The 144,179-nt window shown below is 47.7% G+C and overlaps 3 protein-coding genes and 1 long non-coding RNA gene across 6 annotated transcripts in view; 2 read left to right on the top strand and 2 right to left on the bottom strand.

The window, feature by feature from the left end:
- The window catches only part of LOC135915931 (uncharacterized), a 56,718-nt gene extending 15,870 nt beyond the window's left edge, over positions 1-40,848 (bottom strand). The window contains exons 1-4 of one of the 2 annotated variants that reach the window (XR_010568789.1): positions 40,738-40,848; positions 37,807-37,883; positions 37,489-37,555; positions 19,095-19,195 (exon numbers count right to left, since the gene is read on the bottom strand). This is a non-coding gene — a long non-coding RNA (uncharacterized lncRNA). The remainder of the gene's footprint in view (positions 1-19,094; positions 19,196-37,488; positions 37,556-37,806; positions 37,884-40,737) is intronic. The other variant, XR_010568788.1, reaches the window with a different exon arrangement.
- A 39,805-nt stretch (positions 40,849-80,653) lies between these two features.
- LOC135915918 (solute carrier family 2, facilitated glucose transporter member 8-like) lies at positions 80,654-108,351 on the top strand. Of its 2 annotated transcripts, XM_065449107.1 has the most exons (7): positions 80,654-81,198; positions 82,166-82,424; positions 90,881-91,105; positions 92,354-92,557; positions 95,725-95,976; positions 100,731-101,030; positions 107,729-108,351. In XM_065449107.1, exons 1-7 carry the CDS (start codon positions 80,852-80,854, stop codon positions 108,182-108,184), a joined length of 2,043 nt encoding a protein of 680 aa, XP_065305179.1. In that variant the 5' UTR covers positions 80,654-80,851; the 3' UTR covers positions 108,185-108,351. The 2 variants fall into 2 exon arrangements, with proteins under 2 accessions (XP_065305179.1, XP_065305180.1); XM_065449108.1 differs by lacking the exon at positions 100,731-101,030 and having other exon boundaries at positions 107,729-108,350.
- Positions 108,352-112,710: 4,359 nt separating this feature from the next.
- On the top strand, positions 112,711-126,233 carry LOC135915930 (E3 ubiquitin-protein ligase MARCHF2-like). The gene is made up of 5 exons (XM_065449118.1): positions 112,711-112,734; positions 114,348-114,706; positions 117,881-118,101; positions 120,076-120,270; positions 126,013-126,233. Exons 2-5 carry the CDS (start codon positions 114,380-114,382, stop codon positions 126,158-126,160), a joined length of 891 nt encoding a protein of 296 aa, XP_065305190.1. The 5' UTR covers positions 112,711-112,734; positions 114,348-114,379; the 3' UTR covers positions 126,161-126,233.
- Positions 126,234-133,089: 6,856 nt separating this feature from the next.
- Positions 133,090-143,769, bottom strand: LOC135915929 (E3 ubiquitin-protein ligase MARCHF2-like). The gene is made up of 4 exons (XM_065449117.1): positions 143,207-143,769; positions 141,856-141,965; positions 135,114-135,337; positions 133,090-133,334 (listed from the first exon to the last, which is right to left on the bottom strand). The coding sequence occupies exons 1-4, from the start codon at positions 143,613-143,615 to the stop codon at positions 133,172-133,174; spliced, it is 906 nt and encodes a 301-aa protein (XP_065305189.1). The 5' UTR covers positions 143,616-143,769; the 3' UTR covers positions 133,090-133,171.
- Positions 143,770-144,179: the final 410 nt, after the last annotated feature.

Below are 144,179 nucleotides of genomic sequence, written 5' to 3'. Positions count from 1 at the left end.
ATTTGCCCCTCTTCCAGTCCTTGGGCCTCGCCACTCCATATGGTGGACAGGAAGACCAATGACGGGCGCTCCTGCGGCGATTACCGTCCTCTCAACAAGGTCCCTGTCCCGTACCGGTGGCTAATACCTCACATTCAGGACTTTACGTCAGCACTGCACGGTCGCACCACTTGTAACAAGATCGACTTGGTGAAAGCCTATCAACAGATTCGTATGAAACGCTTAGATATTTCCAAGGCCACTGGTATAACACCCTTGGGCCTGTAGGAATATCTGCGCACGCCTTTCGGCCTTCGTAATACGGCCCAGACCTTTCAGCTTTTCGTTGACTAGATATTACGTGGCTTGACATGCTCATTTGCCTACCTTGACGTATCTTCGTCTATAGCACCACCGCCAAAGTACGCGAGGTCGATCTACGTCGAGCGCTTGCAAGACTCAGCAAGATGGTGTCGTCGTTAACGGTCCGAAGAGCGAGTTTGGCGTTACCGAGTTGGATTTCGTCAGCCATTGCATCAACGCGCACGGCATTCCTCCACTCCCGACCTGTGCCACAGCCATACGTGAGTTTCCTCAGCCATCCACAACCAGACAACTGCGCGGAATTTTTCGCTTTGCGAACTATTAGCGCATCTTCATTGCGCAACCTCTAGACAACCTTATCTCGGGCCTCAAAACACCGAATACTCCCGTGGCCTCGATGCGACACCGCTAACCGCGCATTTATAGGCATCAAAGAAGCCATTGTTATGCGACCCTCCTCGACCCATCATGTGTCATGGTTTTCGTGGACACCACTGCTGGTGCAGTTTTGCAGCAGTTCGTTCCTGGTGCTTGGCAACCCATCGCCTTCTTTTCGAGAAAGCTTGCGCCCCCTGAACACCGCTGGAGTACGTTTGGCCGGGAGCTGCCCGGCATCTATTTGGGTGTAAAGTATTTCGACACTTTCTCGAGGGACACTTCTTCCTTGTCCTTGCCGAGCATAAACCATTAATTTTTGTCCTAGCATCCAACAACACCTCCTACGCCTTTGTGGAAAATTAGACAGCTCGCCTACGTTCCTGAACTCACCAGCGACATTCGTAACGTAAGCGGAAAATCCTGCGCCATTGCCGACGAACTTTCTCGCGCTGCCATACGTGCAATGAACCATGGCCGACCGGTCATCGACTTTACGACAATGGCGACTGCTCAGAGTGCAGAGGCCGAGCTCCCGCTGCTTCGCACGAACGGTATCTGTCTGGTGTTTGAGGATATATATTGTCATGCAGGTGACGGCGAGCTGCCTGGTACGCAGGCAGACAGAAAGGGACACTGCCTCGGCCGTAAACCTAAAGAGAGTTTATTGGGGTGAACTTGTGCCCTAAAGCAAGCGAACCCCTCGGTGGCGGAGTAAACAGCAAGCGTACCTGGAGCGTTCGTCGGACTGAGCCAGCGGAAGCGGTGGTCCTGTATTTATACGTTTCGCGTCCATGATACAAACGCGTCAAGCGACGCGAGCTACCTCGCTCGCGTCGCTACAAGCAGAAATAAACGCACGTGGCATTACCCCCCCCCCCTTCCCCGTCAAAAAGCATCGTCCCGTTGCTAAACAACACAAGAAACTTGTAAGAATGCAATCAAACATGGAGAACGGAAAAAAAAGATGTCTGTTAGTTCGCTAACGCTCAAAAAATTTTTGAGCCGCGCGACGTGCACCAATTCAGGTTGAGCGCGACGTCGCTTTGACTGTGACTCCATCGGGAACAACCTCGTAGACCAATGGTCCAAGTCGTCGAGATACCTGGTAGGGCCCGAAGTAACAGTGCAGGAGCTTCTCACTAAGCCCGCGGCGACGAATTGGTGTCCACACCATAACGCGGCCACCAAGTGCGTACTTTTGGTCTCGTCGTCGTAGGTTGTAGAGTCGGGCGTCAACGATTCGCTGCTCTTTAATACGCATTCGTGCGAGCTGGCGAGTTTCCTCAGCGCGTTGAAAGAAGCCGGCAACGTCTGCATGAATGTTGTCGTCTTCAACGTGAGGCAGCATTGCATCAAGCTTTGTGGCGACTTGGCAACCGAATGCAAGCTCGAATGGCGTCATCTGCGTTGTCTCCTGTGGCGCGGTGTTGTACGCGAACGTCACGTACGGAAGGACTTCGACCCAAGTGTTGTGCCCGACGTCGACATACATGGCGAGAGTGTCGGCGAGGGTTTTATTTAAACGCTCCGTAAGGCCGTTTGTTTGCGGTTGGTACGCTGTAGTGCCCCGATGGCTCCTGTGGCTTAAGTGCAGAATCTATTGCGTAAGTTCTGCTGTGAATGCCGTACCTCTGCCCAAAATAAGGACCTCGGTTGCACCATGACGGAGAACGATGATCTTTACGAAGAATCTGACGACCTGGATTGCATTTCCGGATTGTAACGCCACTGTCTCGGCATAGCGCGTCAGGTAGTCCCGTTGCTACCACTATCCACCTGTTCCCGCAAGTAGACGTAGAGAAGGGGCCAAGCAGGTTTATCCCTATATGCTGTAATGGTTTCCATGGTGGCTCGTTAGGCTGCAGGAGGCCAGCTGGCTTGCGGGTGGTGTTTTCCGGCGTTGGCAATCTCGACAGGTTTTCACGTAGTGTGTTACGTCTGCGTTCAGGCCCGGCCAGTAGTACTTTTATTGAATTCTTTTGAGAGTTCGAGTGCATCCCAGATGCCCTGCTGCCAGCTCATTGTGAGACGCTTGTAAAATGTCTTGCCTTAGGTTGACTGGCACGACGAGTAGGTATGCCGCTTTGTACGGCGTGAAGTTTTTCTGCATAAGAACGTTGTCACGCCGGCACAGCGACGGAAGCGGGCGTCTGAATGTCTTTGGCACCGAATCGGTCTTGCCTTCGAGGTATTGAACGACACAGCATAGACCAGGATCGGCACGTTGATCTTGTGCGAAGGAGTTAAAGCTTATGGGCCCAAGAAAGGCATCGTCGTCATCGTCATAGGACGGGGCGGATTCAACAGAGGCCCTCGAAAGGCAGTGGGCGTCTGTGTGCTTTCGGCCTGACTTATACACGACGGTGACGTCGAACTCCTGTAGTCGCAGGCTCCAACGAGTGAGGTGACCTGACGGGTTTTTCAGTGTAGCGAGCTAGCACAGAGCGTGGTAGTCACTGACGACCTTGAAGTGCTTCCCGTAAAGATACGGCCAAAATTTTGTGACCGCCCAAACGACAGCGAGGCATTCCTTTTCAGTCATCGAATAGTTCAATTCGCCTTTCGACAGGGATCTGCTCGCGTAGGCAATGGCTTGCTCGAGGCCGTTCTTCTTTTGAATCAACACAGCACCGAGCCCTATGCCGCTTTCATACATGTGGATGTCGGTGTCAGCACTCTCGTCGAAATTGCCGAGTACTGGCGGTGACTGCAAGCGTCTTTTGAAGTTCGCGAAAAGCATCTTCTTGGGGCGTCTGCCATGTAAACTGCACGTCGGCTTTGGTAAGGCGAGTGAGACGCTCGGCGATTCGTGGGAAATGTTGGACAAAACGCCTGTAATACGCACAGAGCCCCAAGAATCTACGCAAAGCTTTCTTCTCACAGGGTATCGGGAAACTTTCGACGGCTGCCGGCTTTTTGGGGTCCGGACGCACGCCTTCGCGATTGACTACGTGGCCGAGGAACAGGAGCTCTTCCTAGGCGAAACGACATTTTTCTGGTTTCAGGGTGAGTCCCGACGCCTTAGTTGCCTCTAGCATGGTCTGCAGTCTGTTAATGTGCTCGTTGAAAGTGGATGCGAAAACGACTACGTCGTCGAAATATACGAGGCATATCTTCCATTTCAACCCAAACAACACGGTGTCCAGGACGCGCGGGAATGTCGCTGGCGCTGAGCATATTCCGAATAGCATAACTTGAGATTCGTAAATACCGTCCGTTGTGATGCATGTAGTCTTCTCACGGTCCCTTTCGTCGATCTCAATCTGCCAGTAGCCGAAAAATACTTGGCATCGACGAAAAATACTTGGCACCGTACAGTCGCTCTAACGTGTCGTCGATTCTCGGAAGCGGGTAGACGTCTTTTTTTGTGACGCTGTTGAGATGCCTATAATCGACGCAATATCGTAGGGTACCGCCTTTCTTCTTTACTAGCACCACGGGTGAAGACCACGGGCTGTTGGATGGCTGAATCACGTCGTCGCGAAGCATTTCTTGAACTTGTGTCTTGATTGTTTCACGTTCTCGCGCTGAAACGCTGTAGGGACTTCGGCGGACGGGACGAGCCGATTCATCGGCTATAATGCTGCGCTTCGCTTCGCTATGTGCGTTTGCCGGATCCTCGACGAATTTGAAAAACATTCGGCATATCGCAGAAGGAGGCGACGTAGCTTTTTTTCTTTTCTTGAGGCAGGGAGGGTTTATGTCGAAGTTGACCTCATCAGTCACCGTCGACGATGCCTCATGAGTCAACTCGGAGAGCGCTAATGCGTCGCTTATTTCGGTGAACGCTTCCAAGAAAGCTACCGTCGTACCCCTGTTGAGGTGCTTGTGTTGCGTGCTGCAATTTTTATTAGCACAGCAGCTCTGCCTTCACGCAGATGGACGACACCGAGTGCGACGCAAACTGGGCGATTCAGAAGTAGCTGCAAGTTCACTTCGACAGTTGCATCGCCGCTTGAGAACGCGCGTGTTTCGACAAGTGCCATGACGCTAGCATTTGGCGGGAGGCTCACTTGATCGTCGAAGATGGTGAACTGGGCGCGATGATTGCTTTGCTCTCTTTCTGACTGTTTTGTCGGCAGTGTTATGGTTTTCGTCTGCAGGTCGATCACCGCACCGTTTTCGTTCAGGAAGTCCATCCCGAAGAATATGCGTTGCGAGAGCACTGCTGTAGGATGATGAAGCTCACAGGGTAGGTGTGACTGTGAACCGCCACTCGCGCAGTGCATGGTCCCGTCGGGGTTATGAGGTGGCCTCCTGCTGTGCCTGTTTGAGGACCTTCCCTTGCGGTTTTGACTTTCTTGAGTTGAGACAAAAATCGTCCACTAACGACGGAGTAGTCGGCCCCGGTGCCGACGAGTGCAACCACTGGATGTCCACCTAGGGCAACTTGCAAGCCGGCACTTGGTGTTCGGGTTTGATGTCAGTCGGTCACCGACTGTGCGGTCTGTCGCTTCGCAATGTCGCGGCTTCGTCGGGTGGAAGCCAAAGGTAAGGTGGTAAGGTAAGGTGGCAAGGTACTGTTGTGGCTTTCAGCCGCGGCATCGAATATGTGATGTCGGGTTGCTGCTTCGTGTTTTGAGGCGTCGCTGGGAGTGGCCGCGTCGTGGCGTCGGAATGCAACGAGGCATCGGAATGCGTCGAGGCGGCCGAATGTGTCGTGGTTGTAGGAGGGTTTTTCGTTCTTCGCTGGAGAGCGGAGTCACCTCCCGACATCACTGGCTTTAGTTTCCCCTACGAGGACTCGGTAACCTCTCCCTCGCATACCCTTGGTACGGCGAAGACGAGCGGCGTGGGTAGGGTGACGGGGACTTGAAGCGACGTGGGGCGGCGTCTTCGGTTGCTCGAAGATAAGCTTTAATTTCTCGAGGCCGTTGGCTAGGAAGGGGTCGTGAGGCGTCGATGTTGTACCCGCGGAGGCCCATCTGACGGTTGGGGCACTCTCGTAGGAGGTGGCCGGCTTCACCACAGTGAAAACAAAACTGTCGTCCATCTGGAGTTCTCCAGATGTCAGTCTTCCTCGTGGTGGTTTGCCGAAACGTGTTTCAACGGACGGGTTGCTGCGGGCGCGGCGGTGGCGGGTAGGCTTGGCCGCGTTGAGGTGGCGTGTACGTTCCCCGTCGCCAGCTGGTTGGCCTCGCTTGGCTTTGTAGAGCGGCGGCGTAAGTTACACGTGGCTCCTCGCAAGGTGGAGATAGGGTCGATGCCTTTCGGCAGGATCGAGTGTGCCCAGCACTTGCTGTACCTCGTCCCTTACGACGTCGGCGGGCGTGGATATTTGTGGTTGCGCACCGGATAGCAACTTGCACAGGTCATCGCGCACGATGGCGCGGATGGTATCTCAAAGAGCCACCGCGGAGGCATTTCGGGAGTCGTCGCAGTCTGGGTGCGGTCGTACTGCTTTGCGAGAAGCTCGAGCGTCTTCTCTATAGTGGCCGCTTCGCTAATCCATTCGGCGGCGGTCCTCGGCGGGTTGCGAATGAGAGCTACGAAAAGTTGCTCCTTGACGGCTCTCATAAGGTACTGAAGATTCTTGTCTCCAGTCATGTTGGCGTCCGCGTGGTGGAAGAGCTTTTGCATTTCTTCCGCAAAGACGGTTACGGACTCGTTTGGATGCTCCTGGCGAGTTTGAAGCAAGGCCTCAGCTCGTTCTTTGCGCAGAATACTTGCGAAAGTGGCAAAAAAGCGCCTTTTGAAAGCCTCCCATGTTGTCAAGGATAGCTTCTGGTTCTCGTACCAGGTTCTAGCGAAGTCTTCGAGAAAGAAGAAGGCGTTCCGAAGTTTGTCTTCGTCAGACCACTTATTGAAGGTGGCGACTCGTTCGTAACGTTCCAGCCAATCTTGTACATCCTCGCGAGTAGAGCCGCTAAAAAACGGAGGTACTCGTGGTTGCTGGACGACGAGCGGCGCAGGTGTGGTGGCAGCTTGCATTGGTGACGTCGAGCGGTGGTTCACACGGCGACCAGGGGCAAGTAATGGTCCCGATTCAGCCGGCAGTCCTCGTAGTCGGCGGCTGCTCCGGGTTTCTTCCTTCTTGTCTTCTATGGAGCTGTCTTCCGTGTCGCGAGCTCCAGATGCACTTGGGCTAGTGTCACGGCTCTGAGAGGGTGTCCGAAGCATAAGCACCTGTATCAAAATGTCACGTAGGTGACGGCGAGCTGCCTGGCACGCAGGCAGACAGAAATGGACACTGCGTTGGCGGTAAACTGAAAGAGAGTTTATTGGGGCGAAATTGTGCCCTGAAGCAACCGAACAACTCGGTGACGGCGTAGAAAGCAAGCGCGCCTAGGGCGTTCGTCGAACAAGCAGCGGTAGCGATGGTCCCTTATTTATACGTTTCGCGTCCATGATCGAAATGCGTCAAGCGACGGCAGTCGCGTCCCACGGACGCACGTCGCTCGCGTCGCTACAAGCCAAAATAAACGCACGTGGCAATATCTTGCTTCCTCCCTACGATGGGCCCCTCGTTAATGATACGTCGACCGGACGACCTCGTCCTTAGAGACCTCCGAGGATTACCGGATCGCTCCAACCACAGGTAGCCAAAAGCGAAACATTGGGGAAGCTCAAAAATAGCCAAGAAGGTTTATCTTATTGTGGAGTTTTTTTAGAATATTGAATTAATTTTCGGCAAGAATGCCTACATATTAGTTTTCCCACGCATGACGACGAATGACCTCCACGTGCATCGTCACAGAAGTCATGTGGCACGGAAAACAGATGCTGCACAACCGCAAGAAATGCAGAAACGCAGGCATGCAGGCAAATTCATGATAAGGAAAATGCGGTCTTCATTGTAAATACGGTTTTATTTTTCCCAGAGCACCAAAACAATCACTAAAAGAACAACACACAAATAGCAACGCACGATAAACACGCTAAGCAATAGCATGCATTCAGGCGTTCAGTATTATTACTTACAGCTCATGATAATTTCGCTTAACACAGCACAATGCACTAAACAAAAAACTACAAAAAATTGCAAAACAAAGTCTAGCACAATAGATGGCGGTTGGTAGAAAATCTGGTACGATATATACACATAAGAAGTATGCTATGATTAAGTACCACAAGCTTATTGCGAAGTGGAACTGATTGGTCCGTACAAAATATCAGAGCTGAAATGGGGCGAAAATTCCTGGCCTGGTTGAAAAATTGCAGGATGCTTAAGCTTCGCCTTCAAGAGTGGAACGCGACAGCGTTCCCGTCGACCCGCCAAGCGGTGTAAGACAATGGGCTATACGGCGCAGCGACTACGCGCCCCGCATCGGACGCGGTGAGCGTCGAGCAACGCAGCGTTCGGCGCGGCAACGAAATGTGCGCCTGAGCAAGCGACGCACGCCTGAGCCTTAGAAACAGCTCGTTTCTAAGGCAACACTGCATTCACTAGAGACGCTTTTGTACCGCTCTGAAGCATCGAACTCATGGCTCAGGCAGAAGCTGTGAGGGAAGCCCAAGCTTTTTGCAAGGCTTCCGGTAGTGCCATAAGTTGGTCAAAATGTTTAGGGCTTTGGCACGGGAATTGGCCAGATGCACCAGAGGTCTTTTGCAAAATGCAATGGAGTGTATTACCCGGCACTTATCTTGGGGTTCCACTCAGTGCCTACCGTGAGCCAATCGAATACTGGACGAGCGAGAGAGACGGAATGAAAGAGCAAACTAACAAATGGGGAGGCCACAACTTTTCGATGTTTGCTAGGGCCAAAGTATGTAATATCTTTTTAGTAGCTAAAGTGTTCTACGTCCTGCAGGTGCTATGCATGAGCCGATCTTCAATTCAATAAATACACAGAGTGTTTGCAGAGTTTATTTGGGGTTCGGTGTGGGAACGCACGAGCAGAAGTAATTTGTTTCACACATTGCGCAGTGGGGGACTTGGTTTAACGCATTTGTTTTTCAAGCAACTTGTATCGAGATTTGTTTTCTTCCGCGACCAAAGCGATGGGTTTCTGCGGACGGTAATCCAAGTGAGATTGCGCGACGCTTTGCCCGATTTTGTTGTATCGTCGCACGCAATCAAACCGATGGCACTAAAGGGCTATCTGCGTGAAGTTTCCATGGCGATACGTCTTCTAAACGCTCGTTTTTCGAAAGACTACTTGTTTGCAGTGTCACGAAAAACAATTGTATAAGGATCTTGTTGAAGTGTTTATACCTACACCAGTGTATCGTTCTATGTATTACTTAGGGCCTGAACGAGATGTTTTCAAGCGAGTCAATAATATGCCTGTACGAGCTAACACAAAATCATTCTTTTTCAAACTGCATACCGGCACACTGCCTGTTAAGCCATGGCTAAGAAGCAAGGGCTTGTTTGTCCCATGGTCAGACAACTGTCTTATATGTAACAAGGAAGAAACTGTCGAACATATTTTTCTTGACTGCCACGATGCCCGCTTTCTTTGGGACATCCTGCAAAGAACATTACAAAAGGAGCTTCCTATCACTGCGTTCGGAATAAGGTTTTTGCCATGTGCTGAACCTGACGGTGTGCCGGTGGACATGTTGATGCTATTGTGTATGCAAAGTGTGTGGCGAACTCGTATGGCTGTACGCAATGCTGATGTTGATGCAAGGCCAGCAATGTATTATTTTACCGAGAATGTTAATTATACAAGCGAAGTGTTGAAACTGCTAAGTGATCCGCCAAATTGGCTTTCAGTGTTGAACAGTTTGGCTTCGATGAAACCATTTTAACATGACACGTCAGTCTTAGTAAAGACTAGACTTTTTAACATTCGGATTTATTTGACAATATTTGTATGTACTTGCCAAGCCGGTAATAAAGAAGAAAAAAACTCATGGCTCAGTGGTAGAGTCTCCGTCTCACACTCCGGAGACCCTGGTTCGATTCCCACCCAGCCCATCTTGCAAGTTGTTTTTTATTCATGAAGTGCCTGCTTGGATTTATCACTCACGGCCAACGCCGCCGACACCGACACCGACGCCGATGGCACCGGCTTTTCTGCGACACGAGCTCCTTAACGCTGTCGCGTTAAAATCCTTGAAGCAGACACCGTTCCTGGCCACGCCAAACATCAGGTCGAAGAGCGCTGGTCTCGGTGGACATTCTAGTTGAAAGGTCTGTGTTAATGAGCGAGACCTGGCTGAACACTCGTTCGACGGCTGCATTTGATACGGGTAGTGATAGCAAAGACAGGAGGGGGTTTGGAATTGTGTAGGGAACGGATGGCTGTGGTGGTTGCGGGGCAACGGACGAGGATATGTTCTACGCTGGCGTTGGAGCAGGGGCAATTCGGCCAAGGATGTCCGAACAAATAGCCACGTAGGCGCCATGCGGCAGGCAGAAAATACGGCACATTTCGGTTAGGTTGAGCTCGGTGTTCTCCCTTCGTTCTGGCGCCGAGGTCACCCGTGGCGCACCTTCTACGGGAGCTAAAAGCATCTCATGTTTAAAACGTAGGACGTCGAAAGTTCACAGGTGGAGACAGCAACACTTTGTGTTCGCTGGCGCGTGCGTAGGTAGCGTTAGTTCGCGGATGGAGATGTGTTTCCTGAGGCCAGGTTTCTTACTTAAAATCGTGAGAAGCCGCGATCCTTTACCTTTTCACGTGCATATGTGTTCTCTAACATATAACATGCAAATTTTGATTTTGTAGCAGACGCGCTATATTTCTTTAACCTGCTGTCGTCTGGATTTTGATTCCAGCGTTTTTCATTTGTGCTTCACTATTTCAATTTGTTTTGCAACGGAGAAAGATGTAGTCTAAAAATAGCCTCATAGCCAAAAAGCGAATTCTCATGCCAACTCGGACAAAAAGAAGCCCAATTTGGCTATAATTAGCCCAGTCTGGCAACCCTGCACCTCGCCCAAACTGCCGGGCCGTCTATGATGGTCTCCATTTTTTACTCGTCCTGGCGTTCGCGGAACACAGTGACTCGTCACTTCTCGAGTGTGACCTAGTATCCCTGTAGACGTTGGTAGCTGGTCAAGCGCGTGCCTTAACTGCTACACCACAATGCGACTTCTCTTGGCACATTCCCGTCCCCGAACGCACGATTCCACCATGTGTACTTCGATACTGTTGGCGTCCTTCCTCACTGCGGGAGCCATCGCTACCTGTTAACCTGTATAGACAGGTTCAGCAGATGGCCTGATGGGATGCCCCTCTTGGACATGAACGGCGGAATCGGTTCGAGCATTAATAATGAAGCGGTATGAGCCTTCGAATAGAAGATGAAGAAGCGCGGGAACCGGGGGGACAGAAGAAGAGAAGAGGGAAGTGAGAAATAAATGTAGACGAGATGGACGCCAGTTCCACAGCAACGCTTTAAGTCTACTGTGTCCTTTAACTAGGAACGCTACAATATTTTGGCGCAGCCGACAACTGACTCCAACATGTGGGTGACATTTTTCCTCGAGGAGACCTCCGCAGAGAAGATCATCTTTTCGAGATACCAAGCTCAAGACGAACCAGCGGTGGAACTACCTCGCGACCTCAACTCGGCAGACCTCGTGAACCTGGTTTTAGAGAAGGCTTCCATAGACATTGCTGAACTACGTCGGAAGGGTGCGGTGAAAGTGAACTTGCGTCTGGCGATCTTCGACGAATTAGTTCTTGAACCCATGCGTCGAAAGGACACTGCATCACGGTCTTCGACAGAAGAGGTGAGCCTCGTTTTGAAAGCTCTTCAGCTACAACAAGAACAGATGGCGCAACAAAACCAACTGGTGACGTCACTTATAAGCTCTCTAAACGCTGAGAAGCCGGCGACTAAATTTGTCGAACCCGATACTTTCGACGGCAAGTCTTCAAGCCCAGAAAGTTGGCTTGAATTCTATGAATATGCCGCTGGGAAGAACAAATGGCACTCTAATGAGGACAAAATTACCAACATGCGTAGTTATTTAAGAGGTGTTGCACGTAAGTGGTACGATCTGCACATTATTGAAGATGTTGGCAACTCTTGGCACCAGTGGAAGGAAAAATTCTTGAAGACATTCCGAAGCAACCCAGTGCAAAGATGGGACGCCGCGCTCAATTTCAAATTCACGCAGGGCTCCCCCGTCGAGTATTTCTTTGAAAAACGCCGCCTTTTAAAGCTGGCCGAGCCTATGCTTCCTCCTTCTGCCATAGTAGCTCTAATAATGCACGGATTGCCCGCGGAAGTCCTGAAGATAGCGCAAGCACGATCACCTAACACTATAGACGGGCTCTTGGAGTGCCTTCACGACATACCATCTACTTCAGACGAAAATATAACCGCTGGCTCAAGCAGTCGCTTCAGACGGACCGGCGCGGATTGGTCAAGCCGTAATCCGCGAGAACCGAGCCGCCTTGCAGGCAGTACAGAGAGCTTGGGTTGGCGTACTCCCAGAGGTCGAGTGAATAACGTCGACAACGACCCTGTCCCCATACTTTCAGACGCTCAAGAGTCTCCGACAACAAAAAACTAATAAACAAGGGTGATCAGTCCGACCCGATGACCGCAACTGAGACTGTTTATTTAACTTGCTCTAGCTTACTTCACATTCCTGTCAAAGTGGGAAATAGACATATGATGGCTTTGGTTGACAGCGGTGCTTCTGTGTCTATCATAAATGCCAAGCTGGTAGATTCAAGTCACCTGCATAGTGGAAAGTACTACGGGTGCAAGGGTACGATGGAAAAGTGACAATGCATAATCAGTGGGCCTCAGTAAACATCGAGTTCCAAGGTCATGAAATAGAGAGTGACGTACTGGTGATAACGGGGGTGACGTACGACTTTCTGCTATCCAGACCAGACATAAAGAAACTAAAAATCAACGTATATTGGGACGATGCAGTTTTAGTGGAAGGACTATCAAGGGAAGAGACACAGCAAGATAGAAAAGATAACCTGCGAATTGTCAAGTGCGCGGAAGATATTGCAACAACCTACCCTGAACTGGTATGCGTAGGAAGCTATCCACAAGAGATGAAGTCGCACAAGGTGCCTTTCGAACTAACTGACAAGACCGTCATCCGAAAATCACCTTATAACATGTCACGAGAACGTAAGATATGGTTGAAGAAAGAATTGCAGGAGATGGTAGACGCCGATATAATCCGGCCTTCGGTGTCACCCTTCGCTTCTCCCATAACTATTGCGCCGAAGGAAGATGGAACTTTCCGACTGTGCACAGATTACATGGTTCTCAATCGCCAAACAGACCTTATACCATTTCCCATGCCGAAGATAGACACGATTATAGATGAGACAGGTGGTTGCCGGATTTTTTCACGCATTGACTTGTGCAAAGGTTTCTGGCAGATCCCGCTAACCGAAGAAACAAAAATGTACACTGCTTTTATCACGCCCTTTGATCTGTACGAGTATAACCGGCTTCCATTCAGCTGGAAAAACTCGCCAGCATGGTTCCAGAAGATTATGAACGAAGTCCTGAAGCCTTTTCTGGGTGTCTTTTGTAACGTGTACATAGACGATATTATCGTCTTCTCCAAAACAGAGGCTGAACATCAGGAACACATTTCTCAGGTATTAAATGCCTTGAGCTTGGCACAACTCAAGGTTAATTTTAAGAAAAGTGCATTCTTTCAAAGAAAAGTTGTGTTTCTTGGAAGAGTATTTGATGGGACTACCAAAAGCACGAAACAAGAGTCCGTCGAGAGAATATCCCAACTGGTTAAACCGTATGACGTCCACTCATTGCGTGTATTTTTGGGATTAGCAGGACATTTCAGACCTTTCATAAAAGACTTTGCTATAAAAACAAGATGCCTCACGCGCCTAACGCAGAAAGAAGTTCCATTTGAGTGGGATGAGGAATGTGAGAGAGTCTACCGTGATCTGGTGCACAGAATCTCTGCTGACCCTATTCTACGCATACCAGATTTCACTTTACCCTTTGAACTGAATACCGACGCCTCACATTATGGAACAGGTGCAGTCTTGTACCAGAAATGTCCAGAAGCATCCGGCCGAGAAAAGCGACATGTAGTAGGCTACTACAGCTACACCCTCAAGCCACCTGAAGTCAACTACACCACTACTGAAAAGGAAGCTCTTGCTGTCCTTAAAGCAATTCAGTACTTCCGTACGTACCTAGAAGGTGCGAAGTTTACTTTGTTCACGGATCACCAGGCACTCACTCATCTCTTGAATATGACCCAACCTAAGGGACGTATCGCCAGATGGGTGAACTACTTGCAGCAGTTTGATTTCACCATCTCCCACAGACCTGGACCCCTTTTGACTGATGCAGATGCATTGTCTCGACTGATGATATAGGCCAATAAAGAACAATCGGAAGAAATCAATGAAGTAAAATTGTGGGAAGGCACTGAACAATTAATTTTTATGGCAGGTCGCTATCAAGTCCCGCCAACGCTGGTTCCCAAGGTGCTTTATTTGTACCACGATAGCCCAGAATCTGGAGGACACGACGGATTTTGGCGCACATACAACAAGCTAGTCAAGAGATTTACGTGGCCTCACATGAAAGAAGACGTCAATCAATACGTTCGTTCATGCCACATTTGTCAAGTCAACAAAGTGAAATACAAGCAGCCTACAGACGCCATGATAATACCTTGCCACTCGAACGTGCCTTTTGAAGTTATACACCTGGATTTTGCCGAGCTAAATAAGAAACGAGAAGGAGTCCGAAAAACGCAAGCTTTTCTTCTGGCCATAGATGAGTGCACCAGGATGGTCGCGGCACGGGCAGGACAAGAAGATGCGAATAGTGTCATTGCCCTCCTCAAACGGGATATGTTTAGGACAACCAGAAAGATCGTATGTGACAACGGACCAGCGTTCAAGAGTGAAAAATTAGCAAGATGGGCTCGAGACCACAATATATCAATCAAATTCTGTGCACCATACCATCCCGCGGCGAATGGGCTTGCAGAGCGTGCTATACGAGATGTGAAGCAATACATCAGGATGTACGATAGTTTCCCTGGTGGATGGAAATGCTCTTTAGAAGCAGCTGTAAGACATCACAATCGCTCCTACACCAGTGGCTTGGGATGCAGCCCGCAGTTCGCTTCTTCAGGAGAGACCCCTATTCTTCAAGCGGACCTTGAACTGGGGCTGTTAGACAATCTCAAGATCGTCGAGGAAAGGAAACAAAAATCACAGGAGGAGAGGTACCGTAAACGAATGAAAAAAAATTTTGACAAGAGACATTGCTCAGCTATCCCAGACATTCAAGTCACCGACCTCATCCTAGTTAGGAAAGGAGTAAGAGAATCCAGTGCCAAATTTTATGGTCCTTACTCTGTGACAAAGACAGCCACTCAGAAAGGAATATTGAAGACTGTGTGGTACATTGGTGAACGGGGCTCAGTTGAATGTGCTTCGATTGGAAACGTTTTCAAGTATTACCCCAGGAGGGGTTAGCAAAAGAAACCTGGAAGGGTGAAGCGGTATGAGCCTTCGAATAGAAGATGAAGAAGCGCGGGAACCGGGGGGACAGAAGAAGAGAAGAGGGAAGTGAGAAATAAATGTAGACGAGATGGACGCCAGTTCCACAGCAACGCTTTAAGTCTACTGTGTCCTTTAACTAGGAACGCTACAAATAATACTCTGGATTAGCCACTACAGCGTCCCTTCCGACATTACTATTGACCCCGGTCCTCAATTCAACTCAACATCTCGGCTACTCGGCGTCAAACACATCAAAACGACTTGGCACTAGATGTACAATGGGGCCATCGAACGTTTTCACCGTCAACTGAAGAATTCACTAATGGCTTCAATTTTTCCTACATCACGGATCGAGCGCCTTCCTTTCGTTATGCTTCGCATCCGCACCGCTTTTCGCAGTGACTCTTCCACCAGCGCTGCCGTGTTTACGTTTGGCGCCACTCTGCGAGTCCGGGGTTAATTCTTCGACAACTCGGCCACCGTGCGTGCTAACGTTTCCGACCACGGCTACCCTCTACGCAGTGCTATGCGTAATGTCGTTCCCCCAGAAATACGACGTCCTTCCCGGGCTGTATACGTCAACCCTATCCTTGAGAACTGCACGCACGTCTCGGCGCGCCCTGGCGCTGTTCGCCGACTCTCACGGCCACCGCATGATAGTCCGTACAAAGTGCTGAAGCGTGCACCTGATTAATTTCTATTGCTGATCAGCGGCTGGGAAGATACGGTCTCTGTCCACCGTCTGAAGCCTGCCTACTTGGCCTCATACGATTTGGCCACTTCTGCTGTCACATTCCCTCCCGACCAGGCCAGTCCTACTCACCGCGTGTGTATCGCACTACCGCCATCCGCACTTCGCCACTCGTCCAGATCACGGCTTTCTTGCTAGAAGGGGGGCCTGTAGCGCATGTATTCCGAGAAATTCCTCTGAATGTATTGGGCACAAGTGCCTCCCGTCGACTAAGATCCCGAAAAGTCCGTTAAGTACCCAAATAATGCTAATCGTTTAATAAAGAGCTTCACATGACAGCTACGTCTGCTTTATTGGCCCTGTGGCACTATATTGCACATAAAAAAATTGGTAGGACCGATCTCATCATGACCGTCGACGATAATTCGTTTAGCATTGAATCACGATAGCGACGGAAGGTATTGCCACTGTCAAAAGGACCAATGTATGAGGCATGTGCTTCAGCATGGCTACTGGCTCCAGCTTCGGGTGGATAAATTGATGCTATGAGCGTCCGTTGTCGACATCATACTGTATGTCGATTGACTAAATTTTCTATGCGTTCCCATTATTTCCCTCGTCTCCCTTGAGGGACGCCCCACGCTGCATGCTTTGCCGCCTTTCGCTCTCTCTAATGCTAACACCAAGCGTTTCAAAGAATGCGACTCCATAAGAAGTCCGATACGCACAGAACCTAAAAAAAACTTAAAATGGTACGTGTTAAATTACAACTTTTTAAAAAGCAATAAATGTCGAACATACTCAAGTCGTGATACTCCTCGTTCGCACCTGTTCAAACACATGGCTACGGCTGACTGCCCAACAAGAGCAATATTCTCGGTATATATACATACATACTAAAAAAACTAACAGCTAATGTCCTTGCCTCGTACAACCTGCTGTCACCTGCACACAATCGCACGTGTTGAAACACGTGGCCACAACAGGGCGCTCTGACTGTTCTACAAAAGCAAATACCCCCGCACACACAAACACTCACGCATACTTGAAAAATTGAAAGATAACCTTGCCGCTTCCAAACTACTATTAATAGGCTAGAAAAACCCCAGCACATCTAACAACATAAGCAACTTCAAAGCATACGGAAATAACATGTTTTTTTCATCCCCGCAGAGCCCTTGAAGAACACGTCTGTCTGCCACTGCTGGTCAATTCAAACTTTCCTACAAAAACTCTGAGCCAACTAACGCCACGACCGCACATCTTATACGTCGCTTCTGCAAAGCACGGCGCACAGAAGCGTATCATGAATATCATGGGGCCGTCGGGCTCCTCTTTCGCACCTCTTTCTGGACATGCTGCTCCATCTAGCAGCGCTGCCGAGACGTCCGCAAATAGCCTCACGCGCCGTAGAGTGCGAACGTTGGGGTATTGCCGGTCCTTTTGTGTTTTTCCATATTGCCTGATACAATCATCCTTTGCTCGTTAGACAATATGTTGCTTTTGGAGAAGCCGTTGCCTTAACAGTTGCCAGCATTTACAGTGTCATCAGAATAAAACCCTCACTCACTCCCTCTCTTACCACAAACAGTGGTCCAAGTGAGCGAAAGGTTCATCAAAGTGTGGCACACATCAGTGCATTCCTGGTGCATTGGGAACGACGTTCATTGAAACGCTGCACGTGCGCAGTGCGTCACTTAAAGGACATGTATGAACTAACAGAGTTTCGACCAGACTGGTACTACCTTTTGATATGTTGCTTGTCGTTTCCACTTTCTGAAGGTCAGAACTAGAAGTTTTTCTAAAGTGGCATTGTGTGCACACCTTGACTTGTAGGTCCTTTCTCGGCCATCAATATGGGATGTGCTGGCTAGTGGCTGCAGGTTTCCCGCATATAGTATATATTATACGCTATGCAAGAACACAGCGAAAGGGGAAAATTGCGGTAAATTATGCCGAAGCATCGGGCTGCTATCCTTGCAAAACCCATGTGAAGTGGGTTCGTTTCTGCCGAGCACGGGAACAATTTCAGTGGTTTCCCAGCGGTACGTTCGGCATCTCGAAATCATCCATCGGGAACTCAGTTGGCTGAAATGATGCTGAGCTCCTCTCCCACTACACCGCTGCTACACGCTGTGCCGGCAATAGGCGCCGCCGTGAAGCCCTTTCTCGGATCCGGTTCTACTGCGCCGAGCATCTGAGAAAATACGATCTTTTTTTATTTTATATAATCGTGCGGCACATTCCCAAGACAATCACCTAGTAACCGATGTTGGTATCAAAGTCTGTCTTTGAAAAGTCTGACACACCTACTGACACATAGGGAGAGACACACTTTGGTATCAAAGAGATTCGTTGAAGACTGAGTGGTGCATATCCAGTGTACCAAGTGGGCATCGAAGAGGTGCGTTAATGAGCTGCACATGACAAGTGCAGCATTCCCTGTGGCTCTTGTCGGCATCAAATAGGTTCATAGGAGATCAGCACACAGGTACACATTTCCATGTACCTTTTGGCCTATGTTAGTAAGGCGCTTGGTTTGGAACCCTGTTCCCTGAGCACGGCAGCCCGGCGCGCTACCCATTTAGCCATGGACTATCCTGAGATCCATGTTTTCGTAAAAACGGTTAGAGACATAGATAAATAGATGGATAGAAAGTACGTAAGGTACCCTAAGAACGATAATCGCATTAATACTTTGGACCACAGACTTTAAGAAACAAGCGATGTTCTAATGCAGGAGCTTTGTCTTATGCGTCTCCGAAACCTTCACATTCCGCTGCAATTTTCGTGTGTTCGGTGGTGGTGAAGGCTAATAAATGGCAACAATATATTCCCTCTCGGTGGCCAGATGGGGGTTTACTATGGATACGTGAAATTTTAATGATATTTCTCGGATATGCTTTACGTTCCTCGTTCCTTCCTCAGTGGGGTGGGTGCAGTGAGAGGGAAAAATATTGCCTGTGGACAAGAGTTTGATTTTTGTCCTTGCAGGATAGCTTGCCTTAAAATTTTTTTGAAGCGGTTTGAAGGAGAAAAAAAATGAAGATATTGGAATAGACATTTCCTACATAATCGGCGATATATGTCACATAGCTGTAGAACTTGCTCAACCAATATTGTAAACGCACCTGAAGTCTGGGTGTAAATTGGCAAGCATTTTTAAGTAACATTCTTTTTCCCTCACTGCAGTACGTCGTGAGGCTCCTGATACTACCGCTAGAGGTAGACACAAATTTTGAGCGTCGTTCATTCCTGGCATTTAACAACGGCATTTTACATGCTGTTGAATACGTTGCGAAAAGATGAAGCTTCGGCCTAAGTGTGGTCTACGAGATACATACCTTAAGAAAACTTGGTGTGATATTAAGCCGCAGGGCGTCTTCCTTACATGAGAAGAACACTGCAGTTGCCACACGAGCGGTTTTTGCAGTTTCCAAAGGATCTGCGGAATTCCAATAAAAAAATGAGCTCTATGTCACGTTCTCAGTACCACTCGCAAAAACATATCACATCTATGCCTGCGCAGACTGAGCTTTGAAGCGCGTTATTGGCTACACATTGAGTAAATACCTTTGTCATAAATAAATATGTGTAATAAAAGCCTTTGTTCTGCTGGTTGCTGCGTGATTAATTACCATGGTTGTGGCACCGTAATAAACATAGGACGGCACAAGCACGATGGACAGGCAGCAAGGTGTGATGATATTGATGAAGTTTCAAATAAAGCCCCGAACTCACTGCGGGAGAGAAGCCCCGAACCGGGACGTAGTATTGTTGAGAAATGAATTTTATTCGTCAATAAATAAACATGTAATAAAAAGGAAAACAAATGAATAATCAAAGACCTGAAGAAAGCCGATAATAAATAAAATAATGCAGTGTATATTAAGGTAGCCAGCCTTGTTTAGGTAGGAATCGTAAATAGTAAAGCATAAACGAAAACTGAGGAAGGTAAATTTCGATTAATAATAATAATAATAATAATAATAATAATAATAATAATAATAATTGCCACTTTGTAGAGGATACAGAGAGGTTCAGGCCCGTCAAAGCCAACAGGAGGCTTGAAGGACTGGGCCCGGCAGTTTACGGCAGCGGTTACAAAATGGCAACAACATGCAGAACATTGAAAGGAACAATAGGTTCAGCTGAAGAAATAGAAAAACAAGGCAATCACAAAACCAGAAACAAGGACATCCATACTAACTCCAAGGAAACAAAGCTCATGATACATAATCTCATACATTTAAGCACCAACTGTAAAAGAATACAAGAATCAACTCAATGTTTTCAAATGAGTTTTTAGGTTCCGCATAGAGTTTACAGCAAAAAGTTCTTCTGGTAGCCCATTAAAAATGTCCGGCACATAAGCACACCGTCTTGCCTTTCCATACCTTGTTACACTCCGTGGTACAAAATATCGAATGGTATTTCTCAACTTCTGCTTAGGCTCATATTTAATTAAGAATTCTGAATTCCAAAAGTGGCGATGAACAACTGTTTGTACAAAAAGAGAATGGAATGAAGGAAGACGAAAGAAGCTGAAAATGTCGGCCCCAGAAGGGATATGACAATCATATGCAATGCTCTTTAACATGTTTTTTAAGATGCTATCAATTCGGCAATGCCAACGGGAAGGACATGACGCAAATAAGGTAATTCCGTATCTAAGAACACTATACGCAAGTGCATAAATTACAGTTTTCTTTACATACATAGGAGCCAAAGATCTGATATTAAAGAGTAACCATGAAACCTTCCGCAGCCTGGTACAAACGTAAGCCAGGTGGTCATGCCATGATAAACTGCTATCGAAAATCACCCCGAGGTATTTGAACGAATTTACATATTCAATGGGTTCGCAACGACAAGAGAGAGAATTATGATCATGTAAAAATACTTGTTTGTTTATAAGGGCTGTCTTTAGCGGATTTCTGAAACATGTTATTTTGGTTTTCTGTGTGTTAACTGAAATTCCGTTATCAGCGAACCATTTCATTACATGAATCACGTTTTCCTGCAACGAAAATAATAATAATAATAATAATGATAATTTAACTGTAAATTTGTGTTTTCGTTTTGATTTTCTAAATTTTAAAATTATTGAAGGTGAAATGGATCAACCATGGAAAAAGCGAAATATAATAAATAATAAGGCAGTCGTTTTCTGTCATTGAGGAAATTATAAATGGCTCGGCAAGCGTTCCTGTAACTGTATCCAATAGCGTTCCTCCAAGTGAGAGTAAAACAGTATTGCATAAAGGCAATCTTAGATTTCGGAGCTGCATTTGTAAACATCGTTTACGGCGAGTAGGAAATTGTTGACACAGTTATAAAAAAACGATTGATGGATTCAGGCTCGTTTCAAAGGAAGCTTAACGAGGATACCGCCCGAACACATCTCTGCAAGTAGAAGTTAAGTGGGATAAGGGAGAAAGATGAAGTGAAAGCGTTCTAGTGTGTGCTTGTTTGCACTTTGTTTACAGTGAAGCTGCATATGGCTAGGACTGCATGCATTCTTGTTCTTTTGGAACAAAAACTATCTTCATCAATGGCTCATACTCCATAAGCATTCATGCTCCCGTAAGCAAAGCATAAAATACAATGGCTCATAGCCCCGTAAGGCTAAATCACTGAGCAAAGTGAAGTTAACAGTGCTTAAATTCCTTTTAATCACCTACACAACATACACGGCTGCATGTCTCAAACTTTCATCAGCAACGGCCATACCCTCGCAAGCAATGGCTCATGCCTCCATGAACAATGGCTTATACCCCTTTAAGCAAGAAAAGGAATGCAATGACTCATAGTCCCGTAAGGTTCATGGGTACCCACTTTTCGTGCATTAGCTGCGATGACACTACCCCTGTTGTCGTCGTCAGTGGCTTCAATGTGCATGTGTCGGTACCGAAAAAAGGAGCGGTTTACGCGTTCAGTGTTGACATTGCTTGCGTTGCCGCACCAATCTGGCCACACCGAATACCCAGCAGCGTACGGTGCTTGATTTGACATTATCAAAGAATGTGATTGCAGTTGCCAGTGAAATACTGGCCATCGATCAAGACATTAAACGGCTGTGTTTGCCTTTCTTCACGATGACCAACCATCGTGACATCGAAAGAGTTCGTATCTTTGTTCAAAATGATGTGTCACATATGTGTCGTGTGTTAAAGAGCTTCGCTGGTCAACCACCTTCACAGAGTGGAATGGCTCATCTTCTTGTGTGGCGTTTTCTACTGATATGTCACGTTCAGGAAGGCGTCTTCCATAAGAAAGGGGGAAGGAAATGCCACCAAAGTACCTGGAATCGGCAATCCGCCATCTAAATCGCTCGTGATGAAAGACATCGCCAGTGGAAGCGTGGGTTTCGTCTTTCAGTTTCTGTTTCTCGACACTCCACGAGGATGTGGAGGATGGTGAACTTCTCACCGCACATAACATAGGTTGAAGGTTTGTTACAAAGAGCAAAAAATAATGGTTAACCTAATTGTGTCCTATCCTAAGCCTGCAAAATAGGCACCAGTTCGTTGTGTTGTCGTTGCGGCAGGCCGGAAACCTTACTGTAGCTTAATTACGTGAAGCTTTTTTTCTCGTTTCAGCGTTCAACAAACGGTTCCAGTGGTTTCTCAGTTTTTTTCGTAGGAAAGGCTTTCTACAGGTCACTGCATGGGACAGCAAGCGGTGTCATTGATTGCTTGCAATGCCATTGATGTGGTGATTTCGTCGGCAAGCACATTACCCTCGATTCCTCTATGCACAGGAACCCAGTATACTGTCAAAGGTCCGTTAGATGCATAAATAATGCACGAAAGGGAATAAAGTTTAATAATTAGAGGAGTTCTTAGCTTTTACGGAGACATTAAAGCTGTCAAACGCCTAAAAATATTGAAAATATTTCTCGCTTCTAAAAACTTCATGTATTTTACTACAGGAAGTACTGTATAATCCTTTGCCCTAATGATACGTGTTTGGGGTGCAAAATGAAAGATCCAGAGAAAGAGGGACCGACAGCATCGTAACACATGCTTTCAAGCGACCTTAACGCATCGTTGTTGTTGCGATGGTTGACGGGTGGAGGCAACGCCGTCTCCCGTAGTGAACGAGACAGTCGATCCAGCCGAAGAACGCCGGGTTTATTCACGCTCGGAAATATAAAGAAAAGATAAGGGGAGAGGGAAGGTGTGACAGAAAGAGTGCGCACATGCGCACTGAAAGAAATAGCTTGCTTGTGTTCATGGGTTACCGCATTTCTTCACCCTTGGTAAACAAAACGCACGACAGGTTTCTTTGATCGTGTGGAGCGACGTAGCTCCTGAGGTTGCGCTTCTGGTATTCTCTCAGGTGTTTCAGAGATCCTTGGTTCCTTTAATACCGGGGAACCCGTTGTAGGAAGCCTGGACAGGTCGACGGCTGCTGGGGTCTCATCTGTGGTCCGCTTACGAACTTGATCCAAGTGGCTGCGGACACACCCGTCCGCAGTCTTAACATCCAGGAGGCGAGCGCCAGAAGTAGCTTCCACAGTGCCTGGGGCCCACTATCGCCGACGCCGTAATTTCGCACGTACACATAGTCTCCCGGTGCAAAGTTCCAGCTTGAGTCATTCACAGCTTTAGCAGGGCAGGCTCTGGGAGGAAAAGACATGTCCAGTCTTGTGCGCAACCGGTAACCTAATAGCATCTTTGAAGGAGCAGGGCCTCCTTGGTGTGGTGCGTTTCTATAATTGCACAACAGCCGTGCCAACGACGTTATGATACAACTGCCTCCTATCTTCTTCAAGCCTTCTTTGACGGTGCGCACGGCTCGCTTGGCTAGCCATTACTCTTTCTGTCACACCTTCCCTCTCCCCTTATCTTTTCTTTATATTTCCGAGCGTGAATAATCCCGGCGTTCTTCGGCTGGATCGACTGTCTCGTTCACTACGGGAGGGGCGTTGCCTCCACCCGTCAACTATCGCAACAGTGGCGACGAGAACCCCCAGGGATACGCAACAGCGACCGGGCACCAGCCACGACACGAAGACACCCATCAGCCCAGCCGCTACCATGGCTCTCAAGCTTCCGGATTTTATAGAGGACACAGATAAGTGGAACGCATATCTCGTAAAAGTTGACGCTTACTTTGAAGCAAACGAAGTTACAGACGACGCCAAGAAGAGAGCCTTGTTGGTTGCGGCGCTAGGATCTCGGACCGTGGAGATTCTTTGCGGTAGAGTAGCACCCAGAAAACCGAGCTCGCTAAGCTATAAAGAAGTCGTTTCAACCTCGAATGAGCACTATGATCCATGTCCTAGCGAGATATCGGAAAGTTTCAAGTTCTTTCATCGAAGCCAACAAGAAGGAGAGTCTATGCAGGCGTTTATCGTAGAGATTCGGAGAATAGCCCACAACTGCAATTTCTCCTCGATGTTGCAACGAATGCTGAGGGATCGCATTGTTTGCGGAGTGCGGTCGAAAAACTTGCAGAAACAGCTACTAACCAAAAAGGATTTGACTCTTGCGGAAGCCGAAGCACTTGCTCTAGCAGCAGAAAGCGCAGAGCTAGTTTCGCAACAGATAAACAGTCAAGGTGACGCCATCGATGGGCTCAACTTTCAGCAGAAAGGGGAACCCGCAATATCAAGGAATGAACCGAGTATGTAAGTGCAACAATGTAGCTGCTGTGGCAGACAAGGGCATCAAGCCATTGCGTGCTCGCTGCGAAGGCGCCGGTGTTACAAATGCGGGCGACAAGGTCACTTGGCGCGAGTATGCTCGCGAACATTTCCCGCCCATCGAACCTTGGCGATAACCGAATGTTCTGCTGAAATTGAAGACAGCGGCAGCAATGCATCGCAAATATGGTCAGTAAAAAGTAATGAATGTTTGGTTCCACCCATACAGAATCTTGTCATGTGGAATGGAATTCCGCTGAAAATGATAATCTACAGGCATCAGTCGCAGACTGATCCCTCAGGACCTAAATAAAGTTCTTCATACCATACCATACCGGTTCGCCTGTCTGCGTGGTGCCTAAAGCAATATACGAAGCTCATCGTCATAAGTGGCCGCCGTTTTGTGAGGCTGGGCTAACCCTTTCATGTTACTTTGGAAAGCTACCAGTGCTGGGCGTTCTGCAAATGCAAACTTCCTATCAGTCTGTGACAGTTGACTGCAATCTCGTAGTGTTGAACTGCGAAGGCCCTAGCCTTTGTGGACGTGACTTACTGCAGAAACTCGAAATAAAAGGGGCGCCGCTTCTTCAGATCATGTCGCAGTCAACCGAAGTGAAGCTGGAGAGCCAAAGAGCAGCACCCGTGATGGAGCAGTACCCTGACCTCTTCACGGAGGGCTTGGGACTCATCAAGGAGCCACCCGCACGGCTGCATATAAAGGACGGAGCAACACCAAGGTTCTGCAAGGCAAGAAATGCTCCGTTCGCTGTGTTAGACAAGGTCTCCGCCGAGTTAGACCGACTCGTGGCCGCCGGCATTATCTCGCCTGTTTCCTATGCAGAATGGGCCACCCCGGTGGTTCCCGTATTGAAAAGCGATGGGACAGTTCGCATCTGTGGAGATCTTAAAGTAACACTGAACCCAGTTTGTGAAATGGAAAGGTATCCTCTATCCGTAGTAGAGATTTTCGCTACGCTTCGCGGGGGACAGCAGTTCAGCATCTTGGATTTACGCGATGCCTACAACCAAATTCTTCTAGACGAAGATTCGCGTAAATTAGCTGTTATAAATACACACAAGGGCCTCTTCTGCTATAATCGACTGCCATTTGGAATCGCGTCTGCACCTGCGATTTTTCAAAGAACGATTGAGTACGTTCGATGATGATGTACTTAGATGTACTTAGCGTACTTAGATGATGTCTTAATAGCAGATGCGAAGGATCAGCCAAATACGAATCTGCAAGCAGTTCTGCAGTATTTCAGGGAATACAGCATCACGCTCCGGGCGGACAAGTGCCGACTAGGTGAATCGTCCGTTACGTATCTAGGACATAGAATTGATGCCGCAGGGCTGCGCCCGTCAGAGAAGAACATCGGGGCAATTAAGCTGGCTCCGACTCCTCGAAACGTTACGGAGCTTCGGTCATTTTTGGGCATGGTCACTTTTGATAACAAATTTTTGCCTAATCTGTCCACGCTCCTCAGTCCCTTATACAGACTTCTAGAAAAGAAATCGAAATGGTCTTGGGAAGGGCCTGAGGATGAGGCGTTGCGGAAGGCTAAGGCCGTTTTGTGTTCCTCTCCGGTGCTGACTCACTTCGACACCGCAAAAGAGCTATTTTTGGAGGCTGATGCGTCACCCTACGGCGTGGGAGCGGCTTTATTCTATCGCATTGCAGGACAGTATCAGCCCCTAGGATTCCGATTTCGGACGCTCACTGCCGCAGAAAAGAATTACTCGCAGATCGAGCGTGAGGCATTAGCTCTCATCTACGGTGTCACGAGGTTCCGAGATTATCTGCTGGGCAAGCAATTCACACTAATAACTGACCACCAGCCATTGTTAGGTCTCCTAGGAGCGGACATGCAAACGCCGGTTATGGCCGCACCGCGCATTCAGCGATGGGCAATCATACTCGGGGCCTACCGATATCGATTGCAGCATAAGCCTGGAAAATTCATGTGCAATGCCGATGCTCTGAGCCGCCTGCCTCAACCGTCACAGGACGAAGCGGACCAGGAGGATGAGGCCCAAATTGTACTGACCCTGGACCAGTGGGATCAGCCTGCCATGCCGTTAAAGGAACTCAAAGCACTCGCCGACGCCTCGCCGACGCCCATCCTCGTCGCCACTGTTGCGATGGTTGACAGGTGGAGGCAACGCCCCTCCCGTAGTGAACGAGACAGTCGTTGCAGCCGAAGAACACCGGATTTATTCACGCTCGGAAATATAACGAAAAGATAAGGGGAGAGGGAAGGTGTGACAGAAAGAGTGCGCACATGCGCACTGAAGGAAACAGCTTGCTTGTCATGTTCATGGGTTACCGCAGTTGTATCCTTTGGAACTTGAATAGATCGGCTAAAGTTTAAAAGAGTGCAATTGAATTTGTGTCTGTGAAGCATGTTTTGTGATCTGAATAAAGGATGGGTTACGTAATACCACTTTCCACAGCTGCCATGGTGGTAGCAGCGCCGTTTGAGGCAATAATTAACCTACGTCCAGTAAGTGAGACACCCATTTCTTCGCCGAGTTTCCTCACATGCATTGAGAAAGGCTGTCTCACTTAGGGCATAGTATAGAAAGTGTAGCAGACGTCACGTTAATCCCAGCCGCGTAATAGGCGTGTTCAGAGTTCGAAGGAGAGAGAAGACGACGATGTGTGTTGTGTGGAACGCAGCTTTTCTGTCTCTGCTAATTTCAAGCTACTTTGTGGGGAGACGCCGCTCTCTTCACTAGGGCGATGCACGTGGAGTCACCTGGAGGAGTGCCAGTTCTTCCACGTCAACAGCGACCCCTCCGAGAAAGCGGTCTATTCGCCCGAGTGACAACGACAGTGAGGACACTGTGATCTATTCAACGATCGACAAGTGATGAAACCTCGGATGACAGTGACTTCTTGCCCGTAGCAAAGCGCAAAGCAAAGAGAAGACTCGCCAGGACATCTCCTTCCACAAGTAAGACAACTGTTGTCCCGAGGCGAAAGTCATCGGACCAAACAATTTTATTCGTGCCTGTGGCTGCTAGCGACAATCTAAACCGGCTCAACCTATACTTGTGCCGCACCTATACCGACCGCAGCAAAGTCATCGTCTACGTCAGATGCGATTTCACTTATCGTTTACACCCAGTGGTACCTGATGGTGACAATCAGTACGTATGCTTGACTATAAAATGCAAGAACGTTTCACTCTCGCTGGTAGGTGCCTACATTTTACCTTCAAGTCGATTTGACAACGCAAGACTAAGTACAATTTTAACAGTGACACCTGGACCATGGATTCTTACCGGCGATTTCAATGCGCATCACCCGCTATGGGGAAGCTTGAAGATGAATTGTCGAGGGAGACATGCATTCTCCTTCGCTTCGGACCATGAACTCTGCTGCCTGAATGATGGCAGTGCCAGTTTTCTGCGGGAATTGACATACAGCAGCTGCCTGGACTTAACTTTTGTTTCAAGATGCCACCGTGCCAGTGTGAAATGGTTTCCGGACAACAAAACACATGGTAGTAACCACGTTCTAACGTGCGTTAAAATTGATGGCATACGCAAATCACACTCTACCACAGTTCTTCAACGCATCGACTGGCCTAAATACACGTTGCTCATGGAGAAGAATTGTCAAAATATCCAACAATGTCCACCTGGCAACATCGAGGAGCTCATTAACGACTCTTCTCGAGAAGCCACAAGAGTTTTTAGGCCTCTTCCTAAATTTTCCGAACTCGAAGCAGAATTGGAGCGGCTTCGAGCAATTCGCCGTCGCGCGGAACGAAGGTACAGGCGCACCAAGTCCATCAACAACCTAAGGGAGGCGAGCCACATACAGAAGAAGATCCAACGTCGGATCAACTCCCTGCAGTCTGTAAGATGGAAGACTTCTTGTGATTCCCTTGATCCATATAATCCCCTATCATATATACGGAGAACGGTGCGCGGTCTTCGAACATCATGACAACAACGCCACCCCTTCAAATGCCTGGCTCTCAGTCAAGGTCGCCGAGAGATCGACGTAGCGGAGGATTTCTATTTTAGGGTAGTGGGTCTGCCATCCTCGTTTTCCGTACATGACCCCTTGACGTTCCGAGCTCGCGGGATTCTCGTATGGACAATCTGTTTTCCATCGAAGAGTTACAAGCGGCGTTGGCAGCGTGTAGACGTTCCTCATCACCTGGGCCTGACGGGGTGACTTACGCGGCTCTTGGCAACCTCGGTCAAACAGCCCGGCATGCCCTTCTAGAGGTGTACAACAATTCATGGCGGGAAGGAATGGTTCCAGCTGCATGGAAGTCCAGCCGCCTGGTCCCTCTGCTCAAACCAGGTAATTCGCCCCTAGATGTGGCATCTTACCGTCCCATTGCACTGGCCAGTTGTCTAGGAAAAGTGATGGAGAGGATGGTGCTGGCACGTCTAGAGTGGTATCTAGAACATTACAAGATATACCCTGACGCTATGGCAGGCTTCCGACGCGGACGCTCTTCAGTAGACAACGTCATAGATCTTGTCTCGTCTGTTCAACACGAAAAAAGCCTAAGGAGGCTGTCAGTGGCGATGTTCCTGGACGTTAAAGGCGCTTATGACAACGTAACACATCGACCAATCCTGGACGCCTTGGGCGATGTCGGCCTTGGGGGACTTGCGTTTCGATGGATATTCAGCTACTTGACAGACAGGTCATTCTTTGTGCAAACAGGGGATGGTACATCATCACAACACACCTACCGCGGAGTACCACAAGGCGGAGTCTTGAGACCCCCTCTATTTAAGCTCGTGCTCATCGACCTGGTTCACACCCTTCCACAATCCGCCCATGTGTCGATCTATGGAGACGATATATGCATTTGGTCATCAGGAGTGACGCGTCCACAGGTGCACGCCAGACTGCAAAAAGCGGCCATACTGACATCCAGCTATCTTCGAGCACGAGGTTTGGAGGTGTCCTCCCAGAAGTGCTCTATGGTCGCTTTCACGCGCAAAGCAATGAGACAATACGTTGTTAGAATTAATGGACAGCCTATTGCCTACGAGAATACGCACCGTTTTCGAAGAGTAATAATAGATCGAGACCTCTCCTGGAGTCCTCACGTATCTTACCTAAAAAGGAAACTCAAAAACAAGAAAGGGGCTGGCAGATGGAATGGCACACTGTGGTATAAACTTTTTTAAACAGGGTTGAAGTACCTCAGACAGGCTGGCCAACGTTTCGATAGGTGGACCTATCTTCGTCAAAGGTGGCCTCGTCATCCTCGGCGTGTTAGTTTTAAAGGGTTAGTGCAGTGACGTCACGTGCGGGTGTTGTCGCTGGCGGCTGGTTTTAAAGAGAGAGATTACAAGAGGGAACAGGCGTTGTCGTCCGACGTCTGTGAGCCTCATTCTCAAGACGAAGGGACAAGAGCGTGAGAGTGGGCACGCGGGGAGGAAAGAAAAGAAATAGAAGCAGAAAAAAGGGGGAAAAAAGGAAAAAAAAGCAGGGGGGAGCCAGGGCCGTACCAAGACACAACAAAGGGGGGGGGGGTGAAAGAAAAAGAAAGAGAAAAATGAAATCTTTAAGAAATACGGGGGCTTAGGAGCGTGTTGGGGATGCGAAAGGTTAGGAGGTATTCAGGGGAGTCGTTGGCGGCATGTTTTTGAGGCATTAGAACGGCCGGTCAAGCAATAGGTCGAGTAATTTTGAAATAGTTAAGGTGGCGACGAGGAGTCTGCGGTGCAATGTGTGGGGTGACTGAAAGGCAGCGGCATGGTCTTTCAAGGGGCACTGCCCCACGCGCTTAACGTAGGTGTCGTTACGGCGGCATCCAGAAGGCGATACTCCGGGTTGAGGCGCCGAAAAAGGCATATTGACTTTGGAATGTGTTGTCGAGGGGGTTTCAAAAAAAAAGACTAAAAAAGGGGGCAGGGGGAAGGGGGGGGGCGAAATCGGTATAGCAAACAGGAGGGTGACGCGTGCAGAAGCGGGCGCGGGCAAGTGTACATGGAAGAAGGGGATCGTACACTTGGTGTAGACGTAAAATCCTGAAAGAGCACATTAGATTGAGTAGTAGGCAGGAATTTTTTTTTCTTTTCCCTTTCTCCCCCTCTCCCTTTTTTTCCTCCGAAATGAAAGAGTAGGTGAGGTTAAGAATTAAAGTTGGCTGGTGGCCTAATGTGTTTTGTGTATTGGTTGATGATATGAGAGTTTCAGATTTAAGTTACAGCTTTTAAAGATTCTAAGTTGCCGCGTGCCAAATTAATTCCTGTCGGGTGTAGGCTTTAAAACCAGCCGCCAGCGACAACACCCGCACGTGACGTCACTGCACTAACCCTTTAAAACTAACACGCCGAGGATGACGAGGCCGCCTTTGACGAAGATAGGTCCACCTATCGAAACGTTGGCCAGCCTGTCTGAGGTACTTCAACCCTGTTTAAAAAAGTTTATACTAAAAAGGAAACTAGTGATGATAACGGACGGGCTCGGACTTCTTGCAGGAAAGTCATGGGGTGCGTATGTGAGTGCAATGCCCCAACTATATAACGCACTGTTCTTGGGTCTCCTACGCTACAGCTTACCTGTACTAGGTGGGACCGGTAAGACCTCCGAGCCCTCCAATCTTTACAAGCTCAAGCTCTGAGGATTTGTCCCGGCCTTCCCAGGTGTGCATCAACGGCAGCAACAATAGCTATCGCACATGACCACCCTATCAATACGTTTATTCATGTCGGTTCCTCAAGGGTGCACATGAGACACTTCGCCCGACTTCCATCGCATCATCTCGTTCAGCATCTCGTTCCATCATCATCACCTCGTTCAGCGTTTAGCGGAATTATTGCCGCCAACCACGGAAGTTTACCGTCAAACTTCACACCTGCAGCATGACAATCTTTACCGCTGTGGTGCCTGCATCCACTCCAGGCCCTTTTTGTTATTCCCCGGCATCAAAAAGAAAACGGAGATCTCATCTATCGCCCTCAAACAAACCGTCCTTTCTTTCTTACATGAAAAACACCACGAACGCACTCACGTTTACACGGACGGTTCTGTCTCCCCTAAATGTTCAGCTGGAGCAGTGGTACTTCCCACTCAATCTGTCGCTATCAAATTCAAGACGTCTTGCGTTACATCATCGGCGGCTGCAGAATTCGCAGCTATCCGTGCTGCTCTGGAGTTTATAGGTCCCAAATCACCACATTCATGGTTCATCGGTTGTGATTTAAAGGCAGCTCTCCAGTGTCTATTGTCCCCTTTCAACCACGGACCAAATGTACAATTAGTCGCAGACATCCGACTACTACACCATTACTCAATCGACAAGGGGCACAACATCATCTACCAGTGGATATCGCATCACTGCGGAATTTTAGGAAATGACAGTGCGGATGACGCTGCCCGGTCGGCCCATGATGGTGCCCAGATTGTACCCATTCCGCTGTCAAGAACAGATGCAGCCACAAGCCTTCGCTCCCTCGCATGCGAGCTTGCGCTAACTCTGTGGAGCACCAATGAATTCACGAACACACGTCTTCACACGTTGGATCCAAGTTTGCAACTCCGTCTTCCACCAGGGTTGCCACGAGTGGAAGCAACACTTCTGTGCCGCCAATGGCTCGGCGTTGCATTCACGAACTCCTATTCCTTCCGCATTGGAATGGCCGACAGCCCTGCTTGCGACACCTGCGGCTGTGAAGAGACGATCGCGCACCTCCTCTGTGACTGTCCACGTCGCACATGTGCAAAGAAAAGTGCTCGTGACCCTGCTAAAAAAACTTCACAATCGCCTCGTCACAGAAGAGAAAGTTCTAGGACACTGGTCCAGACGGGTTTCGGCACTCAAGGACTTAAAGGCTTTGCTCAAGTTCTTAAGGACATGTGAATTGTGCGAACGCCTTTGACTATTATTGCGCGAAACACCGCGCTACTGTGTGCATTTCGCATTTTTTTTCTTTTAAATAAACGTTTTGATATATATGTTGTTTGTTGTTTCTTCTATCTTCCGTCTCCTTTCATTCCCTTTACCCCTTTCCCCAGGACAGGGTAGCCAGCCGCTATTTACACTGGCAAACCTCCCTGTCTTTCCTTCCCTTTTGTCTCTCTCTCTCAGGGTTCGAAAGTACTTTAAGGAAATAAGCGAGAATATTGTACGTTCTTTGCTGATCGAGCCACCACATTCGATTCCACGCAGAGACTGCACAGGGCTAGTTCTGAAGCCTCCTCTGGCCTGGCTAATGCCTAAATGATCAACAGGATCAAGTAGATTTAGGGCAATTGGTGTAGCAGGCTGATACATCACAGCCCCGTAGTCTAAGCACGATCGTATAATACTTTTGTAGAGATTCATTAAGCACGATCTGCCACTGTGATAATTTGCGTGCGGCATGATTTTCAGTATGTTCATTGATTTTAGGCACTTTGTCTTGAGGTATTCAGTGGGGGGGGGAGGGGGTAGCTTAGTATTGAGCCTAGTATGATACCTAACAACTTATGTTCTTTGTTCGCGGGAATGTGCTGTCCTTGCAGTTGGTTAGTGGGGCCAGGCAGTAGCCCTCTGTTTCACAGTAGTCATCTGTAGCACAAGTACTCTTGTGCTACAGATGACTACTGTAAAAGACCCGCGCAGATGCTGCATTAGTAGGGCTCAGCAACTTGCTCTTCGACAACTCGTGGGAGCGTCGGGGCGAGCTGTGTAGGAGGTGGTTGCGGCAGGGGCTGAAGTTCGGGCAACTCAGCAAATGAAAGTAGAGAAAGCTGACATGAAACTTCCCGCGCTAATGCTCGGATTTGTAGGAGCAGAGGGAGTGATCAGAGAGGAGCGCTGCGGCATAGAGGACCTCCTCGGCCACCAATGTGTGCCTGGTCAAATCTCGCTGCCTCTTTAACTCGTGTGCTTCATTTTGACATTTTTGACATAGAAGCATCCACACGTTTGCACAGGTCCACAGCCTCTTTAATATAAGTGGTGAATGTTTAACCCGGCTGTTGAGCTCACTCTCTCAGAGGCTGCTCGGTGGCTGACTTGTGGCAGGTGGGGCGACCGAACACATAAACGAAACTGATCTTGAACACTGACCAGGACTCAAAATCGGCTTCGTGATTTTTGTACCACAAGAGACCGCACTCACAAGGCAGAAGATCACATTATTTCACTTGGAGGTATCATCCCAGCTGTTCGTTTGAAGACAGCCAGCTGTTGACACCATTGTCATCCGAACTGTTGCACACCACGGCATTTATGTGGTGATGAGCGCTAGAGCAGGCCAGAAATGGTCTAGGCGAAGTCTCCTGGATAAAATCACGCATGATTGGTGACAGACCCGAAACCGGAGTACCAAGGTAAATACGTACTAGAAGACTTAGCACTTCCGTCAACTATAGATGGGTGCATTCAACAGTTCAGCAGGTATCGTGAAGCGTAAGCTTGCAGTCAAGCGACACAGAGCAGGAACGCGCCAAGCAGTGGCGATCCGTCTCGCTCAGTGGCTGCACTTCAGGCATCGAATAGACGACTTGATGATGATGATTATGATGTCCTATATTATGGTACTAACCCATTGAGGGCGGTAGGCCACGAATCAGCCACGAATATGCCACGAATATGTTATAATAGAACATGAGAAAGGAACCAATAATAAATGAAATAAAATAGTGCAATATGATGATTTGGCTAGTCTTGTCCGTGCACACTTCTTCATTACAATTGTCCTAATTTTTCTTTTTTTAGTTCCATTTTTCCATTTCTTTTTTTATCTCTTGTTGACAGAACTGACAAGATTTAGATGTTTTAAAGCTTGAGTGTTATGTTGTGTGCATGGCTCGGCAGTTCAAAGGGCTGTACATGTGTATGTACTTACGCAGGCTGATCGTTAGAGGGAGAGGGAGCGGAGGAAGGAAAAGTAGAGAGATTAACCAGACTGAGTCCAGTTTGCTACCCTACACGTGAGGCGGGGAAAGCGGATCATTGCTTTGTGCAAGGGTTATTATAAACAATAAAGTTAAAAAAAACTTGATCTTCAATGCAAAATGCAAGCTAACCCGCGCGACAGAACGGCCAAGCTACGTGTGACTATCTGACACGCCATACAACGCAAGAAAACTATTTTGTAATGGATTACCACTTTTCCAAACATTATAAATAGTTCTTTAATAATTTAATTATTTCGGTAATGCATGGGAACATGATACACGACAGCATACTCACCGCAGCTCATACCTGACTTGTCTTATTGTGGTTTGGTCAACAGCTTGACCCTTTATTGGTGGTTGTGGACTACAGGAAACTTGCCAGAAGGAAAGTTTTTCTTGCTTACCTTTTGTATTCAGTACAGACTTCGTAGCTAAATGTCTTCAGCCAACACTGAATGGCAGGCAGGTAGCGACATTTGTTGATTTACAACAGGAACGCAACGACGGGGAAGACGTTCGGCAAGCGACTAGCATCATTTTGAAAGCACGGTCAAAAAAGGCGGACCGCGTTGCGTTTCGTGATAACTTTTGTTTTCGTAGATTATGCTCATTGTCGATGCGTTTTTTTCCATAGAGATATTACGGTAAACATTTTTTTTAGGAGGGAGGGGAGCAGGCGAAGTTTGATTGAAGGCACAATGTTATACTTGTCCTTCATCATCATCATCAGCCTGGTTACGCCCACTGCAGGGCAAAGGCCTCTCCCATATTTCTCCAACAACCCCGGTCATGTACTAATTGTGGCCATGCCGTCCCTGCAAACTTCTTAATCTCATCCGCCCACCTAACTTTCTGCCGCCCCCTGCTACGCTTGCCTTCCCTTGGGATCCAGTCCGTAACCCTTAATGACCATCGGTTATCTTCCCTCCTCATTACATGTCCTGCCCATGCCCATTTCTTTTTCTTGATTTCAACTAAGATGTCATTAACTCGCGTTTGTTCCCTGACCCAATCTGCTCTTTTCTTATCCCTTAACGTTACACCTATCATTCTTCTTTCCATAGCTCGTTGCGTCGTCCTCAATTTGAGTAGAACTCTTTTCGTAAGCCTCCAGGTTTCTGCCCCGTAGGTTAGTACTGGTAAGACACAGCTATTATATACTTTTCTCTTGAGGGATAATGGCAACCTGCTGCTCATACTTGTCCTTATGGCACAACATACAGTGAGTTGCACTGCACCAACGTTGCAACCAAGGTTATCTGTAAGAATCGGACTCTCGCAGAAAACTGCCGGCTCCCAAAGTTCTTGAAAGACCCGCGAACGGCCGTGTCCCAAAAACTAGAACTATCTTGTTAGTTGAAGCACACTGATAGACGACTCGCAAAACGACTGCATTAAAAACTACTGTATTTACGAAGTAACCAAGGCTGTTGCGTACTTACTTAACCGTCCACCACACCATGGAAAGTTTTTCAGATTCGGAGCAATTGGCGATAGTGGCACGTTTACGGCTACAATAACCGATAGGTGCATCAAGAACCACAAGAGGTTTCCCATTTCTCACGAGTGATGTTACACGTATTCCAACGCGGAATGCGCTCTATACTTCCTGAAATACCCTGCCGTTTCACGGAAATGCTGTCATTTTCGAATAAGCAAGTGACCGTAGAAGTATAATTGATGTTCGCGGATTTGTCCCCGCGTCGTTTAATTCACGGCTGTTCGGCAGCTACACAGATATGAAACTGTGGAGTGTCAAGACTTTATTTTTGTTAGATCAGGTGCTCCCAGCTACCGCTCATGGTTGCAAACTGCGCCTTGGCACGATATATTCGTGCAAGGAACCGTGATGAAATATTGTTTCTGTTGTAGCGATCCTCGCCTCATGCACACACCGGTCGACACGCATCGTCGATCTGTGCGTGTCATAAATAACGTACGCCATGCGTGTCTACGAATGAAAAACAACGCGCTTTCGGCGCGAACTCGAAGTAAGGGCGCGCGGTAATATTGCGTTTCCTCGTGCATTCAGGCCTGTTTGGTGCAGGTACTTCACCAGAGAACAAGTGCGCTAAGCACGGACGTAGTATCTGCGTCCAGCAGGATTGCGCGCATTTATTAATGCGAAGGCGTTACATGCCCCATGAAGCGGAAAGTCCGGCCAGCGTTTGGCGTTAACCCACGTGACCTAGTAATGACGTCACGTTCCTGTCGCTAGAACTGATGCGGCCCGCGCTGCGAGTTCTCACGGTGAACAGCCGCGGCGTGGGTCCGGTACCCCGGCTCACACCCAATAAATTGACTGCCAAATTCCAATATTCAGTATTACCCACGACCAAAACCAATCTCGCTCACTGCCGAAAGTGATTTCGCTCATCCCCAAAATATGGGTGGCCCATCCTCAAAACTTACATTGCCCATTTCGATCACGTGGCCAAGTCAAAAGCACCGCGTGCAAGAGTCATACTGCTTTTGCATGCCACTACACGTAAGGAGATTTAAGAGCCTTTGTAACTTTTTTACGCCGTATCTTAATGTTTGGCACATATGCCTGGCGGCAATCGCTCGAAGTAAAAATAAGATAGCTTCTGGAAAATATTCCGAATGTTGTAACGAGTGTTTTCAAGAGTGTTTCACTTTTCACTATTAGGAAGTTTAAAAAATGCAGTCGAGTTATTTTTGCGTAGCACCTTTCAAAGATGCGGCAGCGTTTCCGCGTGTCAAAACGACATACGCCACATGCGGCTTAGACGTCTGGTCTTGACTACATTCGCAATCATTTATTCCACATTTCTAGTTGAGCTTGTTCTTCAGGCATATGAATGAGTTTTAAACTAGAATAAATGTAGACTGTGTCGCAACGTAGACATCCCAATTGTATTTTCATTACATGCTGGGTGTTGGTCAGGACCATACGCGAATCCAATTCAGAAACGTGTAGTGCCGCATTCTTCCTGCACCAGAACTATATGGCACTCCAACCAACCTGCCTGTATATATATATATATATATATATATATATATATATATATATATATATATATATATATATATATATATATATATATATATATATGCGTGTGCGTGAAAGAGGCGAGGAACTTTTGTGAAGTAAGACGTGTGTATTCCGGAAAATTCGTAGTCCCTTTCCTGCACAAGTCTGCTCCAGGAAGTGAGAACTTAATGTATGAAATGATCAAAAACTTACGCCCAAACCCACAGAACACTACGTCATCATTTCACTTCATGTTCTCCGCCAGCTACATTCCGTCCACCTGGAAAGGAGAAATCGTAATGCCTATTCTAAAGGAGGACAGGGACCGTTCCTCACCCCGTAGTTATAGGATTATAGATCTGCCAAATTCTGTATGCAGTTTTTTTTTTTAGAAAAGGGTTAACCGGCTCCTTAGCCATTTTCTTGAAAGCAACAAAATACTCGATCCCTTATAGTGCGGTTTTAGAGAATGTAGATCCACAATAGATCATCTTGTCCCCGTTGAGACAAATGGCGATGATGTGCACAAACCTTTTTCTTGTCAGTATCTTCAGTTACGGAGAAGGCGTACTACACCACTGGGCGGTTTGGAATCCTCCGTGATCTGCCTGAAATGGGATTCCGAGGCAACTTACTGAAAGTGACTCATAGTTACCTCTACAATCGCCCCTTCCGTCTTCCTAACGCTCCATCTCATCCACAAGACGCTGTTATTCTACAAGGTGGTTTGCTGAGCGGCAATCTTTTATCGTAAAGATGAACTCACTCTACACTGCCATACCACGTGCTATGTTTTATTGTGTATATGTGGATGACATACCGATATGTTACAAATCATGTATTCTATGTATGGGCAAGCGACAAGTACAGTTTGGCTTAACCAAGTGGGCGGACGAGAGTGATTTCAAACTAAACATTCGAAAATGTACGTGCGTCCTCTTCTCTAATAAGAGTACACTATCGGGCCCCGTAATAGATCTCAATGGAGAATGGCGACCTGTTAGCCGAGAACACATATATTCAGGGATCCTTCTAGACAGCAAGTTAACTTTTGTCTCGCACCTGAATTATTCTAAGGCAAGGTGCCTCAAGACTGAATCTGCAGAAACTCTTGTCACGCATGCCCTGGGGAAGAGACAGAAAATGCCTTATTAGCTTGTACAAAATTAAAATATCATCACGTCTTGACTGCGCAACCACAATCTATAATTCTGCTACGCCTGGTGCTTTGAAAATGTTATGTCCTTTCCACCACTTAGGGATTCGCCTTGCTAAAGGCGCTTTCAGAACTTGTCCTGTGAAAAGCCTGTTCGTTGAATCTAACTGTTGCGATGGTAGACGGGTGGAGGCAACGCCCCTCCCGTAGTGAACGAGACAGTCGTTCCAGCCGAAGAACGCCGGGTTTATTCACGCTCGAAAATGTAAAGAAAAGATAAGGGGAGAGGGAAGGTGTGACAGAAAGAGTGCGCACATGCGCACTGAAAGAAATAGCTTGCTTGTCATGTTCATGGGTTACCGCATTTCTTCACCCTTAGTAACCGAAACGCACGACAGGTTTCTTTGATCGTGTGAATTGACGTAGCTCCTGAGGTTGCGCTTCTGGTATTTTCTCAGGTGTTTCAGAGGTCCTTGGTTCCCTTAATACCGGGGAACCCGTTGTAGGAAGCCTCGACAGGTCGACGGCTGCTGGGGTCTCATCTGTAGTCCGCTTACGAACTTGATCCAAGTGGCGGCGGACAAACCCGTCCGCAGTCTTAACATCCCGGAGGCGAGCGCCGGAAGTACCTTCCACAGTGCCTGGGGCCCACTTATCGCCGACGCCGTAATTTCGCACGTATACGTGCGAAATTACGGCGACTATTACGGGAGACTATGTGTATACACATAGTCTCCCGCTGCAAAGTTCCAGCTCGAGTCATTCACAGCTTTAGCAGGCCAGGCTATGGGAGGAAAAGACATGCCCAGTCTTGTGCGCAACCGGTAACCTAATAGCTCCTCTGAAGGAGAAGAGCCTCCTTGGTGTGGTGCGTTTCGATAATTGCACAACAGCCGGGCCAACGACGTTATGACGCAACTGCCTCCTATCTTCTTCAAGCCTTCTTTGACGGTGCGCATGGCTCGCTCGGCTAGGCCATTACTCTGGGGGTGATAGAGGGGTGCCCGAATATGCACTATTCCATTTCGCTTCATAAACTGCCCGAACTCCCATGCTGCGAATGGCTCGAGCTGGAACTTTGCACCGGCGTAAAATGGTCGTGAAAAATGGTGTAAAATGTAAAATGTAAATGTAAAATGTAAGTGTAAGTGTAAAATGGTGTAAAATGGTTCTTTCGAAGTGTAAATGGACTTTACACTTCGAAAGGACATATTTAAGCTTTTCCTGCGCCTTGAAGGCAAATTCAGCAGTAGCCCACCCCTGTCATTCAAGTATTCACGACTTGTCCATGGCCAGGCTGTTCTGTAACCACCCAGCGCCTAGGCCTCCTTGGTCTCTCCGATTGGGCGCACTGTCACAAGGAACCGGCGTCCCCCTTTTGAAGAATGTCCTAATGGCTACTACCAGGCTTCCACCATTTTGGGAGTGGCAGACTACCCAGTGTGACATTACTTTCATAGAAATATCAACACAATCACCCGAGGCACATACAACTATAGGCGTTAGGTACTATGGGTACAGTGACTTGTGTGCTTCAATTAATAAAACATTTCGTTAAGAAATTCACTGGAACGCCAATGCACTTCTCCGCAAAGTTTGAGAATTAGTATCTCGATGCTGGTGCCATCCTGAGAATTCCTTCCAAGTTGAAGCACTTGCATGAGTCTTAGCCTTGTGAACGCCACGGTTAGAATTTGTTATTTTGCAATATGGGTGATAAAGTACTGGGTTAAAAATTTAATTTCTGCATTTTTGTTATTCAGTCAATTTTGCATTTAAATTCGTTTGCAAGGAGTAGACCGCCTCATGAACCAGAATTGTGCCATCCCCCCCCCCCTGCCACAGGCAACCCCAAAGAATTTTCGAATGTGTTCACTGAAACACCCTGTATATATACAAGGTGTCCCAGCTAATTTTAGCCAGAGCTTTAAAATATGCGAACACAACGCAGCTGGACAGAAGTGAGGCAGTGTTTGCCGTCGCTGTGAGATGCTCAAATTATTTCTTTATACCGCCGAATTATATAAGTACACCAAATTATTTAATTAACTTCTGAAAAATATAGTTAAATGAAGAGTGTCAACGGGAACATTGCAGAGCTACATGAAAAACTCCCGACACAGCTCCCTGTTGCTCAATACGTGCGGCGTAAAAGTATTTTTCCGAGCGTGAAGGAAGCCTGCAATACATGCAAAGTGCCTCGAGCAGTGATTTTTGAGGCCATTTTGCGTGTATTCCCAATTATTGAATTAGACATAATGCAAACATTAATCTCAGTATATCCAAATGACAGCAAACAGCCTTACCTTGGTTCGATCCGGCTACGTGGCATTTCCATATTTTTAAAGCTTCGCTGAAGTTACGTGGGACACACTGTATATATTGTTTTCGCATTTGCTAAAACAAAATAAAAGTTGATGATGATGATGATGATGATGATGATGATGATGATGTCCTTGATTAGTTTGGCGCTTACCCACTCGCGGGGATTGGCCAAGAGTCGGGCAGACTTTGCTTGTGTGTTCAGAAAAGGAGGTGAAAGTCTAAAATTTTGTTACATGAATTTAGGCGAGGGAAAATCGAAACGGTTCAGTAGATTATCATGCTACGTAAAGGAAAAAAAATAATTATCTTTACCATATCAGTGAGGCAATAGAGGAGGAATGAATAGAATAATATGGTCGTCAATGAAATCGGTTTGATTCAATAATAAATTTTTCTAAGGCGAAGCACACATTCCTGTGTGAGTGCCCAAGCACAGACGCTCCGAAAGACAGCAGTACCGGAGTGTTCAATGACAGACCAAGCTGTCGCACTGTAATTTCTAATGTCATTTTCGTCATGGAGGAGAAACGCCGGCATTCCAGTAGGCAGAGCTCAATCGTCTCTAATGCATTGCAAAAATGGCACAATGAGGATATCGCCAGACCAAATCGGTGCATGTAAAAGTTTAGAGATGGGACTCGACAACGTAATCTCGTTAATGTAACTTCCGTTTCTCTTGTTTTGCTAAACTTCCTGCTCCAAGGGAATTGTAAGTGGCGTAGTTCCAATGATGATTTGAGGTTCGATTGAGATGTTAAAAGGATGTATCTTCTGAACCTGGCGGACGTGATAAAGCCCATCGTTGGAAGAAGGGAAAGCACTGGGCTGCTGATAGAAGCCTTGGCCAAGCTGTCTGCCACCTCATTCATAAATATGCCTTTGTGGCCAGGTACCCATATTAATCGTAAACTTCTCAAATGACTTGGAGCCAGTGAGTACAAAGTTTTCAATATCCGTGTCTCGCCGGGAGCAGTAAGTGAGGTGCACAGCGACAAAGACTCTGTGATTATTACCACCGTTGACCTGGAAGATTGTAGCTTTCGTAAAGCTAGGATAACAGCTAGGAATTCCGCTAGGTATATTGGAGTGAAGTCGGGAAGTCGAATAGAAAAAGACCAGTCTAATGATGATGAGAAGATTCCAACTCCTGCCTTTTTTTCACTCTGCGAAGCATCCGTTGTTATAATACGTTAGTGTGGAGTTGATTCAAGTGATCCTGGAGTAAGCCGTTAAGAATATGCGAGGGAAGCTGCTTTGCATTTTTTGGGTATAGGTCATCATAAGTAATAACTAGTGAATTAGAGATGCTGTTTTCCGTGATTATATCATTTATATTTACGTCTAACGGATTCAATAACGATTGCGATACAATGACTTGTGGCGTGTGAAACCGTGGCCATCTGACTCCAAAAAATTGGACTCGTTGTTTGATGAAGATGGACTGAGATCTTCTTAGTGGGGATTCATAGAGCCTTATAAACGCTTGAACGGTAAGTATTTTAAATCTCATTTCAAGGGAAGGTAATCGTGCTTCCTTGTAGAGTACAGCGTTGGCTACAAACTTTGGAAGCCCTAGACATAAGCGAAGCGCTTCCCGTTCTAGCAAAACTAGTGGGCGTAGCTTGTAAGCCGCGGCGCCAGAGAATAACACACAACCGAACTCTAGTATAGGTCGAATATACATGCGGTAAATCATTATGAGTGTGTCTCTGCGCATGCCGCATCGATAATTACTTATCCTTCGTAATATCCCCATTGCACGAGAAGCTTTTGATGTTATATGTTCAATATGCTGATGCCAATCAAGATTACCATTATAAATAATTCCAAGGTACTTGACGTTTTCCACTTGTGGGATAGTAGATTGACGGTATGAAAGGGATATAGTAACTGGGTCTTATAGGGGAAAGACAGGAACGGCACTCTTATTTACATTAAGGGACAAGCGAATACTGTCCAGCCATGCTTCTAGCTCGCATAAGTATTTCTGCAAGCATTCGTACAGTGACTGAATATCACTTGCTGATGCAAAAAGCGCTATATCGTCAGCGTAAACGTACGTGCTTACATTTTGATGATGAGGAATGGAGCTGAGTAGGATGTTAAACAGCAGCGGGGACAAAACTGCCCCTTGAGGAACCCCGCGTGTTTGTATGAATTTTCCCGATGAAATTCCGCTTTGTGCACAGTAAAACTCCCTGCCCTGCAAGAACTCTCCAGTCCACGTCACGAAGTAGTCTGGCAATCCAATATCCTGCATCCTCTTTATTAATAAAGGTTATTCCACACTATCGTATGCTTTAGAAATGTCTAACGTGACTAGGGCAGCATATTGTTTTTGGTAACGAGCCAACTGAATTCGGCTTTCTAGGTCAATATGTGCGCACCAAATGGACATCCCTGGTGGAAACCCAATTTGGCAGGGGCTCAGTAATTCTCGTGTGGTCACAAACTGAACCATACGTGCGTTTAATAATCTTTCTATTAATTTTACGAAATTTGATGTTAGAGAAATAGGCCGAATATTGTCTTGGACATACCCTTTGGTTTGGTCTTTCAGCAGAGGAATCACCTTCGCAATTCTCCACACAGGAGGGAACCATGCATATTGTACTGAGTAATTTATGGTATCCAACAAGCCGTTAGGAGCGACTTCAAAGAGAAGTTTAATCATCGTGGTATTGACTCCATCGTGACCTGGGGCTGCAGCTGGTAAACAGGAAACGGCTTGGCACACTTCTGACATGGAAAACTCTTCGAAATCTTCTGAAGTGCCCTGCGCGTAAGGAGAGAAGGGAAGAGAGGTAGCGAAGCGGGTCTCTAACCCTTGTGCGATTACATTTAGAGAGTCAGCTTCTTCACTTGTGGTTAAAACTACCGACTCCCAGTTGAAGGGGCGTGGAATCATTTTTTGGGATCTTAAAAACCGAAATAATGCACGCTTATTTTTTGCTTTCGAAAGGAATTCGAAATGTCGGACATTGTAATCGTCTTTTGCCTTACCTACCGTTCTTTTAAATGTTCCAGCAATAAATTTATAGTTTTTTTCAGTTTTTCGGAGATTGGTTATGCATGAGTTGTTTCCATGCAGCCTTGTGTCGCTTGTAGTCCCGCGAGCAATCGTCATTCCACCAATTTGTAGAAGCAGTGTTTTTACATGCCTTTAACTGGAACTCTGATCTTTTGCGCGAAGTATCAATGATTGAGCAAATATCCTCGGCTTTTAATGGAGAATTTTCCATTGATTTGAAAGTAGTCCGCAAGCAATTTTTAAATGTACAGTAATCCACAAAAGAGTTGATTCGAGCCTGCACGGCGGACTGTGGAACTACCACTTCAAACACAACAGGCAAATGATCGCTTGTCGTCCCGACATTCACCGTTTCCCATGCGGATGTGGGAATACCTGGACCTGAAAATGTAAGATCCAGCACAGATATGAACTGTCCGCGAAGAAACGTAACTGATCCCGAATTTTGACACGAAAAGTTATTTGTGATTGCCCAGTCCCGTAGACGCTCTCCGCACGAGTCTGTCCTGGATCCCCATGATGCATGATGAGAGTTGAAGTCACCTGCCAAAATTATATCTTTACCGCATGTCGCCATATTCGAGTCTAGTGGGTGTGTATCCTGCACACCCGAGGGAAAGTAGATATTGACTAATGAAAAGGGCCTACTGCCAGGGAGAGTAATTTCTACTGCTAGAATTTCACATTCTGGAGACATCAGCTGGAATGATATATTTGCCCTGTGGCAAAACTTGCTTGAGACCATAATTAACAGTCCCCCACCTCTCGATGGGCGATCTAGGCGAAAGGACCTAAAATTGTGCAGAGAAAATTGTTTTTCAGGGGATAACCAGGTTTCTTGCAGTAAAATTACATCTGGAGAAATTTGAGACGATAGAACGTTTAATCTGTAGAAGTAGCGAATACTGATCTGCAGTTCCACTGCAATACCCTCATCTACCTTCCAGTGATGAGAGCACCGCAGAGGCCACAGCCTCCTCCAATATATTACCTTTCGGGTTGACTTCAGGGAGGATTTTCTTGGATTTACTGAGTGGGAATTGGTAGTCTCAAGGGGAGAACACCTCCTTTTATGTGCCCTCACGTCAATTTCCATGTTTGAGGTATCTGGATGATCAGGGTTGTCTGGGCTATTAGTTGCCTTGGTTGAGGTACCTGCGGCAGACCTGACTTGCTCTATATGGGTTGCGGACGCAATTGCTCCATTTTCCTGAGAGTGGGTTAAACAAGCATTCATGTCAGAGCATGATGGCAGGGCAGTAACACTCGGTAATAATTTTTTCTAACTTTGAGGTAACCACTCCATTGAAGCATTCTCTGACGCTTTCTACTATGCGCTCCATAATTTTAGCCATAGACTTTTCAATAGCTTGAGCGATTACCTCTGACAGGCTTCCATCAACGACAGCTTGGGTTCGTGCTGTCACACTCGCATAACCATGGGCTCTTTCTTTTACCGCCGCAATTGCCTCTTGACGTGAGCAGCGCCTTTTGTCCATAACCTCCATTATTTGGACTTCTTGAGTTCTCGCAGGGCAGTTTGAGCAAACAGCTTTGTGGGCTCCACTACAGAGGCAGCAAGAGTCCGACTCGGCCGAGCAATTACTAGCGGAATGGCTCCCGCCGCAGATGCAACAACGAAGGCTGGATTTGCAACCACCCATGCTGTGACCATAGCGCCAACAATTTCAACATTGTAATGGATGCGAGGCAAGCGGGTCCACTCTGAATATTAGAGGCCAGACTTTTATCTCTGAAGGGCAAGACGTACCTGCAAACGTGGCAATTACTGACTCAGTAGGGACGCGTGTATTGTCCACCATTCTGTTGCACCGGTAAACAGCAATTACTCCAGCCGCGGAGAGCGTTTCTAGGGTCTCTGTCGGACTTAAGGAGGAGTCTGCACCACGAACCACGAAGGCTGCAGGCAAGATGCGGGGGAATGAAGGCACTTACTTGCATCGATCCAAATGATGAGCACTTAAGTAAGTCGTACACACACGCCTGGTCTGGCGAACGGCAAACAATCCCACCTCTGCCAAACTGTCGCACATCAGTGATGTGCAAGTAGTGATGCGTTGCCGCCTGAAGTTCCGCCTGCACTGCCTTCGGGTTGTTGAGCCGGATGGCTCCTCCATGCAGAGGCACCAGCGCCACAGGAATGCTGCTCACCCCACTACGAAAGAAAGCTTCAAGAGGCATTCGATCAGGTGGTAGCGAGGCCGACCAGGGCAGAAGATCGCCCCGTGCCGTCCCCTGGAGAACATTTAGACATTTGTGGCTCTATCTCCGTAGCAGACAATGCAAATTTATCTTAACACTCTGCTAGGTATCTACAAAGCTGGACTCAGTCCGCCCGACACTTAGCCAAAACCCCGAAAGCTCACTGTTGCGATCCGAACGACGCCGAACCTGTCAGAATCAGAACCTGTCAGAATAGGTTCTGATTCTTCTTCCTGAAACGCTGTTGTAGTTGTTGTTCTTGTCCTGAGTTGCCATGGCACATACCCACAGTGGGGGATTGGCCAAGAATCGGGCGGTTTAATTAGGTGCCCAAAATAATAATGATAACAGGGGAGTTAACAATTTGGGCGTGTGAGTTTAAAAGTAAACGTTTTGTGTTTGGAGAAAAAAGAAAATAATCAGATGAAAACCGGGTATAAGATAATAATAATAATAATAACAATAATAATTAATAAAAGATAAGAAATAAAAGAAAGCTATGGTTGGGAGGGAGAACGATCAATCTAACATGGAAATCGATTAGTTTCAATGAGGTAATTTTGGATCGCCAAGCAAACATTTCTGTTGCTGAACCCAACAATGGAGGCTCCAAAAGATAGGATCACAGGCACTGATAAAATCAGACCAATAGAGCGAAGCGGGATTTCGAGTAGTCGTTTTCTTATAATAGAAAAACGTCTGCAAGACAACAAGAAATGGTCGATTGTCTCTGCTTCGCCACAGACATATCCAGCTTTTCTGGACACGTACCAACTAGCGCCCCAAGCGGCCGCGGCACGAAGCTAGCGCGTTTTCAATGGAACGAGCGGGTTTTTCGCGAATAACAAAAGCTGCAGGTCGATTATCAAAAAACGCAGGTGACAGACGTGTTCTGGAAGACAATCCACACGAGCCAAATGTAGTGATCACTCTATGGCACTTAAGAATTTTGTTCCCACAGCGGTTAAAGATTTAGCAATGGAAGCCTATGGAAACGACGAAAATTTGTACTCTGTTTTCGAGGCAAGAACCGTGGCTGTGATTACACTACGGCTTCTATCGTAATACGCAGTGCAGCGTATGTAGTCCGGAGACTCAGCTTTCGATTGATGCCTAGCTCGGCTCTCCACACATGGCGTAACACTGTTCCCAAAAGCGTTTTTTGTAACACTGTCGTGAAAATTCACGTGGTATTTATAAAAAAATGTTCGTACCACTGCGCGAACCCTCGGAAGCCGTGGCCGAGTGGTAGAATTGCGCGCACCTTTCGTCACGCTTCGAGGTGGCCGCGGTTCGATTCTCGCTTCGGACTTTTTTTTTTCCGCATAGGACCTAGTTTTGTAGTCTCTCACTAGATGGCAGACACACAAAACCCAACATTTGCTTTCGGTTCTGGTTTTTCAGCGGCGCAGTTTTTTTTTTTTTACAGCCGCATAGGACTTAGTTTTATAGTCTCCCACCAGATGGAAGAAACACAAAACTCATGATTTGCTTTCGGTTCTGGTTTTCCAGTCGTTCTCTTGAAATATTATGTTTTCTATTTTTCCTTCCTAAAACACAGCAATGTCGTGTTCATTTGTTAAGTCATCGCATTTGTGAAGGTTTTATTCATTGGACATCACAACTAGAAGCTTGCGAAAAGCTTTGTGCTATGCAAAAAAATAAACTTTCGTGCTTTGTAGCGTGGAACCTGGGAGAACAAAATGGCCATTCGTATTGCGTCCGTCTGGAAGGTGCGTTTTCTTCGACTTTCCCCTGTCCTTAATGGCACATACTCCGAGCGAATGAGGTCCACCTGGGCCACAATGCCACCCGCTGGCCAGTGCCATTCCTATGCAACATTCGTGCGGAACAAAGTGTCTGCTAAGCTGAGTCGCTGCCCGAACGTTAATTATTTCTAAAGATTCATCCAATTAAGAAATGCACCAAATAGGAGAAGATGTGCAGCGTGTGGATTAATAGCTACTGATAATGTGTTCCCTACAGCCAAGTGGTATGAATCCATAGGTGTGGCCATAAAAAAACAATTTGTATAAATGTCCCGTGCTGTGTCTGCCCCGGTCGCTCTACAGAGAAGCTAGCTTGGCTAGCCGTCAGTATTTAGGATCAACATACGGCGTCGCTCGTTCGGTGCAGTTGCTTTTAATGCGAAGCATTCTTGGGTGAGTTCCCCAGTGATCTGTAGCAAAATCATGCGAAATCGTGTCTGTAACGCCAAAAAACTTGACGCATTTCCCATATGAATACATAGGTCTTTATAAAAAGGGGTGGGGTGGCCAACTTGAACTTGGAAGTGGCGTCAGCATAAATTTGGCCGTGATACAGGGATTCGTCAAGTTGAATGTGGTAGTGATATGGGAGTGGCCCAACCTAAATTTGAGGTGAAATGGTAGTGAGCCAAGCTGAATGTGAGGCTGATATGGGGGTGGCTCAACCTAAATTTGAGGTTATATAGGGGTGGGTAAGCCTAAGTTTGGGGGAATATGGGGGGTGGGCCATCCTGGATTTGGGGAGGATACGGGGGTGGGAGAACCTAAATTTGGGAGGAATATGAGGGGTGCCCTATTGCAAAAACCAGCGCCTCCCAGCGTCTTCCAGCGTGAAACCAGCGCGCTTTTTGGCGCTGGGTCGCACTGGGTACGCTGGCACTCGCTGGGACTCACTGGGACACCAGTGAGAACGCTGGATAAGAGCTGGGTCACACTGGAAGAGACGCTGGTTCCACTGCCATGACACTGGGGCGCACTGGTTTGTGCTGTACAGGCGCTGGTTCTCGCTGCAGTTCGCTGGTTCGCACTGGAAACTGCGCTGGTTGTGTTTGTGCCGCGCTGGTTCTATACGCATGGACGAGCGCTGCTGAATATTTAATACTTAATTTATACAATTTTATCGCTTGATACTAGTCTCTTGTCCTAAATAACGCTATATCTTGCGGTTATCAAACCCTATTTCGTGTCCCAGCTTTGAATAAAGGTGCTTGAGCTGCCCATGTTTATTCATTCGCACTCGAAACTGAAAATCACTTTCGCTTTTTTTATTTTCCCTTTGGACTTGGCGGATAGCTAAATTCTTGAACGAAACCACGTAAACGCAGAGGACGCCGCGTTTTTAAGTAGTTCGCACGTAACGTTTGACTGGGAATTGTCGCAGTGTTGTGGAGTGGACATGAAATGCAGAAGTCGTTCAGACGCGCGACGGACCCCGAGTTCGAAGCTTATCGCTGAATTATATTATCGCACCGATAACAAAGCTGAAGTGATTCGTGCGCTTCCACTTTCCCTATTGTACTGAAAAAAGTTTTGAGGCTAAAATACGCACTTCTTAGCTTTCGCCAGCTACCCGCGCCGAGATCGGTCCCCACCGAAGCTTAGGCTTAGCGTATCAGCCGAGTCCGTCCTCACGCTATCGGCGCGTCTAGGCTCAGGTATCAAGAAATATAACAAGGATAAATCACTCTATATTTAAGCTTTCGCATCGGTGTTCTTAAATAAACAATTTTTTCATGTGTACAGTGTCAGCACAAGAAGCGATGACCGCTGATGTGACGCGTCATAAACACAGGTATATGCGCTATCGCCGAAGGCTCCCAGCACTAGCCTGCGCTTCTCGGACGAAGATATATGACTAGACAGGCGTGTTGACTGAAAGGCACCACTGAACTAAGGAAACGTTGCACATCCTTTGCGTGAAGAACAAGAAACGGCTATCGAAATCGGCAGAAACAGCCCATACACCGTCCCGGGTCGGCGGTTCATTTAGGACTTTTTCCGAAGTTAAAATAGCGATCGCAAGTGAAAATCGATGTTCTGGCACTTTTTTTTTAAATTATGGGGTTTTACGTGCCAAAACCACTTTCTGATTATGAGGCACGCCGTAGTGGAGGACTCCGGAAATTTCGACCACCTGGGGTTCTTTAACGTGCACCTAAATCTAAGTACACGGGTGTTTTCGCATTTCGCCTCCATCGAAATGCGGCCGCCGTGGCCGGGATTCGATCCCGCGACCTCGTGCTCAGCAGCCCAACACCATAGCCACTGAGCAACCACGGCGGGTATTCTGGCACTTCCAAGCATACTGCTGAATACGGACAGCAACCTTTTCTTTCTGGTACAGGCGTGAGTTTAAGTTGCTGGGCGATAGCGCATCAACCTTGCCTGTACAAGACATAACTTTGCGAAACGAACTGCTTCTCGGCTTTGACATGGTAAATTACGCTCGTGTTTCCGTGTGCTGGCGTGGCGTAGTAGACTCCGCGTTCGGCTTTCGAGGAGGAAGGACGCGTGATGGCTCGCTCCGTGCGAGGTTCTTTGGCGGCCACCGTTGGCCGCGGTGACAGGTTTTCTTCTGCACCCGCGGATTATAGGATGTTGCTGCCTACATTACCTTCAGGCGAGAGCATGCAGCAGTGCGTTTTTTTCTGCACGGGGACCTGGCAAGAAGACCATATCGGCTGGAAGATTTTCGCGAGCCATTGGAGGACGCTGGTATCATCAAGAACATCACGGGTATTGGAGCCTACCAGATGAATCACGTCTGGCTAGTCAAGTTGCGCAGCAAGGCGGACAAGGATGCCCTGGTGAAAACGGGTGGACTTCAGGTCAAGGGCGGCTTCTGCGCTGTCATTGACCCCGTCCAGCAAGACGTCACCGTGAAAGTGCACTGGGTCGACTTTGCTGTCCAAAGTGAGAGCTTTCGGCAAGCGTTGAGCAGCTTTGGTGACGTCCTTGACGTGTCGAACGACAACTGGTCCGTCGCCGGTTTTGAACATGCGACATCCACGACGAGAGTGGTGCGAATGAGACTTAAGGAAGGTGTTGAGCTTGATGACCTGCCTCATCTTTTCAAGTTGGGAAGTGGCACCGTCCTTCTTGTGGCCCCGGGCCGGTCCCCGCTATGTTTGAGGTGCCGCAGGCAAGGACACATTCGACGGGACTGCCAGACGCCACGATGTGGTGTGTGCCGGGCGTTCGGACACGAAAGTAATGATTGTGCAAGGAGCTACGCCAGAGTAACTAAAACGGCTCTCCCAACAGAAGAAGTACAAGAGAACATAATGGACGCGGAGGAGGCCGAAAAGTCTGCCCCGAACAGCAACACCAAGGAATGCGAAGACAAGGCCCGGGAGACTGACGCCGAGAAAACTGGAGGGACGACACCTGACAGTCGGGACTTGACGAAGGCAACTGAGGAACGTGCCGAAATAGGCTGCACGCAAGAGTCACTGCCCTTAAGTCAAGCAAGTGAAGAGGAAGACATGAGCGACAGCACCGAGATCACTACGGCCGAATATCAAGCAGACGCTACGGGAGCGACCGCGGGACGCGGGAAGCGTCCCAGAACAGGCATTCCGAAGTTGACGAAGGACAACACCGAACGCAAGGTTAAACGCCTGGAGCGTCAGTGGCACCGCGTTGCTGGCGCCAAGGGTAAAAAATATGTCCCCGAAGTCCGGTCGGCGTCATCGTCGCCGGTTCGGGGTCAGGGACGCGATAAGTAATACCCTGGTATTCCCACTGCAAGGTCGAGCCACGGTTAGCGTTGTACTGGTGGCTCGCGCTTACAATCACCATGATTAGTATACCTGCACCATTACGCGTCGGTACGCTCAATGTACGCGGTCTAGGGGCTAGTCGCAAGCAATATCAGGTCAAACGCATAATGCAAGAAAGAGACGTAGATTTGCTTGCGGTCCAAGAGACGAAGGTTAGCAGAGAGGAGGCGACCGAAGGCTTGGTAGCAAAATTTTCTTTGAGGTACAATGTATGCGTGAGCCATGCGGTGGGAACATCAGCCGGGTGTATGTTGTTTGTTAAAAATTCAATTGGCATTGTCGTTGAAACGGTTACAAGTTGCTTGCAAGGACGCTTTGTTTTGTGCGATCTTTCTTACGGGGAAGCGAAATTTAGAGTTATTTGTGTCTATGCACCTACAAAGCCGCATGAAAGATGTTTGTTCTTCCGCGAATTGAGTATGTATTTTGATTGTGAGAGGTGTTTGATTGTGTTGGGTGACTACAATTGTGTCCTTAATCAGCAAGACCGTTCAACCACTGCTCGTGTAAATGATGAAAGTGCTGCGTATCTTAAAGAATGCGTGAGCAAATTGTCTTTAAATGATGTGGCACAGTTCGCAAGAGGTGGAAGTCGCCAGCATTTCACACACTTTCAAGGCACCAGCCATGCACGACTAGATCGAGTGTATGTGTGTTCGGAGATTGCGCCTTTGTGTCAGAACTACGATGTTGATGCTGTTTCTTTCAGTGATCATTGTTTAGTGACCTTCGAGATTGGCCAAAAGCAAAAAAGGAAGCTTGAATGGGAAAGATGGAAATTGAATGCCAAGCTTCTCAAGGATGACGTGTTCATAGATGAAACAAAAAAAGAAATACATCAATTTTTTCGCGCAGTGCCGCAGAGAAATGGGAGTTATTTAAACAAAGGGTAAAATTGACCGCAATAGAAAGAGGTGGGCATTTGAAGTATCAGGCTCAAAAACATGAACAGATGTTGCGGCAGGAGCTCGAAGACTTGGTGCGAATCGAAACAGCTAATCCGGGTTTGGTGACGCAAGAACTGCAAGTCATTAAAAGAAAACTAGAGAGCTTAGAGGAGGATAAATACAGAGGTGCAATTATACGAGCACGAGCCGAAAAATACCTAGCGGGGGAAGTACCTACAAAGCGAGCTTTGTCGGATGAAAAGGCGTACGCCCGAGGAAATGAAATATTGGAAATAGAATATAATGGTAGGATATTCAGAGAACAGAAAGTTATCATGACGGCATTTGAAAGTTAATATAGAGATTTGTTTGCTTGTCGTGAGCCAAAGGCGCCGGGCTACGAGGATGACTTTCTGGCAGAAATGCCGACGCTAGGCAAAGAGGAAACGAATTTATTAGAAATGAATATTAGTATGGAAGAGATTGAGAGGGCTATCGGGGAACTAAGCTCGGGCAAATCTCCTGGTCCGGATGGGATTACCGCGGCATTTTACAAGGCGTTCAAGACGGACATGGCAACAGCATTGCATGAAGTATTTTCAGAGGCACTCGAGCGGGGGACTTTACCACCATCGTTCAATCGTGCGCACACAGTACTTATCCCAAAAGGCAAAGAAAAAAATATGCTACGTAATACACCGGGATACAGGCCAATTACGTTGACTAATGTTGACTACAAGGTTTTCATGAAAGTTCTTGCAGCAAGGCTGCAGGGAGTTATACGGAAGTTAGTTGGGCCGCATCAGACATGCGGCATCAGAGGTAGGAAAATATTTACAAATATTCATACAGCTAGAAGCATTTTAGAATATTGCGATAGCGCTCTCCTCAAAGTAGCGATGCTGCAAATAGACCTAGCTAAGGCTTTTGATATGGTACCACATAGTGTTCTCTTTTTATTAATTAATTATGTAGGGCTTGGTTCCGTCATGTGTAAAGGCATCAAAATGGCATATCAAAGCTCATGTACCAATTTATTTGTTAATGGTGAACTATCACAACGCATACAAGTACTTTCTTCCGTTCGACAGGGTTGCCCGTTAAGTCCTTTACTTTTTGCTTTATTTTTGGAGCCGCTTTGTAGAAAAATAGTTAATAGTACAGAAATCAGGGGGTTTAAGATACAGTCCTGTGAAGTACGTGTTCTAGCTTATGCAGATGACGTTGCCCTATTCGCTGCAGATGGGGAGAGTGTTAGCTCATTATTAAGAATTACTGAAAGGTTTTGCGAGAAAAGCGGCAGTGAAATCAATAAGCAAAAGAGTATTGGTCTCTGGCATGGCCATTGGACTGCCACGCCTGGTGTTTTTGAAAATATTCGGTGGCTCACGACACCTAGCACTTACCTGGGGGTACCTTTGGATGGGTATCGTGAGAACGAGTCACTTTGGCTCGAAAAAAACGGATGAAATGCGTGCGATGGCCGAAGCATTGGGTGGCCGTGAGTTGTCGATTTTTGCACGTGCCACTATTTGTAACGTTTTTCTCGTTGCGAAAATTATGTATCTTCTGCACGCACTGTATTGTACACGTAGGCACATTCAAAAATTTCACCGAATATTTGCCACGTTTATCTGGTGTTCTACGTGGGAGCGAACATCAAGGACAAATTTGTTTCGTCGAGTAAAGAAAGGTGGTCTGTCGGTGTGCCACTTGTTTCTTCAGCAAGTGGTATCACGTTTCATATTGATAAGGGACGAAAGAGACCCGTTTCTGTGTTGTTTTTTTCAAACCATGTTAACAGTTTCTATGCCTGAATTTTTCGTTTCTTCAGCCATTGACCTTCACTACACAATTTCAAGGTTCTTGCGTGAAGTTGTAACGTCCTATCGCTTCCTTAGGGCGAGATTTTCCCTTGAGTACCTCTCCAATGTAAAAAGAAAGCGTCTTATGAAGGATCTCATTGAAAGTGTGTTCCCTGTTCCATTAAATCGGTTAATTTTTCAACAAGGGCCTGGGCAAGACGTACTTAAAAGGGTCAAAAATATGTGTATACCGGCGAACGTTAAAACATGCTTCTTCAAGCGTCACACGGGAACCTTGCCTGTTAAAACGTGGCTAGAGGAAAGAGGGATTTATGTGCCATGGGGAAGCAGATGCTTTCTGTGCAACAAAGCTGAAACGATTGAACATGTTTTCATTGATTGTAATAATGCCATATTCTTTTGGGATATATTACAGAGAACGTTAAAGATAGACCTACCCCTCAATCCACATGGCATTCGTTTTTTACCCCCAGAACGCGATTTTGAACAGATGGATGTTATCTTTTTACTTGGACTGCACGCAGTATGGCGTAGTCTGTTGGCATATAGACATTGCGATGTTAAAAGCCGAACTGTGTATGAATATTTTGTGGAAATGGTTGTGAAGGTGCGTGACGTGTACAAGATGAATGACTGCGATGAAGCTGTGTTGTCAATGCTTGATACTTTGACACACATAAAACGAGTGTGATCTATGATCACAAAGACTGTTGAGGCTTGTAGCCAAGCTGGAAATAAAGAAAAAAAAAGCTGGCGTGGCGTAGTGGTAAGGTGTCGGGCTTCGGATCTGTAGGTCGGACGGTCGAATCCTGGTCGTAGCAGTTTTATTTTTTTGCGTTTTTTTCTTTTTTTTATTCCACTAAAACGCTCCTTGTTGCTTTCTATATTCAAAAAAATATATACGGCGTCCAGGCATCGCATATTTAACGCGCTAGAGCTGTTTTTCGCGCGAGTAGCCAGTGCCTCCCAGCACGCTGCGCGATCCCAGCGCCCCAGCATCCAGCGCGCTGCACTGGGCCCATAATCAGGCGCACTGGGTCCCAGTGGCACTGGGTTTTGCAATAGGGTGGGCCACCCTAAACATGGGGCTGATATGGGGCTGGGCGAAGCTGAATCGGGGGTGATACGGGGGTGGGCTAACCTAAATGTGGGGGTGATTTGCGGTGGGCCATCCTAAATTTGAGGTGATAGAGGGGTGGGCTAGGCCAAATTTGGGGCTGATATGGGGGTGGGCGAACCTGGATTTGGGGATGATATGGGGGTGGGCCAACCTAAATTTGGGGCTGACATGGGGACGGGCTAACCTAACCATGAGGGTGATGCGCGGCAGGGCCAAGCTGAATTGGAGGGTGATATATGGGCGGACTAACCATGGTTGCTGGGCGATTTGCGGTGGGCCATCCTAAATTTGAGGTGATCGAGGGGTGGGCCAGCGTTACTTTGGGGCTGATATGGGGATGGGCCAACCTAGATTTTCGGGTGGTATTGGAGTGGGCCAATCTAAATTTGGTGGTGTTGTGGAGGCGGGCCAATCTGTATTTGGGGGTGATATGGGATTGGTCCTACCTAAATGTGGGAGCAATCTCGGGGTCGGCCAATCCGAATTTGGGGGCGATATGGGGGTGGGCCAACCTAAATTTTGGGTTGCGGCGGCTCGAAATTTGGAGGACGATTTATGGAAATTCGTCTGTGGACCAACTTGAAAATTAGGGGTGGCCCAATAGAAATTCGGGGTTGAGCCAACTTGAAGTTTAAGGCTGGGCAAAAAGAAAATCGGGCGTGGCTGACTTAAAACTTGAGGGTGGGCCAATTTAAATTTGAGGGTGTGCCAACTTGAAATTTGGGGGTGGGCCGACTTAATGTTTGGGGGGGGGGCAATTGAAATTTGGCGCCTGTTTACGAATAGTTAGACAACACCAGTGGTGTTTCTGCATATTTTTCATCATCGCAAAGTACGTACATCAATAATTGTTACCTATATCCCTCAAGGTGAGCTACCACTCGAGCCTTCCCAGCCCACTGAGCTAATGATGTCACGGGAGTGCTCTCATCGTGACGACTGCGACGTTCAATGTGGAGATCCACAAAAACAAATCGCAGACCGAGTTGACCATTTTCACACCAATGACTTCGCTAACACTACTCGCTCGTGCTAGACGCAAAACAAGCTTACAACGATCATAATTCAACTTTCAATCGCACGCTAGTCGACACGTTCTTAGTGCAGAATTTCGTCAATCATCTGGATAGAAACCATGCTGGATGTTTTACTGCTATGTTGGGCCGTTTTTCACGAAAGCCTTCTCCCACAAAGACAATTCATTTTTAAGATTGACGAGGCAAGCTAGTACATAACTCATACGTAGCAAACGTATAAAGGGTTATAGTGATTTCTCGAAAAATATGTTAGGTAAATAAGATTTCAGATGGTATTATTTCGACCGGGCATGACAACGATTTCTTCCCGCCTGTCACAGCGCTTTCACCGAAAACCTAATCATTTTGCTCAAACGCGTTGCCCTAATACTACATGTGCTGAATGTACAAAAGTGCGGTGCGTAGTCACAGCTTCAAAGCCAGTCTACTTTGTGTACTGTTGTTAATATTGTAGTAATGTGGAGTTTTCCTCTTCATAAGAGAGAGAGAGAGAGAAGAAACTTTATTAATGAATGGCCGGCAATTTCGTTGCGGTGGCCTCAGGTGGCGGCTCCAAGTCCTTGGACTCGGGCGGCATCTTTGGCTTGCCGGATGGGCCAGAGTTGGTCTGCCGACTCTGAACTTTTGAGAGCCGCCTCCCAGCGGCGGCGGCGCCGATGGAGAAGGTCTCCGGCGGGACCCGCAGCTGGGGCGGCGTCGGTGAGAAGCGAGCTCGAGGCTTCCCGTACTGTGGTAACGGCCACGATTACGGACGCGTCGCGAACGGATGTGGTCCCATTACCGTGGTTGCCGGCACATTCCCATAGCATATGTCGCAGCGTTGCTCGCTGTCCGCAAGCTTTACAGGCATCTGTGGGATATAAATCTGGGTAGAAGTGATGTAGGACCGCGGGGCTAGGGTAGCTGTGCGTCTGGAGCAAGCGTAAAGTTACGGCCTCATTCCTGTTTAACTTGTCGTGTGGTGGCGGGAATGTGCGTCTTTGGAGTCTGTAGCGTTGGGTGAGATCTCTGAACGTGGTCAGGCGATCACCCCACGCCCATTGTGATTCTTGTTGCTGTGTTTCTGTTGTAGTGTCCCGATCCGGCATATCCGATGCCCCGCTCTCGGGGGCGGAGGCGGCCACATAATCAGCGGCGGCTCGGCGTGTGAGTCCTCGAGCCGTGGCGTGGGCCGCCTCGTTGCCCGCGAGCGGGACATCGGTGTGTGCCGGGGTCCAGAGGAGGAAGACTGTAGAATTTTGGGGTTGCGAGGGCGATGACGAGCCGCCGTCGTCACAAATTTGGAGTATGCGGACCGCTTCCCGCGAGACGCGACCGCGCGCGAAGCCGCGGATTGCCGCCTGCGAGTCGCTGATCACGATCGCAGCGCTAGGCACCGTGGCCAGTGCTAGGGCTATTGCGGCTTCTTCGGCCGCCTCCGTGTGTCCTGAGGTCACTGTAGCGCTCGCGAGGCACTTACCCGTGCGGTCTACAACCGCGATCGCGTGTGCACTTTTCTCTCCTTCATATCGCGCAGCGTCTACGTACACCGCCTCGTTGTTGTTGCCAAACTTCTTCTGAAAGTCTCTGGCTCGTTTGTTGCGCCTCGCGGCGTGGTGCGTCGGGTGCATGTTTTTGGGAAGCGGCGGGATGATCAGGCGGTCGCGGACCGAGGCCTGAACCGCCATCTTTTCTCCATGCTGAGTGTGGTACGCGATGCCGAGTGTCTCGAGGATGCATCGACCTGTCTTTGAATTAGATAATCGTTCGTACTGCGCAATGTCGTGCGCCTCGATTAACTCGTCAAGTGAGTTGTGAAGCCCGAGCTCCAGAAACTTGTCGGTGCTCGCGTTGAGTGGAACGCCGACCGCCCTCTTAAAAGCCTTGCGTATCATGCATTCGACCTTGTTTTTTTCGCACCCTATCCACTTAAGGTAGGGAGCAACATACGTTATGCGGCTTATCGCGTACGCCTGCACGAGACGGATCGCGCAGTCTTCACGCATACCATTGCGTCTATTCGTGATGCGACGCAAGAGTCGGATCGTGTCATCTACCGAACGACGAAGTCTTCGCACCGTCTCTCCGTTATGGCCATTTGCCTGCAGGTGTAACCCCAGGATTCTAATATTGTCTATGTGCGGTACGGGAGTACCATCTGCCAATATAATACGTATTTTGGAGTATTCCCGTTCTTCGTCGCGCAGGGTTTTACGACCTCTCCTTGTGGGTTTGTAGATTAACAGTTCGGACTTGGTAGCCGAGCACTCGAGGCCCGTTCCACGCAAGTAATTCTGGACCGCATCTACCCCTGCCTGTAGCGTTCGCTCGACGTGACCGTCACATCCTCCCCCGGGAACCCAGAGGGTGATGTCATCCGCGTATAGACTATGATGCAATCCTTCAACTTCTGTTAATTTCTCGGGTAGACCGAGTAGAACTAAATTAAAGAGTAATGGTGATACGACGGATCCTTGCGGCGTGCCGGACGGACCCGTCTCAAATTCCGGCGATTCCTCGTCGACAACGACAATGCATGCACGCCTGCACGCGAGGAAATCTCTAACGTAATTATACGTTCTTTGGCCAAGTCCTAACGTTCTAATTGTTTTTAAGATTGCTTCGTGTTTAACGTTATCGAAGGCCTTTTTAATATCCAGGCCGAGGATTGCCTTAGTGGAGCTGGAAGTGTCGTCTACGATCTGGTGTTTAAGCTGAAGCAATACGTCCTGTGAGGAGAGGTTGCGGCGGAATCCTAGCATGGTGTGCGGGAACTCGTCACGATCCTCGAGAAAGTCGGTCACGCGGGTGAGAACTGCGTGTTCCATGACTTTGCCAACGCAAGACGTAAGCGAAATCGGTCTTAGATTATCGAGGGTAACTTGCTTGCCGGGTTTTGGAATCATGATAACGCGGGCCCGTTTCCACGCTTCGGGAAGGGAGCCCCCTCGCCAGCACTCGTTGACGTAGGTCGCGAGGCGGGAGATCGACTCATCGTCTAGGTTACGGAGAGTCTTGTTGGTAACCCGGTCCGGGCCGGGCGCCGATCGGGTGTTTAGTTCGAACAGGACTATCCGAATTTCTGCTTCGCTAAATCCCGCGTCCAATTTCTCGTTTGCGACGCCGTCGTATTCGGCATATTGGATGCGTTCGGCCTTCTTAAAGTAACGATCACGTATTGCGTCGAAGAAGTTATCACCTTTGTAATCTCTTACTAGTCTACGAGTCTTGTGGCCTTGAGCGGCCCTAGTTTCCTCCGGATCTAATAGGTGCCGAAAAAGGCGCCAAGCGCTCGTCCCGGCCATCTGCCTCTCGAGGCCGTTGCACGTGTCTTCCCACTGTGCCCTGGATACCTGGAGTGCGTGTTCTTCGATCTCTCTGTCTAATTGTGCTATGCGTTTGCGCAAAGCCTTATTGTGTCTTTGACATTTCCATCTTTTTAGAAGTGCTCGCTTTGCTTCCCACATGTGTAGCAGCCTGCTGTCAATTATTACAGATAGTAGCTGAGCGCAAAGTACATTGGAAGATCTGAAACCAGCAATTATATTTAATTTACGGGTTGGTCTTCTCTGCTGGTAGATCGCTGTCCGATCACTTCAACGAATTTTGTTTGTGTGCAACTGCAGCAAAAACAAAGATACTACCATTTCATTGCGAGGACCTTTATGCCATTCACACGCACAATAAGGACACCAGATAATTGCCACTATCAGTTTATAAACTGATTTTGTTTTGCTAATTTCAGTGTAGCGTGGTGTCTGCGAACGGAGTATTTTCTTAGTATCCGTCCAGTGTTAGCAGTGAGAAGCAGTTCGGTCTATCATCTCCGTGAGGCCATATTAGCCATTGTAGCGCTTTACTCTAGGCCAAGTGCTAAAAACTTGGTGTGCTTCGTCCTTTCCGCAGGTCATCCATCCATTCTGTTATGGTGGCCATCAACGTTGCGTCCGTCAGGCCTGCTCCTCATTTTAGCTTCACCATCGCGAGAGTGGGCAGAGAAAGGAAGCTTTCTTCACAATCAGCCCCAGCGGGGTTCCACCACTCGTAGCTGCTGCAATTTGCATTAAGTGGCTGGGCATGCTAACTACATCCTTAGTTTCACAATGGCTAGCTCGCGCAGAAAAAGTAGAGCTGTGGTCGCTATCACTACCACGAACCCATGTCAATGGGTTCGTGGAGGGGCTCCACATGTCAAGTACGTGGAGGGGCTGGGCATGCTAGCTTCTGCGCTACGACCTGCCTCCGCCACCTCAGATTTTCTATGCATACCTGCTTCTTGTTTCTATCGCACACGCATGCAGGACAAACGCGGATAAGTAATTGGATTAGATCGGGAAAACGTTTATTGAGCCTGCAGTAAAGCGCGAAGGCGCGCTTCGGACGTGGCCTACGTCGTCATCGTGGCAGTGTTAGGAATGGCCGTACGGGGTGGCAACATGCCAGCCTTCAGCCCGCAGCACGTGTTCCAATCCCACCAGACGGGGCGCACTTCAGAGAACTGCGGATGACCGGCAGCCACGTGGCGCGCAGTCAACTCAGGAATGTGGTACTCGGCTGCGCCACCCGAGACAAAGCAGAGTTCTACGAAGCCCTCTGACGTCGGCTCCCGACCCTTTTCCCCTGTGCGTGTGTGCGGCACGTGTTTGTGAGCCCTCCGCCAGAAGGGCTGGTCCACGGGGACATCGAACGGTGACGTCGAACGATGACGTCGAACTATGACGTCGAGCGGAGAGCTTATAAGCAGCGTTTACCGGCTGCTAGAGCGGGCTCGTCGTCGGGAGCTGAGTGCTCGTTGTCATGCTAGAAATGTACTAGTGAGCTGTGTGCTCGTAAGCTGTTTGCTGTATGATAGTCTTGCGGGCTCCATATGGGAGTCGCGCTTAACTGCCAATGTATCTTGCTTAAAATGTTAATATGTAAATAAATCATGCTCGCCTAGTCCTGTCGCCACAAGGTCCTCCCTACAGCTACGACTGCCAACTCTTACAGCGGGTGCTCTGCGAGGATCCCCGCTCGCCGTTGCCGGCTCGCCAGGCTCCTGCCTAGCCATCGCCTCGATGGCCTGCTGGACGGCCTGTAGTTGTTTTTCTTGGTCTTCGCTCCACGTTGCTTCCTCAAGCTGCGGCGGTATATGTCCTGAGTTAGCTTGTCTTGGATGTTTGGAGCAATCCCATTGCATGTGCTTGAATGTGGCCTTCTCCCTGCAGCACGCTCTGCACTTGTCATGGGGGTGCCATTCTGGGTACATCCTATGCAATAGCGCCGGGCTTGGAAGTGTTCTCGTTTGTAGTTAGCTGAACAGCACGGCCTGCGACCTGCTGAGCCCTTTGCAGGGCGGCGGAAGAAGTCTACGGGCCAGCCGAAAGCCTTGGTCAGTTCATTATAGGTGGTCATCCGGTCTTTGGCGCTGAAACACAGCGGGCAGCCATTGCCTTGGGCGCGGTCGGTTAATCCTCGCGCTCGGGCGTGTGCCGTTTCGTTGCGATTGGCATGCTTCTCCGACGCTTGTCCTGCGTGCTCCGGGAACCGCTTGATTCGAGTCCTCTTGTCGCGGTATGCCTGTCGGAGCAGGACGCGTGCCGACGTTGGGGCAATTCTTCCTTTGGCGTAGTTCCTCACCGCCTGCCTGGAGTCGCTGAGGATCATGTGGCATTTCGGGGCTACGATGGCCAGGGCGATGGCTATTTCTTCTGCTTCCTCCACTTGCTTGCTCGATGTGCTGGCAGTCGCCCGCACGGAGTCGACCACCACGATCGCGAAGCAGTTGCGGCCGGCATATTCGGCTGCATCCACGTATCTGGCACCGGTGTCTTCCGTGTGCAGGTCCGTCAGTGCCTTGGCTATAGCGCGTCTTCTGCCTTCGTTGAATTCCGGATGCATGTTCTTCGACAAGGGGTCAACCCACACGTTTCATCGTACGTGGTCGGGGACGGGGCATTTTGGTCCCTGCTGTTCGTGATAACCGATGCCTAGACTGCACAGGATCTTTCTGCCGGCCTTTGTTGATGACAATCTTTCCAATTGAGCGGCTCTTTGCGCTTCGATGAACTCGTTGAGCGTGTTGTGTATGCCCATCTGGAGGAGACGTTTCGTGTTGGTAGTTTCAGGTAGACCGAGGGGTGTCTTGTAAGCCCTCCGGATTAGGATGTCTAGCTTGTTATTTTCGCTTTTCACCCACTTGTGGAAGGCTGCCACGTACACTGGCAGAGTTCGAAGGAGTGTATAAGCCTGATGAAGTTTTCCTCCTTCGTGACTCCCTTCTTGGTGGTAACGCGCTTGAGCAGTCTGCTGGTATTGGACGCCTTACCCATGATGGGGGTGATGGTGTCTCCGTTCCTGCCGAGCGCTTCGATCGTCATGCCCAGGACTTGGATCTTGCTGACCGTCGGTATTGTGTTACCATCCCTGGTGCGGATCTTGATCTTTTCGTGTTTCCTTTGCTTCTTGATTCTGTGCGTTTTGATCGGTTGGTAAAGCAGGAGCTCCAACTTACTTGGGGAGCAACGCAGTCCCGTACCTTCCAAGCTTTCTTCGATCGTGTCCACTGCCGTCTGTGGCGTGGATTTTGTGCGGGCATCGCTGCCCCCGTCCACCCACAGCGTAATGTCGTCCGCGTATATCGTGTGCTTCAGTCCTTCAAGCTGGCATAGTCTTTTGGCAACTTGAATCATAACAAGAATAAATAGCATGGGTGAGACCACGGAGACTTGGGAAGTGCCCTGGCTCCCTAATGTCTTCTCGTCCGTCTTCAGGTCGCCGGGTCTGAGCTCCGCCATCTGCCGGTGAGGAAGCCTTTGAAATATTCGTACGACCTCTCGCCTAGGTTTAGATGCGATACCTGCGCGAGGATGGCAGAGTGCGTAACTTTGTCGAAGGCGCTTTCTAGGTGGAGCCCGAGGACGGTTTTCGTGTCCCTGGTTTCGCCGTCGATGACCTGATGTTTGATAAGTAAAAAATTTCAGTGCCCTCCCACTCTGTGAAGAAAGATGACCAGCAAAGCTGTGTGTGTGGGCCCCTTAATGGCGAACTGCACCTCCACCGTACGTCTGCACCGCGTTGCACGGTCTTCGGGATCGGCCCACGTATGGGAAGTGCTTAATGCCTGCTTCACCTCCGCCGCTGGTCGGCCTGGCATGGCGTTACGTTCGGGATCAGCCCACGTATGGGGAGAGCTGAACGCTTGCTGCACCTCTGCTGCGGATCAGGACGGTATTACGTTATCTTCGGGATTTTGCTCTATACGCGGACGCGATAGTGGGGAAAGTAGCCCTTAAGAGGAACCTTTAGCTCTGGTGGTCCTATATAAATACATGTAAAAGGAGAATTCGTTTTTCTCCACAACCACTGCATCAAATTTTACAGGGTTTGTTGCACTTAAAAGAAATACTTAAAATCTAGTGACTGTTGGTTTAGAATCTTTTATTTAGGCCATCATTTGTTTATTCAAAATTGGCAAAAATCACAAATTTTCAGAAAACGAAACCAAATTTACAACTCTGTCTTTCGGCAATCAAAACTGATATCGTAATTCTGTACATTGCATCTAACAGCACATTTAAAGCGGACAAAATTGATACATTACGCATGAATCTAAAAAAAGATTAGTAATGTGGACATACAGCTTTTCCGCAACCCTTCTTCACAACGTAACGATTTCACGTAAGATATAAATCGGCATATTGGATTTGTCCGCTTTGAATTGTCTAAAGGATTCTGTTTACATAACCGCGATATCAGTTCTTGATGCGGAGTTATTAATTTGTAAACTTCTTGCTTCTGTATTTTTCTCGCTGTCGAATTTTTGAAAATCTTTTACCAGAATTCAAGCCCTAAATAGAAATTCCGCTTCTAATAGTCACTAGAATTTACCTTTCTCTCCCGAATCCAGCAAAATTTATTAAAATCGGCCCAGGGGTTATCTCAGAAAATTGTTTCGGCGTTTTACATTTATGTGAATAGGCCACGTCGGAGTTGGGCCCGAGTTAAAGCATACTCTTAACTAAACGTCTACTGTCGGCCGAAAAGCGCGCCATCGGTCCTCAAACTGGTTTTGGAGCAAGCCACGCACGCAGCACGCAACCATCCGCTTCTAATTGTGGGAATACGCTACCACACTATGCCGAGAGAATTGGCTATCCCTCTGCGACAGGTTAAGAGGAAGACTGAGTACTTCCAAGACGTGGAAGTTATTGAGGTATTTAATCAACCCGGCCAGCAGCAAAACGGAATCCCACCACAATATGGCCCGAGTAATTCACCAATTTCCTGGAAATGAGGCGGACCTCCTTTTGGCTCTCAAAGCCCAGTACTTCCCCACACAGCCATCGGAGCCTCTGCCACCCTACACCGGCACCCCTAAAGAGCTCCTAGATGAGGACATTCATCTACATGAGGTAACAGCGGCGATAATGGGCTTGAGACGCCACACAGCCCCGAGAATGGACCAAATTACCAATAAGGCACTCGTAAATCTTGACAGCCCCTCGCTACTAGAGCTTACCGCTCATCTTAATGAAGTATGGAGGAAAGGAAACCTTCCCGAGGACTGGAAAATAGCCGAGGTTCGTCTGATACCGAAGCCAGGCAAGCCACCAGCCATTGAGAACCTACGACCGATCTCCCTCACTTCGTGTGTAGGAAAGCTCCTAGAGCACATCGTTCTCAATCGGTTACAACCATTCCTGGAGGACTCGGGGAAACTTCCAACAACGATGATAGGATTCCGTCCACACATCTCAACTCAAGACATCCTACTTCAGCTGAAAGAGGAGGTGATTGTACCAGCGACACGCAACTCCCCCACGGCTATCCTCGCCTTAGATCTTAAAGGGGCGTTCGATAACGTCAAGCACACAGCAATCTTACAGAGGCTAAACGCGTTGGGCTGTGGGGCCAGGACGTACTCCTATATCAGAGATTTCCTCTCAGATAGAAAAGCCATCCTAAAGGTCGGGGACAAAGCCACAAACCCCTTCCTACTGGGCGGGCGCGGCACACCACAGGGCGCAGTGTTATCCCCTCTCCTTTTCAATATCGCCCTAATAGGCCTACCGCCGCTCCTCGATAACATCGCAGGGATCCGGCATGGCCTATATGCTGACGACATTACGATCTGGTCGTCCACAGGGTCCATCGGGGAAATGGAGAACCGCTTGCAGGAAGCTGCAGACGTGGTGAGCGACTATGCTAAGTCATGCGGGCTCAGCTGCGCCCCCCAAAAGTCGGAGCTACTCCTGGTCTCACCGCGAAAGAAGCTCAGATGCGACTCGCCCACTATCAACATACAGCTGGAGGGACACACCATCGTTCCGTCTCGGAGCGTAAGGATATTGGGAATGGTTTTCCAGTCGGATCGCACTAATACAATATTAATTCAAAAGCTTAAGACTACAACAGCCCAAGTTACGCACATGATCCGGCGAATAACAACCAAGACAAGAGGCATGGGGGAGGCGGACACGCTTCGGCTTGTCCAAGCCTTCGTCGTGTCTCGAATAACTTACGCTATTCCGTACGCACTACTCAACGAGACGGAACTCAAGAAAATCAACACAATGATCAGAAAGGCATATAAGCAGGCGATGGGTCTGCCAATCAGTGCGTCCACAGAACGCCTACTACGACTAGGTGTGCACAACACGGCCGAGGAGCTGATCGAGGCACATTTATCCAGTCAGCGAACAAGGCTGGCGATTACGGAAGCAGGGAGGTCCATTCTCTTACGCCTGGGGCTCTCTGCCCCTATGAGCCATCCGACGCCTCAGACTGTGAGCTTACCCCATGCCATCCGGAGAAAAATCACCGTACGTCCTCTGCCTCGCAACATGCACCCAGTGCACCAAGCAGAGCGAAGGGAGGCCCGCGCCCTGGCCATACACAAGCGATACGAAACTTTACCCTCTACAGCCTACACTGACGCGGCTTCTTACTCCAGACGCGCAGCCACAACAGCCACCGTAGTCGTCAACACAGAACATCGGAGCAGCATTTCGCTCACACGAAACAATCCCCTCCAAGCCGAGGAAGCGGCCATAGCCCTCGCTCTCTCCCAAACAGAGGTTGAAGTCATAGTGACCGACTCCCAACAGGCGTGCCGCAACTTTGCTAGCGGCAGAATTCATGCCACTACACTCCGGATCATCAATCAAAAGCTGCCAACGAGATCAGTCATGATCATCTGGGCGCCAGCTCATCAAGGCATTCCTGGCAACGAGGTCGCCAACCACGTGGCTCGAGATCTGACCCACCGAGCCGACGCCGAGGAATCTGAACCCGAGCGCATGCACCCTCTAGTCTCTTACCAAGACATCACACAACACTACAAGCTAACCCGCAGAACATATGCACCCCCACACAAGTCACTACCTAGAGAGCAGGAGCGATTCCTCCGGGCTCTACAGGTCAATACATTCCCCCACCCAACCAGGAATCACCTCATAGACCCTACAAAATTCTCTCCACAATGCCGCTTCTGCGCAGAGCCCGGGTCCCTCAGGCACATAGTAGGAGGTTGCAGAGCGGCACCATTAAATCATCCGAACCCTTACCCCACTAACGAGCTTTGGGAGAGAGCCTTGGCCAGCTCCGACCTCGAGGATCAGCAACGGCTGATTGCGAGGGCCCAGGACGCGGCCCGAGCTCAAGGCATTCTGGACTGAGGACGCCTCTCCCTCGCTGCTTCACCTAATAAAAATGTTTATTCTCTCTCTCTCTCTTAACGACTTCGTTGTAAAAAAAAAGGAATAAAAGAAAAAATCGCCTCAGCGGTCATTATCGCCGCCTCAGATTTTGTCATGATGGCACCGCCACCATCGGCACGGCTCCCTGAGCAGCTACCAAGCTGTTCACTTTCGTTATCTTCCTTCCCTCGGCGGCAGTGCACTGTCTTGATGCCGACGACACGCTAAATCTGCACCATCATTCCGTCATGCATCTCTTCTGCGACCAAGCAAGCTTTCGGCGGCACACGTTCACTGCCGTATTGACACTAAAACTTTAAAATGCTTGCCTTCGAGAAAGCAGCGTGAATAAAAATGGAACGCGACTATAAGGCCACGGGGAATATGTTCGCGGGGCCATACTGTTGATGACAGCATCCCGACAGGCTAGATGTGGTTAGGTTGACGTTACGGGTTTGGAAGGAATGACTGACGGTCTAGTTGCTTCATTATCACATAAACAGCGCTTAAAGTTAGCCAACTTTGTGTGCGGTTCCTCCTTCGTGTCCCGTCGTGAAGTGCTGTTCTTTCTGTCACTTTACAGACGTTCTTTTCCTGCGTCAGTTACGTCTTCCAAGAGCGTTTACTTGGAAAATGTTTGTTCGCATGGCTCTTACAGAAGCATGTTTAGTCGAAATTCTTTCGCTTGGCTGCATAATCTCGAGGGCAGGCTCCAAACTGCTCATTTTCTTTAGCCACGTAAGAACCATTACTGAAAATTTAATTAACGTAGCTTTGTTAATTACGCAAACAACTTCTCAACTTACTCCGCATCTATAGGTTACCAATCTGAACACTCGAATGATAAAATGATGTTAACATTGTTTGTATCGTTTCAATAGTTTTGTTTCGTGCAGTTAAAAGCAGCCGGCATATTGATGGTGTTGTAGACTTCCTATAAAGTAAGTGTGAAAGCTTGGACAGGTTATCTTGGCACAAATCAACTTCATGAGCTTAAGCACATGTGCCCAACCTTGCACGACTGCCTTTACAACCGATTCTTATATATTATATAAGAAGCACCTCAGCGCTACGGTACATCCCACAAGGTGTGCGAGAACATTGTGTGCGCTCCCGATTAGGTTCCTGAGCGTTGGTGGCATCAGGCTCGGTTTCCTGGCATCATCAGTAATAAAAACTGCTGCCTGGAGGAAAGGATTGGGTACATTTTCAGTACTTTGTAACATATGGATCAGCACGGATGTGTACGTTAGAACGAAAACTACTGAAATATTAAGATGAGGCTTTCGCTGAATGTATTTTAGCTGTCTAATGATAAGATCTAAAGAAAAATACTGTGATTTTGTGACAAATAATGCTGACATGAAATACGAGCTCCGACACAGTAGCCGTGGTGGAACTGGCCCCTGGACTATTGGGATACATTGAACCACGATACGCTGGCTTGATAATTCGCGCTTGAATTTCCTGTATGTCGGCACCGCTGTGCAGTGTTGGAGGCCCTTTTCAAACGACAAGCACTATTTTTCAGCTAATATTGAAAGCAACTGCATTCTTTTTTTTTTGGGGGGGGGGGCTTTTTTTTAGCGTCTAACCGCAGTTCCAAAGTTATCAGTTGGCTCAAGATGCGCCTGCATGTGTTTCTAATATCCAGTATGTTGTCACGGATTCAATAGCGAAAGAGCGTTATCTTATCAGATTGCACGCGTGAAGCGAATACTGGCCTACATTCGCCGTCACATTTGAGGACCCGAGATTGGGCTGCAATGTACGAGCATTTCAGTCTGACGAACTTGATCCTTGATCCGTAGATCGGAATCAGAGGAAGCACTTTGCGCGCAGCCATCGTTGCGCTTTGAGCGTTTTCTTTTCCAGCGCAAGCTCACCTTATAATGAGTTATATTCGTGACTCACTCTTTGGAAGTGTTTTGTTCTTGACATCCCTACAATGTGAGAGTATAGAGGCGCTCCATCTTCATTGAGTGAATACTTGGAAACGGACTAGGCCTTTTCTTGCGTCTGCGTCTACACACTTACCGCATCAATTTATTTTTATAACCTAATTTAGGAGGCTGTAAAACACAGCAACCTTTTATTAACAGGACGTTTTAATACCACAGAAAATATAAATGCTTGTTAGTCGGCTTTCACCTCATGGTAAGGAATTTCAATGAAGATATCTTTATGATAATTAAAAGCCTATCCTCTTGGCAACGTTTAATCTGAGTTCCTCTTTGCAAGCTGATACAGACTTGCAGGTGGTTCGTATCGGGGGCCCTCAACATATGTCTAACGTCAAACAAAGAGTTATTCCGAATGTTTAATTTCAGGAAGGCGTGTTACGCTCCTGTCTTTCATTCACGTTCGCAAACCCGCATAAGACGAAAGTGCTGCATGAAGAGCGTCGTTAGACAAAACCAACGAGCTACCGTAACTCACCTCGCTGATATCGCTGTCATTTAGGCTTATATAAGAAATAAATATATTTTATATCGACGCATCACGAATCCAAAAAGAGCTGTCCGTGACCAGCCCAGCTAGGTTTCTTTCATTTCGTACTTCGTAGTAGCGGCTAATAGTAGCTCACGAAGCAGAGCACTGAGTGTGGATATTGCAGAGAAGGTGTTCTACATACTGTCTCGTCACCCACCGAAAATTGCCCGCCGTGCTACTGGCCATTCCTAGAAAATTGTATATGTGACGCCCAGCCATTTGCAACACCGAAACTTTGTTTTGCGATTGGAGAGTCCAGGTGAGAGAGAGGGTGGTTATGTAGATAAAGACACGCTATTTTCTGCAGTAACATAGGAATGCATGAATGAATGCCTTCATTTATTGAGAAAAAAGAAGAGCAAGCATCAGTGGAAGCACGTCTCAGCAGATTGGGAAAGAAGTGGTGAACAGAGAGGAAAAGCTGGAGGTCGGGTGGCAGGCAAAGTCGCAGTTTAGGGGCGAGAGAGTATAAGCAAGAGTTGGTGAAACCAGTTGAATTCTATAGTGTAGATCTGTGATGTGGCGAGTAAATGATCGGAGTCACCGCCAAGCATCCGTCATTTGCGGTAGTATAAGCACCTGCCGTTCTTGGTAACAAACGTTTACTCAAAACCAATCTTCGCAATTAATTATTCATCAGCCGTACCTCGCCACGTATTTCGTAGTGGCAGGGTCAGCGAATTTCAACTACGCTGTCGCGACAAGTTACGGCTATAACGTGACGCTTGCGGTTACGGTTGCCATACTCGTGACTCTTACTATTGCGCGAATACTATAAACATGGGTTTACTGCACAAGTTAGTGAACAGACATTTTAGAACCGCGTTTTTCACCTTACATACGCTCAACGCAAGCACCATTGCAGCATGTTACGGTGCGCGTCCCTTCAAGACAAAGACGAAAACAAAAAAACGCGTTAGAAGACAGGGTACCAACTTGGGCCTCGTTCCAAGCATATCCAAGCCAACAATATTTATTTTATTTCAATACCCTAAAGGCCCAATGCGGGCGTTACATAGGGCGGGATTCATCAAAGAAAACTTAACAATATACAACACAGAATATGAAAGGCTGAAGACGTGAATAAACAAGTTAATAAGCCAGGAACAAGTTGACATGGGAAAAAATGGCTAGGAACAGGTACTGAAAAAAATGCACATGTAGCTAATCCCACGAAACAAAACAAAAATCGCACCTTCAGAAGTTACAAAAGATGTCATCTAATATTCCACGGAACGTTACGGCCCACACCCACACAATGAAAAAAACGAAGAAAAACGCACATCATTCTACAGTGGAATTTTCTAAGTATAACCAAAGAGCTGTTTGAAATGATGATGTTCCAGCGATAGCCGCAATGCTAGAAGGAAGCGAATTCCGCTCTTCAATAGCCAGGACCAGAGGTGAGTATTTGTATCGTTCTGTCCGAGCGAAAATGGGTTAGTATTCTTCATGTGATCTACACAAGCCGGTGTGTGCGGCACCGGGAGAAGATGTGAACTTGCGGATGGTGTGTTGCTGTGGTAGAGAGTATGGAAAAAAGATAAACGGCTGTGTTTTCTGCGCATGACCAGAGGCGGGAGACGGAGCGATATTTTCAGTATTGTTACACTTTCATACCGAGAGTAACGGAAACGGATAAATCGAGCAGCCTTTGTTTTGTATGGATTTCAACATGTTAACAAGATAGGTATAATGACGGTTTCAAATCACGGATGCGTATTCTATCACAGGCCTGATTAGCATGTTGAATGCGTGTAGTTTTGTGTCCTGGTTGGCTTGGTGTAGTCGGCGTCTAAGAAGACCAAGTTTTTTTTTAAGTGTTTGGTAGTAATCAGTTCAATATGAGTGCTCCAGGATAAATACGAGCTAAAATTTACACCGAGGTCTTTTACCAACGCTGAAGTTTCAATGTTAGTATAATTAACTGTGTGAGCATTAGGAATCGCCTTAGCAGCGGAAGTAAACTTGAGATGTATAGTTGTGTCTGCGTTAATTACCATCTGATCTACCGCACCAATGAGTTAGCTCCTCAAGATCAGTCTGGAGAGCAATGATGTTAACAATCATGCCGTCGTTTCTATGCAAAGAGGTTATGTATTTAAACTTCTGGAGTGACAGTCCAATCCACCACCTACGGGAGCGCTTGAAGCCGCCGGCGGCCATATTGTTAGAGGAAAAGGAGCACGGCTACAGTACGTGGCTGCAAGCATGCGCGACGCAACTGTGCTTGCGGTTCTGCGATGAAAAATGAAATGAGGCCCCTTTAGGAAGTATATCAGTCCGTCATTGTGTGTCGCTGTTGTAAAAAGAAAAAGGATGTCATGGTGGTGGGTGTCTTGTGTTCAGTGTACAATATGTTGCGAGAACTGAAAAACAGTCGTTTCCTGTTTTCTTCATTCAGTAACCTGCCGCGTGCATCGGCACTGTGACGTCCTTTCGTCGATACGTGGTGCCGGGCCGTATTGACAAAACATGACCTTGAAATACAGAATCCTTATGCCATTTCTTAAAAAAATCACTATTTGTGTTAATGAGCGTTTGTGCTTTAAACGTAGAAAACAAGAAAATTATTCAACGGTATGTCTCATTTTTGTCCGGCGTTTCAGTTCTAGCTGGAAAGAGTTGGTGAAAGCAAATTTACAATAAAGCTGAGGCGACCCACTATCTGCACGAAGCCGCAAGCCTACATGCGCTCCAATGAGGGTAACCTGCCAAAGTTAAAGTCATGCGTCACTGGCGGCTCAAGCAATCTTTACTTTTTTTTTCGTTTCTGCATCCGTTCTTCCTGCGTCTGCGGCAAAAACGAGAAGTGGGAAGGCAGATAAACGGAAATTGGTGGAGCCGGTGGTAGCGTAATGGTTAGAGTGCCCATCTCTCAAATGCAAGATGCTGCATTTGGGAGATGGGCTCGAATCCCGGTGGTTTGTTTGGGAAGACAGCTTTCTCTGCACTCTGGTGACTGCGACGCTCAGAATTAGGCGACAGCCTGACGACAACGGTCGCCGTCAACGTAACAGAATAAGCGGGCGTGCAAGGTCCCACTTAAAGCCGAAAGTACATTCAGAGGAGATACGCTATACTCTTGTCGGCAAAAAAAAGTGATGGGTAACGATCGGTGTTGTTGAGCGAAGCTGTAGACCGATAATGTCACCATAGACAGGACCATGCTCCAATCCTGGTTCTCAGCGGAAATATACGTCGACAGCATTTCAACTAGCGTGTTATTGATACTTCATTAAGGTCGTTGCGTGTTTGCGTTGTGTCTTGCAGGAGCGAGTAGTATAGGAGATGACATTGGAGAGAAGGCGGTGAGTGAAGTCCGCGAAAAATAATTGAGGATAGCCATATTGAACGTCGACGTTGTGTCGAAGAAAGCCTGCGACTTCAGTTGCTCAGCCGACAGAAAGGCTTCAGTGGTAGCATACCGCTGGGCGTATTTGGTAACCACAGCGATAGACACATACTTTCCGGAAGTAAACAGAGAAAAGGCACGTAGTGAGTTGGCCGCCCTTTTCAAGCTCTGGTGTAGCTTGAAAAATGAATGTGGCGAAGTATGACGCACCAAATAGTATCATCATCATCAGCCTGGTTACGCCCACTGCAGGGCAAAGGCCTCTCCCATATTTCTCCAACAACCCCGGTCATGTACTAATTGTGGCCACGCCGTCCCTGCAAACTTCTTAATCTCATCCGCCCACTTAACTTTCTGCCGCCCCCTGCTACGCTTCCCTTCTCTTGGGATCCAGTCCGTAACCCTTAATGACCATCGGTTATCTTCCCTCCTCATTACATGTCCTGCCCATGCCCATTTCTTTTTCTTGATTTCAACTAAGATGTCATTAACTCGAGTTTGTTCCCAGACCCAATCTGCTCTTTTCTTATCCCTTAACGTTACACTTATCATTCTTCTTTCCATAGCTCGTTGCGTTGTCCTCAATTTGAGTAGAACTCTTTTCGTAAGCCTCCAGGTTTATGCCCCGTAGGTGAGTACTGGTAAGACGCAGCTATTATATACTTTTCTCTTGAGGGATAATGGTGACCTGCTGTTCATGATCTGAGAATGCCTGCCAAACGCACCCCAGCCCATTTTTATCCTCCTCATTATTTCCGTCTCATGATCCGGATCCGCCGTCACTACCTGCCCCAACTAGGTGTATTCCCTTACGACTTCCAGTGCCTCGCTGCCTATTGTAAATTGCTGTTCTCTTCCGAGACTGTTAAACATTACTTTAGTTTTCTGCAGATTAATTTTTATACCCACTCTTCTGCTTTGCCTCTCCACATCAGTGAGCATGCATTGCAATTCATCCCCTGAGTTACTAAGCAAGGCAATATCATTAGCGAATCGCAAGTTACTAAGGTACTCTCCATTAACTTTAATCCCCAATACTTCCTGTAAAGATGCTGTGAATAGCATTGGAGAGATCGTATCTCCCTGCCTGACGCCTTTCTTTATTGGGATTTTGTTGCTTGCTTTATTGAGGACTACGGTGGCTGTGGAGCCGCTATAGATATCTTTCAGTATTTTTACATACGGCTCGTCTACACCCTGATTCCGTAATGCCTCCATGACTGCTGAGGTTTCGACAGAATCAAATGCTTTCTCGTAATCAATGAAAGCTATATATAAGGGTTGGTTATATTCCGCAGATTTCTCTATCACCTGATTGATAGTGTGAATATGGTCTATTGTTGAGTAGCCTTTACGGAATCCTGCCTGGTCCTTTGGTTGACAGAAGTCTAAGGTGTTCCTGATTCTATTTGCGATTACCTTAGTAAATAGTTTGTAGGCAACGGACAGTAAGCTGATCGGTCTATAATTTTTCAAGTCTTTGGCGTCTCCTTTCTTATGAATTAGGATTATGTTAGCGTTCTTCCAAGATTCCGGTACGCTCGAGGTCATGAGGCATTGCGTATACAGGATGGCCAGTTTCTCTAGAGCAATCTGCCCACCATCCTTCAACAAATCTGCTGTTACCTGATCCTCCCCAGCTGCCTTCCCCGTTTGCATATCTACCAAGGCTTTCTTTACTTCTTCCGGCGTTACCTTTGGGATTTCGAATTCTTTGAAACTATTTTCCCTTCCATTATCGTCGTGGGTGCCACTGGTACTGTATAAATCTCTATAGAACTCCTCAGCCACTTGAACTATCTCATCCATATTAGTAATGATATTGCCGGCTTTGTCTCTTAACGCATACATCTGATTCTTGCCGATTCCTAGTTTCTTCTTCACTGTTTTTAGGCTTCCTCCGTTCCTGAGAGCATGTTCAATTCTATCCATATTATACTTCCTTATGTCAGCTGCCTTGCGCTTGTTGATTAACTTCGAAAGTTCTGCCAGTTCTATTCTAGCTGTAGGGTTAGATGCTTTCATACATTGGCGTTTCTTGATCAGATCTTTCGTCTCCTGCGATAGTTTGCTGGTATCCTGCCTAATGGAGTTACCACCAACTTCCATTGCACACTCCTTAATGATGCCCACAAGATTGTCGTTCATTGTTTCAACACTAAGGTCCTCTTCCTGAGTTAAAGCTGAATACCTGTTCTGTAGCTTGATCTGGAATTCTTCTATTTTCCCTCTTACCGCTAACTCATTAATCGGCTTCTTATGTACTAGTTTCTTCCTTTCCCTCCTCAGGTCTAGGCTAATTCGAGTTTGTAACATCCTGTGGTCACTGCAGCGCACTTTGCCGAGCACGTCTACATCTTGTATGATGCCAGGGTTAGCGCAGAGTATGAAGTCTATTTCATTTCTAGTCTCGCCGTTCGGGCTCCTCCACGTCCATTTTCGGCTATCCCGCTTGCGGAAGAATGTATTCATTATCCTCATATTATTCTGTTCCGCAAACTCTACTAATAACTCTCCCCTGCTATTCCTAGCGCCTATGCCATATTCCCCCACTGCCTTGTCTCCAGCCTGCTTCTTGCCTACCTTGGCATTAAAGTCGCCCATTAGTATAGTGTATTTGGTTTTCACTCTAGCCATCGCCGATTCCACGTCTTCATAAAAGCTTTCGACTTCCTGGTCATCATGACTGGATGTAGGAGCGTAGACTTGTACAATCTATAAAAAAAAATCCGCGTGTTGATAAAATTGCACAAACAGGCCTGGAGTGTGGCCTGATCCCGGTGACCAGAACCGGTAAAGCACTCCCTCACCAGAGCAGGATTGGCCACCCTGGTGCAGTACTTGGCCACAACCTCCTATATGAACACAACAACCAAATAGTATATGCCAACGCAAATGAATCAGCGTGGTCATACTGGCGCGGCATGCCATGGTGGCCTGCCACCAGGACATCATGAATTTGCAGCGATGACAGTTTTCATTGGGTACTTAAGAATAAAAACGAGCACATCAGAGACGTCCGAGGGATGTTTCTACGGGATAAGAACACATCGCTCTCGCCCTCCCCCCCCCCCAAATAACTAAATCACGAAGATAAGCTTACGAGTAGGGGCATCATAAGATCGAGCACTAGGGCGTTTGTTGATCTTGTTCAGAATGACGTCAGCGTTTCATTCAGCGTTTATTTCTGAGAAAATGAGTTGGAGATACGTTTATTTGCATCACAATGGCGGGCGTAATCAGGCAAACATTGACAGCATTTCATTAGAGGGTGCCTGACTACTCTGTGGAGATTACGTTTAACAATGACAACAAACACAGAAAGCTTTGCTTACTTCGATTCGCACATACGTCGGATCCGCATAATTTTGTGACTATCAGTTTAGATGCTTCAGAATGGCGCTCATTAGCCCAACATTTCCATCCACAGTAAGCAAAAGCGGCTGTAGTATCCACAGTAGACTTGATTTAAATGGCTTTAGTCCCATGGACATATCGTCGCCAACTTCCGTGGGAATGGAGTCGTCAAAATTGAATACAGCTGACAGGGAAATCAGGAGGTTGATGAACGGCAAGAAGGCGGAAGCTTGCACAAGACCTCAGGGATATAAAATGACTTTTTTAGCAGCTTGGTCAGGGGGCCATGCAATGGTTTCAACGTCTATTAAAAATCCTCCAAAATATTAACAGAGGCCGACAAAAATGCGAGAATTTTGGGAAAGGTGAAACCGCTGGAAATTTCACGACAGCCTTAGCCTAAATATAAAAGATGACTTAAAAATAAGAAACCATAACGTTGACAGGGTGGCCAAATTCTGGCACAAATAAATCGGCTGTTGAAGCAGTTTAGCTGAAACGCAATGGTGCGAAATAAGGCGAGTATGTCGGCAAGTGTTGAACAAAGGTCAAGTAGGTCCTGTGGCCGACGCCAGCGCTCGGCAGCTGTCAAACGACTGCACGTATTAGCGAGATGCCTGGTCGTCAGTAATTACAGTATGATTAGGGTCTGAAATATTGGACGCGGACTCCATCACATTGAATACAGTGCATTCTACGGTGTCATTCTTGGACAGATGGTACCAATTCTCTCGCAATTAGGATGGGAACAAATTGTCTCACGTGCAGGCTGTCACCTTCCTCCTACTGCCAACATTGCTTTCCATCCGTAGTTGCTTAGCTTTTATCTGGTTCGGCTGCTAATCACGAGGTCTCAGGATCGAATCCTAACCACGGCAGCCGTATTTCAATGGGTGTGAAATGCAAAAACCCGCATACTTAGGGTTAGGCGCACGTTAAAAATTCCAAGTGGTCTAAATTATTCCCGAATCCTCTACTATGGCGTGCCTCATAATGAAATCGTGGTTTTGGCAAGTAAATATTCATAATGCGTTATGTAACATTCGTTAAGGATGTCCTGGGCAGTCGCACAACTCTTGAATACAATTAAGTGTCAGGAGTTGCGCGCGAGGTCTTTGAATATGTCGTCATCATCATCATCATCATCATCATCCTGGTTACGCCCACTGCAGGGCAAAGACCTCTCCCATACTTCTCCAACAACCCCATTCATCTACTAATTGTGGCCATGTCGCCCCTGCAAACTTCTTAATCTCATCCGCCCACCTAACTTTCTACCGCCCCCTGCTACGCTTCCCTTGCCTTGGAATCCAGTCCGTGTATAATAGCTGTGTCTTACCAGTACTCACCTACGGGGCAGAAACTTGGAGGCTTACGAAAAGGATTCTACTTAAATTATGGACGAGGCAACGAGCTATTGAAAGAAGAATGATGGGTGTAACGTTAAGGGATGAGAAAAGAGCAGATTGGGTGAGGGAACAAACGCGAGTTAATGACATCTTAGTTGAAATCAAGAAAAAGAAACTGGCATGGGCAGGACATGTAATGAGGAGGGAAGATAACCGATGGTAATTAAGGGTTTAATATGTGGATAGCCTTTATGGCGTTCGATAGTTGCTAGTCTACATTGCGGCTATATAATAAAGGCGGAACGGCAACATTGTAGCGAATGTGGAGAACATACAAATCCCGCATATATTACTGCAAAATAATTTTAAATAGCGCTCTTGCTTCACGCACGTGGATAACCGCCATAGGAGACTACTTTGGAAGCTAAGTGCAAGTAGTGTATATGTCGTACCCAAGGGTGTACCTGGCCTGGTGTCCAGTAAATGTGACGTAATATTGCGAGCAGCTTCGGCCATAGCATACTAACGGATGACGACATGAAGTGACTAGCGCAAGAGTGGACAGGGGACACTAAAGACGCTACAAGGACAAGCGCGCAGTTGGTGGTTTGCGCTTATCCTTGTCGCCTCTTTAGTGTCCCGTGTCCACTCTTGCGCTAGTCACTTTAGCATGAAATACCAACTAGCCCCCTCTCACACCCTGCGACGACACAGGGACAGTCTGCTCAACTCTTGTTTCGTGACTTTTGTGTCAAGGTGAAAAACCAACATATCCATGTATATGTATTAATACTTAAGCACATCTAGATTTGCAGCTGCGGCAATAGCCCATCAGTGCGCATTGCAAAGTCGCTAGTGAAATAATTGTGTGCACCTTAACGAATTTGATAAGGGAAAATCAAAATCCATCCACGACGACGTCTCTAGTAGGCGCTGTGCGATGTTCGGACGTTAACAATGTATGCCGATTGAAGAAAGGCTGCGCCGAAGTGCTTCTGATGGTTAGGCTAGCTTCTTTACTCCGTAGAATGAAAAAAAAAGAAAAAGAAAAGGAAAAGAGAAGAAAAAAAAAGAACCGAATCAAAAGCCCAGAATCAACAATTGCTCGTCGCGAGTAAACGCTGGATGACGAGTAATTTCCAGGCGACGAGCGAATACGCTTGATCAAGAACACTGATAACGCCGGCGGGACAAGCATTGTGGCGAAGTTCAATGCGCAGGGATAGCTTTTCCTTTTTTATTTTTGTTTGGTTGACGTCATCACGCGTCACCGCGGGAAGTTTGAAAAGTTTAAGGTGAGTACGCCACGTGGTGGCATTCACGCGAACTAAACCCTTGTGTCCAGAAAAGCTGGATACGATGAGCATAATGGTGAGGGGACCAGACCAGACCTGTGGAGGTAGAAGTTCAATGCAGGTATACGGCAGCGCAGCTTCGTGAGGGACACTTCAATTTTCCGTGTTCGGCAAAAATCTCTGTTCCAAGGGTGCAGGAGATGTCCGTAATCCATAGAGTTAGTAATTGCGGAGCCTGATACTGACTGTATAATGATACTCCTGCGAAATCTAGCTGCAGTTACATAAGCAGTGAAAGGGCAGCAAGGAAGAATTGGGCCACTTATCGATGCCTTGGCTAGAGAGTCTGCAATTTCATTAATGATTAGTCCTTTATGGCCGGGCACCCAAATCAAACGCACGCTTCTCAAGTAACCAGGTACCAATGATTGAAATGTCCTCACCACGAGAGAATCACTAGAAGCAGTAAGGGATGAGCACAATAATAAAGAATCAGTAACTATCACAGCTGACGTAATTGATGGTCCTAATTTGCGTAATGCCAGCACCACGGCCATGAATTCGGCTAAAAAAATCGGTATGAAATCTGGCAGCCGAAGAGAAAATGCCCAATCGAGAATCGGGGAAAATATTCCTACACCTGACTTTTCTTCACATTGTGAAGCATCTGTTGCAATTACAACGTTTGTCTGAAGGTTTTTCAGGTGATCTTGTAATATACCGTCTAAAATACGGTGTGGAAGTAATTTAGCATTATTAGGAAAGATGTCATCAAATTGAATATTCGTGGGAACAGCTCTGTCGGTAATAGGAAGAACATCGCATGTGCGCACGCCCAAGGAGTCAAGTAATTTTTGCACGAATATAATTTGCGGGTTATGTAGTCGCGGCCAGATGACACCGAAAAACAACGCAGGTTGTGAAATAAAGATTATTTGGGAATGACGCGGTGGTGATTCGTAAATCCTTAAGAACGTCTGCACCGTCAAAAGCCGGAACCTGCACGAAAGTGGCGGAACACGGGATTCTAGATAAAGAATAGAATTTGCAACAAATTTAGGAAGACCTAAACACAGACGTAAGGCTTCTCTTTCTAAGAGGATTAGAGGACGGGATATGTAGGCTGGAGCTCCAGAGAAGAGCACGCAACCAAATTCTAATACAGGGCGAACGTGCACACGACATATCATTAGGAGTGTATCTCTTCTCAATCCTATTCGACGACTGCTCAGCCTACGCAATATGCCAATTGCACGGGTACCTTTCCCAGTCAAATGATCTATGTGTGAGCGCCAGTTGAGAGAGGCGTTATAAATAATTCCGAGGTTTTTAACAGATTCCACATGTGGTATGTCTTGAAGGTGGTAAGACAATGAAATGTGCACTATGTCACGTATCGGAAATACGAGAACAGCACATTTGCTGGCATTGAGGGTGAAGTGACTAGCATCTAACCACCTTCATTGTCTCTTCAACGCTCTTCATTGTCATTGTCATTGTCAATGTCGTCATCTTTGTTCACAGAACCCTCTTTAATGGCTTCATTCGTGTTGAGCATCTTCCGACGTTTCCTTTTACATGTGCCCGAGAGACCAGATTTGCGCAACGAAATTTAAATTCAATTGTTTATGCGTGCTATGAATAAATTACCTAAGTTCCGGTTGTCAAAAAATGTTAATAGAATCGTGCAGTTCACCTCGCCTTCGGCAAAGACAAGGAGGTTCGGATGAAGAAGAAGAACTGGCATCCCGCCGCCTGTGCCGCAGTCCAGAGGACAGCTACCGTTTTGAGGCAACAGCAGCAGCTCAAGTCCCGGCTCTACATCGACATCTAGCTCACGTAACGCCCGTGCCGACTGCGGTTTCGTCAAGACCACTCACGTCTCGCGCCTGGACATCCTGCGAGCGATCGAGATGCGGAAGGGAACGCCGTATGTGATTGGTGACACCACTGTCATCAGTCACCAGGACAAGCAGTCCAGACTGTCCGAGAAGGTAAGGCGGGGCAGCACGATGGACTTCGTTCGCATGCTGGAGACCGAGCTGGCTGCGAAGTCTGCTGCACCGGACCTGCCTGGAATCTGGGGCTTAACAGCAGCGCACTGCGGGAAAGGTGTCATGCCGTACATGTCGCTGGTTCCTTGCTGGGCGGGATCACTGTGCATCGGCACCGCTCTTGGCTACGCACTTCCTGCCGGCCGCACTCTGGACGATGCCGCACATCGAGGCTCCCTCGACGTTCCACACAGGCAGATATTGTGGTACGGGCGTGCTTATAGGCAATACATTTTCGTCGGTGGGTTGTGAGATTGCGATACACACTGCGATTTCTTCATCTGAAAAGAGGTGCTCGAAAAATTGGTGACGGCTTCTTTTTACTGTTCAATACTTTTCGGAATTTAAAATAATATATTTAAATCGACGCGAAACGATATGCCGAGTCACTAATGAACTGCAGAAGAATCTGTCCAGAGCTTGTCCGGTATTCTCTCTCGCGTTTTGTGTTCATGTGCGCTGCGCAATAAAGGATGGGGCACAAATAACTTCGATAGAGGTATCGAAAGCTTGAAAAAATGCCTTATTCGCAGGGGAGACATTTTGCACCACATCTCGACAGTGAATTCGAGGGCACTTTACTACGATTACGGTTTCGTTTCCGAGCAGCTGCTGGTATCGTCTAACGGGAACCGATCATTGTGACGGTTTGGCACTCACTCAGGCTGGCTCGCTTGTCTGCATGCTACGTCGTGCCGCGCAGTAAGAAGCATCGTAGCGGACGACCAAGCGAGCCTCGGCGAGTGCTAGTACTTTTCTACGTTCTGCCATTCGCTGTCACGTGGCGCCCGTAGCTGCTCGGACGTCGCGACACTAACACCTCCTCGTAAACTAAATCGAAAGTCACAATGGGAAAGTCATAATAGTACGTTTTTGAGGGCGCGGTCGTGATTGCCAGCATATTTTTCTGGTTTGCCGAGGTCTAGGACCTTCACCTAATGCGAAAGTGTATAGTTAAAAATATGGCCACGTAAAGACTCCTTTACTGATTTAAATAAACGCACATATTGTTCCAAAAAGAAGTAACTAGTCGACCTTGTTTTCAGCGTATGAACGTAAAGTGTAACGAGGTAACTGTATGTAAGCGTGCGTGCATGCATGCATGCACGTAAGCGTAGCCTGAGAGATGGTGTATAAGTACTTCCGGCGGCACTGTGTTTCGTTCTGACGCAGGTTCGGCTCCATGATGAGCCTGGGTGCTGTGTTCGGCTCTCTAGCGGGCGCGATGCTGACGCAGCTCAACGGCCGCCGGTGCAGCCTGTCTATCGCCGCAGTGGGCCTGCTCGCGTCCTGGCTCGTCATCGGCTGGGCGCGGAACATCTACTATTACTGCGGCTCGCGTTTTTTGGGCGGCCTACTGACCGGCGTCGTCTCGGTCATCGTCCCGGCGCACATAGCGGAGATGGCCCCCGTAACCCGACGCGGAATGCACGTGAGTGGCGGCTGCTGGGCCGCGACATTACAATTTCCAGCAAGTACAGCGGGGCGTGGCACTTGCGGAGACGATGGACGTTTGCCCGAGTAAGACCCGGTGCGAGAGAGGGAATGTGGGGACTTTTTCTCCTTGAATATACGACCCTGCCTAGGCACTATACGGGGGAGATTTTTAGCAGGTGCAGTATGCGCTTGCCCCTAGGCGCAGCGGTAGAAGTCGCTGTGCGTTGTAGGGCTGAACCTAGCATCGCAAGCTGGCGGCTCAACGCAATTCTATTTATTCAGTCGTGTTTTTTACTAATTAAAACACCTGTCATTATTTCGCATTATTGGCGGCGCCTCCAGGAGAGCAAAGAGGCAAAGGGGACATCAAAGCTCAAACCCGGACTGGTCCGTGGGTTGGGACTCGCGAGGTCTGCGTGTGCCAGGGGAGTGTAAGATCGGCTGTCAGCTATCGCGGACAGCCAATTTTTTCACGCGAACACCCCCTGGCACGCTTCGACCTCCGCGGCCCCAACCCACGGGCCGCCCTATTACCAGCTTTGATCCACCCCGCTACCCCTTGGGTGCATCGGAGTCCCTGCGCCGCCTGCTTTAATATAACCTCAGGTGCTCTCCTGAGGCCTGCGTTTGCCGGAGACATGTGCCCTCCTGGAGCAGTGCTAGTTGAAAATGCAATCTATCATCGCAACTAAAAAAGCGACCCGCGACTTATAACAACACTAGTCAGAACCTTGCCCCTTCAGACACAGCGATCACCAAATAAGGCGTCCATGCACACTGGCTCACCACGCGGGCAGCCAGCGACGGAGCGTAAACAATCTCGATGGCACCCCGCAATTAAGGCATGTCTAGGGGACAAAACTATACAACACGCCCTAAGAAACCAGCTCCTGTGCCTAGGCAGAGTCATATATTCAAGAAGCAAAGACCCTCACATTTTCACTCTCACACCCACTCTTAGTCGTGCCTCCGCACAAACGCCTGGCAAACCCTCAAACGAAGGTCTCGTTAAAGTCGCGGCCCGGCAGCGTGTTTCTATTTACGCCCAAGCCCAGTGCTCGGCCGCTGCGCCATTATGGGCCGCCCGCGTCTACCACGTTGACCAAAGTGACCAGTAACAAATTTTCTTGAAAAACATTACGTTAACCTACACTAACCAAACCTAACTTGACGGCGCCGAGATGTAAAGAAAATATTCTCCACGTCGTAAGCGCTTACAGAATACGCGCGCCACCGTAATTAAGGCCTTTTACGCTAACCAAACCTAAACTAAGATAACCTAAACCAGATCTAAACCTTAGCTAACCTAACTTAACGCAGAATTGACGCAAATCCAATAATCCTCACGCATGACATCGAGCAATCGCGTTTAACCATGGTCGCTAAGGCGCTGCGCAATTATTTCATTCGAAGAGGACCACACAAATGTTCCAGAAATGTCGCCTAGCTTAACCTAACGTTAACCTAAATTAGCCTAACATGACTTCGCCAAGACGTTAAGACGATAATCCTCACGGTGTAACCACTGTGAGAATACGCCGCACCACCGCAACGCCTTATGGTACGCCCACACTAGCGACAAAAACGCGCGCGACACGCCGGACGCGGCAAGCGACCGCGCGGCAGACGCGTGCGGGCAAGTCCACAGTCGCGTTTTGCGGCACGCGGCAGCGGCCCGTGGAGTCCCGCGTTGTCTCGTTCCATTCGATACTTCTTGTGACAACGCGCTCTCCGTTCTGCCCATTTCGTCTTCCATCGGAAGTGTCTGTGTTTTTTTGCGCCACTGCCGGCCACGCTCAGGTATGTCGGATACGGACGAGGAGCTACTGGTGACTGTGAACACTATAATACTTGTTTGTTCTTTACTTGTGCGACGCCGACGTGCCAGACAGCGGACGAGAAAGTTTTGAGTGCGGTACAGGGACACTGAGGGCCAGGCGCGCACTCTGCTTCCCCACCTTCACCAATTACTCACCTGTCATGCCAAACTGCTGTCCATAATGTGCCAGCGGTTGGCGCGCAGCTCCTTGTCCGACGCTCGATTTATCATAGAGGTACGCATATCCGCGAACGGTTTCCAAAAACGCCTCCACTGCGAGGCGAATTCTTCGTCGACGCCTCAGTGGCGGTGTGGTAAGGCTTAACAAAAACAGCCCCCTTGACTGGAAATGGCCTCTGAGATTTTACGGCGCGCGTGTCACTGTTCAGTCTCAGAGCCCATAGATTATGATTCTTTGCTTATGCGACAGGTGGCGCCACAACAGCGCGGCTCGTAAAGCGGCTCGCTTCTGATTGGTGGACGTTTCGCGTCTGCCGCGAAAAATGGGTCTCGCACCCATTCGCGCGTTTGCCGCGCGTTGCTGCCGCTTTTCGTGAATCTTGCCGCGCGCGACAGCACCGCTCGCCGCGCGCGTTGTGTCGCGCGCGTTTTTGTCGCTAGTGTGGACGTACCATTATACGCTAGCCTAACCTAACCTAAACTAGCCTAAACCTAAGCGAACCAAACCTAACGTGGACGAGGCGCAAAGCGAATAATCGTCAGAGCGTGACATCGGGCAGTGACGTTGAATCGTGGTTGCTAAGGCGTTATGCATTTATTTCACTTAAATGGGACCACTACAAAATGCTCCTGAAAAGTCGCGGACAAGAGCATACAAAAAGCCTGCCAAGAGCGAAGATACCTCTCCAGGAGAACAGGCCCAGCCTCTACTACGGCCCCTATTCCTCCACCGGGATTTTTTGTGAAGGTACAAAGTGGCGCACGGCGCGAGGAAGTTATTATCCGGCCAGACTGACTCAGCACCAGCGTCATACGCACGAGAAACCTGTATGACGTACCTTCAGACACACGGTTTACCAAATAAGGCGTCAGTGGCCGCTGCTTCACCTGTTTCACCGCGCCAGCAGCCAGCGTCCAAGCGTAAACAAACTCGATCCCACTCCTCAATGCCGGCACGCCTACGGACGAGCGCATAAAACACGCGCAAAGAAACTTCTCGGTTGTGCCTATGCGGAGTCAGTAATTCAAGGAGCAATACTCCCCATGATTTTTCTCTCGCCCCCGCTAGTACTCGCGCCTGCGCAGACGCGAAGAGCGCCTCGAGAAATGCCACGCCCCGCTTATATAAATTTTCAAAATGCTGCTGCAGCCACTCGCTGTCGCAGGGCGCGGGCTGCGAGCCTGGGTGGCGTAAGCAGAACGTCACTTCGACGGGTGCAGTTCCTTGCCCTCGCAGACAGCCTCCCTGTTTCGATTTCGCGCGCTCTGATAGCCGAAATTCGCCGTGCCAGTTTCGCGGGTAATCGCATTTGGCGAGATACTAGGAAGTTGATATGGCTTGCGCCAAGTGTTTGTTGCAGTTTACCAGCTAACCGAGCGCGTTCAAATGTAATGTTCCAATGTAAACAATTTAGAGAAAAGACGGGGAATGCGGGAGATGGAGATTGAAGAGGAAGAGCAAAAGGTGAACAAGGTGAATGCAGGAGCCAGGCTCTTGCATTCACCTTGTTCACGTTTTGCTCAATGTAATAATAAATAATAATATTTGGGGTTTTATGTGCCAAAACCACTTTCTGATTATGAGGCACGCCATAGTGGAGGACTCCGGAAATTTTGACCACCTGGGGTTCTTTAACGTGCACCTAAATCTAAGCACACGGGTGTTTTCGCATTTCGCCCCGATCGAAATGCGGCCGCCGTGGCCGGGATTCGATCCCGCGACCTCGTGCTCAGCAGCCCAACACCATAGCCACTGAGCAACCACGGCGGGTGTTTTGCTCAATGTAAATAATTTGTGTTTTTTAATTAGCCACTGAATACCACGTGTCACGCGTCAGGCCCTGGTCGCCAGCTCTGACGGCGTGCCTCCTTAGGAACCACCCTTTTATTTCACAACGGCTATTTTTTTTAAATACAACCTAAGGTTTTCATAGAATAACCCTCCATATATAGAGATGCAACTGGCATCCGTGCAGCGCATTGCATGCAGTGCCTGGCTTGCACACGAAGTACCTTGGTTGAATCTACCTTCGTTCGTTTCTTCCGCGATCAATTTACGCAGGAATTAATTACCCTTTGGTTGCTTTCCAGTATTCTTGCGAAAAAACAGGTCGCAAACAGTGCTAAATGCGACGAGCTAAGGACGACATTTTAGTAGTTCGGCCAAACACCTTTCCGTAAATATGTGATTCTAATAAGGGAGCCTATATTAGCACCTTAATGGGGCTGGTTTAGCGATAGGATACACCGTTGAAACATCTAGTGCATGGCGTTTTGCTTATTTATACCTGGTGCTAAGGTCTGTGTAAAAAAATAGGTATGCAGAAGTTCCACTGAAGATGCCTAAATATAATGTAAGCATACCCCCAATTTCAATTGCCCACCACGAAATTCAATCTCACCCCCCCCCCCCAAGTACATTCAAGCTGACCCCCCCCCAAATGATGTTGAACCAGCCCCAAATTTAAAGTTCGCCTTGCCCCAATTTCAAGTTGGCCCACCTCTACGATAGACTTCCGCATGTATCTTCATGAGGCCCTATGTATGTTCATGAGTATGCATAAGTATGATCAAATTGGTGTTCTCTGTGATCAATATTTCTTGTTTCAATAGTTTCATATCACTTATAAACAAACCAGTCGTCACCGTTTCAATTAATTTGACTAGTAAATGCGTTAAGTTCTCAAATTCCGAATTTTTTGCTGATGCAAGGCATTAAACTCCGACGCTATCATTTCTGTGGGTTTTGCGTAAGTCGCACTTTACAAATTTTCTTATGCATTTTACTTTGACAAATTCAATTAGTTCAGTAACGCCTGTTCCGCCACACGGAAGGCCTGCGTAGTTCGGGAGGATTGTTCTCGTATGGACAGCGTCACACAAACCATCGGTTTCTGTGCGACACGGCGAACGCCATCGCGTTAAAAGCGCACGTGGGACACTCGGAGAGGGCAAACCCGGCCTGGCGGTCCTAGTTGCAAAGAAGTGTTCCTTTCAAGAGCACAAATTGCAGTTGGGCAACACGAGGGCGGAGGTAATGCTTATCGAAATCATTCCCAGCAGCTGGCTTAAAAACAGCGTTTTCATTTTAAGCATTTACTGTTCCCCGAGAGACCTTCACCAGGCATTCTTGTCGATTATAGCCAAGGCGGCGGCGAAAGCAAGGGATGCTCCACTTGTGGTAGCTGTAGACTTTAACGCGGCGCATCAGACGTGGGGTTATGTGAGACACTCCCCTAAAGGAATAAATCTACTTCAAGCGGTTACAAATTGTCCATTAGAGCTAGTTACGGACCCACAGTTTCCCACGCGCATCGGTAATTCAGTCTCGCGGGACACCACGCCGGATCTGGCCTTCGTTAAGAATGCCACCTCTGTTAGTTGGCACAATAAGCAATAAAACCTGGGAAGTGACCATTTTGTTGTGGAGGTTTCTCTGGAAGTTGCCACAGCCCCCCTTAGGGCGTTCACCGTAGTAGACTGGGACGCCTTCCGTAAACGCCGGGAAGAGGGCTTGGAGGAGTACGCGTCCTTCGAAGACCTCTTAAGGAGAATCAAAGAGGATGTCAAGGCTGTTACTAAAGCAGTCGAAACTGACTTAAAAGTAAACAGGATGGATGCTCACTTGGCGCAGCTGGTAGAGGCCAAAAACTCCTTACTCGCCAGATGGCAAACGTAGAGGCTCAATAGGAAGCTGCGTAAGAAAGTAGCGATGTTAAATCGTGAAATCGAAGCGTATTGCCAAGAGTTGAGCAAGCAGCAATGGAACGTGGTTTGCTCGGCAGTTGACGGACAGATGCGTATGGGAGGCAAATGGCACCTCCTGAAGCAACTATTAGATGACTCACAATCCAAAAGCAATCAGGGCCTAGCTATTGATAGAATAATTCATTATCTTAATGGAAAGGGGCTAACAGATGTAGACATACTTCAGAGCCTAGCAGACAGGTATCTCCCCGTAGGCCCCACGGGGAACGAGGACTACCCAGAGAATACAGGCGAACCCATGGAGGAGCTTGATGCTCCGGTGACTAAAGCGGAAGCCAAAGTTGCTACACAAGTTAAACGGCGGTTCAGCACCCGGGCCGGATGGCATTTCCAACAGACTCCTGCGTAACCTAGATGAAAAATCAATTGAGAAGCTCACGGAACAGATCAACTGCACCTGGGAAGCTGGCTGGGTCCCAGAGGACTGGAAAACGGCCTCTGTTGTCCTTATCCTGAAATCAGGTAAAACACTCACACCGGAGAATCTTAGACTAATCTCACTCACATCCTGCGTGGGCAAGGTGGCTGAGCACGCCTTCCATGATAGAGTAATGAGATACATCGAGGAACGAGAACTGTTCCCGTATAACATGGTAGGATTCAGGCCCTCTCTATCCGCGCAAGATATGCTTCTCATCGAAAGGCAAATAATCGGCGTGGACACCAGGGATGTCAGAGGCATTTTAGCGTTAGGTCTCGCCAAAGCCTTTGACACCATCACACACAGATTTATTCTGGAATCCATCTCGGACCTAAACTTAGGGAAACGCTTTCACGCTTACGTCAGCTCTTTCTTAAGGGACCGTAAAGCCACTATTAAAATCGGTCAACTAAGATCCGACGAGTTCAAGTTAGGGGCTAAGGGCACTCCGCAGGGTGCATTAATATCACCGCTAGTTTTCAATATAGCGATGAAAGGCCTCTCGGAAAAAGGGGCTAGGGTCGAGGGCGCGAATCATGCGCTCTATGCGGACGACATCACCGTTTGGAGCGGTGGGGGGTCCGAGGGGGCCGTGGAGCGTGCCCTTCAGGAGGCCTTGGATATTACGGAAGCGTACCTAAAAGGGACGGGACCCTGTCTGTCATCCTCAAAGTCAGAACTACTGCTTTAGAGACCGGATCGGGCAAGAGGCACTCTACCCCTCTCGAACAGATTCCTATTAACCTATATGCTGAATCTGGTCAGATGATCCCTAGAGTCGAATCGGTCAGGATTCTAGGTCTGATCCTAAATGCAAAGGGGAGCAACAATCAATCTATTGTCCGCGTCAAGGCAAAAACGGAAAACATGCTCCGAATAATCACAAGAGTCTCGAACCGCAGAGGCGGCCTCAGTGAGAGCAATCTCCTTAGGCTGTATCATGCGTTCCTCATGAGTCACATAAACTACGTAGCATCGGCGCTCAACTGGTCCCGCTCGGAGGAGGCCAAAATTGATGCGATGATGAGAAAAAGCATTAAACACATACTGGGAATTCCCACTAGCACCAGCACGGAGAAGTTCCTACAATAAGGGGTTCACAATACTCTGACGGAGGTAATCGAGGCACAAAAACGGCACAAACTGTCCGCCTCTCGTCTTCGAAGGCAGGCAGAAGCATATTAAGCTCCGCAGGTCTAGCCCCCTTGGCGGTTGACGAGAATGCCATCGTGCTCTCTCACACCGTTAGGGCAACCTTTCAAGTTAGCCCTTTCCCTCGGAATGTACACCCCCAATATAATGCAGCTAGACGCAAGGCACTAGCCCGCTCTCTCATTGACTTTACACAAAAAATCCTGCAATTACACAAAGCCTGCAACTACCTATGTAGATGCTGCCCAGTATGGGCGCACAGATTCATTTGTAGCTGCTGCAGCTGATCCTCCCGGGAAAATTCTCAATGCAGCTTCGGTAAGACACACCACGGTAGCGGCGGCTGAACAGGCTGCCATCGCGCTAGCTATGAATGACCCCTCGCGGCCTTACATCTACACTGACTCGAGATCAGCCATACGAGCCTTTCTATCTGGCCTAATCTCGAAAGAGGCGGCGGCTATAATAAAGCAAAGACCGCCTGATGCTGTTCACACTATCGCATGGTTCCCGGCGCACATGGGAACCAATGTACATCCCAGCAAACCCAACCCTAATGAGCTAGTTCATGACCAGGCGCAAGGTCTAACATTCCGCAATGGTCCTGATACGCTAAGCAGTCGGGATTGTGAGCATTACTCTGATCCTCTACTCTCTTTTAATGAAATAGTTAAACACTATCAGCTTGGGCGCAGACAATTCCTGCTGCCACACCCACAGCTAACTAGACCTCAATCTTTCACATTGAGAATGTTACAAACGGGATCTTTCCCTTCGAGAGGAAAGTTTAGCAGCTTTGCTTCGGACATCGACCCACACTGCCCCGAGTGCAATGAAGAGTATTGCTCGTTAGCACACATGCTCGGGCAATGCTCTGCGTTACAAAACACATCTTTTAATAAACAAGAGGACTGGGAAGAGGCCCTTAAAAGCGGTGACCCCCAGGACCAACTAAGGGCTGTCAAAAGGGCCCGCGAACGGGCGGAGGACCATGGTCGTCCGGCCCCAACGTGGGAGCGGCCCGCAACTATGACTTAGTAGTTCCTTTGGACCTTAATAAAGTTTGTTGACTGACTGACTGACTGCGACATTCGGATCCCTTCGAACGCAGGGTGCCCTGCACCAGTTCGCTGTCACACTGGGCGTCCTGTACGCGTACTGCTTCGGCCGTTCCCTGGACTGGGACTGGTTGGCCGTGTCCTGCGCGCCCCCTGCCGCCGCGTTGCTCGTCCTCACCAGAACTTTTGCGGTGGAGTCTCCTCGCTGGATTCTACAGAAGGGCGACACCATGGGCTCTTTGAAGGCGCTCATTACTGTGCGTGGTTCCAAGTCGCTGGTAGGTGTGAGACTTACGCAAGGTTCTTTGCATCCTCCTAGACATGCACCGAGTTTCAAACGCTGTGGTGTTCCTGCTAAATGTATTGTTTCTTTAGAATTGTCGAACTGTGTGAAACCCCTTTCAGTGCTTGTGCGTTGTTTGAGATGTTTGCGATCGTTCGCAATGCACTAACATCTTTTTTTGCAATCTATGGACTCTTCGCGCAACTATGAGAAATTTTGAGGTTTATTTAGTTCGTCTATAATTTTTATTGTGAATAATTTTGTATAATAGAGACTTCGACTGGAACATTCAAAAGGAGAAATCAGGATCGGCTTAAGCGGCAGGTGGCTTTTACGGATTTACTTTAGCACTTGTGCAGAAACCTTGAAGTGTTTTTTTTTCTGTTTTTCGCTAGATTGCTCGCTCAAAGCATGGCTCCGACTACGAGCTTGTAACGTGACTACGATTTCACTACGTTCGCAATTCGTCTTTGTTCTCCATGAAAAGCGAACTAAGCTGGCTAGAACATTGCGTTGGGTGTGTTACTTTTTGCTATGCGATCGAAGCGCGATGGCACGAGTTGAAGGCGACGCAACGCGGCGCTGTGTGTCAGTGCCGTGCGTGCCGCCTTCGTCTCGCGACCTTTCATGCACATAACTCTGTTATCGCATCACGTGATAAAATAGTAATTGTTTCTGGCTTCCAAAACATTTTACGTTTACCCTATCAGTATTTTCGATCAGTTGCAGTCAACTATATGTAGCATTAAATTCTGGACAAGACTATGTGACGTCGCGGATTACGGGAAACAGGAAAGCCCAAGTGCACTTTTGCAAGGCATGACCATTGCGTATAAAAACAATACCCGCTATTCATCTATGCGTGTTCTTGTTCTTCAGAAAAAACACACAGAACGATATGCAAAACAGTCTGTTGGGTGTTGATAACACAGGAACAATCTATGACTCAAGGTCTAAATGTACAACTCCTCGAACGAGAGCAAAAAAGCAAGGAGTACATAAAAGCACAAGTGATTATTCTTGTTTAAGTTCTTTGATTTTTTTGTGTCCTCTACAAGAAGTCGCGCTCGTACATATTCAATCATGCAGAAGCAACTGTAGCCCAATATCTTAGGTTACTGAGAATTCGTGGTGATTCATTAGTTTTAGCTGACGCAGTGCGATACGAAAGCAGTATCTATAGGCCTTTCTTCTCAATTGAGTTTTTTTTTTACAACGATTCTTGCGTCATGTTGCCCTTCAGGCCGACATCGAGTTCGACGCCATCCAGGAAGTGTTGCCAAAGTACAGGACCCCAGTGGCGCACTACTTTCTCGCACTGCTGGTGGTGGTGTCGCAACAGCTGAGCGGCATCAACAGCGTCATCCTCAGCACAGTCTGCCTGGATCACGGAGCCGACTCGACCAGGCCTTCCATGGACAGCACCATCGCTCTTGCACTGCTGCAGGTGCGTTGGCGTCCGTGGAAATGCCTCTGTCCTGAATAATTCTGATGTTTCTCTACAGTCACCCCTCAAGAGAAAAGTGTATAATAGCTGTGTGTTATTACCAGTACTCACCTACGGGGCAGAAACCTGGAGGCTTACGAAAAGGGTTCTACTTAAATTGAGGATGACGCAACGAGCTATGGAAAGAAGAATGATGGGCGTAACGTTAAGGGATAAGAAAAGAGCAGATTGTGTGAGGGAACAAACGCGAGTTAATGACATACTTAGTTGAAATGAAGAAAAAGAAATGGGCATGGCCAGGACATGTAATGAGGAGGGAAGACAACCGATGAACATTAAGGGTTAGGGACTGGATCCCAAGGGAAGGGAAGCGTAGCAGGGGGCGGCAGAAAGTTAGGTGGGCGGATGAGATTAAGAAGTTTGCAGGGACGACATGGCCACAATTAGTATATGACCGGTGTCGTTGGAGAAGTATGGGAGAGGCCTCTGCCCTGCAGTGGGCGTAACCAGGATGATGATGATGATAGTAGCAGTGAATTCAAACCGCGCGAAGCTTCCAAAAATGAAGCAACCACCAAAAGTGTGCTCGTGGATATGTGTAATAAATGCTGGTAGACTCGTAAAATCTCACCAGCTATTCGATAGCGTCAGTTATAAATTATCCCTATATGCGTTTTATCAACCTCGTTTCACCGAACTTTATGCTGTACACTCAAGTGTAGTTTAGCCTCCCCTATTAGCGGAGCTCAGAATCTGCCAGTTTCTGTACAAAAAAGATATTCCATACGATTCCCATAATCAGTGTGTCTTCCGAATTTGTCCCTTTTCTCGGCGAGCTTGTGGCGATCGCATTGCATCGTCGGTATGTCTGGTCTTTCCAGCAATCTAAACATGAGCTTTGTTGGAAATACTGCGGGAGGTGAAAAATTCATTCTGAAGAATATAATCGTGATGTCTTGAAAACAATAAGGCACACATTCGGATCAGGATTAGAGTGAGATGATTTGGCGGCGTACCAATGAACCATTCAGTGCATGGAGGAACCACGCCGTAGCTAAGTGGATAGGAATTACAATGGGGTCGGCAGCTTATGTATGCTCCTCAGCGAGGGATATTGTGCTTTGCAGCTTTTAGGAGTTTGAAGTTTATTCCACGATTAGTTTTATTTAGCGCACCAAGAAAAAATAACTCCGCAAGCGCCTTAACAAACCATCGTGATGATAACGTCTTGCCGTGGCTGCTGCCTAATGCATAGGCAGCAGCCAGGGAACTCTAACATTTGTTTGTGAAAACCTGCATCAAGAACAAAGAATAACAAAAAACAGATAATATAATGCACGCCGTTGCCCCCAGTTTTAAAAGCAAATAAGTGATTACCTCAGCAAATGTACACCTGGCTGTACACCAAATGTACACTTGGTGGCTTACCGAAAAGCCGGACAAAATTGGAAGAGTCAATTTTTCAAGGCTGTTCAATGTAGAAGCATATTTTTCTCCCTCAGTGGACATCAGTAAATGTATGATAATCCCTGATAAGACAGTTATTGAAGGCCTGAGAACCAACTTGCTCAGTAAATCACGTGTCTCATCGAACGATTGCCTAGAGGGCTCGATGCCTGGATGCCTGAGACAAGCATCGACTTCCATATAGTCATCCTCAACGTGTAGTCTCGAAAACATTGTGCTTACACTAAGCTTTCGCACGTTTGCGCGAGGGGACGTCGCCGAAAACATTAACTGCAATGACAATGAATTTGACCCTAAGTTAGGAGACTGTATCCAGAAATGGCCAGCTGTGACCGTAAGATTCGCACTCTGTGTACAAGCCTTGTATTTCTGCAAAAGCTACACGTAGCCTAAACTAATTAACTAGCAAGCCATACACAGTTTTCATTGAATATTTTTGTCAATCACTGAATATCGCACATTTAGTGACGTCTGCCGCCCTTTGGAATTTAATGCCGCAAATAAATAAGCATTGCTATTACCGCATACAGTCCAAATTAATGTGGATGCTTTCCATTTTAAGAGCATGGCATATATCATATAAATGAGTCCTTTATAGGTCTCCTTACTTTTTTTTGTGGAGTAACCTGTGCATGTTTGCTCTTTAGTGTGTGCGATTGGAATGGTCATGCTTGAAACAAAACAGCAGAAAATTCACGTCTACTCAGTGGTAATCCAAAACCTAGCGCCCATTTTCAACTACCTGTCCGCTAAAATCAGCTAAAATGTACGTAAGTGTTGCAGTACAATCACCCCCAATTATCGGAAGGCGGCTTTTAGAAAAAGTTTACTGCAACATCAATGTATTTTGCACCAAATTTGAAGGACGGATACCTCAATATTAACGCTAGCCCTAGAAGTTCTTCTAAATGGACATGACTTCGCTACTGCTCGGCTTTATTATTGAAAGTTGGAAAATTACTCAAAAATGAATAATAATAAACCAATTTAGCGAATACCCTAAATTAGAGGCTTCATCAGGGACATTGTGAGTTTTTGCGCGAGAAAAGTCCGTCTCTTCAGGTAGCTTGCGTGAACAAGCTCACTTAATCACTCTGTCCCAGGCTGTTTCTTTTAAAGAGCCCCTATAACCACTCTGAGTGACAAGACGATTGAGCAGTTTATCTTTAACCGTTTGCTATCCTCTACACGGGCGCGGTGTTCTCCATGACAGGAACTTCACCAGAAGAAGCGTCGAAAATGTGTCAGTAGTGTAAATCACCCTGGCACTGTTTTCCTGTTTGATGACTCACCAACTTTCGCGCTTCCGGACTCAGCGTTTATTGGTTAGTCCCTTTTGCAGGTACACGCGCAGCGCGATACACGCTACACATAATGAAATCGCTCAATTACGTACGAGAGCAATGCCAAGACGACGTTGAAATGTTACCGCATGGCTGCGTGGCCAAGGCATGCTATCACACTAATTCGGAACGATGGCCCTCAGACACATTGGCCAATCGACGGCACTTATCTCGGTGACGTCAAGTGCACGACTCTGTTGTCGTTACGGCATAGGAAGACAGGGAAAGTCCGGACAGGGTCACGTGAATGTTCATTGAATTATCAGCGGTGGTTTAGGGGGCCCTTTAAGCCTGTTCCAGCTAACAAAAATAAACGCGGTATACTGCACTGTATGGCATGCCTCGACTGCATTTCAGACGCTGGCAACACTGCTAGTCGTGCCTTTCGTCGACTCAGCGGGCCGTCGAAACTTGCTCGGTGTTTCCGTGGTTGCGTGCTGGGGTAGCATGGTCAGCCTGGGGTTCATCTACTTCAGCTCCAGGCCTGATAGAGCGGCGGTCGTCGACGAATGGAAAGCCACGTCTCCCGCCGATCTGGAAGTAGAGGAGGCGACTTCAGCCGTCGCCTCTGCGTCGGGCGTCAACAGCATGCTCACTTTTGCTTTGAAGGTACGAGGGGAGCGGTATCGCGTTGGTCTCGAGAGAGCGTAGCACAGTTTTTACCACGCGTGACGCTTCCTGTTTTCCAGCCAGCTTTCCTGTTTCTGGCTGCTTCCCATGTGAATGTGGTCGCAGCGCTCGGAACCACTGCACAACGATACATACCTCAAACCACCGCATACCACAGGAATGCTCCCAATTACTATCCCAATTACTCCCAATTACTCCATTTTACTCCTGTCACCGACAAGTTTATTCCATCAAGTGTAATATCCTGCAATGTTAAGAAACCCTGGTTCAATTCCAAGTTAAAAAGGCTTTCAAACCGAAAAAAACGACTGTATCGAATAGCCAATAAAAGTTCACTGGCATCGAAATGGGACGCTTATAAGGAGGCAAACAGTACTTACACAGAAGCCATTAAACTTGCCAAAAAGACATTCCAAGTACACACTTTGCCCACAATGCTTGCTAATGACCCTAAAAGGTTTTGGCGTGTTATTAACCCTTCCAAAGATAATTCAATCACGTTGATTGATTCCAACGGTTCACCGGTACCCGAAGATGTATGTCCCCATATCCTTAAAGGGGTTGGGACACCAAATTTTGAGGCTGTAAAAAGCATGTTGTAGGCTGCTTCCGTATGCAAGGACACCCAGAACGAGGTATCGGACGCTGCAAACATTTCAAAATAATTTTAATTCAGCTCCAAAAAGTCATTAAAAACTCCTTCTCGTAGTCGAGACCCATCGCTAGCGCGGCGGCTACTACGTCACAGAGGAGGAACGAAAATATTGACGTCATAGCACACCAGCACAAAAACGTGACGTATGATGAGTAGCGATGAAATGCCGATTACGGAGCCTGCTGAGCCGAGCGACCGAGCATAGCCTCCACTATGACCGAGCGACAGGCATATGGAAATCCTTTCTTAATGCAAAGAAGGGGTAAGGCGTGCAGACACGGACACAGGAGGAGAGAAGTGGACAACACGAACGCCGCACGGCGGCCCGCGAATGGCAAACTGCGTGCGGCGAGTTGCCGTGCCGACGGGCCTTTGCACGTTTTAGTGTAAAACAGTAGCCGGCCGACTCCGAAAGGGACCAGGATATGCGGCGTTCGTGTTGTCCGCTTCTCTCCTCGCATAGTCGCATAGTTCGGCAGCTCGGAGTGGTCTCTCCTTCACTTGGCCTTTCTCAATGTGAAGGCCCGTCCACGTTACCGGCACGGAAACTCGCCGCACGCCGTTTGCCGTTCGCGGGCCCCCGTGCGACGGCGGTTTTGCTCGCGAACGGCGAGATTTCCTAGCCGTAGAGAGCAGGGGCCCGGGACCCATTTGCAGCCGTACGGCGAAGCGGCCAATCAGCGTCCGAGGAGTGGTCACTCTGTGCACCGACGGCAGCTTCACCGCCTCTGATCGTTCGGCGCCGCCGATGTCGTGGCTAGGCCTTTTCCGGTTCACTTCGAAGCTAAAGCTTACGGCGCTTCGGAATGAATCACCGACCCTCACAAGCCGCAATATTTTCTTACCGTTGTTGTCACTCTTCGCAATAATTATAATAATCGCGACATGCACTTCGAATCGCCAGTTGACCTCTGCTGGCAGAGCACGCGTATGCGCGAGCAGACGACGCAGCATAGTTTTACGTCACCATTTTTTGTGGCCCACGTGACCAAGCCATGTTGCGTTTCCTCCTCTGTGACGTCATAGCATCCCCCCAGAGCCCAGAAACCGAAACCGAAATCGTTCGGTATAATAATGGTATTATTAAATTATTTATCGGATATATATGAATCCCGCTGTGTGTATCGTGCTCCCTGAAGCATGACGCAACGTTTGAATCAACAAACGCATGAACGAAAATTTTGATGTCTCCACCCCTTTAACTCTGTGTTCTGTAACAACTTTATCGTATGTAGTAACCCTGTGCTTCCAACGCTCGAGTCTTGCAATTACCCACCTATGGACTTTATTATCATTGAACCTCTTGGGGTCGAAAATGTAATTAAAGGTCTTAAGTTGTCATCAAGTCCTGGTGCTGATTTGGTTAACGCGAAATTCCTGAAAAATACTGTTGTTTATTCATCTGTTCAGCTTTCGAAAATTTTTCAGCAATCCTTAGATACCCATCGGCTACCTACAGATTGGAAAGTCGGGAAGGTGGTCCCACTTCATAAGTCCGGTAGCAAACATTCGCCACTCAACTACCGCCCCATTTCCCTCACAAGCATTCCTTGCAAGGTTCTTGAACATATTCTGTACTCACATTTAGCTAAGCACTTACACAATAATTCATTTTTTACAAAAGCACAACATGGTTTCCGAAAAAACTTGTCATGTGAAACCCAACTTCTATCTTTTACATACAGCCTTCATCTTATTCTCGACAAAGGTTCTTTCGCAGACTGTGTTTTCTTTGATTTCGCCAAGGCCTTCGACAAAGTGTGCCATAAATTACTTCAATTTAAACTTAGTAAACTTAATCTTGATCCTCACCTGTTGGCATGGCTTGAACATTTTCTCTTTAATCGGTCACAGTATGCTGTGGTTGAAAATCATATGTCCTCATCTAATCCTGTAGACTCTGGTGTGTCCCAAGGATCTGTTATAGGCCCTCTTCTTTTTTTAATTTACATTAACGACTTACCCAATGAAGTTTGTTCTAACATTTACCTTTTCGCAGATGACTGTGTTATCCTCCGTGAAATCTCGGACAAATCTGATAACAAATTCTTACAAGACGATATAAACGCTATCTCTAACTGGTGTGACGTATGGTTAATGCAACTTAACGTAAGTAAATGTAAATGTATGCGTGTAACTCGCAGCCATATTCCTCCACCGAACTATTACCTTAATGATACTCCCCTGGAGGTCGTAACCTCGTATAAATACCTAGGCGTCCACATAACCTCATCACTTTCCTGGTCGTTGCACATCAATAACGTAATTAACAATACTAATCGCATGCTAGGTTATCTTCGCCGAAACTTTTCTTGTAATTGGGAGTAATGGAGTATCAGGAGTAAAATGGAGTACGCTTCATCCATCTGGGACCCGCACCTCGAAACCCTTACTCAATCACTCGAACTAATCCAAAACAATGCCGTACGTTTCATTCATAGCAACTACAGCCCTACATCAAGCGTAACTGCCATGAAAAACTCTTTGCTGCTTGCTCCTCTCTCAGCCCGGCGTAAGTGCTTTCGCCTTGCTCTATTTCATAAACTATATTTCCACAATTCGTATCTACGCGATAATCTAATATCACCTCCTACCTACATTTCCTCTCGCATCGACCATAGCCACAAGGTTGGAATCATTCAGTGCCGCACCAGAACCTGTAACGAATCATTCATTCCTAGGACCTCTCAGGAATGGAACCACCTTCCCGGCGCAGTTGTCGCAATCAAGGACAACTCAAAGTTTCGTTCGGCATTATCAGACATCATTACTCCCGGATGCAATTAACTAACCACATTTGTTGTTTATTGCTGCTTTGTTTATTTATTTGTGTATATTTTTTTACCCACTCCCCTCTGTAATACTTCGGTCTTGAGGGTACAATAAAATAAATAAATAAATAAATTGAGCAAAAGGGCGCCCTTGGCGAGCTGATTCGGATTAATGGTTAGCAAAAAGAGAAAGGAGACAGATTACTGAATAACGCACGAAAAGTGCTTACTTTTCACTGAAATTGGTTTATTAAATCAGGAAAATATTATGGTGTTTTACGTGCTAAAACCACTTTCTGGGGCACGCCGTAGTGGTGGATTCCGGAAAATTTGACCACCTCTGTTTCTTTACCGTGCACCTAAATCTAAGTATTCGGGTGTATTCGCACTTGGCCCTCATCGAAATGTGGCCTCCGTGGCCGGAATTCGGTCCCGCGGCCTCGTGCTCCACTATCCCAGTAGCTCAACACCATAGACACTAAGCAACCACGACCGGTTATGAGAACGGTACATATATAATATCAACGCAATGCTTGCGCGCTAGACCCCAACCTAGTCAGCGGCGCAAAGGGAGTTGAGACAATTTTCCCAAATTATGCGCCACTATATTGAGAAGAGTCCGCAGTAAATGCTCGCTATCGTTAAAGGACACATAAGCTGAGTTCACATAGGCGTGCTTCAACAAAAATGAAATGGGCCTCGACGATTTCGCATGAAGGCTAACTCGCGTGTTTAAGAAGAATCTTTGTTTCGTCGATTCCATGGGGACACCTTCGTTTGAGGTTAACCTGTGTTCACCAGTCGTCTTAGAATCTTGTCGTTTCCCCAATCATGCGTTTTTATTGAATGGTGTATGTGAAACGCCGTCGCCGCTCTATAACGTTTGGAGCTATTGCATAGGTAAGGATTATGACAAGGGCTAATAACTGTTTTAGGGCTAAGGTTACCAGTATTCAACAAACCGTATCCTCACTATACTGTTTTACTAGAGTTATTCACATCAAGTTGTTATATTTTACCAATAAGTTTGTGCACTTGTGAGAATATGTTAGCAAGTTACTAAAAGCCCCTGAGAAACCTGCAAGGGCACTTCTTTGTAACTAGATGCAAGGTGTGGCGGCGCCCGGATTTTCGTTTTATACTGATGCTGATGATGATGACGGCGATGACGATGACAGCGATGAGGTTCATAACAAAATGAAAATTAGGTGGTGGCCCTCAACGATGTCCGCCCACAATTCGGCCTATAAGCAATGGTATGTTTGGGTGTCGAATCTCATTCGCAACCTGTCCTTTCCGTTGAACAGGCCTTGTTCGTTGTCGCCTTCTCGGCTGGATTGGGGCCCGTCCCGTGGATCCTTGCCGCTGAGCTCGTTCCACTCCGTGGCACCGGACTCGAGTTTGGAAGCGTGTGCGCAGCCAGCTGGACCGGCGTTTTTGTGACAGCCAACTTTGTGGCTACAACTGACACTGCACGGATGTTCGCCGTGTCCCTCTGGCTGTACGGGCTCATCGCACTCACCGGAGGGCTGATCAGCTTCATGCTGCTCCCCAAGACTGATTGCATGTCCATCGAGGATATCCTGCTAATCGATCCTGACGACAGGGTAAACGAGCCTTGTTGGGGTCCGCGACGATGCAGTACTGACAGGAATCAGCGATGCCAATAAGGGGGCTAGTTAATTCATACTCGTACTATCATGCACTGTGGGTTACAAGGTGGGTAAAAAAAGCCGAGAAAAGAAACCGCATTACGAACAGGAATGAATCGCAAAGTACAGACTTATACCTTAATAATTTGTGCGTGTGCGCGTGCGAGCGCGCGGGCCTATTTCTGTGTCTGTGAGTATTTTTTTTCTGACTAAAAGTTCGCGGCATTGGAGGTCTTTCGAGAGTGAAATCAGCGCTTTGTCGGGCTCTTCATACTGTCACAGACGGTAATGTGGGAAAAGGAGGACGACGATGGTGTCCTTGGAGACGACGAAGAAAAGTGTAGCTTTATGGCTGCTCTACGCTTGCTAGCTAAGCCATTAAAAGCCTACGAAGAAGATAAATAGACGCACGCTCCTTCCTTCCCGTAACATCTTTGGTGGACGTGCGGGGTAATCACTTGCGCAAGACGGAGCTCTGCAGCGGACGTAACCTGGCCGACATGTTATCCGAAGGAGAGAGTTCAACCACGGCCCCGTCGTCGCCACTGACGGTCACCATGGCCCAGCCTCGCGAACCTGGCATGTTTACCGGGATCGACAACGTTGACGACGATGACTGGTTGCAGAATTATGAACGGGTCAGCGCACACAGCAAGTGGGATAACACGCTTATGCTGGCCAATATAATAGTCTACGTCAAGAAAACGGTACGGGTCCGGTTCGAAACACACGAAGAAGAGAATATGAGTTGGGACCAGTGCAAGCAGAAGCTTAGAGATTTGTTCGGCAAGCCCGTCGGCCACCAACGTGCTGCGAGAAAGGACCTTGGGACCCGTGTTCAGACGTCCACTCAATCTTACGTGGCGTATATCCAGGACGTCCTCGCCCTTTGCCGCAAAGTGGATAACACTATGGCAGAGGCAGACAAGGTCAGCCACCTCTTAAAAGGCATCGCGGACGACACGTTTAACCTGATTGTTTACAAGAATGTAACAACGGTCAATGAAATCATTAACGAATGTCACCGCTTTCAAGGCGCGAATTGTCGCCGCATGGTTCAACAATTCACGCGTCTACCTAATACCGCAGCTTCATCGACGTGCGAAGACGTTTGCCCACCGCGTGAGCCCACCTCCTGCGAGAACGTCGTACGTATCGTTCGGCGAGAAATCGAAGCAACGTCTCCTCCCATGCCAATGCCGCAGCGCTCTGACGATTCCCGGCCGCTTGTGTCTCTCATTCAGTCGGCAATTCACCAAGAACTGGCCAATGTGGGCCTTCCGTCCATCTGCTCCGCCAGCCGTCCTGACTTTGCCAATACGGTCCATATCCGAGCTATCGAACTCGGTCGAATGGCGCGCACATGATGATAGACACATCTGCTTTTAGTATGGACGTGTGGGCCACATCTCTCGCCACTGTCGAAGTTCCTGGCCATCCCACTCTCGACCAAGCTTTCCCGCCTAAAGCCGCTCCCTACTGAATCCTCGCCCGCCATCACTCTCCACCGAGGTTGAAGACGCTCCTGACAACGCGCGAGCTACCGCGACTAGCCGCTCGCCATCGCCACAGTCACCGCTCCCGTTTGCCCCAGCTTACCGTCGCCGCTCTCTGACGGGAAATTAATTGGGGCAGCTCCTGGAGGTGATGCTGCTCTAGAACCCGACCTGAAATTCCTCCGCTGACCCTGTCTACTAATCGGAACCTTCTGGACGTGGACGTGAATGGTTAGCCCGTTACAGCACTCATCGACCCTGGAGCCCACATTTCCATCATGAGTGCGGAGCTTCGAACGCGCTTGAAGAAAGTACTAACTCCTGCTCCGACTCGACTGCTCCACGTAGCCGACGGTGTAACTGGGGCTGTGCTTGGAATGCGTACTGCTCGTGTCAGTGTCGCCGGTCACCACACGTCCGTTTTGTTTAGTGTGCTCGAACGGTGCCCTCACAATGTTATCCTCGGACTCGACTTTTTGGCCGCCCATTCTGCTCTGATTGGCTGTTCCGCCGGCGTTGTAAAACTTGACCTACCACCACCTGTCCCCGTTGAACTTCCTGCTCAAGCTCCAACTCAGCTTTGTTCGGCGGATTTGATACGCCTGCCATCTCTTGCAGCAACCTGCATCCCTGTCTTAGTTTGCCCACCTGTACCTGATGGAGACTGTGTCCTTACTCCCGCGACTTCAGTCCTGCTTTCTCACAACGTCTCCTTCCCGCACACCATCGTTTCCGTTGCGGACAATCAGACATGTCTTCCCATCCTAAATTTCGGACAGTGCCCACAAGTACCTCCTCGAGGCATGTCCCTAGCCACGTTGTCAACGACGCATGAGTGCCACATTTCCGCTCTATCTGGTGGGCCGTCTTCCACCAATGCTTATTCTGCGCCTTCTGCATAAGCCCCGACCGACGACTTTACAAAGATCTCAACCCAACATGCCGCAGACCTCCGTCGTCTCCTTGAGTCCTACTCCGACATTTTCGACCTGAACGATCGCCCTTTTTGAAAAACTACGGTAGTGAAGCATCGTATAAATACCGGTGATGCAGCACCTGTTCGCCGACGCCCATATCGGGTGTCACCTTCTGAGTGACAAGTTATCCAGAGCGAGGTTGACAAGATGCTTGCCAAAGGGATTATTGAACACTGCTACAGCCCGTGCGCATCCCCTGTTCTGCTCGTCAAAAAGAAGGATAACAGCTGGCGATTCTGCGTTGACTATCATCATCTAAACACGATCACCGAGAAAGATGTATATCCACTTCCCCGCATTGACGATGCTCTGGATTGTCTCCACGGTTCCACTTATATTTCATCTATAGACCTTCGCTCTGGATATTGGCGAATCGCCGTGGATGAAATGGACCGTGAAAAGACCGCATTCTTCACACCAGACGGCCTATATCAGTTCCGGGTAATGCCTTTTGGCTTGTGCAATGCCCCGGCAACCTTTGAACGGATGATGGACATGCTCTTACGTTGTTTGAAATGGTCCATCCGTTTGTGCTACTTGGATGACGTCATCATATTCTCTTCAATTTTTGCGACGCATCTTGAAAGACTTTCATCTGTTCTTTCTGTTTTTCGCACCGCTCGCTTACAGCTCAACTCATCCAAGTGCCACTTCGGTCACCGCCAAATAACCATGCTAGGACACCTCGTCGACCCGTCAGGCATTCGCCCCGACTCCGCTAAAGTTCATGCTGTGCAGAATTTCCCCGTACCAACTTGTGCCAAAGATGTTCCCAGCTTTATTGCCTTTGTCCGTACTTCCGCAGGTTTGTGGAAAATTTCGCCCGTGTTGCCCATCCCCTGACTGACCTCCTGAAGAAAGACGTTCCTTTCTTTTGGGGCTCTAAGCAGGCGTCTGCTTTCTCGCAGCTCATCACGCTGCTCACCACACCTCCTGTTCTCACCCATTTTTACACCTCCGCTCCGACAAATTCGCAATGACGCCCGTGGCTACGGCATCGGCGCAGTTTTAGCTCAACGCCAATGTGAGCACGACTGCGTCATCGCCTACGCCAGCCGCCTCTTCTCACCCGCAGAGCGCAATTACTGGATAACTGAGCGCGAGTGTCTCACCCTCATTTGTGTGGTGGGCAAGTTCCGACCCTACATATATGGTCGACTATTTGCAGTTACAACCGACCACCACGCCCTTTGTTGGCTTTCCTCCCTCAAGGATCCCACCGAACGCCTCGGTCGCTGAACCCTATGGCTACAGGAATACACATACAGTGTGGTCTACAAGTCGGGTCGTCTACCTCAGGACGCCGACTGCCTGTCTCGTCGTCCCGTCAATGTACCGGATGGTTTAGCGGATGTCGCACCGATCTGCGTTTTTTCGCTGTCTGCCTTGCAAGACATTCGCGCTGAACAACGACGCGATGAGTCGTTACGCCCCATTATCGAACGCCTGCTCTCTGATCCATCTGACCCATCCATTCACATGTTTGTACTACAAAATGGCATCCTGTATCGCCGCAACATGCACCCCGACGGGCACGGGCTGCTAACCGTCATTCCGTCTCATCTGCGACAGATTGTACTGCAGCAAACGCACGACGTTCCCACCACTGGACACCTTGGCGTCACGCGGACCTATGACCGAATGCAGCAACCGTTTTTCCGGCCCCGTCTCAACCGCTCCGTCCGGCGCTACGTTGCCGCGTGTGAGTCGTGTCAACGCCGGAAAAGACCAGCTGCGCCTCCCGCCGAACTGCTGCAGCCGTTGGATATAGCAGCCTACCCTTTTTCTTCGCGTTGGCGTTGGTCTTCTCGGGCCATTCCCTATATCAAATGACGGAAATAGGTGGATTGCCGTCGCTACGGACTATACAACACCCTATGCCATTACTAGAGCCCTACCGACCAGCTGTGCCACAGACGTGGCTGATTTCTTGCTTCACGACGTTATCTTGCACCATGGTGCACCTCGTCAACTTCTCACTGATCGCGGCAGATACTTTCTTGTCAAAGTCATAGACGACTTACTTCCATCATGAGCTACTAAATACAAATTTACTACCGCTTACCATCCTCAAACTAACGGTCTTACCGAACGCCTGAACCGCACATTAACTGACATGTTAGCAATGTATGTTTCCTCCGATCATTGTGACTGGGACATTGCTCTACCATTTGTCACGTTCGCCCACAGTTCCTCGCGCCACGACACAACTGGATATTCACCCTTCTATCTCCTCTCCGGCCGTGAGCCGACTTTGCCTTTTGAGACTCTCCTTTCGACCACACTCGACTCGCCGACAGAGTACACTCGGGATGTCATAGCGACAGTGACCCAAGCACGCCAGATTGCCCGCATTCGTATTTCTGCTTCACAGACACGCCAGAAGTGCCGTTATGACCAGCGCCATCACGACATGCACTACGAACCAGGCGCTCTTGTGCTAGTTTGGTATCTAACTCGGCGTATTCGTGTTTCGGAGAAATTCCTCTAGCGGTACTATGGCTCTTACGCATCCTTCGCCAGGTGACCCCTGTCACATAGGAAGTGTATCCGCTGGATGCCATGGTGCCTTCACCTCTCTCTGACATAATCTACGTCAGCCGCCACAAACCCTGCCTTTCTCAGACCGATGAGCCGCACCACTAAGGTGCTTTTTCCGACGGGGGTGATGTCACAGTCGGTAATGTGGGAAAAGGAGGACGATGATGGTGGTCTTGGAGACGACGAAGAAGAGTGTACCATTATCGCTGCTCTACGCTTGCTGGCTCAGCCATTAAAAGCCATCTGTAAATAGACGCACGCTTCTTCCTTCCCGTAACAATAGTTTTCGTGCAAGAAACTTCTGTGACGCCTAAGGATTTCTGAACAAAATTGGATTTGCCAGCCCAGCCCTGCTTAGGATAATCGGCACTTGTGTATTACTTCCCGCGTCCTGCCGCGAATACTTTTGCCTCTGAAATTCACGAAACTACCTCAGGATCTCGTCACGGCTGAAAAATGTCCGTTTTAGGTCGCGCACATCGTTTGCAGGTCTCTGTAAAGTGAAAAGGCCATTTATTCAATGACACATCAAAAATGCAGAGGCAACTGCTGCTAAAAGGGGGCCTGCGTACTACGCGCCGAGGCAGCTTAGTAGTTTAGCGGCAGCTTAGTGGTAGCTGGTAGCGGCTAGTAGCTTAACGGCCATGGCGTTGCGCTACTAAGCTCGTGGTCGTGAGCTCGATGCCCGCCGCAGGGGGCGCTTTCCGATGGAGGAGGCATGAAGAAAAAAAACAGCTTCTCTTCCATTTAAGTGCATGTTAAAAAGTCTCAGGTGTTCAACGTTAGCACGTATTACATACCGCGTGCCTCATAATTGAATCGTGGTTTACGCACGTAAAAATCGCGGTAATTTTTTTTTTGGCGCACATACAAGCGTCAGGTAATCATTTTATCCTCCATGCTCCTTCCAACTGCTGATCCTTCGTTTACATATGCCGCCTTCACTTTGACCAGGCCCACCTTTGTGAAACGTGTCGCTGCCTTGAGGGACGTTTTTGTTCGTTAAATGAGAGTGCCGCCCGTTGTGAATGAGTTAGCGGTGCCTATAGGCGCACTCTTTTGCAGTATAAATGAAAGTTAAAGGTTGAATTGAAGGTTGGGGGCGGGGGATATTGCTGGCTCAACTTTTACACGCCGCGAAAATTAGGGACGCACAGAGAGCGACAGCTGGTGGATCTCCTGGTGCGTCCTCTCGGAGGTCGTGTGCACTAACGCACTGAAGAGAGGAGTTGTTGGCGCGGAAGTATTTTGTAGAGGGCGTAAGTTGACATACATACCTCCCTATCTCAAGATGCCTTCTCAGATGAATTGTCAGTCCTGTTAACCGCCTTGTTGTTTCACATACACTTGGTGTATGTTCCATATACACATCGCGCATGACCACGATGGATTCGTTGTAACTCAATTGAAGCTCCTCCTTTTGCGCCGTTGCCATTACAAAAGGCAGGTATTTGTTGAAGCGACGAGTGGAAGACGGGTGACTGTATGACTCTTTATTGGGAGGCGCTCTCCTACATTTTTTACTTGTCACTGACTACAAAAGTCAGTTCAGGGCAGTTATAGATGCAATCACTGACCTATACGTGTGTCTGCATAAGTTGGAACAACTATTTATATTATTCTTCCCCTCGGTTTACAGGCTCGAACACGGAAGATAAGGTTTAAGAGCAAAGAACATGTCTTCGCCACGCCTGGTTCGGGAGGGCATGCCACCACTAGCGAACGCACGGCGACAGTCGCCAAGCCTCCAATACCGGAGAAGCCGCATCCAGGTATTGACGAAACCTCACTGAAAAGCTTGACGCCAGATAAACGGTCGTCAGACATCACTCAAGCCACATCAAAGGACCTGACCGCGGAGAAGCCGCAGTCAGCTGTCAGCCCCTCTCCTACAGAAGCTTTAACAACGGAGAAGGTGGATTCGGACGTCTCCCAGGGCCCATCGAAGGGTTCGGATAAGAAGCTTGTCGCCGTCAGCGAGCAGCAGCTACGGGATCACGACCGTCGCAAATCATCTGTCGCGTCCCAAAAATTGATAGCGTCCGAGGCAAGCGCTGATTCAGCGCGCTCAAAGGATAGCACCAGGAAGAAGTGAAGGAGGGCGCGAAACCAGAGGAAAGGCGTCGCCATCGCCCGTCTGGTGTTTGACAATGCCACGTGCCTTCCGAAGTGGCATCACGTTTCTGCAGCTGCCCCCAGCTGCAAGGGTAAATAAAGTGAACTTGTAGACGCACCGAAAGCTCGTGCTATGACGTAATAGCTGGCTACTTGCCTTTATTTTCTATGCGTGGTTGTATCGGCTAATTTCGAAGTTGCAAGAAAAATTATCCCACCCTCCCTTCGCTAGCTATGTAGCTACGGAGCGAAGAAGTGTCGGTGTGTTTAAACTGTTATTCAATACTCTCATTTCCATACATCACAATCTGCTCACAATCACGAAGCTGCTGGTTCAATCCCAGTCACTGCGACCGCATTGCTGTGGGAGCGAAATGCAAAAGCGCGCTTGTACTCAGGTGCTAGTTGAAGAAACCAAAGTGGGCTTAATTATTGCGCGAGTTCCCTACTGCGGCCACGTCAGCCGAAGCTCCGCGAACTCACGTGACTATCGGTGTTCGCCACAGGCTGGCACAACGCAAGTTTGTTGGTGTGACAGTCTCGGGTTTGAGTGCCTGAATTCACTCTAGCCTAAAAAACTGTGCCTTAACACCAAACGTCGTGGCTTCGACTCCCGCTAAAGGTAGTGGGTTCGAGTGCCTTCGATAACTCATTCGTAATGAACCGTGCCACAATTAACTTCGCCTGAATTACCAACGAAGGTCGAGGGTTCCACTCTCGCCAAAGTTCGAGGGCTCGAGTGTCGTAACTCTCTCTTAATCACCTGTGCCCTAACACCAAAGGTCGTGGGTTCGAGCGTCATATATCTGTCTTAATTAACTATGCCTTCACACCAACGGTCGTATGCTCGACTTCCACCAAAGGTCGAGGGTTCTCCCACCAAAGGTTGTCGGTTCGAGTGCGTTAATTATGGCTAACTTAATTAGCATTTACCCAATCACCTTGGCCTTAGTAACAAGCACCAAAATTGTAGGGTTTGTAGCCTTCTTGGGTCATCGTTTGTTCTCGCCGACGCCTTCAACGGCAGAATTCCCGCCTCATGAGCCATTTAATAATTTCGCATTAACAACAAAGTCGGTGGATGCGGGCCAGGAGATCAGATGGGAACAACGCACTAGGAACGCAGATCTCGCTTCCTTCAATGCCACCGTCCAACTGGAAAAAAATGGCCAGGCTTAGCTTGGTTAAGCCAAGAATGCGTTGCATATTGCGCGAGTTGGGGCCCAGCTTTTCCTCCGGCTGTCGTGACGTCACGTCACGTGGTTGCGCTGAAGGTCAATGGTGGCTGCCCGGCCGCGTCCAAGGGTTGAACTGAATGATTGTAATATGCAACGCATAAAAATAGAAGCAACTTAATAACAAGCATAGCAAACTTAAAAGACAATAGACCCACATATGAGACGCGCTGCAATGAACAATGGCTCATACCCTCAATGGTGGCTGCCCGGCCGCGCCCAAGGGCTGAACTGAGTGATTGCAATATGCAACGCATAAAAGTCTCAGCGCGTTTGCAGTGTAAGAGGAAAGCTGCAGACAAGGCACCCTGGAAAGAACACAATGGCTTCGTTCACCAGCGCTTCAACATCTGCGCGGAAAGCTTGGTTATTTTTTTTTTCATTTTCCGCCATGCTCGCCTGGCGTAATTTGGGTCCCTAAATAAATGCTCTACTTAATTGTTAGGTTCTCTGCATTACAGTATACAGGGACCTTATGGACCAGAATATTTGTACTTGATGCCACGTGGCAGATGACCTAAAGTGCTCACACGTGACGTGATGTCTGCACTCGTGCTCTTCTTGAATCTCAGAGAGAGGAGCATGCTTGCCGCCGGCGTGCCTCTGCAATGACACGCGCATTTCAGGGAGCCCCATGCACTCTCGCCATTTGACCAGCCAGTGCCAACTTTGGAAGTTTTGACTCATGTGAAGTGCAAACTTTCTCGGCAAAGCAGCACCGCGCATGATGACTTTAGCCCAAAGCCCCTGCAATTTAGTGAACTGGAGAAAGCGATGAAGGGAAAGGGGTCATACTTACGCGACCTTGCAAAGGTGGCATATCGACGCTGACCACGTATTGTAACGATGTTGATTCGTATTATCAGTCGCTCCCAAGGACGTGTAACGTCCCACGAACAGTCTTCGATTTTGGCAAGCAAGATTCTCTGAGAACGCGGTCAAACGATTAAAAGCTACATCTTGCGATTGAAGTACTTGACCTGTGTCCTGAAAGTAATCGCTTAGCGCTGGTGATTCGATGAAGTGATCACAATGTGACGTCTGGCGCATGAGCACAGGCACTTGTAGCGCATTGTATGACTATGCTTATTAGCTACGCACGTGAACCGGTTGAGATGACATCAGAATATCCCGGAGTGGTAGTGAGGTAGGATTCCTCTGTATTGTTGAACGCCGGCATGGTATCGAACTCGAAACAAAAGCGAAAAGATAGATATTGATAGATTGTATATTCGTCATGTAATTACTCATGTTTTTGGAACCAATAAATCTGAATCTGAATCTGATATTCTTTGTCCAAGCCTAAACCGAGCGCGAGCACACTCAAGTTGTGTTCACTATGGAACTAAATAAAAGAAAATAAATGCAGTTTTATCTTGAGGTCAACGTTCTACGGAACTTTCAGTATGTGCATTGCATTGAAATTTCGCCCAACCATGCTATTTCCTAAACACACAATGGTTTGCTAAATTGCTGTAATATAGAACTGGCGGCACACCACTGTTGCAATTTGATTCATAGCACTTCTGAAGGGGGGGGGGGGGGGGTAGGTGTAGAGAGGTGTGCACACGTTGGTGGCACAATGTTGAACTTTTAAACTCTGCTGTCACTGCGCCACAAACGTGCACTAAGAACTTAAATGCTGCACCTTTAACAAGCGCGGGAACATGTATGCCCTGCTGCGCCAACCTTAGTTCTGGGATATATATATATGTGTGTGTGTGTGTGTGTGTGTGTGTGTGTGTATTGTGTGTGTATGTTCTCCAAGATCACCGTCGGGTTTCAAAGATCGTAGCACTCGCGTTGTGCTAACGATGGTTGCAATATCGCGTCCCCGCGATATTGAAGGAAGGAATGAAGGAATTTATTTTTCACCATGTTAGAAAATAAACCAGCTGGTCAACGGCCGCTGCGTTTATAGGTTCTTCTAATATGCGCCAAAACTGGCGAGCACTGCAGCAAGCTCATAGAAAGTGCATGCAATATTCAGTGTAAAACTGCAAGCTTCCTGCAGCCAGTACAAAAATAACGTCAGGCTCTGCTGCGTGAATGCTGCCGTAGTGGCATTTACAGGTTATTCGCAGGGACATTTGAACTAGGGGTACACGAACAGAAACAGGGGGATTGAGATTGAGACAATTTAGTATTGAAAATACCAGCAATCAGAACATCGACAACTGAGAGTGGGTTCTAAAGGCAAGAAGTTTTCAAGCGAAGCTTTCTTTGCCCATAGATCCATGGTTTCACCGAGGTCAGTCCATGGCTGGTCCGGCTCTCACCATGTAGATTCCTCATCACTCTTTGAACGAAAAGAAAAGAAAAGCAACTTCGTCTGGCAGTGGTATTCGAACCTCGGCCCCCCAGTGATCTGCGGCCCGATGCTTTTTTTTCATATTTGATTAAATTTATTACAGTGCCCGCAGTGTCATGTACCCCGCTGCTCGAACTATCGAGTTACAAGCGTACTTGTACTTCTCTCGTGCCAACACCAAATAGTTCTTTCAGATGGTCGCTTTGTTTTAATTATGATGACTTCCATTCAATGGCACATGCCCGTAATGAGAAGTCGGCCATGAAGCGGCAGTTAAGTATCGTGCCACCATCAACTAAACCTTCGAGTTGATCACCGCGTGGTGATCAGGATTATAATTTCCATACTATGACACATAACGCCAATGAGGGATTGGCCACGAAGCGTTCGTGCGTGTTGATCATTGTGGTGTAGACGCGGCCGCCATGAACGCCGGCGCTGGGGCAAAGCGGAGGAAGGCACGCCGAGACGGCGGGTGTAAGAATCAGACAGGGACACGGCTAAGTACCGTGTTGAATAACTCATCGATTTATCGGCGAGATGGCCGTTTATATTATAGACGTAATTGATGCTGTGATTTATTTCTATAGCGCTCCCCTGAAGGCGTGCGCAGCTGTTTCCGAAACCGAAATCCTTTAATCCCCCTGCATCACAATTATGGTGATGATCCATACAATGGCACATATCCACAATGGGGGGTTGGCCATTAAGCGGGCAGTACATGCCGTGCCACCAACTAGCTTCTTGATATCGTCGCCGCGTGTTAATGATGGATACGATTTCTATGCTACGGCACACGTGGACAACTGGGGATCGGCCTAGAAGCGTGTCTGTGTGTTTATTATGACGATGACGAAATCTTGTTTGTTTCTTTCATGTGCCCCTATTTTGTGTAGTTTTCTTCACTTTCACTATGGCCAATCTCCTTTGTGAGTATTAGAGATTTTTTAGACAAAAGAAGAAGAGCAAGAAGAAGCGTAGAAGGTGAGTATGACTTTTTTGCCTGCCAGCAATGAAACCGAATTCATGTCACGCTTCTTTATCATTTTTCGTGCGTGTAGAACCAAAGGAAAATATTTAGAGAAAACAGTGCGCTAAACAGACATATTATACAATCGCCATGGTCTTCTTTCCTCCGGGGTCACTCTATTATAGACGTGAGCCACAGAAACGTTTGCATGATCCTTTGCGACTATCGTTTGTGGTTCATAAGCCCGAAACTCTAACGAGCCCGGCCAGCGCTTCTTAGAGCGTCGCGTTAGTGTGACTGTGTGTTTAGCTTCAGCGTTGAAAGGAATAATATTGCGTATATTTGACGAACTTACCCCCAGTTGTTAGGCTGCCTTATTATATCACTACTCCGTGCCAGGCTAATTCATACGTTTGAGACGCTATTCTACATACTAATGTGATCAAATAGCTGAAGAAGCTTTGGTCACATATTGAAGACTCTCAAGTCGCAGAGCCCTAAATTTTTGTATTATATGACATACTTTATTGTTGGCTATAGTTGAGGAATAAAGCATGAGCAGTACAAGAAAAAACCGACACAAAGGAGCTCTCTTATTGGATCATTTATTACTAAAAATACTGGGGTTTCATGTGACAGAACCATGATATTATTATGAGGAACACCGTATTTTGGGCCTGCGGAATCATTTTGACAACCTCGGATTCTTTAAGGTGCACCCAGCCCGCGGTACAAGGACGTTCTTGCATTTCGCCTCTATCGAAATAAGGCCGCCGTAGCCGGGATATGATCCTGCATCCTTAGCAGGCTTAGCAGGCGCAACGCCGAATCCACTACATCACCAGGATGGGTCTAATTATTATATCAAAGATTAGATGTACCGCTAGGTATAACAGTGCTGGCTGGTCCTTCCCGGTGTTTTATTGCAGGTTCCTATTTGTGTTCGCGTTCCTTCAACAAAATGCAGACAGAACTGAGGAGGCTGATGGTAGGAATAAACATTGTTTCTGTCTCATTTATATGGCTGAAGGAGAAAGGAACGCAAAAGCAAAGAGAGGGTAAAGATGATAAGAAGGTAGCGTGAACTATGTACATTTGCGTACATCCCATGTGCGCAGTGCATCACAACGCACGCGCATGTGCTAAGCGGCGCTAGAGATTCAGTGCAAAGTACAAGGTTAGACTGCATACAAGACGTGTTGCTTGCTGGAGTCAGATTTCCCGCTTGAATTATCTCCTCGAGTGCGCCGCTACATCACTGAAGCTGTGCTCAAGCACTAATCTCAGAGAAAACAGCGCGTCGTTAAATTGTCAAGAACGGTGTTGCTGCTTTCCCTGTGCTTTGATTGTGATTCCACGTCCATACAATATTCTGCTATAAAAAAGGCTATCTACTGCGGTTTTGTGCCCTTATGGACTATGTGAGATTGCTGCTGGAAGCTGACATGCCTGACATTTAGGGTGGTTTTTACTACCCCTGTCTTATCAATGTACCAGCGGGTAAAAGGTCTTTTAACAGGCCATATTGAGCCTGGCATTCATAGGGTCCATTGCTTTTCGTTTTTGTTTCGTTCAGCCTGTGCGTTGTTAGGAATGCAAACTTAAACAATTGTCCACAACTTTTCAGACGTCGAAGTACCTCAGGTAGGACGCCACGATATGGCTTCTCCGGATCCAACTGAGACCACGAACCGGGCAGGAAGCATGCTTCCTCCGAACACCAATCCAACCGACACCAGGGACCACAGAGGAAGCAGTCTCACGGAGACCAGTCGTGGCCTGGACGCCGAGGCACCGACGTGCCGCATCTGCTACCGCGGAACAGTCAGCGCCGATGAGGAACACGGACCTCTCGTGTCCCCTTGCTCTTGCAGGGGCTTGATCGGCTTCGCCCATGAGCGATGCCTGGAGAAGTGGCTCCGAGAAAAGGACACTAACCATTGCGATGTCTGTCTGCAGCGCTTTTCCGTGCACCGCAAGCCTGTGGTACGTGAGCCCATTTCGAAGGCAGATTTTTTTGGCACGTTGCACTTCAGGTGTGGAAAGTAAAGGCTCATGCTTTTAAGTCGATAGCAAAAACTAGCGCTAACTGCATGCAACTAGCAAGAACGTTATAGTTAGCAGCAATTGGTAGCGCAGCGCACGCGTAATGCGGAGGCTGAGGGTTTTACTCCCATCGGTGACAAGTTAGCTTGTCATCCAATTCGATTTCACATTTCTTGATTGTTAATTTTTAAGTTTCAACTAAAGCTAATTTCGCCGGAGCTTTCCTTGGCTTCATTGTCTACTGGCTTTATGTGGTCATGATGAACAAAATCGAGCCTCTCCGTTCCCCTTCTTCTCTCGTTTAGTATAGATAGAAACCTTGATCCGTCGGTTGGTCCGTCCTTCAGATAAATGAATTGGCCAGTCGGTGTCATATTTACAGTAGAGGCTGGTGAAGGCGGCTGACAGCACGCACTAAGAATTTAGCAAGGTCAGTTATCGCTCCATCTTGCCGAAGCAGCCCCAAGTTGTATAGAACTGCTGGTTTATTTCAGGTGCCCACCAGTTATGTCACTAATCGTCATAGAGAGGCAAAACCACGCGACCATTCTGACGGTTTAACTTGCATGTATAATATCGAGTATTGCCTCGCCATCTTCTTCAGTCATCATTGAGTTCAACGAAATCAAGATGGCTTAATTATTGCTTGCAGTGTACATATCTGGTAGGAAGTACAAGTTTTAGAACGATGCAGCGTATACCTGTAGTAAAGAGGAGGAGCGGTGTGATGTCATGGTATAGGCGCCTTCACAGGTTCATTTCTGGTACAAGTTCCAGGTGGCTGTCCTACGATCTTCAGGTATTGACTTGCGTAGTCACTCGTGGCGTGCTCCGAATATTTATACCACCTGCCATATCGACTCGGTGTTCCTGGGGTTAGGCTCCTGAGCACACAGGCACGGATTCGATTTCAGGTCGAAGCGGCCACATTGCAATGAGGGCGGAAGGCAAGAGCGTTCGCGTACTGTTAGTACTAAATGCACTTTAAAGAATACGACGCAGTGAAAATCCTTGCGGAGCCCTTGAAACTACGGCGCCTCCCATAACCGAGTTTCTCGAGGCGTTAAACCGCAATATAAATAAACATAGAAATACTACACTATTTATCATTCGTACCCGCTGTGATTAGCAGACTTCGGCGCAGTGACTCCAATTTTAATTTTATTTCCTAAAGAGGTGCTCAATTTGCGAAACGCTTTCGCGACTAGTAACGCGGGAGCATTATTAAGGAACAACGCACCTTGTGCATGTACACGTGTAGCCATTGCACACCATGATGGCTGAATATTTAGGGCCCTCTGTGCGACTCTGGAAGCCGCATGTAACTTATTTAGGCCGGATTGTCACGGTAAACAGATCGCCGATTGAGTTTGCTCCGAGCTCGGCTAGGCCTCAGCAACACTGAATCGCGCCGCTGGTTGGTTGTCTATCGGCGTTATGATTAGGAAACACCGAGTCGCGTGTCGTTCGTCCGCGGAATTCCGTCTGTCGCGTGAATCGAGCTCTTATTCGTTAACGACTGCGTTATATGCACCATGATGCTGTGCCGCGAGGGCATTACTGCACTGCTTTCTCTTTCCTAGTAAAGGCTAGAAGAGATGTAGGATATCTTTTGAGATATAGACTGTGCAAAGAGTGAGGATCGTAAATGAGGTCATTGAGCATATATTTTCCGTGTCTCGTAACCGGCGCCCTTGTCATGCATATTTAGCTCGCCTATTACCCTCATGTCTGCGGAATGGTCTGCTGCTTATCTCACTTCCCTTTACACGCTACAGAGAAATGCCGCATCAATGGTGCGCGAGATGCAATTGAATCGTTTGCCACAATATGGCACGCACATGGCTTAATGCCTCACAGGATTCTCGGCCACGCACGCCGAGACGAGACAGTGAAGCCCAGCCAGGCTCATTGGAGCGCTTCGATTGGTCGGCACGAGCACTGAACTCTTCTACCATGAACTGAGGAAGAAAGCAGGTAGTCTAGATGGCGTTGGGAGCCAGCGCGCACACTTGGAATGTCTTCGTGCGCCTTTAAAGTTTCAAGGTGCGCTTAGAAAGGGCGGGGCAGGTTGCCACCAGGTGGTGCACGCGATGACGTCACCACAGAGAGAATGTTGACGTGATTGCATGCATGGTGCATATCCATCGTGATCGACGACTTCGCCGGCGCTCAGTCAGAGATTCATCTTTGAGAAGGAGCGTGATCGGTACGCTGGCTAGTAAAGCTCAAGCTCCAGGTACACGTGCCAGCTTGCTGCTACGCCTTTATGCTCTGGTGCAACTTATGCGCTAATTAACTCGGACAAGTCTAAATATGCACCCAGCCGCGCAGTCCACATATGCGAATATCGCATCACCACAGACCACTTTTTTAATTTTTCAGTCATTGTTTGAGCTATTGCTCTACAAGACTGTCTGCAATAACTATACCCGTGGTATGCCCAACGTAAGATATATCCTACGCCGAGTTTGACGGCTCAAAAGCTTTTTGTTCTGTAAAAGATTCGTGACCTATATGATTGCGGTGCCTGCTTTCGATGAATTCGTTTCTTATACGTACCAACCATTTCGAGTAATAACCGAATGCTTTCGCATACCACGTTTACAAATCAATAACGGAAACTCCAACGCGCATCACCTAATTCGCTCTCTGACTATGAGTCTGTTGCTCTTTGCAGTGTAATTAATATCATATGCGCACCAGCATGAACACCTTCTTGAACGCATACTTCTGTTGTCTGCCATGTATAGCTATGAGCAAGGATGCCTGGCAGCACTCTTTAAATGTTCTCCGGAGTGCCTTGATAGTGAAGGCAAGGACTGAGGCCGACTGTTCACAAGAGCCGACTGAGCGTACAAAAATATTTATCGCTCTCTCTCTGCTTTGCATGGCCCCATATATACTCGAAATACTGAATAGTATATGTAGCTACGCGTCCCCCAAATAAGAAAGTCACACACAGCATTTTCCGGATTCTCCGATTTTGCCAGATGCCGCCAGAATCCATTAAGTGAGCTGCAATTTTTTCCTAATTTGTGTGTGCTCACCATAAAGCCTTGTTGTCCTTTTTACGCGTTTTGAGCTCCAACGGCAACTATGTATCTTTCACAGCCTCTCTGGTACTTTTTCCGGGATCCAAAGCACCGGAATGACGTCTTGCGCATGGTGGTAAATGCGCTGTCGTGCATAGGCGACATCATGATGCTGTCGTTCGCTTGGACCTATGCCAGCGGCTTCCTTGGCAGCGTGGGATGGCTAACCTACCTGTTCATCTTGTGCGTGCTGCTCTTCCAGACTATCTTCTGGATGATGGTCGAGATTATACGAATCATGTAAGTACGCGTGGAAAAGTTCAGTATTGCTTCGAGATGCTGAAGCCTCTGCGCAGTCTTCCTGACTCCTAGAATCTAAAAAAACACGAAAGGTACTGTGGAGCCATTCCCTCGAAATATTTGTAAACGTAAACATTTCCACGTTTTATAGGAACACATGCAAATCTTAAGATTGCTACATTTTATTGGCGATGCCAAGGCGCTATTTGCATTAAGTAGCGCAAAGTAGTGCAAGTTCGCTCAAAATCACATTGAACGCGTGCATTGCTCGCTTTACGACTATAACAGCGAAGCTGTATATGAATAGCCGATTCGTCCGGCCGTCTGTCGCATGTACGTCGAAAACTCCTCCGGCACAACCGCATGCGCATTCGCGAAAAAAAAAAAGAAAGGCGCGCGATTGGCTGTTCCAGTAGCGACGTCGTTGCTGTCCATCGCATCCAAGCGCGCGTACAGCAGTTTCCGGCTCCGAAATGGATAGAAAACGCTTCATACGTACTCCTAAAGAGCAGGCTGCTTTCGATCAGCAACGCCGTGAGCAGAACTGAGGACAAGCTTGTCTACGCTGTGCCGATACTGCAGCCCGGGCACAAGAACAGGCTCGTGCAGCCGAGGGCAAGCACCAACTGCGTAACGAGTATCCGGCAGCCTACCAAGCCGTCATGTAATGAACCGTCGGGATTAACCGAACGTTAAATAGCGGGTCCACACGTTTCATCTTCACTGGTTAACCACGTGTACGGAGTGCTTGGGCGGTAATTCCTTTTATATAAATGTGTACACCTTTTCGCTACAGCACCATAGTGAATTCTTTGAAATATTAGCAAATGTGCAAGATCCATGAGCGTAATAAGTGTGTATAATATTTTTCCATAAAGTACTTGTCAGGTATCCTTTCAAGCAGACAGTAAGTCTTTTTCCCATTGGCTGGCCCCATTTTTAAATAACATGTGCTGCATGAAGATTGACTTGAAAAATATACTGGTGAACTATGCAAGCGTGAGAGCGTTTTGTGAATACGGGCCGTATTCACAAAACGCTCTCACGCTTGCATAGTTCACCAGTATATTTTTCAAGTCAATCTTCATGCAGCACATGTTATTTAAAAATGGGGCCAGCCAATGGGAAAAAGAACTTACGAACAAAAACCTTTGTGAATGCAGCCTTTGCTCACCGCTAACGCACATCTCCCCTGCCGTAGTTAAAGGAAGCGCATAGCGTAGGAAATATGTCATGTTCTAAGGACGCCCCAATATCTAGAGGAAGAGGGAAAACGAGATCTGGCAACGCTTTTCTTTATATAGATGAAAGCGAAATTGTAGTGTCGTACCAGGGAAAGCAAGAAAGCGAAAAGAAAAGATCAGGGGCGGTAATCAAGAAAAGTTCTTACGCTAGAATTATTCGCAAGTGCGAATTCCAGCCTATCCAGATGCTTGGTATCTAATCAAGTAAAGCGGCCGGCCAAGGACCAGGCGCCGCCCACTAACGAAATAAAAGGTTTGCGACTTCGGTTCCATAAAAGCAGGCACCCATTTCTCCCAGAGTGGTGGAAGATGAATAGATGCGTTCTAGACTTGCTGAAAAATAGAATTTTGCGTTGGCCTCGAAAGCCTCCTATTCTTTAAAACACATGTGTTCACCTTCAGTGCTTCGTTGACGACCGCACCCGTCCTTTCTATTTTCCCTCTCGGGAGTCGGATACACTTTGCAGACTTCCGTCGAGACACCGCCTCATCCAAACCATTATTTGCAGGTGACATATTTACGGATCGTCGAAAACGTTGAAGACCCGAAAGTTTGCTGCGAGAAACAACGTTGTGGCAAAGGGTGATTGCCTGAAGCGCTTCTAAACGCGGAGAACGATAGCTAAAGCCACATTGGAGCGACGAAACGTTTTTGTTTATTTCGTTTTATATTTCGTTTTTGCTTTTCTTATCGTAAGACCTGCACATCGTGGTTATACGTTTTCCTTAGGGCGTGCTACGAGCCCGTGCGCAAGTGGAGGGATAAAACGTGTTCCGTCGATGCCGTGCTGAAAGGCAGGGACTCCACTGATCCCGCTCCATCGGCTCGCGGGCCGGAGGTGGTGGTCCTGCAAGAGAAAAACCTGGCCCCGAATGAAGGCGGTCCAGGTTCGGGCACGCATTCACCGATGCAATCTCGGGAAAAGTGAGATCCTTTTATTTACTTGCTCACACACATGCTTTGCTTACTTACTTTCTTACTTATCGCCACATTCAAGAACAAAAGAGACACTTCAAGAAAAGCCAACTATTAAACGCAGGAGAAAAGTACAAGTTTGAGCAAAGTTTGAATTCAGCTTCCAAAACACCAAATAAAGGCCCGTTTATCAATCTATCACATTTCTGGGTAAGTAAGCGTCGTGGGAAATGGGAACGAGGCTAGAGGAGTTATAATTCTCCTGTCATACATTCAAACGCCAATAAATCATCGCAACCTCGGCGAGAACTCTGAAGTAAACGTTCCAGTCTTTGGAAAAGAACACTGCATAATCTAGCTAAATAATGGTGGCGAGTTTTGTCAATTTGTCGTGTTTCGTCTGGCTACAACAAGCAGCCGTCGCTATAATATGGCCGTCACTATAGCGGTCATGCTCTCGGCCTCGCACGTGCTTCGTCCCATAGTTCATCGCCCTTTTGAACGTCATGTGCGTCGCGTGCTCGTTGCTTTTTGTTATTTTTATCTTTCATGACTATCGTATGTGAAGTGTGTTTCAGTTTTGGATTGTTTTATATTTTTTAAGCCTCGTCTGCGTACCGTCTTCTAGAGCACAGCTCTTAGGCGCTCGTTCCTGCGCTGCGCGTCGGCGCGCCCCTCCTCTATCAGCTAACGCAGAGTGCAGGGGGGAATGAAAGAAGTCGATAGCGAGGAGAGCGCGAGGAGGAAAGCGGAGGAGAAGAGTACAGCGAAAGGCTGAGGAGAAAAGCAGAAGACTGCGATAGCGAAGAGAGTGCAAACTGGCGGACGTACGAGCAAAGGCTGATGAACCTGTGCACATCCTCGGCACATTTAATAAGAGGGAAGTGCCTAACAGCACCAAATTTACCTGTGTCTGGTGAAAATTTGGCGATGGCCAATGGCACTTTGATGCGTTGAATTGCAGACCGGCTCGACGAAAAATATTCAGGACGACTGAGCGGCACTCGAGGTGCGTACCGTATGTTGGGAATAATGCTGTGACGTCATCTAAGTAGCACGGGCATGTAGACCATTTGAAGCCGTCAAGTAGGGGGCCCATCCTGCGCTCAAATGTAGCCGGCGGGTTACTATGTCGAATGGTATCATCTTCAAGACCGCGGGGTGAGAGAAAGGCGGTACTATCGTGCTCTAATACGTCCACGGCAATCTACTAGTGCATGGAGCGGAGGTCACTAGAAGAGAAGTAGCGAGCACCGTGGAGGCCTTCAAGGGCGTCATCAATGCGAGGTAGGGGATACACTATACTTTTTTTAACTCTCCTAAGGTGCTGGTAATTCACTAAACATCGTCCTGAGCCATCTTACTTTTCCATTAGGACAACAGGTGACTCGCGTGGACTACGCGACGATTCAATAATATTCTTGGCAAGCATTTTACGAAATTCTGCGTGAATCACTTGACGCTCTGCCGGCGACACTCGATACAGGCGGCGAAGAATAGAAGAGGCATCGTCGGTATTTATGGGATGCCTAATAGCTGTAGTTCGGACTAACCGACGACCGTTAAAAAAAAATGGAAGATGCTTAAGCTTCGCCTTCAAGGGTCGAACGCGATAGCGTTATCGCACCCCGTTCGCACCGCCCGCTCATTCACTCGGCAGGCTCTTGAGCGACACAAAGACGAAACGTGCGCCTGAGCAAGCGGTACGACCCAAAGAACTCGGTGTCTCGGAGGGAGAAACGATCTACGCGAGCAAAACATCGTGATCGGCACGGACAGCCGGGCGCGACGCGCCATGAAGGCGGAAGCGATCATGGGGTTGACGCCTAGATGGGATCCTCCTCTGTCTCACTTGGGAGCCCCACGCAGACGCATGACTCCTCGCCAGCAGCGAGGCACACATCGCAGGGGACACTTTCCAACTAGACGCGCTACGGCGCAGCGATCACGTCAGAGGCGTCCCGCATCGGACGCTGCAGCTAAGAATCGCGCTGTGAGCGGAAAGAATACCCGCGTCGCCTAAACACGAGGGTTCGAATGACGCACGCTGGAAGTTCGAAGAGGAGAGGGCGAGAAAACTAATTAAACGAAAGGGTATTGGGGCACACTCGCATCGGTCACCGCACGGCGCAATGCGCTCAAACGAGACGAAGGGGAGATGCGGTCGAGTGGCGCGCCACCTGTAGGGGCAGCGCCGTACATCGCGAGGAGGGGCTCTGCTGTGTTTACCGCAAGATGGCTCTGCGTGTGCGCCGAGCGCAGAAGAAATGTAGCGGGAACGTACTCCGCTACTCGTTTAATGTGACTTCTGTAATTTACATGCTCATAAATACCGATATACACCGCAGTATAACTTTTTACGACACGTTCCTAAGGCAACACCGCATTCAATAGAGGCGCTTTTGTCCCACTTAGAACCATCGAACTCATGGCTGAGTCGGAGCGTCTCCATCTCATACTTCGGAGGCGCCCGTTCGATTCCTACCCAACCCATCTTGCAAGTTGTTTTTATTTATAAATTGCCTTTCTGGATTTCTCGCTCATGTGCAACGCCGCCGACACGGGCTTTTCTGCGACACGAGCTGCTTAACGCTGTCGCATTAAAATATCACGCTATGTAAACGATGCTTTAGAGCTCATGAATGTGCTCTGACGCACGGACGCAATTATTTTTCTTCAGCCAGCGATGCGGCAATTTGCATACTGTAACGGTAAAGTAGGCTTGGTTGCACTGTCGTCTACTACAATAGGGACTACTGAGTTATCCTAGAAAGGGGCGAAGCTGGACCAGAGATAAGTCGCGTGGCAGCACTTGTACTGTATAGCCAAATGTGACCATTCACAGACAGACGCAATTCCTGTCTCTGCAATACTATTTTTGTCGGCCTCATTTCTATTGTTTTTGACATGGCCTTAAGGAAAAAAAAAAGCAAGCTGCAGCTGACAGGACCCAGCATTCTCGAATTTAAGAACGCGAGCGCTAACGAAAAGGTAACAAGTGAATCGAACGTAAGCACACCTGTCAGAAAGATTTCCCCCGTGACTTCAGCTATCGCCTTCCTGCCCCTCTCTTTTAGGCTCTCCCAGCACTTCTTCAGCTACTGCCACGTGCTCGGGCAGTAGCTGAAGCGACCTGCGACTAGTAAAACACCAGCCAGAACATTGTCCCTTCAGGCACAGCGATCACCATGCGGCGTCCACGCCCACTGCCTCACCGCGCGGGCAGCCAGCGGCGGAGCGTATAAACCATCTCGACCGAACTCCGCAATGCCGGCATGTCTAGGGGACAAACGAATACAACGCACTCTAAGCCTCCGCCGTAGTGCCTAGGCCGAGTCATATATTCAATGAGCAAACGCCCCCAGATTTTAACGCGATAGCGTTAAGGAGCTCGCGTCGCAGAAAAGCCGGTGTCGTTGGCGTCGGCGTTCGCGGCGTTGACCGTGAGCGATAAATCACTGCAGGCACTTCATAAATAAAAAGCAACTTCGAAGATGGGCTGGGTGGGAATCGATCCAGGGTCTTCGGAGTGTGAGACGGAGACGCTACCACTCAGCCACGAGTTCGATGCGCGAAAGAAGTACAAAAGCGCTTCTAGTGAATGCGGTGTTGCCTTAGAAACGTGCCGTAGAAAGTTATACTGCGGTGTATATCGGTAATTATGAGCATGCAACTTACAGAAGTCGAATTTACCTGAGTAGCGCAGTACGTTTCTGTTACATTTCTTCTGTGCTTACCGCACACGCAGAGCCATCTTGCGGCAAACACAGAAGACCCCCTCCTCTCAATGTACGGCGCTGCCCCGACAGGTGGCGCGCCACGGCTGTGCGCGGACCGGTGCAAGGCGCCTCGCATGCCCCGACACCCTCTCCCCTGACGACGCTTCGCCGTTCTCCCACATTGGTTGCAGACTCAAGCGCCGTTCCTTTCTTTAGATTACTATCTATCTATCTCTCTGCCCGTGCCGATCACGACGTTCGGCTGGCGTAGATCGTTTCCTCCTCCGAGACACCGAGTTCTTTGGTTCGTTCCGTTTGCTCAGGCGCACATTTCGTAGCCGCGCCGAACACTGCGTTGCTCGACGCTCACCGTGTCCGATGCGGGGCGCCTCGTAAATGATTGCTGCGCCGTCGCGCATTGTCTTATACCCCTTGGCGGGTCGACGGGAATGCTGTCGCGTTCCACTCTTGAAGGCGAAGCTTAAGCGTCCTCCAATTTTTTCTCTCTCGCGCCCGCTCTTACTTGCGCCTGCGCAGAAACGTCGAGCTCCGTCAAAAGTGGCACGCCCCGCTCTATCTACGAGCAATTCTAAATACGCGTCCAGGTGTGTGTGCGCCGTATCTTGAAAGTGATCTGCGGCGTTGCCCAATTGGGCGCCCGCGGGGGTCTCATCTTCAAAGTGATCTGCGATATTTTCCGAGCGCGCGTAGTGGCGGTAGCTTCGTATGCGGTGTGCTTTAGACCTTTCGTTCCCGTTAGAGTGAAAGACGCACGAAGGTCAATTTGCTCGCTGTTGCTGCCGCGATTCCTCACTCCAGCGTTTTGACAGCGAATTTTCGCGGTCATCGAGCGAGGTGTGTTGGTGTCTGGGATGGAATGTGAGGTGCCACTAATCCAAAGCTCCGTATAGTGGGCTCAAGGCCCACCACTGGAGAGGCTGGAGGTGCAATCGTTTTGACGACCGGTTCGATTGGTTTGACGATTGACGTGGCTGCCGGCGCTTTTTGCCCGCCCAAGGCGTGCAGGCAGCCACACACTCCTCGTATCGCGTTACAATCGTTGGGACTGTTTGTTGGCCACAAACCGCCAGAATAACATTGCTTTCATTCGCAACAGGGCAGAATCAATCGTCGATAAATTCGATGTTAATCTGGCTCGATCGCCGCAAATGCACCACGAATACACGCAAAACTGCCGTGCGACTGGCCGCTCGAGGCACTTTGCCTTTATTCGCGGGCTTCTTTCCCAATCAGAAAAACACTTTCAGTAGCACATATTCAGCAACAAAAATCTGTATCAGAGATTTTTTATGTTGCTCTATAATTTTATCATTGACACTTTTAATCTAATTATAATAATTGACAAGTTGAATAATTAAGACTAATTTTCTAATGAGGCGGAATGCAAAAGAAAATAAGCTGACTATTTCCAAGCAACAATTAAGAACAATACCTTGGTTCTGTCCAGCTACGTAGCAGTTTCATAATTTTAAAGTTTGACTCAAGTGAAACAGCTCGTATCAAACATATGCCGAAATATATGCGGGGCCTCATCGCACCGGTGACGGCCGAGATTCGCTGGGAGTGTCCATATAATTGATATCGCAATACAAAGGGTCAGTGTTCAATCACGCCTCTACCTAGTGGTATAACTAGAAAAATATAAGAGGGAGAAAAAGGGGGTGAAAATCTGCTACATGTGATATGTTCGTGTCCCTCGTACAGACCCTTAACGGCAGAACACTCGCCTCGCAAAGAATGTATAGCTTTCAAGGTTCCCTATACAGGGTACCAGTCTCCCAATTGCTATCAAAAGTCATCCTAAATATGCTTCTCAAGGAATGAATCTGCGTTTTTACTGCTTTTTCGCCCTCCATTCTACGTAGTTATGATGTTGTCCCTAGCATTCCTACCACGGTTCCTTGCATGTTCTTTTCTTTTATTCTATCTATGTTCCTCGTTGTGTTTTTTTTTTCATAAAAAAAAGAAAAAAAAAAGCTTTTCCAGTTTTAAAATGTCTGCATCCTTTCAGAGACCGCGGGCAAGTGCGGGCAACGCCCGAGTGTACCATGATCAACTGGAAATCTGCTACACCTACCCAAGGGCAGATGTCTGCAGAACGCACCACCGATGCGACGGGCGGGCAACGCCCGAAACACACCTTGCGAATCCCACAATAGCAACGCGATGGATTAACGTAGCGTCATCATCCTGGCTTCTACGATTTGCAAAAAAGCTGCGCAGTTTCTTTTATTACGGCTGGTTTCCTTTCTGGCCGCACTGTCACCATCACTTCTTGAAGTACGTTGTTTAAATTTATGCACCTGAAGAAACATGCTGTGCGTGCTCAGCAGTGTGAAAACGGAGTACTCGCACAAAACAATGCAGCGAGTCTATACGCTCGTTTCAAGTCATCTAATTTGCGATCGTATATGTTTCAAGTTTTAAACCACTGCACCCAAACGGCTGACCACGTTGCACTTTTTTGCATTGTTGCAAATACATACCTTTTCCTTTAGGTCGATTGTTTTTTCCTTATAGTTCAAGGATTCATGTTTTCATTTTAACTGTTGCTTCTCCTATTACTAAATCCTTATGCGTAATTTTCTTCTGTGCGATTTTATTACTCACTCTGCATTTGCCAGACTGCGATTCTGTTGCCGTATACGTCGTAATGGCCACATGCAGTGTTTTCTATTGAGAGCAGCGTTAGAGAAAATTAGTAGACGTGTAATGCAGCAGAAACAAGTAAAGTGGTACAACACAAAAGGAGCGATGTGTCTGATTTATCGAGGTACAGAACGATGTAATGTTGACGTAGCGTTGTGACGAATACAATAAGTGTACGCTAGGTGGACAGCAAGTACCCTTCACACGGAGAAGAAAGACCGTTTAGTGGAAATTTACAGACTACGTACTTCGCGGAACTGATTGCAGCCATCCAAGTTTCCTGAATCCTTTTATTTCTTTAATAATTTTGACCCCTGACACTTTTGCAGTCCTCCTGAATGTTTATGGTGTTTAACGCACCAGACATTTTTCCACAAGTGCTTTTACGTCAACATCATTTTTGGGAGTCATGGTGCTAAGCACGTGCAAGTGTTTCACGTGCGTCGGGACCGACATGTTAATTGCGCCGAGAACGGCATGACCATCAAACGATGGCAACGATTGGTACAAGATACGTATCATAAAGAAAGGTTCTCGTATGAGGAGAAGAGCGCGGAGACGGGCATTTACCACTAAAGAAAAAGTGTTTATTTTTACAAGGTCGCTTTCGGAAACATGTACCCAAATGCTAAAATTACAAGGCAGTCGGCTGTCGCCTTGCATTTGCAAAAATAATCTCTAAGCTGACTACTCCTACAGAAAAGCCTAGTTCGTTCAGCCCTACAATACAAAGCAAACATACGTTATTCGCATCTACTAGTAGAAACACTGTAGGATGTGGCTGCCAACTGGGTGACACGTCTGGAACATGGCGGCTCTGGTTTTTAAGCTTGTCAGATCCTCGTAAAACATGTTGCAAACTTCTTGGAACTACTAAATGCACAACGGGTCGGACGCCAAATTATACCCCTTGCCTCTTGTTTAACAGTAAATGCTGCTCTTCGCATTACAAATAATACACTTTACCTATGCGTTTATGTACTTGCAATTTACTCTCAGAAAAGCTGAAAGTTGCCCTAGTTGATAAGGTTTCCTTCAGGTATCCAGCGTTGCTAGGTACTTTTTCCGCATCCGTTTAGTCCCTATCACCACCATTAGACCAGAATTCAATTTCATTCTCGCGGAGTTGAAGGAAATTTCTGCTCTATATATTCAGGTGCCAACATGTGTTCAAACGGATGGATGTGACATGGTGCTCCTCCTCAGCCCAAGAATGTTATGATGCTCGGAAAAGCCAGTGCCTCCTCCTGCACATGCGACACTAGTATTCTTGTACGGTAGATTGAAGGGTGACAGTAGTGTGGAGTAAAACAAATCATTGCGCACATGGTGTTTGAAACTACATAACGGGCTCCATAAGGCTTTTGAAGTACGCTCAGTGCTAGTCATCAGAGAAGCCAGAGCCAATCTTCTGGTAAATAAAAATGTGCCTGTAACAATATAAGCCCCCATTTTATTTTATTTCTTCTTGTTTTGCCTTTTTTTCCTTCATGCACTCCGAATTGCACTAATGTGAAGGCTAAGTCATTGAATACCAACTCGCCAAAAACGGACTCCCTTGTTTCAGCATCACTGGACTAATCTGAGTCATATCAAATCATGTCGCATTGCTTATCTTAATCTGGCAGGTGCACATTTGTGCATATTATACAGGCTCCGAGAACACAGTTTCTAGACACTGGCCTACTACGCCTGGATTAGTTTGGCCTAGCGATGTTGCCACCATATTCACGAGGAAGTGATTGAAGCTTTCTAATGGATAGAATGAATAAATGATCAATCATGTTAAGTTATTTCAAAAGAAGCATCAACAACGTTTGATTTTCTGTACGAGTATGTTGTTTGTAGTTCTTTATGTTTTTGGGCTTCCTTTTTGCGTGCCCCACATAATAAATAGCCGTAGCATGAGGCCCTAGCCGTTTAGTTGTCTAGCTATTAATTTTCCTCTTTGTTAAACATTGCAAGTTCTAGCACCTAGCGTGTTCGTAAAAAATGTTTTGAACTTGTCATCAACCGCATAATATATGTAACCCCTTACATAAATCTCCAAGTAGCAGAAAAGACAAAAATCGAAGGCATCATTAGACGATCATTCAAAGAAGCCATAGGTTTACCGATAAACACATCGAATGACAGGCTCCTAGCCTTAGGTGGCCACAACACGCTCGAAGAACTCATAGAAGCCCATACGATAGCGCAATATGAAAGACTCTCACAAACACCTACTGGCAGACACATACTCAACAAGCTTAGAGTAACATACGCATCACAGTATGGCACTAAAGTAGACATTCCCCACGACATAAGGAACCAGCTTATTATCCCACCGCTACCCAAAAACATGCATCCCGAACATCACAGGGAAAGGCGGGAGGAAAGGGCAAGGGCTATACATAGGAGATTCCAACGCTCTTAGGACGTGGTGTACGTCGACGTGGCAGAGTACACGACTAATCAGAATATTTGTATCGTTGCAGTGAACTCGGAAGGTGAGCCTAAGGTCAGCGGATCTATTCAAACTAACAGAGCCGAGGTGGCTGAGGAATCGGCCATTGCTCTCGCAGGGGCTTCCACACTGGCCACGATAATAGTTAGTTATTATAAAACCGCCATTTTAAATTACACAAAGGGGCGCATTTCGCCGGAATCACAACGTATCTTGGCAAACTACCGCGGTGAGCGGGTTGTCCATATCATCTGGGCGCCTGCGCACTCCTCCCTCCCCGGCAATGAGGCGGCCGACACTGTGGCTCGAGGACTCACAAGCCGAGCCACCGGGGCGCCACGGTTGTGGCTGACAGGGGACCGGATGGTTGGCTACAGGGAGATAACTAATCATTACAGATTGGGGAGGGTGCGTTTTCCTCCCGCACACCCATCATTTAATAAGCAGCAGGCGGTGGCATGGCGCCTCCTTCAAACAAATACATATCCGAATCCGGTGACTTATAATCATTATTACCCAGACCAATATTCGGCCAATTGTAAATTTTGTCAAGAAAGGGCGGACCTGAATCGCATTATCTGGGCCTGCCCTCGGGCGCCCCGACAGGGCCAAAACATTCAGGATCGGAAGCAGTGGGAGACCGTGTTGCTCAGCTTGGCCCCCGAAGACCAACTTTTGGCTGTCCAGCAGGCCGAGGATGCCGCTAGAGCTCAAGGGCTTCTGGCCGCCATCTAGGCGGGGTTGGCCTCCCCACTAATCTGCCGGCTATATAAATAAAAGTTATTTCTCTCTCTCTCTCTCTTGAAAAGTGCGATTGTTCTTGCATGTTCACGTCGTACCCAGTGAATAGTATATGCAAGTGTCTGTGTCACTGCATGAGACACTGGTATACGTTCCTGGGTTTCAAAAAAAGAAAACTAATTTTGAAACATGATTGGTGACGTTGTGCACTCGTTTTACAAGAACATTGATAGCACCCTTTCACAAAGTTCGCAGTAGGCACTGAATTTTTATTTCAGGTCAGGTCAGGTTAGATAAGGTTAGATAAGCTTAGTCTATGTATAGTGGTCCATCAGAGATATTCGTTTGCTGCAATAGTATATGTGCCAGCGCAAGTTTGTTAATATTGCAACTAATGCAGATGACGGGCTCAGCCGCAATTTAAACAGCATAACGGTTAAGGACATCCCTGGAAGAAATGTGTCCCATGCGACATGGTACTGCTTCATAATTAATGCGCAAAGAGGGGCCTAGGGCAATACAGAAAACGAGCTGAGCGCTGTATTGCTAGACTACTACTTTCAACAGTGTCCCGGTGCTCATACAGTTATGTTAACATGTCGAGGCATAAGTCGACTTTATATAAAGCTGAAGGGCTTCGCAACATATAGTACCTAATAAACCAATGAAGTAATAGCACTGCGCTTTAAGATCCGGTGCAATGCCTGCTATATTGAAGTACGCAGTGTCTAGAAATTTTAAACGAAGTATTAACCGGGAGTAATGATTGCCTTTGACATTGCTGAAATGTATACTTTGGCTTTTAAGGGAAGTAATTAAACTAATGTGGACCTGTGAAATTTATAAACATTACGCGTTTACCTGGTCAAACAAAATATAGTTTGTGCACCTCCTAACGTAATTGTACGGCAATTTCTTGCAAAACGTAATTTTAAACGTCTTTTACAGCAGATATCACTTGGCATAGGCACTGACAATGATAAAAATTGTAGTGAAAGCTGTGTAATGTCAGATGACGTTATTTTTGATTAGTGACAAGTAGGGACAGGTGTACAAAGCGGAAGAAAAAAGAACAAATAGAACAACGCTTGTGTGTCGCCGTAGTAGTTAAGAATGAGAAAATTTACGTATTGAAATTTGTTCTTAACTAGGTCTCCACTATACAACGGATGAGCTAACCGAGGCAAAACGAATAGCACAATCCCCACGCCTATCCGGAACTAAAACCAGCAGGCAAATGTTGCATCGCCTAGGTATAAGGTATCATACCCAATATGGCGTCAAAGTAGATATGTCCAGACACATCAGAGACATGATAACCGTCCCTCCAATACTCAAGAATATGCATCCCACCCACCATCAGGGTAGACGGGAAAGCAGAGCACGCAATAAACAGAAGAAATTTGGTAACAGCAAGGACATCACATTTGTAAACGCAGCTAGATACAGACACAAGATTGCCTACACGGCAGTGGTAATTAATTACGAGGGAAAGTGCATGACGAGCCCTACAGTCAACACGTTACACGCAGAAACCGCAGAGGAAATAGCCATCGTGCTAGCCATAGCACAAACACAAGCGGGCATAATCATCAGTGATTGCCAGACGGGCATACGAAACTTCGCCGACGGTCGAACCTCCCTAGAGGCACTACGACTCCTCAAATTAGCTATTAACTAGGACAAAAGTGTCGATCTCACCTGCACACCCGCTCAAACACTATCAGACGCAAGCAATGAGGCGGCGCACCGCATGACTCGAGAGCTTACGGACCAAGCCTCGGTTAGTCCCGCCTCACCGACTACCGATGAGTAGGATTGGGAAGATCGAATCGCCAGATTTCACGAAATTACACAACACCATAGATTACAGAGGCGCACATTCCCGCCGCCGCACCCACAATTAAGCAAAAATCAGTCTGTCGAATGGCGGCATTTACAAACAAGATCCTATCCGAGTCCAGCTATCAGGCACCTAATACATCCAGATTTATACATGACCGACGAGTGCAGATATTGCGACTCTAAAGAAACCCTGGAGCATATCCTATAGGAATGTACGGCTATAGGCTATAATACTGGATGACGGTGATGCAGCCTAAAACAGCGACAGCCTCCGTGCGCGCTGGAAGTCTGTGTTGCTCAGCTCGGACCTGCAGCATGAACTCTGGGCCATACAGCGAGCGGAGAAAGCCGCCAAGGGCGAACAACCCTTGGCCGAAACCTAGGTGGGGTCCAGGCACTTAATAAAGGTGGGGTCCAGACACCCCACCAAATCGCAGGGCACTTAATAAAGTTATTTGAATGAAAGGATGAAATTTGTTTTTTCTTTAGGCGCATTTCTTGATACTACAAAGAGATTAATGCACTAGTCAAATGCATATATCTATATAGCTTTTTAGAATTAAACGCGATACGTATTATTGATATTTTGATACGCACAACACGGCACAAAGCAACGTCATTACCGCTCTACTGTATGTACCAGCTAACATTAGCCAAGTTGTAAAAGAAAACGCAAATTGGAGAAAGAAACGGAGCTATATACTATTATGAGACCTACTATGCTGACTCATTGGAGGTCTGAGGACCGAACACCGTTGGTCTGGCTCCATGCTATTCTCTATGTTTTTTTTTCTTTTACCAGCTTCGCTAATGTTAGCAGGGACACCCGACCTAACGTGCAGCATTTACCTGGAAGTTCACCTTTAAGGACAGTTCATGACATATTCCCCATGCATGACATTTCTGTTGTCTCTGCAAGCGTTTCATGACAGCGAATGTGGCCAAAGGTGTCAGTCGGGCCATGAACATGGCTAACTTGTCGTGATCCGACGATTAACTAAGTAGCTCTCAACAATCACGAGTATTGTATCATAGTGTCCCTTCAGTCGTTGCTGGTACTTGATGCTGCGCATGAACTGGGAAGACCCACGCATGCACAAATATGAAGTAAGAACGTCAACGGAAACGCTGCGATACTCTAGTGCCTTCGTATGTATGCTGCTGAAGGACATCTTCAAAAGATGCGCATTTTTCTATGCTTTTGTAGGGAATCTCCGAGAAGCAGTTACAGCATGCATGACACTCAAATCTGGGTCTACACAATGGCCCGACACTATCATTGTTTCCACGTTCAAGATGCTTTAGGTGGACGTGCTGTGTCGCCAAACATAGAACTGGAGTTTTTTTTTCTTTTTTTTTTCAGATTGCGGTTTTCGTGGTGAAACCTCTTTTAGGAATAAGAACTCATTTACGATCAAAAAAAGAACTTTCGCTCGTCCGCTTTGTTTGTCGCACCAGCGTAGCCTCTTTTTCCTGCCCTCTGGCATCTTTATTGAGCTCCACCACAAGACAACACGGGGTCTCGGGAGCCGCCACCCGCACGCCAGAAGCGAAGGTTCGACCACGCGGCTCCGCTGGTCTCGTCAGTGCTGAGCACGAGCTTGAGGCAGGTACTATCTTCGTGCCACTTCTTGAATGCCTTGTACGAGTACCTGCGAAAAAAAAAAGATCGGTCTGGTGTTCTCGCTCTTCATTTCCCATAAAATATCCACATTGGCGTAGAAGCTTAACCACGCTGACTATTGAGACATGTAATCACGTGTCTTCCCTTCTGCTTCCCGTTTCACTCCATACAGGACACCGGTTAGGTGACGCAATTTGCACATTGCAAACGTTCGGCAAAGTATAATCGCCAAACAGCAATTTACAAATAGCAATGCGTTGGTTAGGTTTCACTCTGCGCCAGGTGGGCATTCAATTTTGTTCTCACGTGCTTAGCGTTCAATAGGGCAGGGACATGAGTATCGGGAAAACGCATGCACTAGCCTTTCCGCGTTCGTAATTGCTCCTGTCCTGCCATGCGCTCAAAGTTCCTCATCATGGCATTATCGAAATTATATCAGCTGAAAAGTGGAAACATTCTACACTTCTAAATACATGTTCCTGCAGAATAAGTTATGCATTATTCTTTATTTTTCAATCCCATGAATAGGCAAATATCACCGGCCCTCAGGCGCATGGGTGAGTCTTTCCTGGGTTATGCAACGCCATCTTGCTAAAAGTGGTCAGATCGCATCGGCGCCTACTTAATGGTAGTTGGATTACCGTGGAGAAATCTGAAACGTGGCAACACTGTGAGACACTAATGTGATGTAGTATGGACCTTTGTGTGTCAACACAATACGGCTGCGTTATTTTCGCGAAAAATCGCTATAAGATGTACTATGACACGTATACCTATTCTAGCAAACTTAAAAGGAAAACTTATCTCACACCGCAGGCTTGCTTTTACTCAAATTTCTCAGGAAGACCGCATTTTCTAAAATTTTCAGTGCTCACGGAAGCGCTCGACATTTGTGCCTGCCCAGCACGTACGAAAAAAAAGAAATAATAATAAGGCTCCGTCGTAAGCGCACCTCGCTATGGCTGAAGCGAGCTTCTGCAGAGAGGTGAAATTTCTCTGCCTGTTGATTATTAACCAGACAAACGACCATACTACTTATTCTATTCAACGATGCAAACCGAAAAATGATGTCCCGCGATGAAGACTAGATGAAGACGAAGTCACGGTAAGGGCCTACCTTTTTAAAACCGTAAGGCCGAAAACACAGGTTATTGCATGCCTGCATGCTCACGCCGCGCCCAAAGAGCGAACGAAACCAAGCTGTTGCTAGCTTTCAATAGGCGATATCGACAAGTAATTTTGCCTTGTTCTCGAATTCTGTAAACTGATGACCGCTTTACATATGGCAGTCGTGAGCTTGTATATACTTGAAATCAAGCAAGAAAAAGTCCAAATAAAGAACCTTATCTCCTTATTCCCGGCCCTACTGATATTACGAATCCATTCTTGCCATTGTTTTTTTTTTTCGGCTAGAAAGTCGTAAACTCGATGTTTTTGTGTCCGTTGGTATTGTCAAAGCATGCTAGCACGCAGAGTGCAAACCCAACCACAGTCGAGCATGAATGAACGTCGATAAACTCGATAAAGAACGCGAATTTCCACCTGCAATGCCGATACGGAGGCAGCGAAAACAGAGGTGAACGGCGACGTTGACTGCCCGTACCACAATTCACTGCCAGGGCCTGCCGCAGCAGTGGCGCAATAGTACTACCCGTGAAACTGATTTGTAAAAATTCAGGTGACTAGGTGTCCTACTTCATTCCACCGCATGTAATTACAATCGACGAGGGAATCATCTCTGCAACCACGAGTGGCACACGCTATCCCCTTTTCGCACGTCATCGTTTCGTTCAACGCTTCGACTTACGTGAAGCTGACGAAAGGGAAGTACAGCCAGAGGATGTTCTGCACGGCCAACAGTACGACCACGGTGGCGGCCAGCTTGTCTCCGACACGGGTGGGCAGGCACACCGCGTACAGCCAGGCCAGTGTGAAGATGAACGCGATGCTCAGGGCAAAGAGCGCGCCCAAGACCGCGTAGCCGAGCACGGGGCGGCGGGCCTCGACATCGAACAGCAGGCGCCACGCCGGCTGCACGCAGAGATAGGAGAACAGGTTAGATTTTATTTTTGAAATTTATTTTTATATGGTACACACTGCGCGCGACAACAGGATTCGACCAGGAAAGACACAACATAGTAAAGATACAGTGACTATATACATCAGAACGGTGGAGGTACGGTGCGCAAAATTACAATTATGCAACCATGCCGTGCTGTAGGTAGAGCACTCGGCGTAGAAGGACGTGTTGCCAGTAGTTCATGTAAAATACTTGTGGACAATGTCGCGAGGGACAAGAGGGTAGCGATGCAATCTTGACAAGCAACGAAATGTTTGCTAGGCGGCATCGATAGAGTTGCGTATTTACGTGTTCGTGCACGGACACACGCATCTGCGTACTTCTACGCATGCGTATGAATCAAGTCACGTTCCACTTGTCCCTGCCCGTCCGTAGGGTTCCCTTTGAGTAAGAAATACAAGACGTGGGCAAACAAACTGTCTCAACACTGCACGCCTCAAATGATTGCCTGAGGTTCATTGCAGAGCTGAAGTATATTAGCTCTCACCATGCGTGATCTTTTCACGTCCTTTGCAATGAAGTTGCGCAAACACTTCTAGCGCCTTTGGCGTGAACGCTATCCTAATTACCATTTGGCAAAAAAAAATGCCGAATCTCAACATACGAATAAAAGCCACTATTGGTCGGTAACAGCCATTATAAGAAATGTACGTCGCAAGATTTTTTTCTTGTGATGCATCCGAATAATGTAATATGTAGCAACTGTTAATTCAATGATAAGTGTTGATCACTGCAAACATTTCAGAGTATCGTGCTAAACACATATGTTTTAAGGAATAGTCTTTCTACTTCTTACAAAGGTAAGCAGTTGACTTCTAGACATCCTCATTCCGGTATCCCTTTCGTGAGCAGAGGAATTTCTGTCGTTCACAGAAACGTTTGTATCTCCATCATGCCCTGCTGCTCTGAAACGAACTGCAATTCTACAAAACGTAAGTTACCTCGAGCAAAATGTCAGTAATATATAAGCCCCCAATTCCCACACACACTCTCTTCTTTTTAGTAGGCACACACCATTCCTTTAGACAATGGTCGTTATGGACAGAACTTTCAGAACTATGGCGCAATAATCAATTGCTGATTCTTTGTCTACCGTTCAATAGAACTCAAAGACTGCAGTCATTTTCATGCGACAAGACATGAATGAGAAATGAGTACGTCATGTTGCAGTGGTTAACAAACTTCCTGATAACGTTCGACAAGATATATTTTGGGCAGACTAGACGCTGCATGAACAATGAGTTTCAGTAAACTTGAACATAATTATATAAGTTACACCACGTGTTATTTGTCAGAACACTGACGTGACGGTGGATGAACGGTGGGCTGTTGTGAACCGCTAATGTGCGAAATAGCAAGCAATTTTCTATAAAAGATACCTTTCAGTGCCCGCGCTATAGTAAGTTACCTTTATTGGCAAGTGAAGAGTTCCATCGGTCGTCCTCGTGAACTGCATGTTATTGTTCTCGCATTATTTTTTGCACTACCCTTAATAGATTGTCTTTATTTAAGCTCTCAGACTGAGATAAAGACTTTCAGTGGAGTGCCAGAACTCGTTTGTATCGCCTCATCTATCACTGAATCTTCTCGCTTGAGTTGTAAACATGGCTAAACCTAAGCTATTAGTAAATGTGGCGTTGTTATCCAGATTTAGAGCATGACATAGCAGTTACTGTAAGTTGTAAAGCAACTCCTAATAGCGAGCGCTAGCGAATGGTTACTGCAAACGCTCATAACCAAGTAGCTTCTCCTAACATTCCCGGCCCTTTTCTTTATTACGAATAAAGAACTTTGTGATACCCCCCCGCCTTCTTCATTCCTCTCTTCTTTTCCGATATTCCACATTGAGTCCGCTAACTCGTTGTCTTGGCTAAGGCAGCTTCTTTCAACAGTGCAGAAATAGCTTACTAATGGTGACATCGTTGGGAAATTTGTCCGGAAGGTACCTTTCTTGCAGCACGTGTCAGAACATCTTTACGGGAATGCTTGAGCATCTTACGGAAATGCATTAAATTTTGTGAGCTTTCATACCTAATAAATTTTAAAATATCATGACACCTTCCAGGCGGCACCGACTACTACTTCTTCTGTATCATTGCAGGGCGAGCAAAGGCTACAGGAGAAATAATTAAACCACACTTACTTGCACATACAACCGTTGCGATAACTGTGCACCATATAAGTCAAAGAAAAGTAGTCCACATAAGGAGAATGTCTCACTACCTCGCAGCTAGCACGCCCTTAAATCTCTAGGGATGATGAGTCACAATTACACTTTAGGACGATCAGAAAATCACAGAAGTACAGTCCTAACTACACGTATACCTAAAGACCACATTAGGCATCTTATCTATTAGGATGTGAAAATAAGGCACTTGACTGGTGATATGTAAGTGAAGTCGAAAGCACGTGGGATAAATATAGCCTTTGCGGTAAAATACTTATGCTACTGCTACGGCCTTATGAATTTTCATCATCATCATCATCATCATCATCATCATCATCATCAGCCTGGTTACGCCCACTGCAGGGCAAAGGCCTCTCCCATACTTCTACAACAGTCCCGGTCATGTACTAATTGTGGCCATGCCGTCCCTGCAAACTTCTTAATCTCATCCACCCACCTAACTTTCTGCCGCCCCCTGCTACGCTTCCCTTCCCTTGGAATCCAGTCCGTAATTCTTAGTGACCATCGGTTATCTTCCCTCCTCATTACATGTCCTGCCCATGCCCATTTCTTTTTCTTGATTTCAACTAAGATGTCATTAACTCGCGGTTGTTTCCTCACCCAATCTGCTCTTTTCTTATCCCTTAACGTTACACCTATCATTGTTTTTTCCACAGCTCGTTGCGTCGTCCTCAATTTGAGTAGAACCCTTTTCGTAAGCCTCCAGGTAAGCCTCGTAAGCCTCCCCGTAGGTGAGTACTGGTAAGACACAGCTATTATACACTTTTCTCTTGAGGCACAGTGGCAACCTCCTGTTCATGATCTGAGAATGCCTGCCAAACGCACCCCAGCCCATTCTTATCCTTCTGATTATTTCCGTCTCATGATCCGGATCCACCGTCACTACCTGCCCTAAGTAGATGTTCTCCTTTACCACTTCCAGTGCCTCGCTACCTATTGTAAATTGCTGTTCTCTTCCGAGACTGTTAAACATTACTTTAGTATTCTGCAGATTAATTTTTAGACCCACTCTTCTGCTTTGCCTCTCCAGGTCAGTGAGCATGCATTGCAATTGGTCTCCTGAGTTACTAAGCAAGGCAATATCATCAGCGAATCGCAAGTTACTAAGGTATTCTCCATTAACTTTTTTCCCCAATTCTTCCCAATCCAGGTCTCTGAATACCTCCTGCAAACAGGCTGTGAATAGCATTGGAGAGATCGTATCACCCTGTCTGACGCCTTTATTGGGATTTTGTTGCTTGCTTTATGGAGCACTAGGGTGGCTGTGGAGCCGCTATAAATATCTTTCAGTATTTTTACATACGGCTCGTCTACACCCTGATTTCGCAATGCATCCATGACTGCTGAGGTTTCGACAGAATCAAACGCTTTCTCGTAATCAATGAAAGCTATATATAAGGGTTGGTTATATTCCGCACATTTCTCTATCACCTGATTGATAGTGTGAATATGGTCTATGGTTGACTAGCATTTAGGGAATCCTGCCGGGTCCTCTGATTGACAGAAGTGTAAGGTGTTCCCGATTCTATTTGCGATTACCTTAGTACATACTTTGTCGGCAACGGACCGCAACCTGATCGGTCTATAATTTTTCAAGTCTTTGGCGTCCCCTTTCTTATGGATTAGGATTATGTTAGCGTTCTTCCAAGATTCCGGTACGCTCGAGGTCATGAGGCATTACGTATACAGGGTGGCCAGTTTCTCTAGAACAATGTGCCCATCATCCTTCAACAAATCTGCTGTTACCTGATCCTCCCGAGCTGCCTTCCCCCTTTGCATATCTCCCAAGGCTTTCATGAATGAATTTTGCAAGTGAATTTTGCTTTCATGAATTTTGCAAGCGTGGAAAATTAAGTAGAAGTATAACTGTCACCGAGATCAAATTTGACGATAATGAGGTGAATTATATTGCTGATGTACATGCGAAGGCACATAGATGCTGATAAATGGCAGCTTTTGCAGAAAATTCGTAAGCAAGCGCTTGAAAGCAATATGTGGCCGCTATCCGCAATGTTTCCCAGTGTCTAAAAACAAGCATTTTTGCCAGAGACTTTACGTACTTCGGAAATTCGACCTATGTTGGCAATTATGTGCAAACAACTTTTAGTTTTCTGGGCCTAAATTTTATTCTCCAATTAATTACTTAACACACCATTTCTTCCCATTTGTTTTCCCAGTTATACCGTGTTCGCATTAGTTTTCGCCGTGCCCTTAGGGAATTATTTTAATTGAAAAACGTTTAATTAATAAGGAAAGGTTTGTGGAAGCACGTGAATGGGACCCCTTGTCGAGGGCTCTACTGGCCTCAGCGGCCCGCCATGCTTGATCTAGGAGTGCCCCCTGGGCCACCTTTACTTAGAGGGCGGGCCAGGCCTTCCCATGCTCCGTTCTGCATTTTTTCGCCGGAATGTGAGGCGCATTAAATTTTGGTAGCCTGAGATCGCATTCTTGCGTTATGTGGGCGAGAGTTGGCTGACATCCGCACCACGTTCAAGTGCCCACGTAAGCGGTGAAGTGGTCGGCTGTTTTACCCGTAGGGGCTGGCATGTATTTGTGTGCAGGTGGCGCCACTCATACGCTTCCCTGCACATAATTGAGGGTGTGGCGGGGGGCTAGCGCTGGCTTTCCTGACGTTGGTGTTCTCGGATATCCCAGGGCGTGTGGGGCGTCTGGGACGCGAGGAGGGTGTCTGGACTGAGGACACCCGTTCGGTGAGTCATAGCTCCAGTTGCACTGTCCACTCTGTCGTTTCCCGTGGATACGATTTGTCCCGGGCACCATATGATTCTGTGCCCCTGGTGCAATGTTGTACCTGGGAGGCGGGCGACACATGCAGGAGCGCAGCGGCTAGTGAAATAACGACATGCTACTTGAGAGTCCGTGAGCGTACAAGAGCCCTGCTGCCTCATGGCTTCTTTGGTTTCGATTGCGAAGGCGACCGCCAGGGCTTCAGCCGTGTTTGCTAAGCCGGTCTTGGCCGAGGCGGAGGTGAATATACCTGTCCTGCGAGAATAGCCAACGACGGCCAGCAAAAAGCCATGTGCGCCGCAGTGGGCTGCGTCTGTGTAAAGTGTCTGCCATAGGGAACTAAGCGACAAACCTTGTTTATATTTGGTCGAAATGAGGAATATGTGTAGGCAAATTTCACAATCTGTGGAATAATTACTGTCTTTGTTCTGTGCTACTTATTTAAGCACTGCAGTTCATTATATGTGCTTTTTAAGAAAGCAGATTTTAGTTAGCTGTACTGCATGAAATGTAACAGCGACTCCGAACAAATTTATCGAAAATAGAGAAGAGGAGGGGGTGGGCAGGGGCTTATGGTTGATATGATTACAAAGTGCCGGTAATGCACGGCTTATGCTAAAATTTCTTAACCAAGTTCTAGAGAATGTTTAACGCGACAGACTTTTCAAACGAGTGGGTCACGTGCGGACATATTTTGAAAGCGTCTAATGTAATTGCACCCAACTAACTTTTTTAATGCGACTGCTCAAAAGAATGCTAGCAATTGGGCTGCGATTCTGAAAGGTCGCACAAGACTGCGGTGTTTGTGTTCCTAATTCTTAAAATCACCACTGGCGTATTAGTACACGACTAGCGCTTCTTTTTTTGCTAATACATCTGTTTACGATTGGCACTAACACTTAAAGCCATCCTCGCTTTTGCGTTACAAATTGGCATTATTAGGGAGAAAACTGCAGAAGATGGCTGGCGATCATTGGTAGTAACGTAGCAAAGACGACGAGCGCAGACCAAAGATCACCAGCGCTAAGCACAAGATCTTAACTAGAGCTCGCTCTTGGTGGGCTGTTTCTGAGCGCCAGGGTAAACGCTGTGAACGCCCATTAAATATAACGCTTAATGACTCGTGGAGGCGCTTGGTACCATCGAAACTATACAGATGGTTCCACTATAGCTTCAAGGATGAAGGTGTTTCTGGAAACTTCCTGAACATTTGCTGGAACATTTTACTCAGTCTGGTAAACATATGTACCGGGCAGCACTTTAAAGGCAGTATCACCGAGCACACCACCAAAGCAGCAACTTCGTTTAGACGACCCTTTAATTGTTCATGCTGTTTTGCCTTTAAATACGTACCCTGCACTATTTTGGTTGCAACCCTAGACGCTTAAGGCGTATATAATCTGGCTGCAGGATCGTGCGCAACGCAGCACAATCCGTACACTATCCTTTCGGATATATTTAAAGGGCGGAATCATATTACGAGCTTAAAAACACTGCATCAACCTCGTAGTTTGTGTGCACGTTTAAGCTTACCTCTGCCTGCTTGCGGACTGTGAAATGGAAATGGCAGACCTGACACTGGGGGTCCACCGTTCGCTGAATCCACCGCTCCAGGCAGTCTCGGTGGACGAAGCCAATGGTTCCTTGATAAGCAGGAATCATTTTACACTTAGACACGGTCGACAACGGCTCTACAGCGCGCGTATTAAACGGTCATATGCGATTGCATGCAATGATAAACCATCACTTTACGCTTTTAAGATTTGCCTTGCCACGGCCTCATCACGCTACGCTAATGCGTTTTTTCTCGCTTACATTTCCAGCTCCTTAAAAGATAACGTTTATAAAATAAACATAATTTTTGATAAAATACGCAAAAAGCAGAAGAACTTCGTAGTTTATATTTTTGGTATATATATGGCAAAGATAAGTTATATTGACGTCTGTAGTCATCAGGGCCCATGTAAGCATTGTGAAGGGGGCTTGTGGCTGGGCTTACCCATAACGCATAATCTAAATATGCTGCGATTGCACCGGTGAAACTATTTTGTCGCGCGCTCTGGAATGGCGCGTATATACGTAGTTTTATTAAGCCCTTGACAGTGAGATGAGAACATTAGTAAAGAGCGTTTGTCATTTAAGAAGCAAAACTACAAGCTAGAGCGCTTGCACCGAATACATTGGCGAAAGTTTTTCGATATATAAATCTTTCAGTTACTACAGCGTTAATAAAGGGTAAAAGTGAATTAAGCGACTCACGGAGATGGTGTACAAAAAAGTGGCTCAGTAATCCGCCATCACGTAGTGAGTGTCTTTGCGCCTTGGCGTCTTGGCGTCTTGCCGGCCACGCATACAATCGCTATGCCGCTAAACGGGGCGCCAAGCTACACAGCCACACTCACGTTGCCGCGAAACGAATTCACATACTTAGACAATCGCATGAAATTAAAAAGTATGCGTCATTTGTCGTTTAGAGTAGCTGTTAAAAGAAACGTTTCACGAAATCTTCGTCAAAACGTTTATTTTTACCAAGCGCGCTGAATCTGTCGTAATTTGCTAGGTCCTAAGCTTAGATTATTTGCAATACTCCTGCGTAGTTCATAGATTATTACAGAAGAACGTTGCCGCAGTCACGTACGGCCGCACTGGAACGCGAGCAACAGTGCACGCATTCCAGCGCGCCCTTGGCGGAGTGCACTATAGGAGGAAGCCGCCGCGGTGTAAGCGTGCAATACGAGATCTTCGTCACCCCAAGAGCGGGCTTTCTAATGTACGTGCGTACATGCGCATTCAGGCGGGAAATGACGCCAACGACTTGAGTGAGGCAGGAATGAGCGTCCGCGCAGTCGCTGTCACCATACGAGAGCACAAATTAAACGCTCACCACGGCAGTTGCAGGGCTCCAGCAGCGGCTGCTTCGCGTCTCCGAAGAAGCAGATGCGGCACGTGGGGGAGCCGTCGCTGCTGTTGCTCAGACTGAGCGACTCCGCGGACGCACGACGTTGAGAGGCCGACGCCGAGGAGCGGTCGTCTAATGCCGGCGTCGTGGAGTCTCCCTCCTGGGGCCACAAGAACGTGGCGTCCTGCTCGGCTAAATCCCCGGCGGTGCCCAGCACGGCTTCCATCGGCACTATGGCCGAGGGAGGAGATCCGGTCGAAAGCGCGCCGGAGGAAGAGAGGACGCCGCTGCCGTGGTCCAAGTCGCAGATGAACGCCGAAGGCGCCATCGGTATGATGGGGCAGTTCCCGGAGCAAGCCATCGGCGAGGCTCCCTCTTCAGCGAGGTGACTCATGACCGCTAGTGTAAGGTGCTCTCAGCTCTTTCGTCTCCCGCTTGCCTGCCCTAGATGAGCGACGCCGAAAAATCGAGCAGAACGAACGTGCGTGGGCTGCAGCAAACGCGTGCTGCATGCACGTGCATATAGCTGATCTTCGTCGTCGTTTCAGCTTTGAGCAACGTCGGCGCGTTGTCATTCTCATACATGGTCGAAGTAGCGACGAATGTTGTTGCACCTCGACTGATGTCACGCGTGCCGCAAGGGGCGGGCGAAACGGGAGCGTGTACTCGGGGCCGGGCGAAATTCTTAGGCATTGGAGGGAGTGGTAAGGAGGCAAAGCACGTGCACGAGTAAGACTTCTCCATAAAAGAGTGCCGCGTTCTCATTCGCGCTGGTTTAGATTGGAGAAGAGGAAACATTAGCATCTCATTTTAAACAACCAAAGTATACAGAATGCATCACTTAGTGCTGAATACGGCTTAATTTTCAGGTTTTATTTATCCAGCGGTTGGCCATATGTGAAATAATAGTGTCGAAAACTTGCCTGGCAGTTCTCAAATCGTTGTCATGCAGCCGTAG

This window comes from Dermacentor albipictus, chromosome 2 (genome assembly GCF_038994185.2).
Source record: "Dermacentor albipictus isolate Rhodes 1998 colony chromosome 2, USDA_Dalb.pri_finalv2, whole genome shotgun sequence".
Taxonomy (NCBI): domain Eukaryota; kingdom Metazoa; phylum Arthropoda; class Arachnida; order Ixodida; family Ixodidae; genus Dermacentor; species Dermacentor albipictus.
This window is presented reverse-complemented; position numbering and strand designations above follow the sequence as displayed.

Coding starts and splice junctions, on each gene's coding strand:
- LOC135915930 (XM_065449118.1), top strand. CDS start 114,380: ATGGCTTCTCCGGATCCAACTGAGACCACGAACCGGGCAGGAAGCATG. Junction 114,707..117,880: donor CCGTGCACCGCAAGCCTGTG/GTACGTGAGCCC, acceptor TATCTTTCACAG/CCTCTCTGGTACTTTTTCCG. Junction 118,102..120,075: donor GTCGAGATTATACGAATCAT/GTAAGTACGCGT, acceptor CGTTTTCCTTAG/GGCGTGCTACGAGCCCGTGC.
- LOC135915918 (XM_065449107.1), top strand. CDS start 80,852: ATGCGGAAGGGAACGCCGTATGTGATTGGTGACACCACTGTCATCAGT. Junction 81,199..82,165: donor CCACACAGGCAGATATTGTG/GTACGGGCGTGC, acceptor GTTCTGACGCAG/GTTCGGCTCCATGATGAGCC. Junction 91,106..92,353: donor TGCGTGGTTCCAAGTCGCTG/GTAGGTGTGAGA, acceptor GTTGCCCTTCAG/GCCGACATCGAGTTCGACGC.
- LOC135915929 (XM_065449117.1), bottom strand. CDS start 143,615: ATGAGTCACCTCGCTGAAGAGGGAGCCTCGCCGATGGCTTGCTCCGGG. Junction 135,338..141,855: donor CAGTCCGCAAGCAGGCAGAG/GTAAGCTTAAAC, acceptor CTCTGCGTGCAG/CCGGCGTGGCGCCTGCTGTT. Junction 133,335..135,113: donor TTCCCTTTCGTCAGCTTCAC/GTAAGTCGAAGC, acceptor TTTTTTTCGCAG/GTACTCGTACAAGGCATTCA.